Source organism: Adiantum capillus-veneris, chromosome 22 (assembly GCF_014529385.1).
Source record: "Adiantum capillus-veneris isolate H3 chromosome 22, ASM1452938v2, whole genome shotgun sequence".
Lineage (NCBI taxonomy): Eukaryota > Viridiplantae > Streptophyta > Polypodiopsida > Polypodiales > Pteridaceae > Adiantum > Adiantum capillus-veneris.
The window spans coordinates 6,848,680-6,992,858 of record NC_140952.1 but is presented as its reverse complement, the minus strand read 5'-3'; the positions used below and the strand labels follow the sequence as shown (position 1 = coordinate 6,992,858).

Here is a 144,179-nt window from a genome sequence, read left to right as displayed (position 1 = left end):
CCAACAAAAATACATTTGAAAGCCTTATCATCCAATTTTTTGCGCTGTCTTTTTGGTACCAAAGCATATACCAAACAGCCAAAAACATGCATGTGCTGCTTCATATGGAGTAATAGACTACAAAGCTTTTGTAGGACACCTGTTAAGTACAGAAGTGGCACACATGATGGCCTCAAGCCAAAAAGAATTCGGCAAAGCTTGACTTTTGACCATACATCATGCCATTTCCATAAGTAACCTGTTTTTCTCTTAGCAACACCATTTTGTTGAGGTGTATAAGGCACTGTACATTGGTTTTAAATCCCACAACTAGCCAGGAATGCATTAAATTCATGAGACATATACGCCTCCCCTCGATCGGAACGGAGGGTGCCCATAGTACATTTTGATACATTTTCAGCCATAGCCAAAAATTGTTTGAAGCACATAAAAACTTCAAACTTTTCTTTAAGTGAAAATACCCATGCATGCCTGGAGTAATCATATATGAAATTCATGAAGTAAAGGTAATTGCCCAAGGACGTAGTTTTCATGGGCCCACAAAGATCACTATGCACAAGCTGCAACCTGCATGTGGCTCTAACTGAACCATCCTTTGGAAACTTCGAACGCTGCATCTTACCCAAAATACAACTTTCAAAAACATGTTTGACAGTTGCTCCAAGAGGCGGCAAAGAAGTACCCATATCATATTTTTGCAAACGCAGTAAACTAGAAAAATTCAGATGCCCAAAACGTGCATGCCATAGTTTTGCATCTGAAACAACCCTTGAATCTACAACTGCATTTGCAAAATTTTGTCCACACTTGTCATACAAAGTGAGCTTATACAGACCACGATACAAAAGGCCAGATGCAACAATTTCATCACCAAAATTGAGATCGTGAACTTACGTCTGTCATCCACAAATTTGACTACAAGTTCAAGTCTAGCAAGTGCAGATACATAGAAAAGATTCTTCTTGATCCCAGGTACATCAAGTGCATCAACAAGTGTGAAAGAACTACCATTTGCAGCAGTAAGCACAATCTTTCCAACCCCCTGAATCGGATAAGAGGCATTGTCGGCACAAGTGATTGAATTCCCAGGAGGGATAGATTCAATAGAGGTGAACAATTCACGATGTGAGGTAGTGTGCTTTGTAGCACCACTGTAGAAATACCACACATGTAAATTTGCAGCAACTGACATGCATGCATCATGCAAAACAGGATTGTAAGTGCACTCTACAGTAAAAGCCCATTCTGCATCAACATTATCATCACAGTCTCCTTTCATAGAAGACTCAACAATGGATGCATTTGTTGTGGAACCAACATTTGCAGTGGAACCACCCTCTTTCTTCTTAGCCTCTTTTGCCTTCAACTTAGGACACTGCTTGATCAAGTGATCACAATAATGGCAACGCATCTTCTTTTTGCCCTTATCACTAGAATTTCCAGACGAATTACTGCCATCAAAAGCATTAGGAATAGAAGTTTTGCCACTCTCAGCAGAACCATAAGAAGTGGCTGCATTGTTGTTACCACCCTTTCTTTGAGAAGCAATAAAAGCCCGTTCAACTGCACAACACTGCCTAGTCTTGTTTTTTTTGGAAAGTAACTCTTGCAACAAGAATGTGCATAATGCATCAAACTTGACAACTTTAGGATTTCCTTGGGTTATAAGTCTCCAAGTACTAGCAAAATTTTGGTAAGAATCTGGTAAGGCATCAAGAACAGTCTACACAAGGGAACCGTATGAAATGACGTCACCTACTGAAATAAGTTGCTCATCGATATCCTTGACACCATCAAGGAAATTGTCCATATCATCTTCCTCATGCATAATCTTTGATTTGAGCTCTTTAGCAGCAAAGCAATTTTAGCCTCATTGCGGCTTGCATAAAGACCTGCTAGAATATCCCAAGCCCATTTTACAGATTTTGCTGAATGCATGTGAGGAGTAATGGTGGGCTTCACAGACAACGCAATCAACGCATGAGCCTGCGCATCCTTTACATCCCAATGAGCTTGTTCTGTCGTAGGCAAAACAACTCTAATAGCAGCAATCCTTGCAGCAAGACCTGCAACATTCTCAACATTGCCTACATCCTCACAACCAAGATGTACATCAATGCCTTGCACACTATTCCAGATGCCCTTTGACACAAGAACATTTTGCATCATGTAAGCCCACATAGGGTAATTGTCCCCATCCAATATGTTCTCAGCAATAAACATCTTGAACACATATGTGTTGTTGTTCGTCAGCCATGGAAAATGCTTGCAATTGATGTGAAAACCTCCCGAAATGAGGAGAAATTGAGTGAGACCAGCACGTACTATATAGCACAACCCGTAGCATATTGTATGGGACCTGTTATGCAGTAATTGGCGCTGACAAAAATTCTACACAAAATGACAAAATTGCCTGTGCAGACCTACGGTCTCTGTAGTGAAACGGAGGTTGAAATGAGCCCCCGAATCGGAGAAAGTGAGCAGGCGTGTGCTGGAGATGCTAGCGACTTAGCCCGGGAGGACGCAACCTGCTCTGATATCAATTGTTGGAATTAGGGTTGCAGAGAAACGCACACAGCTTGGAGAAGACGAAGGAAGCTCAAGGCACACAATTGAGAGTATATTACTTAGTGTGCAATGGAAAGATAGATAGCCCTAGAGTGATGGGTGTATATATACTGCACGAGGGAAAAAACCTCCTAAAGAGGGGAAAAATTCCCCTGCGGTCCTAGTGTGTTCACACACATCACTACCACATGTATATGGTAACACTTAAATCCCCACCCTTGCAAAGTTTCATGGGCAACGCAATTTTTTTCGACTGTCTACTATGGAAAAATCGCCAGTTATTGACCATTGGGCCCTTAGCGACGCCAAAACAAAAAAAATGGCGATTGTGCTACCCTAGACCGACGAGACGGGAGCGGATGGTCATGAAACATTGCAGGGGCAGAAAAAGCACCTAAATCCCCGCCCCTACAAATTTTCATGGGCATCGCAATCCTCTCAACGGACTACGGTGGCACAATTGCCAGTTTTTTACCATTGGGCCCTTAGCGAAGCCAAAACAAAAAATTGGCGATTGTGCCACCCTAGACTGATGAAACAGGAGCGGATGGCCATGAAACATTGCAGGGGTAGGGAAAGCACCTAAATTCCTACCCCTGCAAAGTTTTATGGCCATCGCAATCCGTCTCGACGGTTTATGGTGGCACAATCGCCAGTTTTTTACCATTGGACCCTAAGTGAAGCCAAAACGAAAGAATTGTTGATTGTGCCCCCCTAGAGCGACGAGAGGGGAGCTGATGCCCATAAAAATTTGCAGGGGCAGGGAAAGAATCTAAATACCTACCCCTACAAAGTTTCATGGGCATCGCAATCCATCTCGACAATCTACGGTGGCACATTCGCCAGTTTTCAACCATTGGGCGCTTAGCGAATCCAAAACAAAAAAATTGGCGATTGTGCCATCCTATATCGACGATACGGAAGTGGATCGTCCTGAAACATTGCAAGGGCAGGGAAAGCACCTAAATATGTGCTCTTGCAAACGTTCATGGGCATCGCAATGAGTTTCAACAATCTACAGTGGCACATTTGTCAATTTTTAACCATTGGGCCCTTAGCGAAGCCAAAACAAAAGAATTGGCGATTGTGCCACCCTATACCAAAGAGAACGCAGCGGATGGCCATGAAACTTTGCAGAGGCAGGGAAAGCACCTAAATCTCCGCCCCTACAAAGGTTCATGGACATCGCAATCTGTCTCAACAATCTACGGTGGCACATTCTCCAGTTTTTGACCATTCGGCCTTAGAGAAGCCAAAACAAAAAAATTGACGATTGTTCCATTTTAGACCGACGAGACGGGAGTGAATGGCCTTGAAACTTTGCAGTGACAAGGAAAGACCTAAATCTCTGGATCTACAAAGTTTCATAGGCATCACAATCCGTCTCGACGGTCTACGGTGGCACAATCGTCAGTTTTTGACCATTGGCACCTTAGCGAAGCCAAAACGAAAAAAATAGAGATTGTGCCACCCTAGAATGACGAGACGGGAGCGGATGGCCATGAAACATTGTAGGGACAGGGAAAGGACCTAAATCCCTACCCCTACAAAGTTTCATGGACATAGCGATGGCACAATCGCGCGAGTTTTGACCATTGGGCCCTTAGAGAAGCCAAAACGAAAAAATTGGCGATTGTGCCACCTTAGATCGACGAGATGGGAGTGGATGACCTTGAAACTTTGTAGGGGCAAGGAAAACACATAAACCCCCACCCTACAAAGTTTCATGGGCATCACAATCCGTCTCGACGGTCTATGGTGGCACAATCGCTAGTTTTTGACCATTGGGCCCTTAGCGAAACCAAAACGAAAGATTAGCGATTGTGCCACCCTAAACCGACCCGACGGGAGCGGATGGCCATGAAACATTGCACGGCCAGGGAAAGCACCTAGATATCCACCCCTGCAAAGTTTCATGGGCATCTCAATCCGTCTCGACTGTCTACGATGGCACAATCACGAGTTTTTGACCATTGGGCCCTTAGCGAAGCCAAAGCGAAAAAATTGGCGATTGTGCCACCCTAGACCGGCGAGACGGGAGCGGATGGCCATGAAACTTTATAAGGGTAGGGAAAGCACCTAAATCGTGCTCTTACAAAGTTTCTTGGGAATCGCAATCCATCTTGACGGTCTATGGTGGCAGTGGCACAATCGGCGAGTTTTTGACCATTGGGTCCTTATTGAAGCCAAAACGAAAAAATTGGCGATTGTGGCACCCTAGACCGATGAGACGGGAGCGGCTGGCCATGAAACATTGTAGGGGCAGGGAAAGCACATAAATTTCCACCGCTGCAAAGTTTCATGGGCATCGCAATCAGTTTCGACGTTTTACGGTGGCACAATCACCAATTTTTGATAATTTGGCTCTTAGCGAAGCGAGAACGAAAAAATTGGTGATTGTGCAACCCTAGAGCAATGACATGGGAGCGGATGGCCATGGAAAATTGCAGGGGAAAGCACCTAAATCCCCACCCCTGAAAAATCTCATGGCCATCGCAATCCGTCTCGACGGTCTACTCTAGCACAATCACCAGTTTTTGACCATTGGGCCCTTAGCGAAGCCAAAACGAAAAAATTGGCGATTGTGGCACCCTAAACGGACGAGACGGGAGTGGATGGCCATGAAAATTTAAAGAGGCAGGGAAAGAATATAAATCCCTACCCCTACAAAGTTTCATGGGCATCTCAATTCTCTCGACGGGCTACGGTGGCACAATTGCCAGTTTTTGACCATTGGGCCCTTACCGAATCTAAAACGGAAAAATTGATGATTGTGCCACCCTAGACTGACGAGATGGGAGCGGATGGCCATGAAACATTGCAGGGGTAGGTAAAGAACCTAAATTCTTGCCCCTGCAAAGTTTCATGGCTATCGCAATCCGTCTCGACGGTTTACGGTGGCACAATCGCCAGTTTTTTACCATTGGACCCTAAGCGAAGCCAAAACGAAAGAATTGTTGATTGTGCCACCCTAGACCGACGAGAGGGGAGCGGATGCCCATGAAACTTTACAGGGGTAGGGAAAGTTTCATGGGGATCGCAATCCGTCTCGACAATCTACGGTGGCACATTCACCAGTTTTTTACCATTGGGTGCTTAGAGAAGCCAAAACAAAGAAATTGGCAATTGTGCCACCCTAAACCAAGGAGACGAGAGCGGATGGCCATGAAACATTGCAAGGGCAGGGAAAGTAGCAAAATCCCTGCCCCTACAAAGTTTCATAGGCATCACAATCCCTCTCGATGGTCTACGATGACACAGCCTCGCCAATTTTTGACCATTGGACCCTCATCGAAGCCAAAACGGAAAATTTGGCGATTGTGCCACCCTATACGAACGAGATGGGAGTGAATGGCCTTGAAACTTTGCAGTGACAAGGAAAGACCTAAATCTCTGGATCTACAAAGTTTCATAGGCATCACAATCCGTCTCGACGGTCTACGGTGGCACAATCGTCAGTTTTTGACCATTGGCCCCTTAGCGAAGCCAAAACGAAAAAAATAGAGATTGTGCCACCCTAGAATGACGAGACGGGAGCGGATGGCCATGAAACATTGTAGGGACAGGGAAAGGACCTAAATCCCTACCCCTACAAAGTTTCATGGACATAGCGATGGCACAATCGCGCGAGTTTTGACCATTGGGCCCTTAGAGAAGCCAAAACGAAAAAATTGGCGATTGTGCCACCTTAGATCGACGAGATGGGAGTGGATGACCTTGAAACTTTGTAGGGGCAAGGAAAACACATAAACCCCCACCCTACAAAGTTTCATGGGCATCACAATCCGTCTCGACGGTCTATGGTGGCACAATCGCTAGTTTTTGACCATTGGGCCCTTAGCGAAACCAAAACGAAAGATTAGCGATTGTGCCACCCTAAACCGACCCGACGGGAGCGGATGGCCATGAAACATTGCACGGCCAGGGAAAGCACCTAGATATCCACCCCTGCAAAGTTTCATGGGCATCTCAATCCGTCTCGACTGTCTACGATGGCACAATCACGAGTTTTTGACCATTGGGCCCTTAGCGAAGCCAAAACGAAAAAATTGGCGATTGTGCCACCCTTGACCGGCGAGACGGGAGCGGATGGCCATGAAACTTTATAAGGGTAGGGAAAGCACCTAAATCGTGCTCTTACAAAGTTTCTTGGGAATCGCAATCCATCTTGACGGTCTATGGTGGCAGTGGCACAATCGGCGAGTTTTTGACCATTAGGTCCTTATTGAAGCCAAAACGAAAAAATTGGCGATTGTGGCACCCTAGACCGATGAGATGGGAGCGGCTGGCCATGAAACATTGTAGGGGCAAGGAAAGCACATAAATTTCCACCGCTGCAAAGTTTCATGGGCATCGCAATCAGTTTCGACGTCTTACGGTGGCACAATCACCAATTTTTGATAATTTGGCTCTTAGCGAAGCGAGAACGAAAAAATTGGTGATTGTGCAACCCTAGAGCAATGACATGGGAGCGGATGGCCATGGAAAATTGCAGGGGAAAGCAGCTAAATCCCCACCCCTGAAAAATCTCATGGCCATCGCAATCCGTCTCGACGGTCTACTCTAGCACAATCACCGCGATTGTGCCACCGTAAACCGTCGAGACGGATTGCGATAGCCATGAAACTTTGCAGGGGCAAGAATTTAGGTTCTTTACCTACCCCTGCAATGTTTCATGGCCATCCGCTCCCATCTCGTCAGTCTAGGGTGGCACAATCATCAATTTTTCCGTTTTAGATTCGGTAAGGGCCCAATGGTCAAAAACTGGCAATTGTGCCACCGTAGCCCGTCGAGAGAATTGAGATGCCCATGAAACTTTGTAGGGGTAGGGATTTATATTCTTTCCCTGCCTCTTTAAATTTTCATGGCCATCCACTCCCGTCTCGTCCGTTTAGGGTGCCACAATCGCCAATTTTTTCGTTTTTGCTTCGCTAAGGGCCCAATGGTCAGTTTTTTACCATTGGACCCTAAGCGAAGCCAAAACGAAAGAATTGTTGATTGTGCCACCCTAGACCGACGAGAGGGGAGCGGATGCCCATGAAACTTTACAGGGGTAGGGAAAGTTTCATGGGGATCGCAATCCGTCTCGACAATCTACGGTGGCACATTAACCAGTTTTTTACCATTGGGTGCTTAGCGAAGCCAAAACAAAGAAATTGGCAATTGTGCCACCCTAAACCAAGGAGACGAGAGCGGATGGCCATGAAACATTGCAAGGGCAGGGAAAGTAGCAAAATCCCTGCCCCTACAAAGTTTCATAGGCATCACAATCCCTCTCGATGGTCTACGATGACACAGCCTCGCCAATTTTTGACCATTGGACCCTCATCGAAGCCAAAACGGAAAATTTGGCGATTGTGCCACCCTATACGAACGAGATGGGAGTGAATGGCCTTGAAACTTTGCAGTGACAAGGAAAGACCTAAATCTCTGGATCTACAAAGTTTCATAGGCATCACAATCCGTCTCGACGGTCTACGGTGGCACAATCGTCAGTTTTTGACCATTGGCCCCTTAGCGAAGCCAAAACGAAAAAAATAGAGATTGTGCCACCCTAGAATGACGAGACGGGAGCGGATGGCCATGAAACATTGTAGGGACAGGGAAAGGACCTAAATCCCTACCCCTACAAAGTTTCATGGACATAGCGATGGCACAATCGCGCGAGTTTTGACCATTGGGCCCTTAGAGAAGCCAAAACGAAAAAATTGGCGATTGTGCCACCTTAGATCGACGAGATGGGAGTGGATGACCTTGAAACTTTGTAGGGGCAAGGAAAACACATAAACCCCCACCCTACAAAGTTTCATGGGCATCACAATCCGTCTCGACGGTCTATGGTGGCACAATCGCTAGTTTTTGACCATTGGGCCCTTAGCGAAACCAAAACGAAAGATTAACGATTGTGCCACCCTAAACCGACCCGACGGGAGCGGATGGCCATGAAACATTGCACGGCCAGGGAAAGCACCTAGATATCCACCCCTGCAAAGTTTCATGGGCATCTCAATCCGTCTCGACTGTCTACGATGGCACAATCACGAGTTTTTGACCATTGGGCCCTTAGCGAAGCCAAAGCGAAAAAATTGGCGATTGTGCCACCCTAGACCGGCGAGACGGGAGCGGATGGCCATGAAACTTTATAAGGGTAGGGAAAGCACCTAAATCGTGCTCTTACAAAGTTTCTTGGGAATCGCAATCCATCTTGACGGTCTATGGTGGCAGTGGCACAATCGGCGAGTTTTTGACCATTAGGTCCTTATTGAAGCCAAAACGAAAAAATTGGCGATTGTGGCACCCTAGACCGATGAGACGGGAGCGGCTGGCCATGAAACATTGTAGGGGCAAGGAAAGCACATAAATTTCCACCGCTGCAAAGTTTCATGGGCATCGCAATCAGTTTCGACGTTTTACGGTGGCACAATCACCAATTTTTGATAATTTGGCTCTTAGCGAAGCGAGAACGAAAAAATTGGTGATTGTGCAACCCTAGAGCAATGACATGGGAGCGGATGGCCATGGAAAATTGCAGGGGAAAGCAGCTAAATCCCCACCCTTGAAAAATCTCATGGCCATCGCAATCCGTCTCGACGGTCTACTCTAGCACAATCACCAGTTTTTGACCATTGGGCCCTTAGCGAAGCCAAAACGAAAAAATTGGCGATTGTGGCACCCTAAACGGACGAGACGGGAGTGTATGGCCATGAAAATTTAAAGAGGCAGGGAAAGAATATAAATCCCTACCCCTACAAAGTTTCATGGGCATCTCAATTCTCTCGACGGGCTACGGTGGCACAATTGCCAGTTTTTGACCATTGGGCCCTTACCGAATCTAAAACGGAAAAATTGATGATTGTGCCACCCTAGACTGACGAGATGGGAGCGGATGGCCATGAAACATTGCAGGGGTAGGTAAAGAACCTAAATTCTTGCCCCTGCAAAGTTTCATGGCTATCGCAATCCGTCTCGACGGTTTACGGTGGCACAATCGCCAGTTTTTTACCATTGGACCCTAAGCGAAGCCAAAACAAAAGAATTGTTGATTGTGCCACCCTAGACCGACGAGAGGGGAGCGGATGCCCATGAAACTTTACAGGGGTAGGGAAAGTTTCATGGGGATCGCAATCCGTCTCGACAATCTACGGTGGCACATTCACCAGTTTTTTACCATTGGGTGCTTAGCGAAGCCAAAACAAAGAAATTGGCAATTGTGCCACCCTAAACCAAGGAGACCAGAGCGGATGGCCATGAAACATTGCAAGGGCAGGGAAAGTAGCAAAATCCCTGCCCCTACAAAGTTTCATAGGCATCACAATCCCTCTCGATGGTCTACGATGACACAGCCTCGCCAATTTTTGACCATTGGACCCTCATCGAAGCCAAAACGGAAAATTTGGCGATTGTGCCACCCTATACGAACGAGATGGGAGTGAATGGACTTGAAACTTTGCAGTGACAAGGAAAGACCTAAATCTCTGGATCTACAAAGTTTCATAGGCATCACAATCCGTCTCGACGGTCTACGGTGGCACAATCGTCAGTTTTTGACCATTGGCCCCTTAGCGAAGCCAAAACGAAAAAAATAGAGATTGTGCCACCCTAGAATGACGAGACGGGAGCGGATGGCCATGAAACATTGTAGGGACAGGGAAAGGACCTAAATCCCTACCCCTACAAAGTTTCATGGACATAGCGATGGCACAATCGCGCGAGTTTTGACCATTGGGCCCTTAGAGAAGCCAAAACGAAAAAATTGGCGATTGTGCCACCTTAGATCGACGAGATGGGAGTGGATGACCTTGAAACTTTGTAGGGGCAAGGAAAACACATAAACCCCCACCCTACAAAGTTTCATGGGCATCACAATCCGTCTCGACGGTCTATGGTGGCACAATCGCTAGTTTTTGACCATTGGGCCCTTAGCGAAACCAAAACGAAAGATTAGCGATTGTGCCACCCTAAACCGACCCGACGGGAGCGGATGGCCATGAAACATTGCACGGCCAGGGAAAGCACCTAGATATCCACCCCTGCAAAGTTTCATGGGCATCTCAATCCGTCTCGACTGTCTACGATGGCACAATCACGAGTTTTTGACCATTGGGCCCTTAGCGAAGCCAAAACGAAAAAATTGGCGATTGTGCCACCCTTGACCGGCGAGACGGGAGCGGATGGCCATGAAACTTTATAAGGGTAGGGAAAGCACCTAAATCGTGCTCTTACAAAGTTTCTTGGGAATCGCAATCCATCTTGACGGTCTATGGTGGCAGTGGCACAATCGGCGAGTTTTTGACCATTAGGTCCTTATTGAAGCCAAAACGAAAAAATTGGCGATTGTGGCACCCTAGACCGATGAGACGGGAGCGGCTGGCCATGAAACATTGTAGGGGCAGGGAAAGCACATAAATTCCCACCCCTGCAAAGTTTCATGGGCATCGCAATCAGTTTCGACGTTTTACGGTGGCACAATCACCAATTTTTGATAATTTGGCTCTTAGCGAAGCGAGAACGAAAAAATTGGTGATTGTGCAACCCTAGAGCAATGAGATGGGAGCGGATGGCCATGGAAAATTGCAGGGGAAAGCACCTAAATCTCCACCCCTGAAAAATTTCATGGCCATCGCAATCCGTCTCGACGGTCTACTCTAGCACAATCACCAGTTTTTGACCATTGGGCCCTCAGCGAAGCCAAAACGAAAAAATTGGCGATTGTGGCACCCTAAACGGACGAAACGGGAGTGGATGGCCATGAAAATTTAAAGAGGCAGGGAAAGTATATAAATACCTACCCCTACAAAGTTTCATGGGCATCTCAATTCTCTCGATGGGCTACCGTGGCACAATTGCCAGTTTTTGACCATTGGGCCCTTACCGAATCTAAAACGGAAAAATTGATGATTGTGCCACCCTAGACTGACGAGATGGGAGCGGATGGCCATGAAACATTGCAGGGGTAGGTAAAGAACCTAAATTCTTGCCCCTGCAAAGTTTCATGGCTATCGCAATCCGTCTCGACGGTTTACGGTGGCACAATCGCCAGTTTTTTACCATTGGACCCTAAGCAAAGCCAAAACGAAAGAATTGTTGATTGTGCCACCCTAGACCGACGAGAGGGGAGCGGATGCCCATGAAACTTTACAGGGGTAGGGAAAGTTTCATGGGGATCGCAATCCGTCTCGACAATCTACGGTGGCACATTCACCAGTTTTTTACCATTGGGTGCTTAGCGAAGCCAAAACAAAGAAATTGGCAATTGTGCCACCCTAAACCAACGAGACGAGAGCGGATGGCCATGAAACATTGCAAGGGCAGGGAAAGTAGAAAAATCCCTGCCCCTACAAAGTTTCATAGGCATCACAATCCCTCTCGATGGTCTTCGATGACACAGCCTCGCCAATTTTTGACCATTGGACCCTCATCGAAGCCAAAACGGAAAATTTGGCGATTGTGCCACCCTATACGAACGAGATGGGAGTGAATGGCCTTAAAACTTTGCAGTGACAAGGAAAGACTTAATTACCTACCATTGTAAATTTTCATGGGCATCGCAATCTGTTTCGACGGTCTACAATGGCACAATTGCCAGTTTTTAACCATTGGGCTCTTAGAGAAGCCAAAACAAAAATTTTGGCGATTGTGCCACCCTAGACCGACGAGACGAGAGAGGATGGTCATGAAACATTACAAGGGCAGGGAAACCACCTAAATCCTTGTCCCTGCAAAGTTTCATGGGCCATCTCAATTCGTCTCGACGGTCTACGGTGGCACAATCATGAGTTTTTGACCATTGAGCCCTTAGCGAAGCCAAAACAAAAAAATTGGCGATTGTGCCATCCTAGACCGACGAGACGGGAGTGGATGTCCATGAAACACTCCAGGGAATCCTTGCCCCTACAAATTTTCACGGGCATCGCAATCCGTCTCGAAGGTCTACAGTGGCACAATCACCAGTTTTTGACCATTGGACCTTAGCGAAGCCAAAACGAAAAAATTGGCGATTGTGACACCCTAGACCGACGAGACGGTAGCGGATGGCCTTGAAACTTTGCAAGGGAAAGAAAAGCACTTAAATCCCCACCCTTGCATAGTTTCATGGGCATCGCAATCCATCTCAAGGGTCTACGGTGGAATAATCGCTAGTTTTTTACCATTGGGTCCTTAGCAAAACCAAAACGAAAGATTTGCGATTGTGCTACCCTAGACCAATGAGACGGGAGGGGATGGCCTTGAAACATTGCATGGATAGGGAAAGCACCTAAATCCCCACCCTTGCAAAGTTTCATGGGCATCGCAATCCGTCTCGACTGTTTACAGTGGCACAATCATGAGTTTTTGACCATTGGGCCCTTAGCGAAGCCAAAACGAAAAAATTGGCGATTGTGCCACCCTAGACCGGTGAGACGGGAGCAAATAGCCATGAAACTTTGCAAGGGTAGGGAAAGCACCTAAATCCCTGCTCATGCAAACTTTCATGGGAATCACATTCCATCCTCATGGTCTATGGTGGCGCAATCGCTAGTTTTTGACCATTGAACCTTAGCGATACTAAAACGACAAAAGTGGTGATTGTACCACACTAGACCGACGAGACGGGAGCGGATGGCCATGAAACATTTCTAGGACATGGAAAGCACCTAAATCCCCACCCCTACAAAGTTTCATGGGCGTCGCAATCCGTCTCGACTGTCTACGGTGGCACAATTGCTAGTTTTTGATTCTTGCATGCCCAAATGCCTAAAATTATGGTTCACAATGAGAAGTGCATCCCCCTTTACCAGCTTTCCCTGTGGCTCGTCAAAAATCTCCATCAAAGAACAAGGTAAAATATTTAGGATAACTTTTAGGTGGTGGAAATGGTAGGGTCTTTACTTTAAGCACCTTAATCTCCTTCTCATGCACTCTATAAGTGTGAATCTCTGCCAGTTGTGCACGCACACTATCTTCTACCTTGAAAGAGTATTAGAACTCTTGCAATTCCATAATCTACTTTGAAATCCTAGTACTAAAGTTCATTTGAGATGACACCCAAGGAAACTAATTTTTTGCAGTGAGAATTACAAAACGTTTTGGTAACATGTAGGATCTAAATTTTCTCACTGCCTCCGCAAACATGAGAGAAATCATCATGAGTTCTGCTTTTGTGTAGCCTTTCTCCAAATAAATCATGACCCTACTAGCAAAGTAGATGGGTCGCATCCTAGTACTGTGGGGATGTTGTTATAACAAAACAACACCAATTGTTTCTTTCCCATTACTAGAGCTAACAAAGAATGTGTACTCTCAACAAGGAGGCATGAGTATTGGGAGCTCTGACAACATAACTTTAGTGTTACAAAAATATTTTTCAAGCTCGTCAGACCAAATAAACTCAACTTGTTGTGTCAATTTTTGCAAGGGGTGAAGTAACTCTGAGGCTAAGTAAATGATGTGTGACATATACTTCACCTTTTGAATGAATGAGATGACGTCTTTAAGACTCTTGGGTGATGGTAACTCAATAAGAGACTTTTCCTTTGAAGGAGCCACCTCGATGCCTTCGTAAGAAACTTTGTGACCAAGAAAAATCACTTCATCCTCACCTATGTGGCACTTGTCGCGGGTTGAGTTGACCTCCCATGTCATAGAGCTTCTTCAATCCTTATTCTACCCTCTGTAAATGCAATGATTTTGAGCTATAAATGGAAAAATCATTGATGGGAGAGACCCACTCTGAATTCTCCACTAGATAAATGAAACCTACTACTAGAAGTTTTCTTACCTTCTTGAGTAGAGCCTGCTCCTTGATAACTCCTAGCCTTCGTAGCTTCTGAGCTTTAGGTGTGGCCTCCAGCTTTAACTCAAAGTTGTGTTGAACATCATCTCCACGTACATCTGTGTAGCCTTTAGCAAAAAGCCTAGGAAAATTCCTTAGCACACCTTTAAAATCCTCTCTTTCTTCCTTAGTAAGTGTTTTTGACAACATACCTTCTAACATCCCTTCATCTTGCACACCTTGGTTCTCTTGAGGAACTACCTCTTCCAAGCATGGGCAAGAGGTCTCTTGGTTGATTTTCTTAAACCTTACCCCCATGACTTTGATGGAAGATTTCTCTTCAGTAATGCTGCCACTACTTTCTTTGTCTGAACTGCTATCGGTCCAGTCTTCCTCCATCTTGCTTTGAGATTATTCTTCATGGATCTCCTCTTGACATTGCTCCTTCATTTCAAGGACAACCTTCTTATGATTTTCATTCCTGCAAATCGTCTTTCCACTTTCCCAATCCTGCAGAGCTGACATTTTCATTAGCCATGGTCTTTCTAGGATAAATGGGTAACCATTTCCTTTGGTAGACATAACATAGACATCAATAGCCTTCTTAATACCAAAGTCCTCCACAAAAATATTTTTACAGATGCCCAAGCACCTAGCTTTGCTATTTTTTGCCATCTTCACTTTGATTTCAGGTGTCTCATGGATGTCCCATGCCTAATCTTTGCATGAGGCCTTCCGTCATGATGAAAATTTGGGCACCCCCATCTACTAGACCTTTCCTTTAACCAATTTTCCTTCAATAAAACAATCTAGGATAGAAGTAATATCCTCATTCATTTTACCTTGTGCAATCTTCACAACATGCACATTCTCTTTTACCTTTTTCCTAGTGCTAACCGCCTTTATCAACTCCATCCTAGCTTGTGGACACAATGCAAGAAATTGAGGCCATGAGATATCAGGACCCTTACCTCTCATGTTTTCCAATAGGTTGTATACCTCTCATGTCTTCCAATAGGTTGTATGGAGCCAAGAGGGAGGTTTTGGAGGTTGATACGACATTGAGTCCTCTTACCTTCCTTGGTCTCCTTCACCTTCTTGCCTCGTCCATGGTCACTTTGTGATGTGACTCCTTTCTCCTTAACTTTTCATGGCCACGCTTAATGCCATTTTCTTCCATGTTAAATTCATTTGAATTTTTCACCTCTACCATATGCACATTTGGATCTGGCAAAGGTGGAACTGCTTCGTGGAGGTGGTCTTTCTCCATTTGGTCTTTGTAGAAGAATTGGTTTTTGACTTGTTCGTTCACCTTCTGCATTCATCAATGGAGAATTCATGTTAGGTCTCCCTAGCTCCCCATGGGTCCAAGGACAATTATACATCCCATGCCCAGATTCCTCACAATTCCAACACTGTAATACTTGCCTGGGTCATGCCTCTTGTTCCTCAGCTTTCTTTGTTTGTCCCTTGGGACCTACAACTTGTGCAAAGTGAATTGATAGGTTTCTTAAAGATTCATTCAACTTTTCAATTACGTTGGCTACTACCTTGGGCATTTGTTTAGATTTTGATGCTTGTGTCGTCTCCTTAGGTCTAGGACCTTCTACTAGAAGCTCTCCCTAAATGCACTTCAATTTCCTGTACTTCAAGGCAGCCTTAGTTTTAGCGGCATCAAAGGTAGCAGGTGGACTTGCCTCAACTTTTACCTTGAGTGTGGAAAATAAGGCTGCTATAAACCTCTCCTTCTTTAAAAATTTTGCACCATCCCCAGGGTTAGCAATGTTCCTTACTCATATAGCCCAAAGATGTAGAAACTCCTGCTTGTAGGTGTAGTAGTTGTCTAGGTCTTTTAACTTGTTAGAAACAATGTCTTGCCAGAGTTTTTGAATGGGGTTTGAAAAAATATTGGTTGAAGTGATCTAGAACCTCCCTATGGCTCTCTCTAACTTCCTCAGACAGAGAGGAAAACCAAGTGCTAACATCCTTCCTTAGAACTACCTCAAACATTTCTAAGCATTCCTCATCTCCTATCACTCTTTTATGCAACAAGCCATTTTGAATTTTGCTAGAAATAACTCGGCATCCTCACCAGGCTCTCCAAAAAAGAGAGGATAACTTGACATTTGGCATAATTTGGGCCTCCTTTGAAACAATTTCAAAGTGACAACACGTTTCTTTCTTTTTCTTTCTTAAAAATATTTAGACAACAATGTTTACTAAATTGCAATCTATAACAAAATAAAAATATGCACATCAAATGATCTATGATAGTCCACAAGAGGCAGGATGACAGATTTTACGGACGCAAGAATTTCTCCTACCTTTTGGGCACCAAACATGAACACCATATGTTGTTGAAAGAGGATCTTTCTACTAATTGCAATGTTTATACTAATGTGTGTAGCAAGACCTATTGAGAAATGTGGTCTTGAAATCTATAACTATAGTACTCATGCGGAGGCATAATGTGCCAAGATCATGGTTGAAATCACAAATCAAGACCAAGCATGCGCCATTATGACAAAGGCCATGATGGACAATGTCAAAATATGCTTGCAAGGGGGCCAATGGAAAGGGCTTGAGATGTATGATAAGCTTCTTTCCCCTAGGTGGTCGACAAACCTAAAACTTGGAGGTCTAAAGAACGAGTTAGTTTGGAAATGTAAAAAAGCAACACAAGACTTGGAATGGGAATAGGTAACAAGGTACTGTCACAACTATTTAACACACCAATCTCCTTGGCTATCTAAGGCTGGCATTAGGAAGAGAATGGGGTAAAGGAGGGCCTCTTTATTTAGCAATTCAAGGAAATACTTAAAACTAAATCAAGCTTTGACCAAAGGCTAGAATGGTGGGGTAGATAGCATAGACATGCCTATATAAAAAAACTTTTTTTTTCATAAAAGTATATGCAGATTTTACAAGATCTGTTTGGAGTTACTCTCCCCCAAAAAGTACTTTTTTAGTTTTCAAAAATTAAAAGTTTTCCTCTCTTATTCCCTCTTTGTCTTCTCTCTCTTCTTCTTTATCATCCTCCAAAAGTGTCCCAAGCTCTCTCTCTCTCTCTCTCTCTCTCTCTCTCTCTCTCTCTCCCCCCCCCCCCCCCCCCCCCTCAACTTCCAAAAAGTGAGGATCTATAATCTTTATCCCTAGTCTCTCTCTAAAATGTCATGCAATCTCTCTCTCCTCCTATTCTTTATGCTAGGGCACCTTTTTGTAAACTAGCCTACCACACATCATTTTAGCTATGTAACGTTTTCTTTTAGATTTGTAGCCTCTTCTCCATAGCTACATCATCTCCTTCTAGACCTGCAACCTCTTTCTTCGTAGCTACAACATCTCCTCCTAGATTTGCAACCTCTTTCTCCATAGCTTCAAAATATTCTTCAAGGTCTACAACCTCTTTCTCCATAGCTCCAACATCTTCTTCCATTTCTTCAACCTCTTTCTCCATAGCTCCCACATCCCCTTCTAGATCTGCAACTTCTTTCCCCATAGCTCCAACATATCCTTCCAAATATGCAACATCTTTCTCCTTACATCCAACATCTCCTTCCTTAATCAAGGTTCCCTAGCTCACTTTCACTCTCTTCCCAAGCTTGCATCTCGCTTTGGAGTTTCATAACCTCTTTCTTGATGTGCAATATCAACTTTCCTATTGCAGCATCTTTTTTCACAGTTGCTGGAAACCTCTCTCTCTCTCTCTCTCTCTCTCTCTCTCTCTCTCTCTCTCTCTCTCTCTCTCTCTCTCTCTCTCTCTCTGTGAACTATGCACTATGCAAGCTATGCAAGTAATTTCTAGTGGAAGTATGCTTGGTCATAGCTACCAAAGGATAACAATGCAGTAAAGATCTGTTGTACATGGTGCCAATGCAAGAGTGTGCTAGCTCATACCAAAGGATTACAATGGAGTAAACATCTGTTGTAAATGTCTCCAATGCAATGGAATGCAAGGGGTGTAAGGTTTATCAAGGGTCACACACTTTTAGTGTTGGAAAAGGATCCTTAGATAAGTGCTACTTTCTACAAAGCATGTGTGGTTAGTGTATTTTTTCCATGAATGACTTATTGGATATTTTTCTTTTGAATATGGGAGGATTATTTGCTAATCATCTCTTCTTTTAGCTCACATTGTATTTATATTTTGATATTGTACATCTTTGTGTTCATGTTTGATTTTGCAGAAGGTGTATGCAAAAGTTAACGACATAGAATTTCATGCTTGCAATATTTGAATAGTCAAGCCCTCATGGAGATACAATCAATCACTTAGTGGATCGTGCAGATCAAGAATTAACCAAGCCAAGATGGACATTCAAGTGTGGAACCAAACCTCAACAACCAAGAATTAGTTAAAGGTGTCTACTAGAGTTACAACACAAGAAGGTGCTTCAAATGAATGGCAAGACAAAAGGGACCAAAAAAGTGGAGTAATATAATGAAAAGGGAGGGTCCCTTCATTATGGTGGTGGGAGCAAGACTTGAGAGACTAGCTCTTTTTTCCATGTACGGAACACTTATGTAGACAAATCATATGATAAGCTAGTGGGCTCATGTACTTGATTAATGCAATACAATCTTTACCATCTTACAGTTTCATCTCTTTACTTACACTACTCTTTGTCATTGTCTTGAAGTACTCTATGTTTTCATTCAATTAGTGGTTCGTTGTGTGTACTTGTCTTGAAATTCTAAAGCTTCCGCAATTTTCTAAACCCCACAAAAAATTCTGTCAAGAGTTTAGGACAACCAATAACTCTTGTAGCTAACACATTCATGTAGATAACTAAATACCAATAGTGTCTAGTGAAAGGATGGTCACAAGTCACCATAAAACAAACAAAATCTCATTATTCATATTTCTAGATAAAGGACATCTAAGTCTAAAACGTGGACAAAAAACATATAGCTGCTAATAGAACAGTACTTAAAATTGAATTTCAAAGTAAAATCAATAGAGAAAATGAATAGAAAACTAAACTTGGGCACTTTTACAGTCTTGCATACCACTTTCTAAGACTTGATTACTTTTAAAGTTGACACATTCACCCGAAAAAATTAAAGAACTACCATTGAATCACCGAAATTAAAGTAAAACTAAAAGAACTCAACTTAAAATTTACAACCAATACTTATGCACAGAGATGGGATGTAAAACAAAATTTTCATTAAGATAAATCTCAGTGGATAAACTTGTACAATGATACATCGTGGGAATGAGATGTCCTTATAAGAAAAACCCGTCTCTTTTCTAAACCGTACAACTTTTCTATTCACACAAAAGGGATATTAGTCAAGAAATTTATATCTAAAACTGAGGTACTCACAAAGATGGCTACGATGGGAGTCATCATTGACATAGATATTGAGCATAATATCATGTGGGGCCATATTTGAAGGTCCACATTATCTCCAAAAGCAATATCAAAATCAAGCACCTCCCATAGTCCCATTGTTTGTTTCCATCTTTTGTACGGAAATCTCATTGACAAGCCTTGCTTCCCAATATGGTATGTGCATACCAACTTTTCACCCAACAATAGAGCACTCAGTGTGAGATAAGCATGGTTGTAGAAAAATATATCCTATAAGGAAAGCTCTCAAGGTAAACACTCTGCATATATAAACTTGCCATGGTCTGCATGGATAGCTTCAAAGCTACATGCGTGCTCCCACTCTACAAACATGGAAAAATATATGACAAGAAAATACACAAAATCATGCACACATTTGAAGCAACCTAAGAGGTTAAAGCATAAACAAGACAATCAAAAAGATTTAAATAGAAGTAGAACATGTACAATTTGCAAAAAAACCCAGGTTGAGACAAGGATGTGTCAAGCTTTAACCGAGAATCTATATACACATGGTGTATATGTGCTAGATGCTTGCCATCTTGAGTTTTATTGATATCCATGATTTTTCCCTTCTAGTGATGTGTCTGAGAAGCCATATGTCTCCTTGACACTTTGTGTCACCCACATAAATCATTTGAGAAGCCATATGTCTCCTTGACACTTTGTGTCACCCACATAAATCATTTGTAGTCACATCAACAAGCCAAGAATTTCCATCACCTTGCACAATGCTACAACTTTTGAAAATAGATATAAAGCTCAACGTTCTTACCACAACACATATGCTGAAAAAACCCTAATGATCTTACCAAACAATTCTCTTGTGCCAAATCTCCAATATAATGTGTACGAGTGAGGGGAGACCATTTTGGATCTAGATGAGGATGAAGGACCAAGAAAGGTGCTGATAAAGATACTCTAGGAGCAGTCAATGCTCTAGATCTATAGCTTTATGTAGAGGTGTGAAGGTGAGTACTAAATTATTTAAACCGATACAAACAAATTCTTACTCTTTATCCACAATCAAGAACACCACATTATCACACTCAGAGTCTCCCCCCACCTTTTAGCCTTTGCACCCTCTATAACATTCTTTAAACAAACCCATACATAACAAGTCCACCCTTTACTCACCATCCTACATATTACACACATACACATACTTTGTCATTTTTCTTGAACGACAGTGTTTCATCTACCTACAATCTTCTAGGTGCCATAGCAAGAAAGAAATACATCTCCTGTCATTTTACTTATGCTAGTAGCTATTTCAACCTACTAATTGTTAGCTATGCTTGGCTCTAATTATCTCTTTGTCCTTGTACCTTGACTTGTGATTACTCCTTCTTATGAGGAAATTTATGCACCTCTTCTAAGTGGCATTGTCAAGGTGAAATGCTTCCTCATTTTTTTATTAAAAAAATTAAACATATGTTTTATTGCTCATTAAGGCTTGTCTTCTAGTTATGAACCATTAAACCTATCTAAAATCTTATAAAGAGGGTTGACTTCTGAAAATAACATCTTAATAATCTAAAACCCATTAAGGCCTACCTCTCCAACTATGAACCATCAAAGTTATCTAAAACCTCATAAAGGTGGATGACTTGTTGTTGGAATAACCTCTTTCCTTTCTTGATGAGTTAAGTGCTTTGCAGTGTGTTGATTCTCTATGCTAGGCTATTTTGTCTCACTCCCTTCACTTTCCCCATGCTTCATCTCACCCCCATTACTTTCTAACTCAAGAGTGCATTTTCGTCGATTTCAACCCCCCCCCCCGATTCGCCGATGGACTTGACCCTCTATGTAAATCTTGGTGGATTTCTTTATTGCTTGCATTATTATTTGTGTCCATCATTCACTATGGTCTATCCTTGAGAGCTGGGGTGCTTTCTATATCATATCTCATACTCTTGAATACTTGCTATGTAGACCAATAAACACTTAGGTCTGTGCACTCGTCTCACCATGGATTATCATGCACTACAAGTGTAACCTCTTTTTTTTCATCAACTTTACTATCACTACCTTGGTGAATTGCTCTGCTCCCACCATATGACTTGACTTGGTGTGAGGATGCATGCATCCCCCTCTCATAGGATAAAGGTATGTCACTGATAAGTTCTACTTGTTCTTTGACCTTATGCATTCTGGCTTAAGACATTTTCTTGGTGGATTTCTTTATTGCTTGCATTATTATTTGTGTCCATCATTCACTATGGTCTATCCTTGGAGCTGGGGTGCTTTCTATATCATATCTCATACTCTTGAATACTTGCTATGTAGACCAATAAACACTTAGGTCTGTGCACTCGTCTCACCATGGATTATCATGCACTACAAGTGTAGCCTAAACTTGTCTCATCGTGGATTATCATGCACTACAAGTGTAACCTCTTTTTTTTCATCAACTTTACTGTCACTACCTTGGCGAATTGCTCCGTTCCCAACATATGACTTGAATTGGTGTGAGGATACATGCATCCCCCTCTCATAGGATAAAGGTATGTCACTGATAAGTTCTACTTGCTCTTTGACCTTATGCATTCTGGCTTAAGACATTTTCTTGTTGCATCCACTAGACATATGGATGATCAAGTTATTGCTCTTCATCATTACTTCTAATAGAGCCTCCTTCACATACTTGAAACAAGAACATTTGAGGGCCGAGCTCAGGCCATATTTTGTGAATAAGGATGCCCTCTTGTATTAATTCCTATCTCTAGTCAAGGTGAGGGTTTCCTAACCCTCACTTAGCCTTGGTCTACTTGCTTCTTTTAGATTTCAAGAGAGTGAAGGAAAGTGTGCTAATATAGTGATGTTATGGTACATATGTGAGCTATGTTGGGAAGCCTTTGTGATTATGTTTCTCTTAACATGAGTTGATATACCGTACTGATCATTTTTTGAAAATGTTTTTGATTACCTTAGACTTAGGGATTGTGTGATTTTGTTGCCTAACTGAATTTGGTATACAAAAAAGTGTTGTTGGTCTCTTATATTGCATAATTATTATTATTTTAATCTTCAACCTTAAAACTTATTTACTAGTTGTTTTATCACTATATTTTAGTATTTTAGTTGTTTTTCTCACCTGTGATATTCTTTGTCAAAAAGTGCCCCCCCTATTAGGTGTTCCTGTGTCATTATGGTTGGCATCTTACTATAAGAGGGTACGGGTTTTCAATTGTGCATCTAGTAGTTGTGCCATATGGTTAAGGAAAGTTTTCTTTTGTTGGGCATGTAGTCATGGGCACTAAAGAAGATGGGGATGTCTTCATCCATGCTACCTCATATTAATTTCCTTATGTTGTTTGAATGGTTGTCACCCTGGTTTTGATTGTATTATATGACAGAGATTAGGTAATCTAGCTTTGTAGTAAAAATCATGAATGCTTCAACACAATATAAATTACTAAAAATTTGAGTTTTTTTTATTGCACTGGATTATGGCTTTCACTAAACTCTATCAATGTTACTTACCTGTAAGATTTGGTATTCATTCAAATATTTTTCTATATTATTGTAAATTTGTTGATTGACTGGGATAATTTGAATCACTTAATTAGAGAAAATTTGAAGATCCTAATAAGCTTTGAGAAGAGAAGCATGGCCTTCCCATCCTCTTGTCTTACCGAGAATTAGAACTTTTGAGGCGATACTGGATCGTATAATGAGTTGACTCTACTTTGATGGTAGCAAATTCCATTTGGAATATAGTCCTTTATGTTGCCTGTTCTTATTTGATTTATATAATGAGAATCATACTCTAGATTCTCTTAATTGACTCTATTGTCAAGCTTTTAATTTTGTGTTTGAAGCTGCCTTTGGTTTTTCTAAAGAGGTGCTTTACTTAAAGTGTTGTGATTTTTTGCTCCTAACCTAGAGCACTATTAACTCTACTAAGGTTCTTGGCCTTTTTACTGATTGGTTGGGTACTAACCTGACTGGCTGTGAATTTTTGCCCTACTAGACTAAACATGATGATCTCTCTGTGGAAAACATTTTTTGATGGAAATAATTCTTATCTAATTACTCTAATGTACAAATTGGTTATTACTCTACAAACTAGTTCATTTTGGGGTGTACTCTGGTTGCATTGAGGTTACCAGGTTCTAGTGCTTGAATAGTCATTCTTCTTGCTAGGATGCCCTTTTTCAATAGACCTTCCTAGTTACTAAAAATCAAAATCAAATGCTCACTTTTGATAACTTGGGTTTCTCTAACTTGTGTTTCACTATCTAACATGGCACTTCCCTCCCTGGAGTAAGTTACATCTAAAAGGATTAAATTATAATTACTAAATAGGATTGGATTATTTCGTATAACTGGCTTGGTTACTTAGATTCTATGATGAATAGAACTTACGTGAAGGGGTTTATTGCTTCTTTGAAGAACACTAGTAGTACTATTTTTAGGTTGAGTAGGAAGCTTTAAAGGACAGGATGATGTTTCGAAGCTAAAGAATGGGTTCACTTTTTTTTCTTTTAAAATTTTGGATGTACATCATTAGGGATAATCTAATTATTTTTAGGTATGTTATGGATAACAATTGATAGGTTCTTTGACACCTGTTTATATGTAGCCAAGTCTAATAGTATTTGTTGTCTTGTCTATATGGATGCAAGTGAAAATTCTATCTTTGCTTAACAAATTTTAGCTTTGATGTAGTCTAACATCACAGACAAAGGCATATAGTCGAATGCAAAATAGTTTTTGCACAAACCACGTCCTTATGTCTTAAGCCATTTGTCTTTTGAACAAAATGTTCTTTTGTGTATACGTAGTATCTTAATATAGCAGCACACACACACACACACACATGAATGCACGCATGTTCTCTCTCTCTCTCTCTCTCTCTCTCTCTCTCTCTCTCTCTCTCTCTCTCTCTATCTATCTATCTATCTACACTACATCACATTTCACAAATTACAAATAGAGGAGGGTGTGATAGTTTGAAGGGTGGCTCATTGCAAGCCCCACTAATAAATACACAAAATTTATCATATGAGAACGTTTTTGGAACTAAAAAACAAAAAGTCCTATCATAAAAGATAGGTACAATCCTCGCCACAAACACAAATGTTCAATGTCGGTAGGCATTAAAATGATCAAGAATCAATATCCCCTTCCTCCAAAGCATGGGAATCTAATTTAGAGTGCATTGAGTGCTTCTTCTTGGTGATTGGTCTTGTAAATGGCATAGCTGTTTCTTGTGTCGTCATTGAAGACCGATTGTGTATATGATGCATGATGAATGACTCAGCTCATTGTTTATAATTACCAAAGCTATCATGTATTAGTTGGAAATCTTTGGCAGGATATAAGACTCCATGCACTCCTCTTGCAATTGGAGCAACACTCTTTGCATCAAGGCATCTTGTAAGAGTGGATTTGTTTGCACTATCTCAAGGGCATGTGCATAGCGCTCGATCGCATTAAGATTCTTTATAGTTTGTTTCCCACCAAGTTAACCCTACTTTTGCAAGTATTTCCACTTCTTCTCAAAAGGAGAGAGGGAAAGACAAGTACGAATGGACAATTTTAAAAAATGGAGTGATGCCTCTTCAACAATCTATTTTATAAAGAAACGAGGTAGCTTCTAATCATGCTAGTCCTTCAAGTTTTCCTTTCATTTCCACCTCCATTGCAAAGTTATGGTTAGACATTAATAGAGATGGTCCTTAATGAATGGATTTGGGCTCTCAATCATAGGATACTAAAATGCATTTCGGGGTCTAGTCACATGGAGGACATGGTCGAGACTTGATCACATGTTTTTTTTCTCAGTGCATAGTTTGTATATACATCATGTTTAATGTTTTAATACAATGCCTTTCTCATAATATAAGTGGCCTTCGTGATCATAATAAATGGAGGATTTTTTTGCAATATATAAATAATATACATCCACATATGGTATGTTTGCAAGAACATAATTAGCATACCTTGACGGGTTAAGATGGATATTTTATGAGATATGAAAAATTTTTATGTTGGTATTTTAAAAAAATGGAACTCTTATGCTAGCTCAGCATGAGTTGTAGCATGTAGTGTGTCACTCGGGGGGTGCACTATGTGATCATGTTAATATACAACGTGAGTTCGAAAGGAGGGGTCTTAAAATGCAAAAATTTTAGACAATTTAACAGAGATACATCAAAATAAGGGGCTTCTATATTCAATTTTGAAAAAAAAATTCTAAAATAAGAAGTCATTTTATTCATTCAGACATGTTAAAAGAGGGGTTTTTTCATGCCCCGCAAACGCACGTTATACAGGGGGGACTGAATGGTGAACCCCTCGAGGTGTGTCATAACAATGTTTCAAGTCGCACGATGGATGCTCAATGTTTCCTCTATGGTCAAATATTTAAGTTTTCCTCAATTTATGCTCGCTAACGATTGGTGCATCAAGCTCAACTACTATGAAGGGAGCTTCTTTCTTATCCTTGGCCACATGATGCTTTCCTATGTGGTGATTTCAATAATGTCCCATCTCTATAGTACAACTCTATTGCCACATTCATATGCTTGGGACTGAATGATTAGCTTAGAATGATTTTGTATCTGATTTGGGTATGTTGGATTTATGGCGCCATGTTTGCGTGCATATTTGGACTTGACTAGACAAATGGTAGTTGGTTCATGTTGGTAACCTTGATAATTATGTTTCCAAATTGTGGACAGATCAAGCACTCTCGCTTTTGTATCATGCCCTAGTATGGACGGGCTTGTACTTTTGTTAACATATACATGTGGTAGTGATGTGTGTGAACACACTAGGACCGCCGAGGCATTTTTTCCCTTTTTAGGAGGTTTTTTCCCCATGCATTGTATATATGCCCATCACTCTAGGGCTATCTATCTTTCCATTGCACACTAAGTAATACACTCTCTGCTGCTGCTGAGGACAGGTTGGATGGGGACAATTACCCTATGTGGGCTTATATGATGCAACATGTTCTTGTGTCAAAGGGTGTATGGAATATTGTGCAGGGCATTGATATACGTCCTAGTTATGAGGATGTAGGCGATGTTGAGGATGCTACAAGTCTTGCTGCAACGATTGCTGCTATTAGAGTTGTTTTGCCTACGGCAGAACAAGCTCGTTGGGATGTAAAGGATGTGCAGACTCATGCATTGATTGCCTTGTCTGTGAAGCACACCATTGTTCCTCACATTCCTTCAGCAAAATCTGTAAAACAGGCATGGGATATTCTAGCAGGTCTTTATGCAAGCCGCAATGAGGCTAAAATTTCTTTGCTACGTAAAGATCTGGAATCGAAGATTATGAATGAGGAAGATGATATGGAAACTTTCCTTGCAGGTGTCAAGGATATCAATGAGCAACTTATTTCTGCAAGTGAAGTCATTTCAGACAGCTCCCTTGTGTAGACTTTTCTTGATGCCTTACCAGATTCTTACCAGACTTTTGCTAGTACTTGGAGACTTATGACCCAAGGAAATCTTGAAGTTGTCAAGTTTGATGCATTATGCACATTGTTGTTGAAAGAGTCACTTTTCAAAAAAAACAGGACTAGGCAGCATGCAGATGAACATGCTTTTATTGCTTCTCAAAGAAAGGGTGGTAACAGCAATGCAGCCACTTCTTATGGTTCTGTTGCGAGTGGCAAAACTTGTATTCCTAATACTTTTGTTGGCAGCAATTTGTTTGTAAATTCTAGTGATAAGGGTAAAAAGAAGATGTGTTGCCATTATTGTAAAGCTAATGATCACTTGATCAAGCAGTGTCCTAAGTTGAAGGCCAAAGAGGCTAAGAAGAAAGAGGGTGGTGCTAATGCAAATGCTGGTTCCACTACGAATGCAGCCATTGTTGAGTCTTTTGTGAAAGGAGACTATGTTGTTGATGTTGATGCAGAATGGGCTTTTAGTGCAGAGTGCACTTACAATCCTGTTGTTCATGATGCATGCTTGTCAGTTGCTGCAGATTCACATGTGTGGTATTTCGACAGTGGTGCTACAAAGAACATTACCTCACATCATGAATTTTTCACCTCTCTCGAGTCTGTCCCTCATGGGAATTCAGTCACTTGTGCCAACAATGCCTCTTATCCGATTTAGGGAGTTGGAAAGATTGTCCTTGCTACAAATGGCAGTTCTTTCACACTTGTTGATGCACTTTATGTACCTGGGATCAAGAAGAATCTTTTTTCTGTATCTGCACTTGCTAGACCTGGACTTGTAGTCAAATTTGTGGATGACAGATGTACAGTTCATGATCTCAGTTTTGGTGATGAAATTGTTGCATCTGGCATTTTGGGCCGTGGGATGTATAAGCTCACTTTGTATGACAAGTGTGGATGTTTGCAAATGCAGCTGCAGATTCAAGGGCTATTTCAGATGCAAAACTTTGGCATGCACGTTTCGGGCATCTGAATTTTGCCAGTTTGCTGCGTTTGCAAAAATCTGATATGGTTGCTTCTTTGCCACCTCTTGAAGCACCTGTCAAACATGTTTGTGAAGGATGTATTTTGGGTAAAATGCAATGTTCTAAGTTTCCAAAGGATGGTTCAGTTAGGGCCACATGCAGGTTGCAGCTTGTGCATAGTGATGTTTGTGGGCCCATGCAAACTCCGTCCTTGGGCAATTATCTGTGCTTCGTGACTTTCATTGATGATTACTTGAGGTATGCATGGGTATTTCCGCTTAAGCAAAGTCCGAAGTTTTTATGTGCTTCAAACAATTTCTGGCTATGGCTGAAAATGTATCGAAATGTACTATGGGTTCCGATCGAGGGGGGGAGTATATGTCTCATGAATTTAATGTATTTCTTGCTAGTCATGGGATAAAACACCAATGTACAGTGCCTTATACACCTTAGCAAAATGGTGTTGCTGAGAGGAAAAATAGGTCACTTACGGAAATGGCACAATTTATGGTCAAAAGTCAAGCCTTGCCGCATTCCTTTTGGCTTGAGGCCATCATGCGTGCCGCTTATGTACTAAACAGGTGTCCTACAAAAGATTTGCAGTCTATTACTCCATATGAAGCATGGCATAATAGAAAGCCTTCTATTGAGCACATACATGTTTTTGGTTGTTTGGCATATGCTTTGGTGCCACAAACACAACGCAGAAAATTGGTTGATAAGGCTGTCAAATGTTTTTTTTTTGTTATAGTGCTGAAAGCAAAGATTAGAGGTTGTATCATCCGCAAACAAAGTGTATTCTTGTTTCACGGGATGTAGTGTTTGTGGAAGATTCTGTTTAGCCCTTGTTGTCATGTACTAGAGACAATAATGTAAGCTCACAGGACATTTATGACAGTTTGTTCCCTCTTTTCACGGGTGGAATTTCGAATGTAAATTCCAATGAGGCAAATGTACAACCTATGGGGGTTTTCGAAAATGTTACAGATCAGCCTATTACTGATGCAGACGTACATGATGTCCTTGATGGAGGAAAGGGCTAAAAATGAGGACGCTAGAGGTATGCCAAAATGGCTGGTGCACACTTTGTGTGACAGTAAATTGGATGCACCTTTGTCTAGTCGTACTCGTTCACGCTCTTGCCATGCATCTTATGCATCAGATTGTTATGCTTTGGCTGTGCCTAGCTTACATGATGTTGAGGAGCCTCTATCTTTTGATGAAGCACAAAATTCACAAAATTGGATGGTTTCCATGCAATCAGAATATGATGCACTTATAGAAAATGACACGTGGACTTTATGTGATTTGCCTCCTGGCAAAAAGGCCAATGGTACGAAGTGGTTTTACAAGTTGAAACGTAATCGGATGGTGAGATCGATCTCCATAAGGCTCGACTTGTTGCAAAGGGTTATTCATAGCAAAAAGGCATAGATTATGAAGAAACTTTTGTTCCCACTTGTCGTATGACTACTGTGCGTTTTCTATGTGCATTGGCAGTTCATTTTGGTTGGGATGTACATCAATCACACATTGTTACTGCTTTCTTGAATGGTGACATATTCAAGGAAGTTTTGTCAAGAAAGACAAGAGGACAAAGTGTGAAAATGTAATAAGGCTTTGTATGGGTTGAAGCAATCTGCTCGTGCTTGGTATTAGAAAGATGACATTCATTTGGTCAAACAAGGCTTTCGTAACAGTCCAACAGAAAGCACATTGTATGTAAAGTGTGAGGGTGATGTACTTCTTATTGTGGTTCTTTATGTAGATGATTTGCTGATCACTGGACCAAATGAGAGACATATTGTTGAATTTAAGGCTGATTTGAATGCTGGTTCAAGATGAAACATTTGGGTCTGTTTCATCATTATTTGGGCATACAGTTTAAGCAGTGTGATGTTGGTATTGCCTTATGTCAAAAAAGTTACATAGAGACATTGCTATGTAAACTTGGACTTGAGGATTGCAAACCTATTACCACTCCCATGGAAACAGGTTTGAAATTGAGTCTTCATGATGCTGGTGATCCTACAGATGTCACTCTTTACCAAATTGTTGTTGGATGCCTCATTTATGTATGCAACACGAAGCCGGATATTCGGTTTGCAGTCTCACAGGTCAGCAGATTTATGCCTAGCCCAGGGTCTAAGCATCGGCAGGCTGTCAAGAGGATTTTCCGCTACCTTAGTGGCACTTTACATCTTGGCTTGTTTTATCCCAAGGGGGAATCATTGCCGCCAGAATTACATGCTTTTTCGGACTCAACAGATTGGGCTGGTTGTTTTGACATGCAGTGTCCACAAGTGGTTTTTGTTTCATGCTTGGCAATTCATGTATATCATGGTTGAGCAAGAAGCAACCTACCGTGTCCACTTCGAGTTGTGAGGCTGAGTACAAGGCAGTCTTTACAGCTACGGTTGAGTGTGTATGGCTCAGATGCCTTATGGTTTATTTGGGTGTTGGACAGGACACTGCTAACACTATCTACACTGACAGTTACAGCGCATTGGCAGTTGCGAGGAACCCAATTTTTCATGCTCGCACAAAGCACATTGAGGTGAATTACCACTATGTTAGGGAGAGGCTCTCAGCAGGAGAGATCAGCTTGGCTTATGTGCCAACACAGGACAACCTTGCTAATCTTTTCACAAAGGCATTGTCTCGCAAGAAGCGAGAAGCTTTCTGCAAAGCTTTGGGCTTACTTCCCTTTGTAGACTGATCATGTCCTCATGGCATGGCACTTCCCTTTACTCATGTGCCAGCTCTCATTCACCGCATCGCTCCAGGGGGGATTTGTTACCATATACATGTGGTAGTGATGTGTGTGAACACACTAGGACCGTCGGGGCATTTTTTCCCTCTTTAGGAGGTTTTTTCCCCTGTGCATTGTATATACGTCCATCACTCTAGGGATATCTATCTTTCCATTGCACACTAAGTAATACACTCTCCATTGTGTGCCTTGAGCTTCCTTCGTCTTCTCCAAGATGTGTGCGTTTCTCTGCAACCCTTATTCCAACAACTTCGATATGCTTGGTGATGATGATATATTGACATCTAGGTCTTGATTGCCAATATTGAATAACTGTTATTCAAAACATGATCTTTTTTTAAAATAGTTTATCATGAATTAATACCTCTTTATCATCAAGTCTAGTTTGTTCAACGTATGAAAGCTATCATTATTGACTATGGGAGGTCGTATATGCATGAGATTTGAGAAGCAGTTCGGAAAACAAAACAAGCATGTGAAACTCTCATTGTTTATGCTCAACAAATGTGCCTCTTTTTTAGACTTAGAAATGTTATTATGTTCAATGATCAACGTAAGGTGCAAAAATGACGACCCACTCTCGTCAAATGGTTTTATCAGATAAAGGGTACTCCTTTAAATAGTTTTCCAAGTGTTTCCAAGAGTCTAGGTAAAATGAAAATATTCACAGGGTCAAAAAGTTGGATGGCCAATGGTCTAGGTCTATGCAAGAGTTGGTTGATTTTGGTCGAGTCTACATTTCGTCTCTCCTTGCCACTATTTCCAATGTCTCTTTAGATGTTTTAAAGGATCTTTGTAAACCATTTCAATCTGTGCAACCTATTATCTCTCCTAGTGAAGCCTTGGCAATAGAAGAATCTTTTACAGAAGCCGAGTTAAAGGAAGCCTTGTGTTCGATGGAAAATGGAAACCACATGGCTAGGATAGTTTGACATTGGAATTTTTAATTGCTTTCTTGCCCTTTTTGAAAAAAACATGTATGTATGCCTACTTCTTGGAAGCATGGATTAGTCAAGGTTTTTCCCAAGAAGCATCTATGTGAATCATTTTTAGATTGACACTCTATCGCCCTCATGCCATCTATATATAAGTTGGTTACTAAGATGTTGGCTTATAGAATTAAGGGTTTCTTGCATGATGGATTGCATCCTTCTCAATATGGTTTCATGCCTTGCAGACACATTAATTGTAATACGATTGATGCATATATTGGCTTGGAATAGGCCAAATATACTAAACAAGATGTTCTAGTACTTGAAATTGATATTGAGAAAGCCTTTGATACTGTTACTTGGGATTACATTGCTATGACTTTGGCAAAGTTAGGTTTTGGATTGAGGTTGTAGCATATAGTATATTGGATTTAATGTGATAGTTATGTTTTCTTGATACTTGGCTCTTGGATTACTAATAGCTGGAGTTTACAAAGATTTGTTAGATAAGGATGCTCTTTGAGTGCCTTATTTGATGCTATGGATCATTTGGTCCAGTGATAAGCAAATCATCAACATAAATAACCACGATGAGAAATACATCACCCTCACGCTTTACATACAATGTGCTTTCTGTTGGACTGTTACGAAAGCCTTGTTTGACCAAATGAGTGTCAGCTTTCTCATACCAAGCACGAGGAGATTGCTTCAACCCATACAAATCCTTGTTACATTTGCACACTTTGTCCTCTTGTCCTTTTATGACAAAACCACGAGGCTGCGTTACATAAACTTCCTCAAATATGTCACCATCAAGAAAGCAGTAACAATGTCTGATTGATGTACATCCCAACCAAAATGAGCTGCCAATGCACATAGAAAACACACAGTAGTCATACGACAAGTGGGAGCAAAAGTCTCTTCATAATCTATGCCTTTTTGCTGTGCATAACCTTTTGCAACAAGTCAAGCCTTATGGCGATCGATCTCACCATCCGGCTTGCGTTTCAACTTGTAAACCCACTTCGTACCAATGGCCTTTTTTTCCAGGAGGCAAATCACATAAAGTCCATGTGTCATTTTCTATAAGTGCATCATATTCTGATTGCATGGCAACCATCCAATTTTCTGAATTCTGTGCTTCATCAAAAGTCAGAGGCTCCTCAACATCATGTAAACTAGACACAGCCAAAGCATAACAATCTGATGCATAAGATGCATGGCGAGAGCCTGAACAAGTACGACTAGAAAAAGGTGCATCCAATTTACTGTCACGCAAAGTGTGCACCAGCCATTTTGGCATACCTCTAGCCTGCTCATTTTCAGCCCTTTCCTCATCAAGTACATCTGCATTAGTAATAGGCTGATCTAAAACATTTTCAAAAACCCCCATAGGCTGTACATTTGCCTCATTGGAACTTACATTCGTATTTCCACCACTGAAAAGAGGCAACAAAGTGTCATAAATGTCATGTGAGCTTACATTACTGTCTCTAGTACATGACAACAAGGGCTGAATATAATCTTCCACAAACACTACATCCTGAGAAACCAGGATACGTTTTGTTTGCGAATGATACAACCTGTAACCTTTGCTTTCAGCACTATAACCAACAAAAATACATTTGATAGCCTTATCATCCAATTTTCTGCGCTGCACTTGTGGCACGAAAGCATATGCCAAACAGCCAAAAACACGCATGTGCTCAATAGAAGGCTTTCTATCATGCCATGCTTCATATGGAGTAATAGACTGCAAAGCTTTCGTAGGACACCTGTTAAGTACATAAGTGGCACACATGATGGCCTCAAGCCAAAAAGAATGCGGCAAAGCTTGACTTTTGACCATACATCGTGACATTTCCGTAAGTGACCTGTTTTTGCTCTTAGCAACACCATTTTGCTGAGGTGTATAAGGCACTGTACATTGGTGTTTTATCCCACGACTAGCCAGAAATGCATTAAATTCATGAGACATATACTCCCCCCCTCGATCGGAACGGAGGGTGCCCATAGTACATTTCGAGACATTTTCAGCCATAGCCAAAAATTGTTTGAAGCACATAAAAACTTCGGACTTCGCTTTAAGCGGAAATACCCATGCATGCCTGGAGTAATCATCAATGAAAGTCACGAAGTACAGGTAATTTCTCAAGGACGGAGTTTGCATGGGCCCACAAACATCACTATGCACAAGTTGCAACCTGCATGTGGCCCGAACTGAACCATCCTTTGGAAACTTAGAACATTGCATCTTACCCAAAATACAGCCTTCACAAACATGTTTGACAGGTGCTTCAAGAGGTGGCAAAGAAGCAACCATATCAGATTTCTGCAAACGCAGCAAACTGGCAAAATTCAGATGACCAAAACGTGCATGCCAAAGTTTTGCATCTGAAATAGCCCTTGAATCTGCAACAGCATTTGCAAAATTTTGTCCACACTTGTCATACAAAGTGAGCTTATACAGCCCATGGCACAAAAGGCCAGATGCAACAATTTCATCACCAAAAGTGAGATCATGAATTGTACATCTGTCATCCACAAATTTGACTACAAGTCCAAGTCTAGCAAGTGCGGATACAGACAAGAGATTCTTCTTGATCCCAGGTACATAAAGTGCATCAACAAGTGTGAAGGAACTGCCATTAGCAGCAGTGAGCACAATCTTTCCAACTCCCTGAACTAGATAAGAGGCGTTGTTGGCACAAGTGATTGAATTCCCATGAGGGACATACTCGAGAGAGGTAAACAATTCACGATGTGAGGTAATGTGCTTTGTAGCACCACTGTCGAAATACCACACATGTGAATCTGCAGCAACTGACAAGCATGCATCATGGACAGCAGGATTGTAAGTGCACTCTGAGCTAAAAGCCCATTCTGCATCAACATCAGCATTACAGTCTCCTTTCACAGAAGACTCAACAATGGCTGCATTTGTAGTGGAACCAGCATTTGCAGTGGAACCACCCTCTTTCTTCTTAGTCTCTTTGGCCTTCAACTTAGGACACGACTTGATCAAGTGATCATTGGCTTTACAATAATGGCAACGCATCTTCTTTTTGCCCTTATCACCAGAATTACCAGACGAAGTACTGCCAGCAGAAGCATTAGGAACATAATTTTTGCCACTCGCAGCAGAACCATAAGAAGTGGCTGTATTATTGTTACCACCCTTTCTTTGAGAAGCAATAAAAGCCTGTTCAACTGCACGCTACCTAGTCCTTTTTTTTGTAGAAAGTGAGTCTTGCAACAGCAATGTGCATAATGCATCATACTTGACAACTTCAGGATTTCCTTGGGTCATCAGTCTCCAAGTACTAGCAAAAGTCTGGTAGGAATCTAGTAAGGCATCAAGAACAGTCAGCACAAGGGAACTGTCTGAAATGACTTCACCTGCAGAAATAAGCTGCTCATTGATATCCTTGACACTAGCAAGGAAAGTGTCCATATCATCTTCCTCATGCATAATCTTCGACTCCAGCTCTTTACGCAGCAAAGAAATTTTAGCCTCATTGCGGCTTGCATAAAGACCTGCTAGAATATACCAAGCCTGTCAGATTTTGCTGAACGGATGTGAGGAACAATGGTGCGCTTCACAGACAACGCAATCAATGCATGAGCCTGCGCATCCTTAACATCCCAACGAGCTTGTTCTGCCGTAGGAAAAACAACTCTAACAACTGCAATCCTTGCAGCAAGACTTGCAACATCCTCAACATCGCCTACATCCTCAGAACCAGGACGTACATCAGTGCCCTACACAATGTTCCAGACACCCTTTGACACAAGAACATGTTGCATCATATAAGCCCACATAGGGTAGTTGTCCCCATCCAACCTGTCCTCAGCAGCAAACATCTTGAACACATCTGTGTTGTTGTTGTCAGCCATGGTAAATGCTGCACCTGATGTGAAAACTGCCCAAAAATAGGAGAAACGGAGCGGGAACAACCTGTGCTATATAGCACAAACCGTAGAAGACTGTAAGGCACCTATTATGCAGAAAACGGCACTGACAGAAATTCTGCACAAAATGACAAAATAGCCTGTGCAGTACTGTCGGTAGTGGAAATGGAGGCCGAAATGAGCCCAAATCAAAATTCTGAGCAGACCGAGCTCTTCAAGCTCACCCAAAATTTTTGTCGACCCGCGAACGCTCGCCAAAGCTCACTGAAATCGGAGTAAGTGAGCAGGAGTGCGCTGGAGCAGCTGGCGACTAAGCTCGGGAGGACGTGACCTGCTCTGATACCAATTGTTGGAATTAGGGTTGCAGAGAAACACACATAGCTTGGAGAAGACGAAGGAAGCTCAAGGCACACAATAGAGAGTGTGTTACTTAGTGTGCAATGGAAAGATAGATAGCCCTAGAGTGATGGGCGTATATACAATGCACGGGGGAAAAAACCTCCTAAAGAGGGAAAAAATGCCCCGGTGGTCCTAGTGTGTTCACACACATCACTACCACATGTATATGGTAACACAATTCTTCTTGCCATTGATAATGTGGAGGAAAGTAGTTATAGATCATTTTACGTCTTTGGCCATAGATATTATTTAGAATACTAAACATTCTAAAAAGGGCCTTCACCTTAAGTTGGTTAAGACACTTTGCTCTTTGAAACAGCATGGCCCTAGTTTGAATATTCTTAACATGATGGACTGAATATTCTTTACATACACTTTAACGCATTAACACGAAAGACCTTTTTGTTGCTTGAGTTTGTATCTTGAAGGCAGCATTGGGCTATTATGTTGGCAGGCATGTGTGTTAATAAGTCTTCTTCTACATCTTTTGGCAATTGAACAGTCAAGCATTGCGATGCAACTTTTGATCAAGTTCATGGCAAGTTAAAGGTAGCCTTGGGCTATTATGTTGGCAGGCATGTGTGTTAATAAATCTTCTTCTACATCTTTTGGCAATCGGATGGTCAAGCATTGCGATGCAACTTTTGGTCAAGTTGATGGAAAGATTCTTTGTTGTCCACTCACTACAAAGTTGATTTTAGCTTGGAAAAAGCTTACAGAGTTTCTTCATTGGACCCCTCGATTGCATACTGGTTCTAATTCTCTGTGTTTAAAAAGTACTCATTGGAGTAGAGTTTTTCATGAACCATTGGTGGTCCAAGAGCCAAAGAAGGCTTATTTTCTTCCAAAAAAATGTGTCTAGAGGTCAAGCGCCATCTTTCATAGATGCTTGTGCTAACTTTGGCAAGGGCTATCATTATCATCCTTTATGGCGAAAAATTCAAAATCTGCTGGCAGATTGGAGCCTATATCGAGCTACTCCTACTCGTGGTCATTCGTCTCTACCTCAATCAGCTTTTGTCATTCGGTTTACACAAATAGTCCTCCTTGGACTATGGGTTCATGATTATGAAAATGGCATTTGGAAAATGCATACTGGAACACCTTCAAATTAAACATCAAATATCTTAAAGAATCTTGATAATCATGATGCAAATAGCATTGGGAACGTGGACTGCATTAAATGAGCTATCTTTTCATGGCACTTTTGTTCAAAACAATTTATCCTATCCCAAGATTGAATCATTTCAATTTAAAATGACCCACTATTGAATCCTACGTTTTAAAGGTTCTAATACTGGCCCTTTTACCCTAAGGATATGAAGCAACAAGATGCCTTTAAAGTGTCAGCTATTCGTATGGTGTTGCTTGCTCGCAGTTCTTCCCATTGGGTCTTTTTTAGCGCCATGTGACATTCTCTCTTTGATACATTTGTCGTGCGTCTCATGAAACAGTTCCTCATCTATTATGGAATTGTACTACCTCTCACAATTTGTTGGATTATATAGGTCTTTTTCAAGCTCGTTTCCCTTCTCAATATTTTGGAAAACATTTTAGACCCTTTTGCATTCTTGCTCCTGCTCTTAGATATTATAGAGCGTTTTTTAATTGGATAGGGTGTTGGGAAATTTGGCAATCAAGAAATCCATATATTTTTGGTGAGTCACTGATTCAAGCCTTTTCCAATTTCAAACAATCTTGCGTTAGTCCCTTTATTATTGCTTGCCTCTACAAGAGAGTGACCCCTCATTGTATGCTCTTTTCTTTAGATGTGTTTTGGACATTTCTTGTATGATATCTTTTGTGGGTTTCCTCATTTTGAGATTCCCCCCAATTATTCAAAAGTGACTTACCGAGAGAGAGAGAGAGAGAGAGAGAGAGAGAGAGAGAGAGAGAGAGAGAGAGTTTTAACATCGTAGGAAACTATCCCAAGAGACCTTAAAGATCTATCCGACGAAAGAGAGAGAGAGAGAGAGAGAGAGAGAGAGAGAGAGAGAGAGAGAGAGAGAGAGAGAATTTAGATGGGCACGATTGAAGGGATGCTTGGTGCATTCTACTAACCATCACTATATTTTTCTAAGCCATATTCTTTGGGTGCTTTGAAGACATTAACTTTGAGATAAAATTTATAATATTTTGAAAATAAGTATAGATACACATACATCCTAACACAATGACATTTGGAATAAGCTATGCAGGGAGAAAGTAGAAGGTTTATACATAGATATAAGCACTCAAATCACATACATAATCCACTATAAATTCCTCTCAGATACTATATACATATTAACAGTATTTGAATTCCTTTCAGATACATATACATATTAATCACCTTGTCCTTTGGTATAACTCTTCTATCAATGGGCTTTTTCTTTAAATCTGCTTAGTCCTCTAAGTTGCTCATGGAAATTACAGAGTTATTGCTGAATAAACCTTACCTTGCACTGACATATGTATAGGACAGAGTGCTATAGTTGCTATTACCTGTGAATTCCACTGAAGGTTGGTTGATAGCCTGCCTTTCTTCACTTTCAACTTCCATTCTATCAGCTTCTCTTAGTTCATTATAAACCTCACTCATCTTGGGCCTCTTGGAGCTCGGAATCTCGACACATGCCAATGCAACCTCTGCTACTTTCCAAACTGACTGGACATCAAATTGACCACGTAGGGACATGTCCACAATATCGTCAATCACCCCACGGTCGATGGAGGCTCTTGCCTGTTCATGAAAAATCATGCAAGAATTCATTCGGACAATGAGAAATTAAAACCACATTTCGGGTTAAGAGAGCAAGAGTGACTCAATATCGACATCACATGCTTGTTGAAGACAATCCTGGGCATTTGTGTTGATTGTGAATGCATTGAGGAAAATCCTATCATTCCATCGTAATAATCTAACAAAGTTGTGACTAATTCTGCACCTACGGAAGTAAATGCACGATAATGCACAACCTTATCGGTAGATGAAGGCTAACTGCAGATAATTAGTGAAGGGTGTTTTATTCTTAAATGGAAGGGATGAGTATGAGGCCTTGTTTCTAAATAAAAAGGAAAATTTGTGTTTCTTCCTTTTGCAATGTTTCTCTGCGATAAGCGTCAGATGCTTTGTCTTTCAACACATGAATTTCTAGAAACAAAGCTTAGAATACATATATATCAGATGATAAAGGAGAAAGTCTGACAACATTACCCACTCCACAATATTGGTTGGCTGGTGAGAATTGTCTTTGAAAATAGCTGTTTGGCCACTTACAACCTCAAAAAGCAGCACTCCAAAGCTATATACGTCGACTTTCTCTGTCAACTTCATATTGGACATGTACCTGTAATATTGATGATATTCATGTTATTTTCTACTGAGCTGCTACAGAGGAGGCCATTTGCTACCCAACAACAACAATATGAATGCTCAAAAAGAATTAATTATCACCATAACCATAGGGTGAGGTGAAAATGGGAAGACAAAAAGATGAGAATGAAACAGGGCAGTGTCAGCGAAGTTGTACTTACTCAGGATCCATGTACCCCATGCTACCCATCAAAGTCGTCGGCAGGGCTCCAGTTTCACTCCTAATGTAGTCCCTTGAGATGCCAAAATCTGATATCTTGGCTTCCATCTTATCATTGAGTAGAATGTTACTGCTCTTGATATCTCTATGAATGATTCGAGGGTTGCATCCATTATGTAAGTAATCAAAGCCTGCAATTTGATATCTCATGTCTAAAAGGAGAAAACTTGGCAGTGTGCACAACACTAGCATGCAATGCGGACACAAACAAAGACACATGTGCAAGCAGACTACCATGGTATGCAAAAACGTGTCCGCCCATGCAAGCACAAAACCAGTGTATTCAAATGAATTACCTTGTGCAGCATCGACCATAATCCTCAAACGTGTGCGCCATGGTAAGGGGGAAGCCGTTGCATATGGGCCTTCATAGAAAGGTCACAAGTTAGAGCATTTCAACTCTACTATGCTGCAATCACAAACTCTCATTGTTGCAAGTAGACATTTTGTGAACTCACCATGAAGACAATCAAACAAGGACCCATTCGACATGAACTCATATACAAGTACCAGCTTTTGTTCATTGCAAAACCCAAGGAGCCCCACAAGATTTTTATGGTGTATCCGTGATAGAAGATCGACCTTCAAAGAAATGTCGGATTAGAAGAGCAATGGTTTTTGAATGGTTCGGTGGATTAGAAGGACCATATTCCTTTGGAAAAGAGGAAAAAACAGTGAAATTGCGTATGCAGAAGCACTCACAAAACAATCAAATTCCCATTTGACGCAAAGGACAAATACAGCTTGTTCTAGTTACCTCATTTACAAATTCCTTTGTTCCTTGGCTTGCAGCGTTTGAGGCAACTTTGATAGCAACAAAGCGACCATTTTGAAGGCAACCTTTGTACACTGGACCAAATCCCCCTTGACCAAGCTTGGTACGGAAATTATTCGTGGCAATTTTGATTTCTTCAAAGGAGAACTCTTGGACAGTGAGCTTTGGCATAGCCTTGTTGGGAACTGGCATACATGAAAAGAAGAAGAAGAAAAAAGCCAATTTAGTGGTCACCCTCAGCAAGCTCCTGAATTGAAAAAGAAAAAGAAGAACCTCAATATAAAGCCAATGGCAGAACAAAGTGTCAGAAATAAGATCATATTTCACCCACCAGCTTTGCACCATCACTCAAAATCATCCACATTGTTCATCATACATATCCTTAAACTAATCTAAACTCAGAGAGTTTGGTTGGCATTTTCGTCTGGTTGCAATCATCTCTGCTTAACTGAACAAGACTAGTCTTTCTCATGGAGCTCTCTGTTGAAGTGGCTCTTGTCCTTTATGCCCTCGTGAGGTACACAGGAAAGAAGGGTTGTGGAATCTACGTGCAGAAACTCTAGCCACCTTAAACTTAATGCTGACAATGTAGTGTTGATTGCTTGATACAGAGCAGGGACTTCAAAGACCTGACAGTCTTTGAGATGTCATAACAAGAAAGCTAGGGTTGACAGTTAAGCTTGGGAAAACCAAGGCAGTGAATATTTGTTTTGGCAAGGCTTTCCTTCTATGGTTGGTTGTTTCTATTAACATGACCCAAATGATTCTTAAGGATTTGCAATATCCCTTTGTTATTCAGAGAGTACCTTTAGTGAACTGTGCATGGCATCTGCTCTTTTGAGAAACAACACAAAGAAATTACTAGCAGCATCCTTTTGTTATTCTAGGAAAAAGCTGAATTATGTACCTGGGTTTCCATATATTTGAATTATTTCAACTCCTTCTGGGGAGGCTCCAGGAACAACAACTTTGGGATCCTTCTGTACAGGGGGTTTCTTCTTGAAAAAACAGCAGTAGACAACAATACAAATAGCAATGGCCACCACCAGAATTCCAGCTACTGCCCCTCCTACAATTGCTCCGGTGCTGCTCTTTTTTGATGGGGGGGAAGGGGGACTACCATTGGGTCCTGGCGGGGATGGTGAAGGGACACAGTTGCTCTCACACAAAAGGTTTCCTGAATATCTAAATATACCAAAAAACGAATGTCACAGGATGTACATGATATGCAACAAACATGAAACACAGAAAATTTATTGAAAACCCCTTCAGAACAAGCCTTCTCAATTACAAGCAAGCCTAAAAAGCACTCCCTTTCCCAACTAGTTCACATCAAAACTCGCACTCAAACGTTAATAGGGATGCTTGTTGGCGTTGTAGTAGAGCAGCAGGTATCTCTCCTGACAAATTATTGTTCTGCAAGTACCTGAAAGCAAATTTCAAGACAAACAATGTTAGCCCTGGTTGCATAGATACGTGTGAAACATTCAACATAGACAATGCAGATCATGGCCGCATGATTAAACATGCACGAAACACGACTTGCATGTGCTCTTGACAGAGGACTTGCGCTGGTACAATCGGAGGGCTTCACATTTTGAGAGCAGAACCTTCCTCTACTACAGAAACCGCCAAGAGTATGGAGCAGCTCGGACCGACTCTTAGCGAGCATAGGGGTCTTTGGAGCAGTACCATGTCACTGCCCACCTGTCCTGAGGGACATCTCAGGTCCTACAAACTACACCTAACAAAGTTGCCAAAGCATCTATTATCTCCACATTTTGTGAAAAGAATGTTCATCCTGATCAGGGCTAGAAAAACAGGATGATCCATTGATCAGAATGAACATTCTTTCCACTAAACTTTGGGTAAGCCTCCTCCCCACGCGGAAAAAAACTCTTTCTTGCACTTTATCAGCGTGATTTGCAGGCAACTCCAGATTGCATGGCGGGGATGAAGTGTCAAACGGCGGGTGCTTTCGATGCACTCGTCTGAACCCACCCTTATATTGGTCGTGCTTCTCCCTCTCTTTGTGAGAACTCTCAAGATGATTTTACCTTGTACTCCACTCCTCTCTATCTTCACACCAGACACTGGACAGATAGAGGAGCAACCACCATTGCAAAGTTGGGCTCATACTCACACCCATGGTACTCTCTTTGACCCAGCATTGCAGCTAGGGAGAACGAGACACCCACAATTGAGGAGAGAAGCTTTGGAGCATTGATGGAGACTACACCATAGGATCCTTACTATCCTGATATGCAAAATACAGATGAGGATGGATTCATCACAGTTCCAACTAGTAACACTTCTATATTCATTTTAGTATCTTATGATTGTACCTAGACATGGTATCTGATTCACTAGTCTCATAGATCATTCTGGCCTTTTGAAGACGTTGATATAGCATTTCATTTCATTTCATTTCTACAAGAGCTTGGAACACTGGCCAAGAATGAGTAGATAGATGATAGAGCTTGTTTTACAATAATGGTACCGCTAATTGAATCCGGAATACCTTTAAGGGATCATACTCACCCCATTACTGTCTTAATCATAAACCCAATCAAGAGAGACTAGCCACACAAGATCGGTCACAGAAACAAGGAAGTCTTCACTTTCTAGATCTAGAAATATACCTAGAAGATGACCCTCCAAAATTTTTATACCCTCTCTTAGGTCTTGGCCCCTAGGTGCATCACAAGTCCATGAACCAAGAGGCCATAGTAGAGAATGCAAGTATTCGAGAAGTCCACAAGTAGCACTACTCAAAGTAAACCTAGCAATGCTCTAAATAGACAATCATGTCCACCAATGGAAAATCATAAGAAAGTCACATGTAGTGGGTGCATCCCATGTCCATGCTCATAATGTCAAAACCCAACATAATAGATGTGTCTTGTGAAAATCACAAAGATGAACAATCCTCGCTACATCCACTCTATAACTCCAAAGAACTAGATAGGTTCTATTTGCTCTAATAAGGAAGCTCGAGCAATTGCCCGATCCTATTGCAAACAAGATCCTACAAAGGTGATGAGAATGGAATCGTCCTAGCTAAGGTGGATAATAGACAAACATAATGCACACAAGTGAGTGTGAGTAGGCTAGATTGTTACTCAAGCGAATTAGGTTCCAAGATAGATTAACTTGGACTCATAAACGGGTCATAAACACGATCTTGAGTAGTTTGCTAACCCATCACAAGCTCACAATAGACAAGAGACATATAATGCAAACTTGGAATGGATTTGTTTATTCATGAAAGGAGCTTTAAGTATCTCTACAACTTTGCACCATTACATGTGGGATAATTCCACCTCTTCTCTCATTCACTCATACTCTAGTGACTCTAGGACAAAGCTCATAGCTTACAACCCTCCCTTTGAGGTTTGAACTAGGACAATACATTGAAGATTCTTTATCCACTAAGGATGACACGTGGTATCTACACAGGTGGACAATACATATCCACAAAGGATGACAAAAAAATCCTCCCCTTGAATTAGAGAGGCTACAATCTTCAGAGTATGTAGTCGTAGTAGAGAAGTTTGTTCTCACCTTCTTCTTCTTCTTCTTCTTCTTCTTCTTCTTCTTCTTCTTCTTCTTCTTCTTTGTCCTCCACCAGATGAGCTAATCCTCTTAATTACAGGTTTCTTGCCTTTATAGCTTATGATGTTGCTGCTGCCACTACTGCTTTCTCCATTGTTGTTGCCTCTACTGGAGTAGCATCGAGAAGGAGGATGCATCTTCTTACCACATTTTCTAGTTCTTCCACTTGCTTCTGATCAGCAAAGGTTGCCACAGCGGTTTCCTTGGTGAAGGTACTGCTATCTTTCTGTCTCTAGCCCTCATGGTCATCCCTTCTGTCAGCAACTTGAGGGCTTCAACCACTATTTTTTTTAGTAATTACCACTTCTACCTTATGCCCTTGCTGAACATGCTTTTCACTTAAAACACCTCGTTGAACTCAATTCCAAAGCCCTAAACACATTGCGAGTGATAGGATATGCAAGAAATAATCAAGAATCCAACTGGAAATAAGATATGTAAGCATTCAAAAGTAGTAATTTGTGTAGTTGAATATGCATAAGCTTGAACAACCATAGCTATGAAGACTTGTGTGGAAGAGAGAGAGAAGATGATGAGCTTTGAGAAGAGCATGGAGATCTTTATTTTTCACAGAGTATTTCATGGAGCTTCAAGATCTAGGAAGATAGAAGTATCCTTGCTCTCTATAGTGCAATCTTACTGAAAAGTAAAGAAATCTCTCTTTTGCAATCCTCAAATCAAAAACTTAGAACATGAAAGTTGTTCATCTTGCCATTTCTAGTAAAACACAAGTCCCATTAAAAAAAAAAAACCCTTCTTTTTTAATCATTTTTCCATTTTTAGAACTACTCCTTTTACCCTCTCCATCACATGGGAGGCTTGTGAACCACATTCCTTATCCCACATAGCTTTAAAGTTAGCATGTGTGAAAACCAAAACCTTGGCTCCCATTTCCACCCTTTGATTAGTCATAATGTCCACTTTCGGGGGCTTTTAGTATCCGTTTTGTACTCTTTTGGACTTGTGAATATCCCATTTTTGACCCATGAAATCCCGATTGAATCCTTATTTAGTTTTGATGGTACTTTTGAAAAGTGCATTCAAATTCTAGAACTCTTTAGTTCACAAACACATACTATTGGTACTCCTTGTAATGGAATTGGCCTATTAACTTGAGAGTAGCGGAAATTAATGAGAGTACTTTTGAGAAATTACTTTGTGAGCATAGCGGGTGAACATAATTGAAGATAACAACATAGGCATATCAATTAGTTAACTTGGCATGAACAATACTTTTGCAAGAGAGAGAGTTTAGAGAACATGACAACAGTTGAGGACCGGATTTATATGGAGCCGGTCCCCCCTCCAATAGGCATTTGTATTATGATTTCTCCCATTAAGAGAGACTTGTTACAATACAATCTTTGTGTTCCTTGTGACCTAGGTGATGTGTTAGGCAAGGGGAACTAGAACCTAGGAGTCCACCACCCAACCACCCACTATATAGCATGGCCCTTGGCCCTTTGCCCTAGTTGAACTCCCTTTCCACACTGCCTAGCCCGGCCTTGCCCTTGTCTAGTCCGGCCTTGCCGGTGTCCTGACATTACTGTTGAGACGTCGAGCTCTACATCTTGAGCTGCCATCCACTACAGGTCTTGGCCGCTTACGACATTTACTCACTGGCGTTATCATAAAAACTAATATCTAACCAACCCAAATGATTTTCTCATATTAAAGTGATCACTTAATGTGGGAGAATAAACGGGAACAAGGGTTAAGATATAGACATGTGCTTTTAGATCTATCTCAACACGGGGCCATTGGTAAAGGGGCCCAAATGAGAGATGGTCTATCAAAGAGCAAGGCTAACCAATGGAGCATAAGACCTTAGGGTTAGCTTCATTGAAGACCTCCAATAATATGTCTAAAAGTCCTTTGACCTTAGGTAAGCTAGGGCTGAGCTTGTCCTGCTTGTCATGCTTGATGACTAAGGTGCTTGAGGTGCTTGATGATTGAGGTGCTTAATGATTGAGATGCTTGAGGTGCTTGACATGCTTGAGATGTTAGGGTTGCACTTGAGGTGAGAACCCAACCCAAGCTTAAAGTGCTTAAGGGCCAAGCTTGTGGTGGGAACTGGGCCTATGCATGAGGGGTTGAGGTGTCAAAAAGTCAAAGATTCAATCCCTACAAGGAGGGGGCGAGCCCTACATGAGGGGGGATGAGAGAGAACACCCACACACTCACACAAGGCATGCATGGTACAAAGAAAGCAAAAGGGACACTTGTCAAGTTCCTCCTCATGTTGCCCTCATTGTGTGCCTGAAGCCTATTGGTTGGCCACCCAAGGGGTCCAATGATAATTTAGGAGATTTAAGTAATTGATTTTGCATTTATCTAGCCCTCTCTCTCAAAGGGGAAAAGGGGGACACTTGTCTCTAGGCTACCCTTGCTGCTTGTAATGCCTCCTGCTTATGATTCGCTAGGCCTGGATGGGTCCAATGAGCTTCAAGCATGAGCTACAAGGGGGGGTCGACCCAAGCAAGCTAGGGGGTTGCTTAGGGGGTATACTCACCCACACACACTCACAAACACTCTCATTGTGTGCTATGCAAAGTGCAAGAGCTCCCTCTCCTTCTCCAAGCAAGTAGAGGTTGAGAGCCTACACCAACACTCTTGGATATGGAGTGCAAATCCAACCAAGATCCATGCTTCAATGCTTAAGCTTTCCATCTTCTCCATCTTCATTACTACGCTATTATGTATGCTAAGCAAGAAGAGTGATGATAAGTGAGGAATTATTTCTTTCTCATATGGAATACTTCTTCTTCCTCTTCCCTACCCTCATTCCCTGCTAGCTCTCTCCACCTTCGAAGGTGTTTGAGGTCTTGGGACTGAGGCTTGGGATAGTTAATGCTTTCTACAAAGTGCATGTTATGCTTATTGCAAGAAGGCTAATGGTTTATTGCAAGTAGATTAGTTACTTAATGCGAGTAGATTGATTGTATTGCAAGGTAGATTAATTGTTGCTTTAGGCACAAGTTGATGCATAATAGTATACATCTTCATGCACTCAAATGATTTAGGGAACACAAAGACTAATGATGTTCACGAGTTCTTGATTGTGTTCAAGCTAAGATTGATTTTTGATATTATGCAAAAGCTTGGTGTATGAAGCTTCCATCTCCATACTGCTAAAGAGGTCTCAAGGAACACAAAAATTGTATTGTACCAAGTCTCTCTTAATGAGAGAATCCATAATGGAGGGGGGACCGGCTCCACATAAATCCGGTCCTCAACAGTTGTCATATTCTCTAAAATCTCTCTCTCTCTCTCTCTCTCTCTCTCTCTCTCTCTCGCAAAGGTATTGCTCATGCCTAGTTAATTAAGTGTTATGATTAAGTTGCTACTACCAATTAAGTTCACCATCTATGCTCTCAAAGTTGCTCACTCTAATTCTCTTAATTCCGCTATTCTCTAAGTTCATAGGCCATTTCCATTACATTGGTATCAGAGAATTTGGTTTTTCTTTTCTTGCTTAAGAAGAGAGGTCCTTGAGTAGCCTATAAATGGTTGATGTTGTTAATTATATTAGGGTAAGTGGAACTGGGATCTATTATTGGTTTTGTTGAGCCCGCTATGTGGGGGATGGTGCACACCTCGGGAGCTTTGGACTTAATAATGAAGTCTTTTTAGACTAGCCTACGGCTTTACCATTATTGATCCATAAGAAGTCCGAAAGGAGCTAGCCCTCAGCAACTCTGCTATGTTAGACCTACTCCTCTACTCTCTATAATTAATCACTTTGAGCCGTGGGTGTAGATACTTAAGAGCGGATTTTCAAAGGCTAAGAGGAGTGGCAACTAAGGTTTTGAATTGCCAAAGCATATATTAACTACATACATAAATTTTGTTAACATGATTGACAATAATCAAGAGAGTAGAACGAACATTGATAACTTTGATTTTGCACATGAAGGTGCTAATGATGATGCTCCCATGTTTATCAATTGTCTTATTTCTAAGCTGCAACAAGCTATGGGAAACCCATCCCTACAAGGTGAAGTTTTCCAACAACTTCATAGTTATGGGATTCTCCAAAATCCCCCAAAAGAGAGAGCACCTGAGAAGTCTCTTCGAGAGATTTCCAAGAGAGGGCTCTCTACGCGGTGAGAGTAGAGGAGAACCCATACGAAGCGCTTAAATGGTTACTAGCGGGCTTACCTCCATCCAAGAAGAGAGGTGAAGTCTCTACTATAGAGCCTTCACCAAGGGAAGGAGAAAGAAGTGAGTCTCCCAATACTTCTGAAGATGTCGCTCCAAGAAGACGGCAGCCTCAACGATGTCCAACTCCCCCCAAGAGAGACAGATTGCCGGAAAGACCTCCTCCTCGTTATCACAAAAAGGAAGAGAGGTACCAAAATAAGGAAAAGGAGAGAAAGAGGTCACCCTCTTCTCCATCTTCATCACCTTCCTCATATTCCAATGAAGGTAGTGGCTCTTCTCTCAAAGAGTACAAAAGGAAAGGCCGTCGCAAGTCCTATCCGGTATGGAGAAGGTCCAAGAAGCTGAAGAGGTTCAAGAAGTGAGGAAAGGACACCACTTTTCTTACCTATGATGGCACCTTTGGTGCTACGGACAAGATCTTGGCCTTCATCCAACAGTTTGATGTGGCCTTTGGTGATGAGGACTTCAAGGAGTCCTCTAAACTGCGTCAGGTATCTATGCATTTTCAGAGCTCCGCTCGTCAATGGTGGGCTAGCCTACGAGCCCAAAGGAAAGCTCCAAGGACATGGAAGGCTTTAAGAGCCCCCATCATGAAACAATTTCTGGCAAGCAACACTAAAGACAATGTCCTCACAGAATGGCAAAGCTTGAAACTCTCTCCCTACGAGTCTATCCAGAAGTATGTAGATAAGTTTTGGGATTTACTTCTCAAAGCCAGTGTCTACAAAAAGATAGGCTTTGAGGAGCAAAAGCAACAATTTTGTGCGGGTCTTTTTGACGAGATGGCCGAGTATATTAACTCACAAAGGCCTAATACCATATCGGCGGTCATACACCATACTATGGTCGCCTCTTAAATGAATTTCCAACAAGGGGTTAAGAGAAACTCTAAGCCCATGGAAGTGAAGGATCAAAATGAGCCTAGAGGAAGGAATAATGCTCAAACTTCCTCCAAAGGCAACTCTAGCAACACCGATAACAAAGCTAAGGAGAAAGGAGTCTACAAAGGTAAGAATAGACTCTCTCCAACAGAGATAGAGAGTTATCGTAAGGATAACAAATGCTACAAGTGTGGACAGCAAGGGCATGTCTATCGTGCTTGTCCCCAAATAAATGCACGCAACAATCCGCCTTGAGTTTCTATGCTGGAAACTACAAAAGAAGATGCTCATAGCAAAAGGCTTTTGTTTTTCCTAAGCTAGGAGATATGTACATACATGTTTATGAGTCGGGTAGCATCCTATCCCATGTAAATATGCATGCTTTTCACAAGTTAATGATAATCTATATATTCATATACATGATTTTTGTTAGAAAGTCTGTAAATGAATTCAATGTTTCAACCAATAACAATAAAAAAAAAAGACGGGAATCAAGACGAATTATAATTTTCTACATTTCTAAATGGATTCCAAAATGTTTTTATTGATGATACCCCCGTGAGCTATCTCCACAATGAGGGGACAATGACCATGCAATGAAGCTTTTACCATGAAGCTCACTGCCTAATAAGCCTCCTTATTGAGCTTTATAAGCTCCACAAGAGGAGTTCAAAAGGCAATAGCATGAACTGGTAAGTTTTGAGAGAGATTCGGCTTTCCTCTAACCAAAAGAAAAGTGGATTTTTTTTTAATAAAAGAGATTCAATAATTAGGTCACATTATCTCTAAAGGTGGTATTTGTATGGATCCACAAAAGGTAGAGGTAATAAAAAGATGGCCTAATCCAAGGAGTCTACATGAGTTGCGAAGCTCTAAAGGTATGAGTGCATACTAGAGATGCTTCATAGGAAAAATTCATGCTTATAGCAGGTCCAATACATGACTTAACAAAAAGGAACGTTAAGTGTACATGGACTACAAAGAGAGAAAAATACTTTTGAAAAGTTCAAAGAGAAACTTATCTCTCAACTTATGCTTACACTACGGGATCTCTCAAAGCTATTTGAGGTCCAATGTAATGCTTGGATGCATGCCTTCGAGCAAAAATTTTCTTCAAGAAGGGAATACCATAGAATACAAGATTCAAAGACTCAAATCCAATGAGCGAATGTTGGACATATACAAAAGGAACTACAAGCTGTTTTAATGCCGTTGACACATGGAAGTACTTCTTGTGGACTCCATCCATGATACAAACCAAGCTCTCCGACAATCAAATGAGGTGGGAAAATTTCTTTTTTTTTGCAATTTAAATTTTATATTTCTCACATTGTTGGCAAGCACAATCATGTAGCCGATGCACTTTCCCGATGGCCAAGGGTAGATAGGGTATCAATAGCAACTTACAATGAACTATGTTTTATGATAGTTAAATATGTTTCTAACCCAGGCTTTAGGGATATAATAATAGCCTTTACAAATGGAAGAAAAAGAACCACTCACGTTAGAGGATGGTTATCTTCCATACCTCAATAGGCTATATCTTCCTCACTTCCCATGCTCCTCCCATATGCGGGGCAAAGAGGAATTCGAATTTATTCTTTTAGGAATAAAAGCATACTTGTATTGGCTTACCAAGAAACAAGAACATACAAGAGTATGTTTCAAAATGTATGGTATACCAAAAGATGAAGTATGATAGAAGGACCATGGATTGCCAACATCTAATTGTGTCGGATAGAAATCCTACCATGACCACTAATTTTTGATAGAGTCTCTATCAGAACTAGAGTAATCCTGTTATGTTGGCCTACTATTCCAACGGATGGCCAAAAGGAAAATCACAAAACTAATGATCCTTGATCTACTAAAAGCTTGTGATTCGAGGTAGATCAATGCTCAAAATGGGAGAAGTACTTACCCTAACAACAGTATGTCTCTAACAACATGAACATACTTCTAAGGGGAAAGTACCTTTCGAGGCTAAAGACGGAAGATCCAAATGTCCCTTGTAGCTTAAGGTACCTGGGAAGATCTTCATTGCAAAGGAGTATAGCCGAGATCAAAACGAATCTTTTTAGAAGATTAAACAGGCTATATCCATCTATTAGCTAGGCAAAAGTGGCTCCTGCCATTAGGCACAAAAGAGCCTTATCCTTTAAAGAAAAAGAAAAAAAATTTGGGTCTTACTAAACTTCCCCAAGGCTCATCTAAGGCAAATTATACACAAGAATCCTACGGGCCATTAAAGGTATTATGCTAGGTCAGCACAAAGATACTATGGCCCCTTCTAAAATTTCAAGCCCATTCATTAGATGGCTTATCAATTAAAGTTGCCCAACTACTGGCTCATATATATCATTTTTCATGAGAGCCTATTCGAACCTTATTAAGGAAGAGCCACCAATAGAGGCTATAAATGAAGACCCACCAGAGATCGAGGATGAAGCAAACGAGCTCCAACCCAAGTTCATCCTTTGACACGAGCACAAGGTATTGAGAAATGGTAAGACTACTGACAATATCTTATTTAAGTTAAGAATTATCCTTTCAAAGATGCTAAATGCATGCAAAGAACATAGCTTAAGGATAATATGAACCTTGTTAATGATTCTTACAATGACACAAAAGAGTAAGCAAATGTAAAAGAAATGCATTTTAAATGATCCATGTTTTTGTCTTATAAGACTCTCTTTTTATGTTTCGTGCACAAATTTTAAGAAGTATGCATACTTAGGATCATGTTTGTGGTGACTACGTCTCCCAAACACAAAGTAGAACTTGTCACTCTACTTTGAAAGTATGATATGGACTAAAAAGAGCAGACATGCTTGCGGCAGACAATGTCTCTCAAGCACCAAGTGGATTAGTCATCCACTCTGGAATGATGTCGTAGGGTAAAAATGGATCCTCTACCCGCTAAGACCAATGGACTAATGGGTGAGACTTTACCATATCTACCTCATAGTCGAGGACGACTATGATTTCAAGAGAGAGGTAATGTCATAAAAACTAATATCTAACCAACCCAAATTATTTTCTCATATTAAAGTGATCACTTAATGTGGGAAAATAAACGGGAACAAGGGTTAAGATATAGACATGTGCTTTTAGATCTATCTCAACATGGGGCCATTGGTAACGGGACCCAAATGAGAGATGGTCTATCAAAGAGCAAGGCTAACCCATGGAGCATAAGACCTTAGGGTTAGCTTCATTGAAGACCTCCAATAATATGTGTAAAAGTCCTTTGACCTTAGGTAAGCTAGGGCTGAGCTTGAGGCGCGGGAACCCGACCCAGCTCGAGGTGCTTGTCCTGCTTGTCATGCTTGATGACTAAGGTGCTTGATGATTGAGGTGCTTGAGATGATTGAGGTGCTTAATGATTGAGATGCTTGAGGTGCTTGACATACTTGAGATGTTAGGGTTGCACTTGAGGTGAGAACCCAACCCAAGCTTAAAGTGCTTAAGGGCCAAGCTTGTGGTGGGAACTGGGCCTATGCATGAGGGGTTGAGGTGTCAAAAAGTCAAAGATTCAATCCCTACAAGGAGGAGGCGAGCCCTACATGAGGGGGGATGAGAGAGAACACCCACACACTCACACAAGGCATGCATGGTACAAAGAAAGCAAAAGGGACACTTGTCAAGTTCCTCCTCATGTTGCCCTCATTGTGTGCCTGAAGCCTATTGGTTGGCCACCCAAGGGGTCCAATGATAATTTAGGAGATTTAAGTAATTGATTTTGCATTTATCTAGCCCTCTCTCTCAAAGGGGAAAAGGGGGACACTTGTCTCAAGGCTACCCTTGCTGCTTGTAATGCCTCCTGCTTATGATTGGCCAGGCCTGGAGGGGTCAATTGAGCTTCAAGCATGAGCTACAAGGGGGGGTCGACCCAAGCAAGCTAGGGGGTTGCCTAGGGGTTATACTCACCCACACACACTCACAAACACTCTCATTGTGTGCTATGCAAAGTGCAAGAGCTCCCTCTCCTTCTCCAAGCAAGTAGAGGTTGAGAGCCTACACCAACACTCTTGGATATGGAGTGCAAATCCAACCAAGAGCCATGCTTCAATGCTTAAGCTTTCCATCTTCTCCATCTTCATTACTATGCTATTATGTATGCTAAGCAAGAAGAGTGATGATAAGTGAGGAATTATTTCTTTCTCCTATGGAATACTTCTTCTTCCTCTTCCCTACCCTCATTCCCTGCTAGCTCTCTCCACCTTCGAAGGTGTTTGAGGTCTTGGGACTGAGGCTTGGGATAGTTAATTCTTTCTCCAAAGTGCATGTTATGCTTATTGCAAGAAGGCTAATGGTTTATTGCAAGTAGATTCGTTACTTAATGCAAGTAGATTGATTGTATTGCAAGGTAGATTAATTGTTGCTTTAGGCACAAGTTGATGCATAATAGTATACATCTTCATGCACTCAAATGATTTAGGGAACACAAAGACTAATGATGTTCACGAGTTCTTGATTGTTTTCAAGCTAAGATTGATTGTTGATATTATGCAAAAGCTTGGTGTATGAAGCTTCCATCTCCATACTGCTAAAGAGGTCTCAAGGAACACAAAAATTGTATTGTACCAAGTCTCTCTTAATGAGAGAATCTATAATGGAGGGGGGACCGGCTCCACATAAATCCGGTCCTCAACTGTTGTCATATTCTCTAAAATCTCTCTCTCTCTCTCTCTCTCTCTCTCTCTCTCTCTCGCAAAGGTATTGCTCATGCCTAGTTAATTAAGTGTTATGATTAAGTTGCTACTACCAATTAAGTTCACCATCTATGCTCTCAAAGTTGCTCACTCTAATTCTCTTAAATCCGCTATTCTCTAAGTTCATAGGCCATTTCCTTTACAGGCGCGTTAGGTGACCGACACGGAGGATCTCTGCCAGTGATTCTACAGCTGGACTACACTTAAAGTGCCAGCCTAGTACGCTTCTAGCGAGTTCACACTTAGTGACCGCATGTACATATGTGCTACTTTTCAGCTTTAGCACTTAGTCATTTTGTACTCTGTTTTCTGAGCGAAGAAGAAGAAGAATCTTTCCATCTCTGTGTGCTTTGTGCTTGTCTTTGTGTGCTCTCTTGCATCCTCATTCTTTACATGGTATCAGAGCCTAGTGCAGGCAAGAGAGGGTAAGAGAGCAAGAGCATCACAATCTCTTCATTCGCAATCTCTTCGTTCACAATCTCTTCATACAAGTTTCTGAACAGGTCTCCAAAGTGGAGTATATAGAGATTTACTGTACAAGTACAATGGTTGTATGTACGCTTGATTGTGGACACTTGTTGAGTGTAGAAAGTGTTACAGGTACCACGATAGCAGGTTCAGTAGATTTGTAGGCTTTTGCAGATTGCAGCTATTTTTTCTTAGTGCTTCAAGATGTCTGACGGTTTCAGTTAGATTTTCATTGAGAAGCTTGAGAAAAATAACTACCCTGCATGGAAGTTCAGAATAACTAATTTCCTAAAAGTAAAAGGTTATCGGGACTATGTAGAAGGAGACAATGAAAAGGAATCAGAGAATCCCAAGGCAAATGCTACAGCAGAGCAAAGAAAATCTTTGAGGGACTGGCAACAAGGCCATAGCAAAGTGATGTATTGGATTTCTATGAGCATCACAGATGGCATGATGGGCTATCTATAGGATGCTGAAACCCCTGCCATTGCATGGAAAGACTTAGGCAGAGTGTTCGAGGTGAACACCAGGCCAGGAAGCTTCAACTAAAGTCGGAGCTAAATCAGGTTAAGAGGAACAACCTCTCCATCAATGATTATGCCTTGAAGATCAAGAGTATCATTGAGGCTCTTGGATCTATTAAAGTCTTAGTGGAAGACGATGACATTGTCTGTGCATGCTTGGATGGTCTAGGAGATGAGTATGTACATTTCAGGTCTTCCATGAATACAAGAGACGACATCCCCGTGTTCCAAGATTTGATTTCTATGCTTATTCTTGAGGAGAAGAACCTTGGTCTTGACACATCTTCTTCTCATGGCAGAAATAAGTCTGAACATGCCTTCTATTATAACTCCAACAGAGGTAGAGGTCGTGGCCGAGGCCCAAGTGGTTGCAGGGCCCAATCTTGAGAAGGTCAATCAAATCAAAACAATACAGGTGGCATGGGAAACCAATCTCAAGGCAGGGGGAGTCAAAGAGGTCGTGGTGCAGGATCAAGCAAGTAGCAACATACTGCAGATAGCAGAGAATGTTGGAATTGTGGTGAAAAAGGTCACATGTCACGTGATTGTCCAAAGGGAAAAGCAAGTGGAAAGAGAGAACAAGGCAACTACGCATCTACTAGCAGAGATGTAGATGACAATAGAGGCGAGTGCATGTTTGTTATGCAGCATGTAATGAATACAATGACTGCAGAGAATTCCACCCAAGATGATGTTTGGTATGTGGATTCACGTGCCTCTAATCACATGACGTCTCGTGGAGAGTGGTTTAGAGATATGCGCAAACCAGATGTGTCAGGCTATGTGCAGACAGGAGATGACACAGCTCACCCCATTGCTCATGTAGGAGACATACCTCTAAATACAAAGAGTGGGGAATCAAAGTACTTAGCAGATGTACTTCATGTCCCAAACATTACAAAGAATCTTTTTTCTGTTGGAAAAATGGTTGAGCAAGGTTTGCAGGTTCGCTTGAATCCGAATGGCTGTTATGTAGAAGATTTACAGAATGGCTATAAGCTAATCACAGAGGGCAAATGTGTGGGAGAATGTTTACGCTGAATATAGACATGCCTGAGGTAAAAGCTGCATTATTTTCATAGGACACAGGTGTTGTGGCTGATGTTGACATTTGGCACAAACGCATTGGCCATGTTAATGAGCAGAGATTGCGCAGCATGCAATCAACAGATTGTAAAAGGTTTGCCCAAATTCAAGGTGGATGGTATGCATAAAGTGTGTGTGGCATGCCAGTTTGGAAAACAGTCAAAGGGCTCATTTCCACATGAACGCAATGTATGTAAAAATCCACTTGAGGTGGTGCACACAGATGTTTGGGGTCCAACCGATACTGCAAGTATACATGGTTGTATTATGTCTCTTTCATTGATGACCATACAAGGAAAGTATGGGTCTACTTCATGCGTAACAAAAGTGAAGTGTTTGGTCACTTTAGGACTTCAAAGTCATGATTGAGAAGGAGACAAATATGCAAATCAAGACATTGAGGTCAGATGGAGGGGGAGAGTACTTCTCCAATGATTTTTCAGATTTTCTGCGAATGCATGGTATACGCAGGTAGTTTACATGCAGATATACTCCACAGCAGAATGGGTCGCAGAAAGGAAAAACAGGCACATTGCAGAGGTTGCACGTGCATTGATGAATGAGAAGAACATGCCTCATCATTTATGGGCTGAAGCTGTAAATACAACTGTGTACATTATGAACAGGACACCTACTGCTGCGGTGCATGATGTAACACCTGAGGAAAAGTTTACAGGTACAAAGCCTGATTTGGCACACTTGAAAGTGTTTGGCTGCATAGCTTACGTGCATGTACCAGATGAGTTGCGTAGGAAATTGGATCCTAAAGCAAAGAAATGTATTCTTGTGGGATATTCCCTTGAACAAAAGGGGTACAGGTGCTACAATCCTACTACACGAGAATTACAAGTGAGCAGAGATGTAGTCTTTGATGAGATGAGCAGCTGGTACAATAATGCACATGGCACTATTGGGGCTGATGTAAAAGATGATGTGGTTGTACAAAATGTGAGGCCACAGTCACAGGTTTTGAGTGGACCACAAGAGTCCTCTTCTCGTGGCTCTGTTGAGAAGCCATGGAATGGTAGACTACGTACGCAGGTTACTCCACCAGCAGGTACAGGGAATGTATCACGAAAAGGAAAGGAAAAGGTTGATGAACCTCCCTTTATGGCTGATGCATCATCAGGTTTTTCACATATAGACATGGATTCAGATGGTTCTGAACAAAGTCTTGATGCGAAATTTGGAATTCCGGCTGTGAGGACACCTGGTGTAAGGAAAGTACAAGAAGATGCTAGAGGGCAAAGGAGTGACCCAGGACTGCGCAGATCTAACAGAGTCAGAAATCTAGTTCAGAAATTAACTTATGATGGGTATCTAGCGCATCACCAAGCCTACATGGCTAAGGTGATACAGGAGGTGGAGCCCACATGTTTTGAGGATGCAGTTGAAAATGTGCATTGGGATGATGCAATGAATGAAGAGATGGTTGCATTGGAAGCAAACGACACATGGGAGTTGGTGCCATTGCCAAGTGGCAAGAAAGCTATTGGCTGTAAATGGGTATATAAAACCAAGCATAAGGCTGATGGTAACATTGAGCGTCACAAGGCAAGGTTGGTCGCAAAGGGTTATGCACAGACGTATGGCATAGACTATGAGGAGACCTTTGCTCCAGTGGCAAAGATGACAATTGTGAGAGCTGTCATAGCAGTGGCTGCATCTAGAGGATGGATTATGCATCAAATGGATGTAAAGAATGCCTTCTTGAATGGTGAGTTGCAAGAGGAAGTGTATATGTATCAGCCACCTGGTTATGTCGATCCAGGTTACCCAGATTATGTATGCAGGCTTCTCAAAGCTTTGTACGGTTTGAAGCAGGGCTCTAGAGCATGGTATGACAGGATTGCCACGTATCTTGTCAGTATTGGTTTTAGGAGAGCTCATGCTGATCATTCACTCTATGTATGTGAGAGTGATATGGGGATTGTGGTCATTACCATATATGTAGATGACCTTATTATTGTGGGTGACAATGCTATGGAGATTGACCATGTGAAGGGTCTTCTCAAACAGGAGTTTGAAATGAAAGATTTGGGTGAGTTGCGCTACTTTCTTGGCATTGAGGTGATCAGGACTCCAGAGGGTGTATGGCTGTCACAGAGACAGTATGCTTTGGACATGTTGTCAAAGTATGGTATGGCTGATTGTAAGCCAATTTCTATTCCCTTGGATGTGAATGCAAAGCTGAGTGCAGAGAAGGGTGATGTTGTTGAGGATGTCAATATGTACAGGAAGATTGTGGGTAGTCTAATCTACTTAACTATCACGAGGCTAGACTTGAGCTACACAGTACGCTTGGAGAGTCAGTTCATGCAGCTTTCGAGGAAGCCACATTTGGATGGAGTACGATGTACACTTCGGTACGTGCAAGGGACTCTTGACTACGCATTGTTCTATGCAGCAGATGCACCATTAGCATTGTATGGGTATACAGATGCAGATTGGGCAGGTAGCATTGTTGATAGGAGATCTATGAGTGGCTTCATGTTCTCTTTTGGGAGTGCTGCTGTTACTTGGAGCAGCAAAAGCAGCCTACAGTTGCTTTATCGAGCACAGAGGCCGAGTACAGAGGTGCAGCAGTTGCAGCGTGCGAGGTAGCTTGGCTACGCACATTACTTAAGGACTTGGGAGTGCAGGTGGACCAACAGATTGTCATCCATTGTGACAACCTCAACAGCATGCAGTTGGCTAGGAACCCAGTGTTCCATGCCACGACCAAGCACATAGAGGTCCATTACCACTACGTTCGAGAGCGAGTGTTGGCGGGCAACATCGACTTGGTCTACATCAGCACAGAGGAGCAGATAGCGAGTATCTTTACCAAGGCCCTTGGAGCTGAGAAGCTTTGACGTTTTCAGACTATGCTTGGACTCTGCGACATGCAGAGCTCAAGGGGGAGTGTTGAGATGTCGAGCTCTACATCTTGAGCTGGCATCCACTACGGGTCTTGGTCGCTTACGACATTTACTCAGTGGCGCGTAAGGTGACCGACACGAAGGATCTCTGCCAGTGATTCTACAGCTAGACTACACTTATAGTGCCAGCCTAGTACACTTCTAGCGAGTTCACACTTAGTGAACGTATGTACATATGTGCTACTTTTCAGCTTTAGCACTTAGTCATTTTGTACTCTCTTTTTTGAGCGAAGAAGAAGAAGAGGCTTTCCATCTCTGTGTGCTTTGTGCTTGTCTTGTGTAGCTCTCTTGCATCCTCATTCTTTACAATTCTTCCCCCTTAAGAAGAATTTTTGTCCTCGAAAACCAAAGTGGGAAACTTCTTCTTAAGAACACTAATGTTTTCCCAAGTGGCACCTTCCTCAGGTTGGTCTTTCCACTTGATTAAGGCTTGTTGATGTACATGATGACGTGTATGCAACTCATGATAATCGAGAACATGTTCAGGTTCATGCGGTAAAGTAGGAGGTTCAATGAAATCAACCAAAATCTGTTGGTCAATGACATTGTCGTCCCCATGTAACCGCTTACATAAACGGCTTACATGAAACACCGGATGAATACGAGAATGTGCAGGTAGCAAAAATTTGTAGGTACGATCACCTACTGGCTTGAGTATTTTGAAAGGCCCACAATATCAAGGAGATAATTTAGGTGTTGGCCCAGTTTTCAGACTTTCTGAATGTTCTAGTACACGTAAAAATACTTCCTCCCCTTCCTTGAAGGTAACTTGCCACGTTTCTCATCAGCATACTTCTTATACCGATCCCCTGCTTGTCCGACATTCTGACGAGCGAGTTTTAGCATATCCATGTGGTCTTGGAGAAAATCCTTAACCTGTTGGAGCTTTTCGGTTGCCAACCCCACCGTAACAAGTGACCTAGGTTGAAATCCATACATGAGCATGAAAGTACTAAATCCAGTTGGGACATGCTTAGCACTGTTGTAGGCAAACTTGAGAATAGGTAAGTATTCTTCCCAGTCTGACTGTTATGTGCTGACGTATGCTCTTAGCATATCCTCTAGCACCTGGTTAACTCGTTCAGTCTGACCATCTGTTTCTGGATGATCGGCTGTAATGAGGTTCAGTTGTGTACCCAATCGTTTAAACACAACCCTCCAAAAGTGACTGTTAAACTTGGGATCACGGTCACTAACAATGTTACTTGGCAACCCATACAATTTGTATAGGTTGCCCACAAATAACTTGGCTAGTTCTGGTGTGTTAACCATTGATTTGGTTGGAATAAACTTATATAGTTTAGTCAACCGGTCTACGACCACTTATACCGAGTCATGACCTCGTACAGTGGTTGGTAAACCCACAATAAAGTCCATAGAGATGCTTTCCCATTTTCCATTGGGAATCTCCAAAGGATGTAAGAGTCTTGCTTTCAGGTGCTCTGCTTTGTTAACTTGACAATTTTGGCAATGCAAGACATAAGCTTGAACAAAGCCATGTATACCAGGCCAGTAAAACTGTCGTCGTACGAGAGCGTAAGTTTTTCTAATACTCGGGTGCCCTGCACTTGGACTATCATGACATTCATAAAGAATTTGGCGCTGAATGTCTGTGTCCGTCGGTACACAAACTCTCCCCTTATGGAGTAGGTACCCATTGTCGATGGTGAAATGCTTCCATCGCTGTAGTTCATCACTCGATAGAGGAGAACTAGGTGTGGAGGTTAACCTTACACTACCATCATTGGAGTGAGAAGGATCCCTCATTTGAACATGGCTCCACACTTTGGAATATGCATCATTATGCTCATATTTGCCTTTGAGAGAATCCAAAAATTCACTACGAAGTTCCATGAAAAAGAGAGAATTGATCTCCGGCATACGACTTAGAGCGTCAACCACCACATTGTATCGACCTTTACGATACCTGAGCTTGGCGTCATATTCCTGAAGAATCTCGGCCCACCTGGATTTTCGACCCTTCAAATCCGTTTGTTGTGTAAACCATTTGATGCTTTCATGGTCAAACACAATTTCAAACTTATCACCATACAGATAATGCCGCCATGTTTTTAAGGCAGACACTATTGCATAGAGTTCGCGCTCATAAGTAGAGTAGTTCTGTTGAGCTTCATCAAGCTTCTTGCTTTCAAATGCAGTTGGCCGTCCATCTTGTAACAGGACTGCTCTAATAGCACGATCAGTGGCATCCGTTTCCAAAACAAATGGTTTCAGAGGATGTGCAATAGCTATTATGGGAGTTGTAGCTAATGCATCCTTGAGCGTATCGAAATTGTGTTGTTGAGCGGATCCCCACTGAAAAGCTTTGCCTTTGCCTTTTAGTTGATCCGTCATGGGAACAACAATATTAGCATAGTTTTTAACGAACCTTCGGTAAAAACTTGCAAATCCCAAAAAAATCTGTAACTCTTCCAGATTTTTAGGAGAAGGCCATTTCCGAATGGTATCCACTTTGGATCGATCCATATATAACCCATTAGCTGAAATCATGTCCTAGATAGTGAATTTCTTCTTTCAGAAAATCACACTTGGATTCCTTGGCATATAATTTGTTTGCGTAGCAACTGTAACACCTGCCTAGGATGTTGTAAGTGTTCTTTTTCAGGACACCGGCAAGGCCAGACTAGACAAGGGCAAGGCCGGGCTAGGCAGTGTGGAAAGGGAGTCCAACTAGGACAAAGGGCCAGGGGCTATGCTATATAGTGGTTGGTTGGGTGGTGGACTCCTAGGTTCTAGTTCCCCTTGTCTAACATTGGTATCAAGAGCCGTGGAGGAGGGGAGCCACACAAAGTTGAATGAGAAAGTTGCATGTTGGGATCAAGGAACCGTGGAGCACCTCTCCTGTGAGGAGGACGACAAGCAGGAAATCGTGGGCAACCCCCCTTGCAAGGAGGAGCCGCCAAGGCGAGACCTGCACCAAACCCAACCCCACCGTAACAGGTGACCTAGGTTGAAACCCATAATGAACATGAAAGGACTAAATCCAATTATGACATGCTTAGCACTGTTGTAGGAAAACTCGAGAATAGGTAAGTATTCTTCCCAGTCTGAATGTTTTTTGCTGATGTATGCTCTTAGCATATCCTCTAGCACACCTGGTTAACTCGTTCAGTCTGACCATCTGTTTCTGGATGATCAGCTGTACTGAGGTTTAGTTGTGTTAGACAAGGGGAACTAGAACCTAGGAGTCCACCACCCAACCACCCACTATATAGCTCTGATACCAATGTTAGAAAAGGCGAACTAGAACCTAGGAGTCCACCACCCAACCACCCACTATATAGCACGGCCCCTGGCCCTTTGCCCTAGTTGGACTCCCTTTCCACATTGCCTAGCCCGGCCTTGCCCTTGTCTAGTCCAGCCTTGCCGGTGTCTTGACATGATGCAATGACGATGGAAAGCTTCATGCATCACAAGCCTAACATAAACTTTGAAGAAAGCTTTAACTATCCCAAGCCTCACTCCCAAGACCTCAAACACCTTCGAAGGTGGAGAGAGCTAGCAAGGAATGAGGGTAGGGAAGAGGAAGAAGAAACATTTCATAGGAGAAAGAATTAGTTCCTCACTTATCATAACTCTTCTTGCTAGCATACATAATAGCATATTAATGAATATGGAGAAGATGGCAAGCTCAAGCATTGAAGCATGGATCTTGGTTGGATTTGCACTCCATAGCCAAGAGTGTTGGTGTAGGCTCTCAACCTCTACTTGCTTGGAGAAGGAGAGGGAGCTCTTGCACTTTGCATAGCATACAATGAGAGTGTTTGTGAGTGGGTGTGGGTGAGTATACCCCCTAAGCAACCCCCTAGATTGCTTGGGTAGACCCCCCCTTGTAGCTCATGCTTGAAGCTCATTGGACCCCTGTAGGCCTAGCCAATCACAAGCAGGAGGCATTACAAGCAACAAGGGTAGCCTTGGGACAAGTGTCCCCCTTTCCCCTTTGAGAGAGAGGACTTGATAAATGAAAAATCAATTAATTAAATCTCCTAAATCATCATCGGACCCCTTGGGTGGCCAACCAATAGGTTTCAGGAACACCATGAGGGCAACATGAGGAGGAACTTAACAAGTGTCCCTTTTGCTTTTTTTGTACCATGCATGCCTTGTGTGAGTGTGTGGGTGTTCTCTCTCATCCCCCCTCTTGTAAGGCTCGCCCCCTCCTTGTAGGGATTGAATCTTGACCTTTTGACACCTCAAACCCCTCATGCATAGGCCCAGTTCCCACCACAAGCTTGGCCCTTAAGCACTTTAAGCTTGGATTGGCTTCTCACCTCAAGTGCAACCCTAGCATCTCAAGAATGACAAGCACCTCAAGCATCTCAATAATCAAGAACCTCAAGTATCTCAAGCACCTCAATCATCAAGCACCTGAAGCACCTTAAGCTTGGGCCGAATTCCCACCTCAAGCACCTCAAGCTTGGGATAGGTTCCCACCTGAAGCTCAGCTCTAGCTTAGTTAAGGTCAAAGGACTTTTACACTAACTATTGGAGGTCTTCAATGAAGCTAACCCTAAGGTCTTATGCTCCATTGGTTAGCCTTGCTCTTTGATAGACCATCTCTCATTTGGGCCCCTTTACCATTGGCCCCGTGTTGAGATAGATCTATACGCACATCTCAATATCTTAACCCTTGTTCCCGTTTATTCTCCCACATTAAGTGATCAGTTTAATACGAGAAAACTATTTGGATTGGTTAGATATTAGTTTTTATGACATTACCTCTCTCTTGAAATCATAGTCGTCCTCGACTATGAGGTAGAAGAGATAAAGCCTTAGTCATTAGTCAATCTTATTTAGCAGGTAGAGGATTCCTTTTTACCCTACGACATCTTTCCAAGATGGATGACTAATCCATTTGGTGCTTGGGAGACATAGTTTCCGCAAGCATGTCTGGTCTTTAGTCCATTTCATTCTCCCAAAGTAGAGTGACAAATTCTACTTGGTGTTTGAGAGACGTCATCATCACAAACATGATTCTAAGCATGCATACTATTTAAATTTGTGCACAATAAAAAGAGAACTAGTCTTATAAGACAAAAAAATTGGTCATTTAAAAGAAATTTGTACATTTTCTTACTCTTATGTAGAATTGCAAGCATTGACAAGGTTCATACTATCCTTAAGTTGTATTCCTGGCATCCATCTAGCATCTTCAAAAGGATAATTTTTGAACTTAATAAGATACCGTCGGATAATCTTACCATGTCGTAGTACCTTGTCTTCATGCCAAGGGATAGCTTTGGGTTGTAGTACCTCTTCTTGATCTTCACCTTCGGGAGGGTCTTCAATAATTGGTTCACTTGGTGACTCTCCTTTGTAGGCTTACATGAAAGTCATTGTGTATGAGCCAATGGTTGGGGAACTTGAGTTGATAAGCCGTCTCATTGATGGGCTTCAAGATTCGGAAAGGACCATAGTATCTTTTTGCTAGTTTAGCATAATACTTTTGCTGGCCGATTTTTACCTATCGTTTGCCTTGATCGAGCCTTAGGAAACTTGAGTAAGACCCAATAATTTTCTTTGAGCGTTAAGGCCCTTTTGTGTTTATCAGCATCAACTTTTTGCCTTTGTTGAGAGATGGATATAGCCTCCTTTGTCTTTTGAAAAGATTCTTGTAGGTCACGGCTATACTCATCGGCGGCGAAGATCTTCCCATGTACTTTGAGTAGCAAGGGACTTTTAGGTCTTCCCTCAATGATCTCAAAAGGTGCTTTTCCCGTAGAAGTATGTACAATATTATTGTAGGCATACTCTACAAGAGGTAAATACTTTTCTCATTGTGAGCGTTGATCTACTTTGATAACATAAGTCTTGAGTAGATCAAGTATCGTAAGATTGGATATCTCACTTTGGACATCCGTTTGTGGGTGATAGGCCGAAGAGAAATTCAATCTTGTTCCTAGATTTTCAAAGATAACTTTCCAGAAATTATTGGTCATTCTAGGATCTCTATCTGACATGATGGATGTGGGTAATCCATGGTGCTTGAAAATGTGAGATATGAAGAGAGTTGCCATTTGGTGTGCCTTAATAGTCTTTTTGACATGAATAAAGTGTGCTTGCTTGCTAAACCTATCGACTATTGTCCATATTCCTATATTCCCATGGATCAACTTGGGTAATCCAAAGATGAAATCCATGGATATACTCTCCCATGGTTTTGGAATAGGCAATGGGGCTGGAGTAATCCAAGCTGCTTCCCTCTATCATACTTGGTTTTTTGGCATACTACACATTTTGAAACATACTCTTGTATGTCCACTTTCATGGTAGGCCAATAGAAGTATGTCTCTACTCCTCGGAGAGTAGGTTGAATACCTCTATGCCCCGCATGTGGAGGAGCATGGGATTCATACATAACTTTCTCACGAAGGGAATGGATAACACACAGCCTATAGCCATGGAGAAGATAACCATCTTGCAAGGTGAATGGTTCCTCTTTCTTCCCCAAAGCAAGGGCTGACATTATGTCTCTAAAGTCAGGGTCAGTAGCATACTCATCTATCATAGAGGATAGATCATTGTGAGTAGCTATAGACACCGCATTAACTTTTGGTCATATGAAAGTGCATCGGCCAATCGATTGTGCTTACCAGCAATGCGAGCAATATGGAAATTAGATTGCAAAAGAAAATTTCCCCACCTCATTTGTTTGTCGGAAATCTTGGTTTGCGTCATGAAATACTTGAGACTTTGGTGGTCGGTTCGTAGGATAAATGGCCCCAATAAGTAGTGCTGCCATGTGTCTAGGGCATGTAGAACATCTAAAAGCTCTTTCTCATAAATGCCCAAAACTCATTCATCAGTATTGAGCCTTTGGCTCTCATATGCTATGGCATGCCCTTCTTGAAGCAAAACTGCTCCAAGGCAATCACCACAAGCATCACATTGGACCTCAAATGGCTTTGAGAGATTCGAAAGCACGAGGACTGGTCGGGAAGTAAGCTTATCTTTGAGATTATCAAAATCATTTTTCTCCTTAGCAGTCCATACATACTTAACGTTCTTCTTAGTTAAGTCATGTAGTGGTCCTGCTACTTGAGAGAATTTTGCTATGAAGCACCTAGAGTATGCGCACATACAAATAAACCTTCTTAGCTCATGTAGATTCCTTGGGTTAGGCCATGCTTTTATTACCTATAACTTTGATGGATCCATACGGATACCATCTTGCGAGATAATATGACCTAGGTATTGAATCGCTTGAAGGAAGAATTCACTTTTCTTTTGATTGAGAAAAAGCTTGTTCTCCCTCAATGCTTGAAAAATCAGTTGGAGATGTTGCTTAGGTTCCATCAAAGACTTGGAGTAGATGATGATATCATCAAAGAACACTCCAGTGAATTTGCGATAAGGTCTAAAAATTTTCTCCATTAGACGATTAAATGTAGTTGGTGCATTAGTCAAGCCAAAAGGCATGACTAGATATTCATAAAGACCAAACGTTGTGCGAAACACGGTCTTTAGGATATCTTCATCCACTATCCTTATTTGATGATAGCCACTTTTAAGGTCAATCCTACTAAAGTAGGTAGAGCCTTATCAAACAGATCCTCTACCCGAGGCACAGGAATTCTGTTTTTAATAGTGATATGAATTAGTGCTCGATAGTCTAGACACATATGGTATGTACCATCTTTCTTTGCACTAATAGGACTATGACAAAAGGGAGAGGAACTAAGACTCACCATCCCTTCGTCTACCAATTCCTCTACTTGCCTCATGATCTCCTCTTGTTGAGCTTGTGAGACTTGATAAGGAGGCTTGTTAGGAGGTGAGCTTCCTGGAAGGAGCTCAATGCGATGGTCATCATCCCCTCGTTTTGGAGGTAAGTCCTGTTACCATATACATGTGGTAGTGATGTGTGTGAACACACTAGGACCGCCGGGGCATTGTTTTCCCTCTTTAGGAGGTTTTTTCCCCCGTGCATTGTATATACACCCATCACTCTAAGGCTATCTATATTTCCATTGCACACTAAGTAACACACTCTCTATTGTGTGCCTTGAGCTTCCTTCGTCTTTTCCAAGCTGTGTGTGTTTCTCTGCAACCCTAATTCCAACAATTGGTATCAGAGCAGGTCACGTTCTCCCGGGCTTAGTCGCCAGCTGCTCCAGCACACGCCTGCTCACTTTCTCCGATTTCAGTGAGCTTTGGCGAGCGTTCGTAGGTTGAAAAATATTCTGGGAGGACTCGAAGAGCTTGGTCTGCTCAGAATTTTGATTTGGGCTCATTTCGGCCTCCGTTTCCACTACAGGCAGTACTGCACAGGCTATTTCGTCATTTTGTGCAGAATTTCTGTCAGTGCCGTTTTCTGCATAACAGGTGCCTTATAGTCTTCTACGGTTTGTGCTATGTAGCACAGGTTGTTCCCGCTCCGTTACTCCTCTTTTCGGGCAGTTTTCACATCAGGTGCAGCATTTACCATGGCTGACAACAACAACACAGATGTGTTCAAGATGTTTGCTGCTGAGGACAGGTTGGATGGGGACAACTACCCTATGTGGGCTTATATGATGCAACATGTTCTTGTGTCAAAGGGTGTCTGGAACATTGTGCAAGGCATTGATGTACGTCCTGGTTCTGAGGATGTAGGCGATGTTGAGGATGTTGCAGGTCTTGCTACAAGGATTGCAATTGTTAGAGATGTTTTGCCTACGGCAGGACAAGCTCGTTGGGATGTTAAGGATGCGCAGGCTCATGCATTGATTGTGTTGTCTGTGAAGCGCACCATTGTTCCTCACATCCGTTCAACAAAATCTGCAAAACAGGCTTGGGATATTTTAGCAAGTCTTTATGCAAGCCGCAATGAGGCTAAAATTGCTTTGCTGCGTAAAGAGCTGGAGTCGAAGATTATGCATGAGGAAGATGATATGGACACTTTCCTTGCTAGTGTCAAGGATATCAATGAGCAACTTATTTCTGCAGGTGAAGTCATTTCAGACAGTTCCCTTGTGCAGACTGTTCTTGATGCCTTACAAGATTCCTACCAGAATTTTGCTAGTACTTGGAGACTGATGACCCAAGGAAATCCAGAAGTTGTCAAGTTTGATGCATTATGCACATTGCTATTGCAAGAGTCATTGTCTAGAAAAAACAGGACTAGACAGCGTGCAGTTGAACAGGCTTTTATTGCTTCTCAAAGAAAGGGTGGTAACAGCAATGCAGCCACTTCTTATGGTTTTGCTACGAGTGGCAAAAATTATGTTCCTAATGCTTCTGCTGACAGCAGTTCGTCTGGAAATTTTGGTGATAAGGGCAAAAAGAAGATGCGTTGCCATTATTGTAAAGCCAATGATCACTTGATCAAGTCGTGTCCTAAGTTGAAGGCCAAAGAGACTAAGAAGAAAGAGGGTGGTTCCACTGAAAATGCTGGTTCCACTAAAAATGCAGCCATTGTTGAGTCTTATGTGAAAGGAGACTGTGTTGCTGATGTTGATGCAGAATGGGCTTTTAGCGCAGAGTGCACTTACAATCCTGCTGTCCATGATGCATGCTTGTCAGTTGCTGCAGATTTACATGTGTGGTATTTCGACGGTGGTGCTACAAAGCACATTACCTCACATCGTGAATTGTTTACCTCTCTCGAGTCTGTCCCTCATGGGAATTCAGTCACTTGTGCCAACAACGCCTCTTATCCAGTTCAGGCAGTTGGAAAGATTGTGCTCACTGCTGCTAATGGCAGTTCCTTCACACTTGTTGATGCACTTTATGTACCTGGGATCAAGAAGAATCTCTTGTCTGTATCCGCACTTGCTAGACTTGGACTTGTAGTTAAATTTGTGGATGACAGATGTACAATTCATGATCTCAGTTTTGGTGATGAAATTGTTGCATCTGGGCTTTTGTGCCGTGGGCTGTATAAGCTCACTTTGTATGACAAGTGTGGACAAAACTTTGCAAATGCTGTTGCAGATTCAAGGGCTATTTCAGATGCAAAACTTTGGCATGCACGTTTTGGTCATCTAAATTTTGCCAATTTGCTGCGTTTGCAGAAATCTGATATGGTTGTTTCTTTGCCACCTCTTGAAGCACCTGTGAAACATGTTTGTGAAGGCTTTATTTTGGGTAAGATGCAGCGTTCTAAATTTCCAAAGGATGGTTCAGTTCGGGCCACATGCAGGTTGCAGCTTGTGCATAGTGATGTTTGTGGGCCCATGCAAAGTCCGTCCTTGGGCAATTACCTGTACTTCGTGACTTTCATTGATGACTACTCCAGGCATGCATGGGTATTTCCGCTTAAAGCGAAGTCCGAAGTTTTTATGTGCTTCAAACAATTTCTGGCTATGGCTGAAAATGTCTTGAAATGTACTATGGGCACCCTCCGTTCCGATCGAGGGGGGGAGTATATGTCTCATGAATTTAATGCATTTCTGGCTAGTCGTGGGATAAAACACCAATGTACAGTGCCTTATACACCTCAGCTAAATGGTGTTGCTGAGAGGAAAAATAGGTCACTTACGGAAATGGCACGATGTATGGTCAAAAGTCAAGCTTTGCCGCATTCTTATTGGCTTGAGGACATCATGTGTGCCACTTATGTACTTAACAGGTGTCCTATGAAAGCTTTGCAGTCTATTACTCCATATGAAGCATGGCATGATAGAAAGCCTTCTATTGAGCACATGCGTGTTTTTGGCTGTTTGGCATATGCTTTGGTGCCACAAGTGCAGCGCAGAAAATTGGATGATAAGGCTGTCAAATGTATTTTTGTTGGTTATAGTGCTGAAACCGAAGGTTATAGGTTGTATCATCCGCAAACAAAACGTATTCTAGTTTCTCGGGATGTAGTGTTTGTGGAAGATTCTGTTTAGCCCTTGCTGTCATGTACTAGAGACAGTAATGTAAGCTCAAAGGACATTTATGACACTTTGTTGCCTCTTTTCAGTGGTGGAAATACGAATGTAAGTTCCAATGAGGCAAATGTACAGCCTATGGGGGTTTCTGAAAATGTTTTAGATCAGCCTATTACTGATGCAGATGTACATGATGTACTTGATGAGGAAAGGGCTGAAAATGAGCAGGCTAGAGGTGTGCCAAAATGGCTGGTGCACACTTTGCGTGACAGTAAACTGGATGCACCTTTGTCTAGTCGTACTCATTCAGGCTCTCGCCATGCATCTTATGCATCAGATTGTTATGCTTTGGCTGTGTCTAGCTTACATGATGTTGAGGAGCCTCTGACTTTTGATGAAGCACAAAATTCAGAAAATTGGATGGCTGCGATGCAATCAGAATATGATGCACTTATAGAAAATGACACATGGACTTTATGTGATTTTCCTCCTAGCAAAAAGGCCATTGGCATGAAGTGGGTTTACAAGTTGAAACGCAAGCCGGATGGTGATATCGATCGCCATAAGGCTCGACTTGTTGCAAAGGGTTATGCACAGCAAAAAGGCATAGATTATGAAGAGACTTTTGCTCCCACTTGTCGTATGACTACTGTGCGTTTTCTATGTGCATTGGTAGCTCATTTTGGTTGGGATGTACATCAATCAGACATTGTTACTGCTTTCTTGAATGGTGACATATTTGAGGAAGTTTATGTAATGGTCATAAAAGGACAAGAGGACAAAGTGTGCAGATGTAAGAAGGCTTTGTATGGGTTGAAGCAATCTCCTCGTGCTTGGTATGAGAAAGCTGACACTCATTTGGTTAAACGAGGCTTTCGTAACAGTACAACACAAAGCACATTGTATGTAAAGCGTGAGGATGATGTACTTCTCATTGTGGTTCTTTATGTTGATGATTTGCTGATCACTGGACCAAATGAGAGACATATTGTTGAATTTAAGGCTGATTTGAATGCTACTTTCAAGATGAAAGATTTGGGGCTGTTGCATCATTATTTGGGTATACAGTTTAAGCAGTGTGATGGTGGTATTGCCTTGTGTCAGAAAAGTTACATAGAGACATTGCTATGTAAGTTTGGACTTGAGGATTGCAAACCTATTGCCACTCCCATGGAAACAGGTTTGAAGTTAAGTCTACATGATGTTGGTGATCCTGTTGATGTCACTCTTTACCAAACTGCTGTTGGCTGCCTCATTTATGTATGCAACACGAGGCCGGATATTCAGTTTGCAGTCTCACAGGTCAGCAGATTTATGCATAGCCCAGGGTCTAAGCATTGGCAGGCTGTCAAGAGGATTTTCCGCTACCTTAGTGGCACTTTACATCTTGGCTTGTTTTATCCCAAGGGGGGATCATTGCCGCCAGACTTACATGCGTTTTTGGACTCAGATTGGGCTGGTTGTTTTGACACGCGAGTGTCCAGAAGCGGTTTTTGTTTCATGCTTGGCAGTTCATGTATATCATGGTTGAGCAAGAAGCAACCTACTGTGGCCACTTCGAGTTGTGAGGCTGAGTACAGGGCAGTCTTCACAGCTATGGTTGAGTGTGTATGGCTTAGACGCCTTATGGCTGATTTGGGTGTTGGACAGGACACTGCCAACACTATCTACACTGACAATCAGAGCGCATTGGCACTTGCGAGGAACCCAGTTTTTCATGCTCGCATAAAGCACATTGAGGTGCATTACCACTATGTCAGGGAGAGGCTCTCAGCAGGAGAGATCAGCTTGGCTTATGTACCAACACAGGACAACCTTGTAGATCTTTTCACAAAGGCATTGTCTCGTGAGAAGCTTGAAGCTTTCCGCAAAGCTTTGGGCTTACTCCCCTTTGTGGAATGATCATGTCCTCAGGGCATGGCACTTCCCTTTACTCATGTGCCAGCTCTTGTTCACCGCATCACTCCAGGGGGGATTTGTTACCATATACATGTGGTAGTGATGTGTGTGAACACACTAGGACTGCCGGGGCATTTTTTTCCCTCTTTAGGAGGTTTTTTCCCCCGTGCATTGTATATACGCCCATCACTCTAGGGCTATCTATCTTTCCATTGCACACTAAGTAACACACTCTCTATTGTGTGCCTTGAGCTTCCTTCGTCTTCTCCAAGCTGTGTGTGTTTCTCTGCAACCCTAATTCCAACAAGTCCATAGGGATATCAGCGATGAACACATCTTGGAATCCTTTTAGAAAATTAGACAAGTCTAACTCTTCTTGGTTCCTACCATTTACATTTGATGAAACATTAGGATCTTTTAGAGACTCTTTGACAAAAATCATGTACGCAGAAACTGAGCTCTTCATTGACTTATCAAAAGCAAGAGGATTTACAAGTGGAATAGTGCAACCACACTCACTAGCATCTATATACGTGTTCTTTCCCCTGTAGGTGAAGTAGATTTTCCTTTCAGGGAACTTCATATTGGCAGCCGTGCGATCAAACCATGGGGCCCCTAGGATAGAATCCTCATATTGGAGAGGAGAGATGAAGAAGTCTTCTTTGTCGACATATCTTTGGACATGAAGCCTCAACTTTCCAATCAAGGGAGTAACGGAGGCTTGCTGTCCCTTGAAAGCTGCGTCATCAATTACCATATCTCCCATCTGGAAAGCTTGAATGCCCAACTTGGTGGCCAACTCCGTTGATATGAAGTTGTGAGTAGAGCTAGGGTCAAACAAGATGAAGGCATAATGCTCTCTTACCTTTCCCCAAGTATAGGAAAGTGATAATCCTTTGCAATGAGCATCCTCTTTTGGAGCTTCGATGGTGGAAGCCCTAGGAGTCTCATTGTGAGCATTCTTCTTGGGGCAAGAACGATAGCCATGTCCTTGCTCCCCATACTTGAAACACTTATGGTCCTTGCCAAAAGCTTCAAGCTCTTTGAGAGAGAGTTTGTTTTTACCTTTGTAAACTCCCTTTCCTTGGACCGATTGTGGTTGTTGTTGTTGGAAGTGCCTTGGGAAGAATTTTGAACATTGGTTTTTACCTTTGCATCATTTTTGTCTTTGTTTTCCATGGGCTTGACATTACGTCTAGCCCCTTAATGGAAATTGATGCGTGAAGTAACCATGGTGGGATTACTTTGCTAATAGTACCAGGCCATTGAGAGTTTATGTATTCGGCCATCTCTTCAGGTAATCCCGCACAGAATTGCTACCTTTGCTCGGCAAAGTCTATCTTTTGAAAGACAATAGCCTTGAGATGTAAATCCTAAAACTTGTCTACATAATTGTGGATAGACTCATGAGAGAGAAGCTTCAACCTGCGCCATTTGGTAAGCACTTTGTCCTTTGCATCGCTTGCAAGGAATTTCTTCATGATGGAAACTCGTAGAGTTTTCCATGTCTTTGGGGCTTCACCATTGCCATGAAGGCTAGCCCACCATTGACGAGCTGATTTTTGGAAGTGCATAGCTACATGGCGTAGCTTGGAGGACTCTGTGAAGCCCTCGTCTCCAAGGCCGCATCAAATTGCTAGATGAAGGCCAACACTTTGTCGGTAGCTCCAAAGGTGCCATCATAGGTGATAAAAGAGATACTCTTTCCTCCGTCCTTGAACTTCTTTAGCTTTTGTGACCTTCACCATGCAGGGAATGATTTGCGATGTCCTCCCCTCTTGTATTCTCTAGGAGAATAGCCATCACTTTCGTTAGAAGAGGAGGAAGGTGAAGAAGAAGGAGAAGAGGGTGACCTCTTCCTAGCCCTTTTCTTCCTTTGTTTCTTCTCTTCTCTTTCGTAGTGACGAGGAGAAGGACTATGTGTTGATCTTTTCCTCTTGGGAGGAGTGGGCGATCGTCTAGACCGTCGTCTTCATGGAGCCACATCTTCAGAGAAACTTAATGTTTCATTGCTTTCTTGCTCTTTGGATTCCTCCTCTCGAATGGGAGAGAGTCTTCTTTTGGGGGCCTCGTCAAGAGGCCCCCTAAGCTCTCTCTCCTCTTGGAGAGGAAGGGAGATTCCATAAGCACGAAGTTGTTGAGTAACTTCGGCTTGCAAAGCAGGATTGCCCATAGCTTGTTGCAACCTATTAACGAGATAATTGACAAACATGGAGACATCATCAGTAGCACCTTCATGTGCAAAATCAAAGCTATCAATGTTGATTCTACTCTCTTGATTATTGTCAGCCATGTTAACAGAATTTATGCATGTACTTAGTGTATTCTTTGGCAATTTAAAACCTTAGTTTCCACTCCTCTTAGCCTTTGAAAATTGGCTCTTAAGTATCTACACCCACGGCTCGAAGTAGTTAATTATAGAGAGTAGTGGAGTAGGTCTAACATAGCAGAGTTGCCGAGGGCTAGCTCCTTTCAGACTTCTTATGGCTCAATAATGGTAAAGCCATAGGCAAGTCTAAAAATACTCCATTATTAAGTCTAAAGCTCCCGAGGTGTGCACCATATCTCACATAGTGGGCTCAACAAAACCGATAATAGATCCCAGTTCCACTTACCCTAATATAATTAACAACATCAATCATTTATAGGCTACTTAAGGACCTCTCTTCTTAAGCAAGAAAAGAGAAACCAAATGCTCTGATACCAATGTAATGGAATTGGCCTATTAACTTGAGAGTAGCGGAAATTAATGAGAGTACTTTTGAGAAATTACTTTGTGAGCATCGTGGGTGAACATAATTGAAGATAACAACATAGGTATAGCAATTAGTTAACTTGGCATGAACAATAAATTTGCAAGAGAGAGAGTTTAGAGAACATAACAACACTTGAGGACCGGATTTATGTGGAGCCGGTCCCCCCTCCAATAGGCATTTGTATTATGATTTCTCCCATTAAGAGAGACTTGTTACAATACAATCTTTATGTTCCTTGTGACCTAGGTGATGCAATGAAGATAGAAAGCTTCATGCATCACAAGCATAACATGAACTTTGAAGAAAGATTTAACTATCCCAAGACCTCAAACACCTTCAAAGGCGGAGAGAGCTAGCAGGGAATGAGGGTAGGTAAGAGGAAGAAGAAACATTTCATAGGATAAAGAATTAGTTCCTCACTTAATAACTCTTCTTGCTAGCATACATAATAGCATAGTAATGAAGATGGAGAAGATGGCAAGCTCAAGCATTGAAGCATGGATCTTGGTTGGATTTGCACTCCATAGCCAAGAGTGTTGGTGTAGGCTCTCAACCTCTACTTGCTTGGAGAAGGAGAGGGAGCTCTTGCACTTTGCATAGCATACAATGAGAGTGTTTGTGAGTGGGTGTGGGTGAGTATACCCCCTAAGCAACCCCCTAGATTGCTTGGGTAGACCCCCCCTTGTAGCTCATGCTTGAAGCTCATTGGACCCCTGTAGGCCTAGCCAATCACAAGCAGGAGGCATTACAAGCAACAAGGGTAGCCTTGGGACAAGTGTCCCCCTTTCACCTTTGAGATAGAGGACTTGATAAATGCAAAATCAATTAATTAAATCTCCTAAATTATCATTGGACCCCTTGGGCGGCCAACCAATAGGCTTCAGGCACACAATGAGGGCAACATGAGGAGGAACTTGACAAGTGTCCCTTTTGCTTTCTTTGTACCATGCATGCCTTGTGTGAGTGTGTGGGTGTTCTCTCTCATCCCCCCTCTTGTAGGGCTCGCCCCCTCCTTGTAGGCATTGAATCTTGACCTTTTGACACCTCAAACCCCTCATGCATAGGCCCAGTTTCCACCACAAGCTTGGCCCTTAAGCACTTTAAGCTTGGAGTGGCTTCTCACCTCAAGTGCAACCCTAGCATCTCAAGCATGACAAGCACCTCAAGCATCTCAATCATCAAGCACCTCAAGTATTTCAAGCACCTCAATCATCAAGCACCTCAAGCACCTTAAGCTTGGGCCGGGTTCCCACCTCAAGCACCTCAAGCTTGGGACGGGTTCCCACCTCAAGCTCAACCCTAGCTTACCTAAGGTCAAAGGACTTTTACACTAAATTTCAATGTAGCTAACCCTAAGGTCTTATGATCCATTGGTTAGACTTGCTCTTTGATAGAACATCTCACATTTGGGCCCCTTTACCATTGGCCCTGTGTTGAGATAGATCTATAAGCACATCTCAATATCTTAACCCTTGTTCCCATTTATTCTCCCACATTAAGTGATGAGTTTAATATGAGAAAATCATTTGATTTGGTTAGATATTAGTTTTTATGACACTCCTACTGGATCTCGTTTTAGAAAATTCAATAGTCGGAATCAAAGATTCCCACCCCCCCCTCAACTTTGCAAATTCCACCTATGCTAATTATCGAAGCCTTGTCCTGATCGCCTCTGCCCTCAACCCGATATCTGCCTCCCTAGTTACTTGCTCCACTGCCCCTCATCTACAGTGCTTCCTTTGCTGACCCTGTTGCCACATCGCCAGAACACCTCCTTTGGCCCACCTTCCTATACGGGCAATGAACCACAACCATTTCGTGCAACAACTATCTCCTCCCCATCTCCCCTTCCGCACCTCCTTTCAGGAACATCCAAGAGCCATCCGTATGGTAGCCCTCACCGTAAATCCACAAGGCTGAAGGCCCTCTCACGTCAACCCACAAGCGCAAGCCCCTCACAGAGTAAAATGATGTGAATGCTATCCCAAGGGCAGGTGCCCTGCACACACACACACACACACACACACAATAGATTACAGGTCTACTTGTACTCGAGAGAAACTCTATTGTGAGTGTGCAACATTCGGTATGCATACACATTACATTTAAACATTAATGAAGAACTTGACACAACTGAGTTCAAAAGAGAGAAACATGTTCTTCTTCATTGCCTTTTCATTGACTATAGAGATGTAAAAACATCAGGGCTTTGCATGTAATCCTTTGATTGTGGTCATTGCATCCATTTAGCATCTTCAAAAGGGGTAGTTTTTTGAATTTAATGAGAATACTTACATAGTGCCTTACCATTGCGTAGCACCTTTTATTCATGAAAAATAATATGCTCCGGTTGCAATATCTCTTTAGTCCCTTCAAATTCTAGAGGATCTTTTGCTACTAGCTCTTGTGGTGGATCACCCTTGCAACCCTTTATTAGACTTACATGGAATGCATTATGGATTGGTGCACCAATGAGAGGGTAGCTTAAGTTGATAAGCCATTTCATTGATTGGCCGTATAATCAGGAATGGTCCATGATACCTGCGTGCTAATTTTTCATAGTGCTCTTGATGCTCCGTGACTTCTCCATGCCAACTTTTTCATGTAGTCTGGCTTAAGTGAGGTTTGGGAAATTTCAAGAGGACTCCATCATTCTCTTTGAAATGAAGATTTCTTCTATGCTTGTAATCAACAGCCTTGTGATTTTTGTTATGCGATAGAGATAGCTTCTTTGATCTTAGCAAAAAGCATTTTGTAAGTCATGACTATACTCATCAATAGCGAAGATCTTTCTATGCATTTTCAAAATGGGGAAACTTTTGACCTTCCTTGGATCACCTAAAAGATGCTCTACCTATAGAAGAATACATGGTATTGTTGAATGCATGTTCTACTAGAGGTAGATACTTCTCCCATTGCTTGTGCTGGTCTACTTCTGCTACATAGGCTTTTAGTAAATCAAGCACAATGCAATTTACAGTTTTATTTTGCCCTCCATTTGAGGATGATAGGCTGAAGAGAAATTGAGTTTTGTTCCAAGATTCTCAAAGAGTTCCCTCCAAAAATTGTTGGTCATTCTGAGATCTCTATCAAAGCCAATCCTAGTTGGCAAACCATGGTACTATAATATCTAAAAGATAAATAATTGTGCCATATGTGGAGCCTTAATAGTCTTTTTGACAAGTATAAAATAAGCTTGCTTACTAAACCTATCTACTATGGTCTATATTCATGTATTCCCATGGATTAACTTTGGTAAGCTAGAGATAAAGTCCACAACGACACTTTTTTATGGAGAATCAAGAATCGAGAGTGGTTGGAACAAATCGAGTTGGAGAATCAAGAATTGAGAGTGGTTGGAACAAATCGAGTTGGAGCAAGACAAGCTACTTCCCACAATCATATTTGATCTTTTGGCAAGTAATGCATTGAACCACATATTCTTGTATGTCCTTTTTCATTGTAGGCCAAGAGAAATATTTCTCAATTACATTCATTGTTGCATGAATCCATGTTGACGGGCAACTGCAATCGAATGGAGTAGGCTAGCGAGAACTCAATCCACCATAAATATGTCAATCCGAGGACGTAGCTGACCCGACTAATGCATGAAAATATCGAATGCAATGTCCTAACAAAAATGCACTGAGGAGAGAGGTGTCACTAGCGTGTAAGAGCCAAAATACCTAAGTCTCTCGTGCAGTCTAGCTAATGCTCAAATGGTCGTAATGATGTCAACCGACATGAAACTTAAGATATGAGGCCTCTAGACTATAGGCAACATGGTGGTACCATCTAGTCCCATTGTTCCTATGGTCGTGTGGGTGAGTTACCACGATCATTGCCACACCCAACCTCAACCAAGAATGACAAATGAGGGGTCGTTTGTCTTCCCCTAAGGCTTGTGTCCATGGTTAGCTTCATAAAAAACATCAATAACAAATCTTAATGAACAATTAAACACACAAAGAAACCTAGAGCCAAGAATGCTCATTGCGTTGCAAACACACACACACACACACACACTCAAACAAACCATGACGACCATCAACACCTTGCTAAGAGTGTAGAGAAGCAACGTAAGAAGTTTCATTAGCTACCTTTACCAATATAATGTGTACGAGCGCACAAGTGTAGGCCGTTCTTCACCACGAGCTCTCAAGTGGGTTACAATGATTATCTCCAAAAAAATGAGGCCTTTTCTCATATATCTAGGGCTAGAGATGGGGTGAGGGTAAAAACTATGAGAGTTTTCAAAAAGTGAGAGCTGGAAATGAATCCAATGACATCAGTCATTCATGTCTTTGGATTCACTACAAAGTAGAATGTACAAAAGATGGCTCGAACAATTTACATCGCACATTGGGCACCAAAAAGTGATGTAGGAAAAAATATTATACAGGGTGAGGATGCGATGACTTTAGTGCTTCTTGCCAGAATGATCATCTGAAAAAACTTGCAGCTATTGTTGGGACTCAACACTCCCCCGCCCTCTTCTTGTCGTCCCTGAGATGACTTTTATTCGTGAGTGAGTGACATGGTCTTCTTCTTTGCTGACATGTGCTCGTTGAATGCCAGTGTCATCTGCTTCCACTGGTATTCTTTTGACTGATGATAGAGGGGTGAATATAGTGTATCGTGCTCATGAATCAAGTAAGCAATAAATTTGGCATGCAAGTCCTTGCAGAATGGCATGAAGATTGTGATGTCCATCTCAAAGTAGATAGTGTAGAAGGCTTCTTTGAATGTATGCATGTAGCAACTTTGTAGAAACACGAGTCAAGCAAATAATCTAAATATGAATTTCATTTTTGGAGTGTCTTTAAGGTGAAAGATTAGACTTTTATGACCTTCCAAAAATGAACTCCACTTGATTTGTGTGGATTCTGTGTTTTTGAATGTGTTGATGCAGGCGGTCAGCATATAACAAATCTTTAGCATCATATTGCATGCTATGTCTGGCCTACTACTCACTAATCTAATCATCTGTTTGAGTGCTTGGTGCATAGATCCAATGGAAGGAGCAGTGTTGGGCTCTGTGAACACTGGATAGTTGAGCTAGCATGGATGAGCATGCTACAATCGTTCAAAGTCCAGCCAAGTCCTATGTCTAATAATGGGACAGTATGTGGGGTCGACTTGCAGGTACACTGGTGTGATGCTCAACCATGAAGGTTGTCTTCCATTCTGGGTGTGTTGCTATAAGATCCTCTGCTGTCCACTCCGACAGGTTGCTTTCTTGATAACTTCCCTCTCCCTGTGGCAATGGTGAGGGAAGTAGCCTTTTATTTTCTTCGATGGTCATCCACTTGATTAGGGCATAAGGTAGTTTGGGCTTAGGAGCCTCATCTCTAAGCTTTTCTAGGGTAATGAACTTTAGCAAGTCATATTTCAACAATTCTTCCTCATAGAGGAGGTTCCTGGCCACCAAGCATTGAGTCCTATTCCAGTGTTCCTCTGGTAGATGGGCATACTGTAGTGGCATGATATCTTGAGAACAGGATGCAATACCCACATCTAGCGGTGGGCCCTCCTCTTGCTCTTCCCGCATCTACCAAGCCCTCTTCTACTCTTCTAGAGTCTTTTTATCTTTTTCTTCCTCAACAAAGTTGGGGAGTGTCTGTAGGACCTAACTCCCATGGAGGAAACTCTTGAATGGATGACAACTTGCTCATTGAATCTTTGAGCTCCTTTACTTCTATGAGTAATGCAAGGATTGTTGTTTCGTGCATGAAATTTTCCTCCTTGTAGCTAGTAGCCTCGCTAGTGATGCAGGCATGCTTCACTTTCTCCAACTGCTGTCGCTAGAGGTCTTGTATGCATCAACCTGCTCTAAGCTACTGGTGTTGAGGATTGGAATTGGGTTCATCATAGAGGAATCTAATGGCCTTGCCTGGTCCGTCACTCTTGTTTGTAGTAATTGAAGGGTGATGTTCTACTTGTGAGTGAGAGCAGCTGCTTCTTTTACACTTTGGTGTGATTGCGCATACAACTTCTCCTTTTGTTCTAGGGCTAGCTAATTATTGCGTGTAATGCCCTAGATCTCCTTTCCGTCTTCTCTTTTTCATAGAGCTTTGTAAAACTCTTGCCTATGACTGGATGTGAGCAAGCTGGGCATCCCTTCTTCTCAAATCCTCGAGCACGCCAGTGTTTGTAGTGCTGAGCTCAACATTTTCTTTCTCAAACTGCTCTAGGCGCTTCTAGGATATCACCATTGTTATGCCTAACAACTCATTGTTCTGTTTTTCCTGCTTGAGTAGCATGGTTTACTTGATCATTTCCTTGTCCAACTCCTTAACAAGATTCCTGATGAGAGTAGCACGGTTGAGATTTGACATGGCTGTACTTGTTGCCACTGCAAGCATGACTGGCTCCATTGGTAGTGCTGGCTTGTACAACTGAGATTTGACATGGGTGTGCTTGTTGTCGCTGCAGGTATGGTTGGCTCCATTGGTAGTGTTGGGTCATCTTCTTTGCTAGTCTCCAGAGGTGTAGTTGAGGAGCTTGCTTTGATGGTGAGTTGGATCGCCTCGAGTCCTCAACGGCTACAGGTTTCCTCTCACTTTTGGTCTTGTGCACCTGGCAAGGGATGTGGCTGTGAGTATCGATAGACGCACTGTCCACTTTGCTACAATATTTAAAATCTCTATAACCTTCTTTTTCTCTTTGTCTTCCACCTGTGCAGGAGGTAAGTACTCTGTCATCAAATTTTCTTGCTCTTTTCGCAAGCCCTCAGGCGACTTGTCCCCCTAAATTACCTGTTCAGTTTTAGCTTTTTTTGCACCGGATCATTCCATCATTGGGTTTTCTTGCGTTTTAAGAAAGCCCTCAGGTTGGATATTTGCTTTGGTTTACTGCTTATAGGTCTATCTTTGCCTTGAAAACCTCTTGTGCTTCCTTGACAGTGTAGCTATCCTTGAGAAAATTGTGCTCTATTGCTTCTAGGTCAAGGAGGCAGATCTGTGAGGGGAGGCTCCTCCTCTTGCCCTTGCTCCTGGACCATGGCCTCCTTCTACACTTCAGGTGGTGGTAGCCCTTGGTCTTGGTCCTTTCTTCATATTGGCCTCACTTTTGGCTCTTCTGGTTGTGCTTCCCTTCCTTCTTCCCGTGCTATAGTAAACTCCATTGGCTGTTCAGGGAGCGTCTCCTTGATGACTTCTGGGTTCGTAGGGACCTAAGCAACTGCTTAGTGATGATCAAGCCGTCTTTTGGTGTGTCATTCTCTTGCTGGCTCATCATCGACCTTAGCTTCCTTTGCTTCTTCTTTCTCAGATGTAGTATCCGTTGCTTGCTTGGTTGTCTGGCTGGTTTGGCCTTTGATCTTCTTTCTTATTAGGGATGCCAATCTATGAGCTTGCTTCTCTTTCTTGTTTCTTGGATTCCCATTGAGCTTGGATGGCTTCTCTTTGTCTTTGATTTTGCTCTTCCTCGGCCTTTGCCTTGAGCTCCTCTTGCTCCTTGGCTCTTCGTTCCCTGTGAGTGCTCCTTTGCTCAAGTTGAATCCTTGGCTGTCTCTCTTGTTCCGGCTCTTGGAGCTCAACATCATCCTCATCAGTTTATGAGTCAACGCTTGCTTCTTGGACAAAGATGGCAATGAACCTACAATGTCAAGATCGATCCATCATAGGAAGCAGTTCAACTCCACCATATGAATGATCTTCAAGACATTCCATTCTCTCACCCAACAAAAACATCCAAGGGGTTTTCAACCAAGGAGCATCTATTAAATACAACAATGCAATGGAAACCAAAGCCACCAGTCAAAGAGCCCAGAAAGATAGAGTCCACAATAAAACCCTAAAAAACAAGGCCACGGAAAGCCTACCAATGGATCAGAAAGGCAGAATCCAACAAGGAACCCTAAAAAACAAGGCCCAAACCCTCAAAAGCAAGGCCACAAACATGCACACCACTTTGGGATCACAAAACCAATTAGCAACAAAGCTTGCCACAAATTATTTGGGTTCCCAAAAGTGTGGTTCAAGCACAAAAGGGTCAACAGTTTATGTGGATTCCCAAACAGATGGTGTCTCACGGCTTAGGAAGAACCACAAGCCATGCCCACCCACAACGGAGAAAGGAAACCCCCAACGACTGAAGAAGGGTGCAAACAAGTAAAATGTTAAGAATAGAAAAAAACACCCTTCCAGCTCAGGAAATAAGCCAAACAACCAAGCTGCCCAAGCATGGCCCAAGTCCACAAGACCCACCCATGAAAGTTGGATTTCAAAGCACCCTTCCAACTCAGGAAATAGACTAAACAAACAAGCTAGCCAAGCACGGTCCAAGTCCACAAGACCCACCCATGAAAGCTGGATTTCAAAGCTCCCGCTTCAAGCACAACAACACCAAGTGAAGATTTGGGTCCCAAAGCCCAAAACCTCATAAGAAGACCATTTATGTCACTTATGTCAAAACCCAAATAGATGTGGCAACTCAAGAGTCAAGTATCCACGATCAGAACAAAATTCTAAAACTTACCTATGAAGAACCATATACTTCAACTACAACTCAAACTCCATGGCACACAATCGTTCAAACATGGAGCACCACCTCGTGGTTCGTCTGAGAATCTTTGACCACATAAATTTTGTGTGGGAAAACCATGGAGCTGATTTGCACAGTTATAAGGGCCATGGCTTCTGCTCGTGTTTGATGGCATTTATACCCTTGGATTTTATGATAGGTTGTGTGTAGCTCCGTGTCAGCAAGCTTGCTATATAAGCTCAAGGAAATTAGATTCCCTGGGATCCTAAATCTACTAGTGTGTTTGCCAACACTTGGTTGCTCCCCACTTTTACTTGAATAAGGAACCACTCAATCTTCTTACATCTCTGTCAGAGTCACTGTATTTATCCACAGCGGTCCTTCTTTTAGCTATTGCTGTAGTAGAAGTTTGCATCTTGCAATGCGTTCCTTAGCTTCTTCTTGAGCTTTTTCTACCACTCTGGCCTTTTCTTTTGCGTGTTGTTTTTCTACATGGATCTTTTGTAGCACATCCTGGGTTAGTGGCATATGATATTTCTTAATCTTTTACCCACTAATCCATTTAGGAATTTCTTCTCCTTCTAATGTCGCAAGTTTGATTGCTCCACTTGGTGATAGATCTTTAATCACAAATGGATTAAATCTTAGCTTCTTCTGAAAGGGGTTCCTTAGGTCTTTAATCCTTGCTTTTTTAATTGCTTAGCATGTTGTCTCAGGGTATACACCAAGATGTAGTCCCCTATTTTGTAATGCTTTGTTTTCACATGCTTATCGAAGAACTCTCTCTGTTGGATTTTTTTCTCTAGAGTGGCCTTGATCATGTAGTATGGTACAGCATCATAACCGTCTTGATCACAAAATATTTATAGTGGGACCGTCTTCAATAGCACACACATCCAAGGTTGCCAAAATGTGTTCCCATTCTAAAGGCTCTAGTGCTTCTTCTGAAAGGGGTTCTAGGATATAGTATTTGTCTTCAAAATCCCTTTCTAGGATAAATTCCTCTCGTTTTAAGCTACCACTATTTGAAGCTCCACACATCCATAACTGTTTGAACTGACTTAACCATGCTGGAAGTTCAGATCTGGCTAATGTAGCTGAATCAAACTCTTCAACAAGAGTTCTTGTCAAATCCTTGTAACTATAGTTTTTTAAAGTTATCTTCGTTGTGGTCTTCATATGCCTTAGGTAAATATGGTCATACCCCCAATCCTAGACCACTTTTAACTGTCTCATGAATGGTCTTCCAAGTATGATGTCATAGTTGTTCTTCTTGCCAAAATCAACAATATCAAATGTATGATCATATTCAATTCCACAAGAGGTGACAACTACTTTCTCTAGAATTCCTAGGGGTTTCTCCATATATCCATTTTCAAGCTATAGCTTCAATCTGATGCTATTAAAGCAAGCTTTCTCCATTTTTTCCATGTTTCTTTTGTAGCAATGGGTACCCCAGGTCCCACTGTCAAGAATTTCCATGGTGATGACACCTTGAACTTTCATAGGGTCGTGTTGCCATCTTCACCTTCACAATATTCTTCTACTTTGTTTAATGGTACCGGCCTGAGATTTAGGTGTCTCTAGAATTCCTAGGGGTTTCTCCATATATCCATTTTCAAGCTATAGCTTCAATCCGATGCAATTAAAGCGAGCTTTCTCCATTTTTTCAATGTTTCTTTTGTAGCAATGGCTACCCTAGGTCCCACTGTCAAGAATTTCGATGGTGATGATACCTTGAACTTTCATAGGGTCGTGTTTCCATCTTCACCTTCACAATATTCTTCTACTTTGTTTAATGGTACCGGCCTAGGATTTAGGTGAGGCATGGTATTTAGATTGTGATAACATCTAATTTGGCCTCGTGCTCTCTCATATAAGATGATAGTGTTCTTAGCGAATGGGGTCGTCTTTCTATAGATAAGCAGATCCTTGGTCTCCCCAATACGATTTCATTTCTAGATTTATTTGAGATCTTGCCTCAAAATCCTCTAGCGGTGGAAGAAACACTCCTCTCCCATTACTTGTCTAGTTTACACGTTTTGCTTAGCTCATTAGCTTCGTTGGCCTCTCTGACTTATTTCCATAGTTCATCAAGACCATCTATTTCTATACATTCCTCTGGTATGCTTGGGCAAACTCCATCGGAAGACTAATCTGTGGTATTTAACACTGCTCTTAGCCCTTGTGTTGGTTCTTCGGGTTCTGGTTTGTGATTCTCCCTAGAATCTGGCTTTATTCGCTCCTGGTTTGGTAGAATTATTGGTGATGGTGGGACAATTATCACATCTTCTGGTCTCCTAGCTGGAGATTCTAGTGAAGCTTGGGCTGTTTAACTCATTTTTTGGCACATTTCAAGCCTTTGCTTCTCTAGTTCCTCATATGGATATGTCATCCATCTTTATTCTTGAGTTGATTATTTTTGAGCCGTGCATCATAGGCTTTAAGAAGGGAATCTAATGGTTCCGTTAACATTCTCTAACAAAACTGATCCCCTTGAACTGGCTCTCTTGGGTTTCTCAACTATAGCTGGCTCTGGTACTACCTTGGGGGTTTCCTCTTCTTTGTTTGTTTCTTCTTCAAGTTTCCTCAGTTTTTCTCAACTATGCTTGGCTTTGGTACTACCTCGGGGGTTTCCTCTTCTTTGTTTATTTATGTTTTAGTTCTTTAGATAAGGAAGTCTGTTCACATTCCTTCCTAGCTTTCCAGATGTTTCACTGACCCTTACATTCAATGGCATGCGTATTTGTCTTTGGTTCTTCTATGATAGGTTCATTTGCCATTTTTTGATCCTGTGCTCTTGTGATTACCTGGATTGGTATCACATTTTTGTTTTCTGATCCACTACTAGATGGTATTGCCTCTAGTGTATTCAATGTTACTTTTGCTCCTTGGTTAGGGTTCTTCGGGCAACCAGAAATAAGATGAGTGATTTCATAATTAGGACAATATGAATTCACTCTTATGATCTCCGTGTGAGGACATTCTTTCATTAGGTGGTCAACACTGTTACAATATACATGTGGTAGTGATGTGTGCGAACACACTTAGGACTTCCGGACCATTTTTTCCCTCACTAGGAGGTTTTTTCCCCACGTGCATTGTATATACACCCATCACTCTAGGGCTATCTAAATTTTTCCCCATTGCACACTAAGTAATATACTCTTTGTTGTGTGCCTTGAGATTTCTTCGTCTTCTCCAAGCTGTGTAAGTTTTCTTGTAACCCTAATTCCAACAATGGGTATCAGAGTAGGTTGCGTCCTCCCAAGCTTAGTCGCCAATAGCTCTAGCACATGACTGTTCACTTTCTTTAGTTTCTCTGAGCTTTGGAAAGCATTTGTAGGTCGACAGAATCAGATTTTTTATTTGGGCTCATTTCGGCCTCTGTTTCCACTATAGACAGTATTGCACAGGCTATTTCGTCATTTTGTACAGAATTTTTGTAAAGTGCCATTTTCTGTATAATAGGTCCCTTACAGTCTTCTATGGTTTGTACTATATTGCACGTGTTGTTCCCACTCTATTTCTCCTCTTTTTGGGTAGTTTTCACATCAAGTGCAACATTCGCCATGGCTCACAACAACACATATGTGTTCAGAATGTTTATTGTAGAGGATACGTTGGACGGGGATAATTACCCTATGTGGGCTTACATGATGCAACATGTCCTTGTGTCAAAGGGAATTTGTAACATTGTGCAGCATTGATGTATGTCGTGGTTCTGAGGATGTAGGCGATGTTTAGGATGTTGCAAGTTTTGGTGACAGGGTTGCTACTACCAAAGCTATTTTGCCTACAATTGAGCAAGCTCGTTGGGATGTAAAAGCAAAATTTGTAAAATAGACTTGGGATATTCTAGCTAGTCTTTATGTAAGTCGCAATGAGGCAAAAATTGCATTGCTGCATAAAGAGATGGAGTCAATCATGGAAAACATAATCAAACGCATCAAAACTGATGCTCACATATGCATAAAAGAACTCCACAATCTGCAAACTACAAGCATATAATCTGGGACAAACTACTCAACCGAGTGTAAAGCGCATAACCATATACACAAGTAGAGAGAAAGCTAGCTCAAAATGCATCCCACAAGAGAAATTGCATGCAAAAGTCTGCAAAAAACTTGTGAAACCTGTGACTGCTGGCAAAGTCTGTAGCCACACTAGCATATGCAATTCTCACTCTTACGAGAGTAGGTACAAGAAAACCAAACTGACAAAACCTGTCAAAGTGGGAGTCCAACTCGACCACTAAAGTCTCCAAAAGAAAGTTCTAAACCATAAACCATAACACTATTTCAATGCCAATGAGTAGAAATGTCAAAATGGCTCCACAATCTTACATACAATGACAATCCACACTCAACGTACATCCACAGAGTGACTGTGCATAAACAAGTGCTAGAAGAGTTGCAATTGAAAACCTCATCAATGCAAAGACAATGCTCTCAAGAGAGCTCACCGGCACTCAAAAGTGCTCGCAAAAATGCATGTATAATGGAAATTAACCATGCTCCATAGCCATATGCAAGTCCATTCTCAAAAGACTATGAATCCAAGCACAAAATCACTGTCAAAGTACCATGTGAAAACCTGTGAAAGAAGCTCCACTCGTGTGTCTCAAGAGACCGCTTCAATGGTGTGTAAATGCCTCTGTACTTTGTTTCCCAAACCTACCGAAAATCCTCAAACCACAAGCTCTTTACAAGCTAAAACTGCATCTTTAGCTCAAAATTTGTGCACCTAACTTTGAGCACCTGTCGTGCTTCCAAAAGTGCATCAAACTCGCACACTATGCGAAAACAAAATACTTACAATTTTTGTATACAGACTACAGTCAGTCTGAGCTGAATATCAGCAAAACCGTGAATAATTTGCAAAAAGTTTCTTCTGCAAAGTTATAGACCATGTTGAAATGGATGAGCATCAATGATAGAATATTCAGATCCGTTTTTTACAAGGAGAAAAACGAATCTAAAAAACAGTGCTGCTCCGCACACAGTTTTTAGAGCAGTACCTTTACTTACACACAATCTTTCTGTTGGACGGGAGAGACTCACACACCCATGAAGTGCATGCAAACACTACCTAGATCAACATAATGTCAATCGAGGACACAGATGACACGATAGGCACACGGAGGAAATCTCTTAAGCTTGTCAGGCTGAGACCATCCTACACATACAACACTCTGGAAGGCCAACTTAACCACAATCAAGAACCTCACTGCTCTCAACTACACCACCTAGCCACATACACACATACGAAAGGTAACTCACCTAATCATGCCAGATTCGTACGAAACTTAATGAACACCATCCCCTCACTAGGATACACCTGTCCCTAAGCTTCTACACTCAAAATCCTCACTCAAAACCCATCTGCGGAAAACGCGTAGGATGACAGAGCCAAATTTTGAAAGTTCCCGAAACTGAAATTTATGAATACCTATGCGTAGCTTATGTCGCCACAATTCTATAGACTACTAGCACGCAGAGAATAGACATCGTTTGATACACTTACGACCACAATTAGCTCGTAGATGCGTCGGCGTGTGCGCTTCGTCTCGCGGGGAATGCTTGGCGTTGTTGCGTAGCTCTCCTCGAGCCTACCGCAATGGTGCAGTCGGATCTCCAATGTGTTGAGTGAGCCGTGCGTAGCGAGAGGATGAAGCTCACGCTCACTCTCTTTCTCTCTCACACACAGTAGACGGCAGCGCTAAAACTTGATTATGATAAAAGTCTTCTTTACAAAATGACCTAGGTACCTTATATACTAAGGCTACCTTAGGTTTAACCAAAAATGGGGTTGAAAGGGTCAAATGGCTTCTGAAACTAGAATAACTACTCATTACAAATGACGTTTATAGCCATAATCCGCAGCATTTCATAACTTGCAAAAGATAAGACTTTGGTATGAAACTTGAGTTATGTTGTGTTGTTGACCCAGCGGTCAACATTCCCCCCTTCCGCGTTCATGTCGTCCCCGACATGACCTGATTGTCGATGGCGATGTGGTCTTTGCTGTCGTTTTGTTGTTGGAAAGAAAGTATAGACTATAGCCTTTGCAATAGCTTGTCTTGTTTGTCCAATCCGATGTACATAGTCTTCACATGATTCAGGAAATCATAATTGATGAAAAAACGAACTTTATGTCTTTCACATCCATGCTCCGAGCTGCAGCATCTGTTTCTGTCATTATAGGTCTACTGCCTGATCTAAATTCAAAAGAACCCAATGTCGTTTAACTTGACTCTTATCATCATGGATAGAGAAAGCTCCATCCATCACTTGCTCCAGCAAATCTGTGAATTCGGAGTATTTGTGATTCTCAGAAACAACTTCTACAATCTGTAGAATTGAGTGATTGGCTTTCTGATCTTGTGAGGCAATGACAACTTTGTATGATTTATGTTGTGATATTGACCCAACGGTCAACACTTTGCTATTGTTTTGGCTTCATCTGTTGCACTGCTTGTATCTTTGTCGAACCACAACAAGAACTATGATCCATTAGAGCGGACGTCTATCATCGTAACCATTCATCTTTTGAGATCCTCCGATTTCTTTTATGTCTGCTCTTCTTCATTGGGGACTTCTTTGTTCCTGTGCAATCATGTTGTTAGTTTTGTCTGCAGCTTTGTCATTGTAGGCCATTCTTCGACTCGCCATTGAGGAGAAGTATGCTATGATCTGAAATTGGTGCTCCAATTCATTTGTCAATTGATTTGAGTAGCATTTCCTTATTGTTGATGTAGAAGGAATATGTACAAGAGGATGGTGATAGGTGTCTTTAGATTAGGGTCCAAAACCTAGATGACCAAAGGGAAAAACCCGGTGGGAAAAAAATGCCTTTGGTATACGCTCTTATTGGAGTTGAGCAGTTGAACGTGAAGTACATGTTCATGAAAGGTGAGTGCTTGGGTGAAACACAGAAAGAGTGCCTGATGCAAGCGCCAATTATGGGACACTCTATATGCATATGAGAAATTTGTCAACAAAAGCATGCAATGTGAAAGAAGGAGATGATGGGCGTTCGAGGAATAAATGTAGCACATGTGACATCAAAAGATGTCTCAATAGCTTCCACCATTCCAAGAAGGGTTTTTGATGTAGAAGTTTCTCCACTCGTATCTGAGTGTGCTCAGTATGTGAGTGTCTTTTGGACCTTCTCCTTCACTTCACCAGACTTAATTACTTAGACTTCGACTCTTTTGCTCACCTAGACCAGCATGAGCGACACAACTTAAATATGCTCAACTCTTCCATCTTGAGCAGTACCTAGAATAGCTAAGATGCTTAGACCACAGAGAATATTACTTGAAGCTTTGGGACTAACACCTCACTCATTTTGTGGCGTAGCTACTCGACTCTGACTTGTATGACTTGTCGGTTGCATGTTGACACTGCTTTGTGACAAGTTCTTCGGCTGTTGTAGTGGCTGCTGAGACATACTTCGTGAAGTTTCATCGTTTCCCTGTACCTTCTTCTCTTTGTAGTGCTCAGGCCTCTCATCAATCTTTTCTTCATGTGGATTATGGATTATTTTTATTTATTTATTTTTAATCTTAATAATAAACAAAGAAAATCTTAAAACAACTCAACAAAAGAAAAATCATTCAAATAGAAATCTAAATGCTATGTACACTATACACATGTCCCTAGGGGCTCATATATGGATTTTGTCCCCATACTCCTCTGTAACACTACTATGAGGACATATACTCTAAATTTCGTCAAAAAATTATCACAATAAAACGCAAAAATTCAATGCATCTCACAAATCATTGCCCTCTAATAGTCATAATGTTAGGTCCGCGTTCAGAATGCCTCCCCCCTTCCTATTTGGAGTCATCCTATACGACAGGGTATCGCAAAGGGTATGTGTTGTGCTTGGGCAAAAAGTTGTGCCTATGCAGGCCTTGTAATGTAGCCCTATTATGCATACACAGTTAATGCATGGAAAAGATTTATGTTGTGCAAGATGTGGGTATAAGCAATTTGCTTATTGGCATTTGTTGGCGAGGCTTCCTATTCTAAGCAATGTAATGGTCTTTGAAGCTTCTATATCGTTGCTTGATTGAAGCGACTTGCTCTCTTCTAATTGTACTGTAATCGTAGGAAGAATTGTAAGAATTCAAGCGGCGATGCACTGACAGCAGTTTTGTTGTTCTTCTTTGGGACCCATTTCTTTGCGATTATTGGCAGTTTTGTTGCTGGCTCTCGTTTGGGAACCCATACTTGCCCATGCTTTGTTTGTGTTTGAAGAGACTTCTTTGGGATCCACCTTTTTGTTGTGTGAGTCGACAGTGGTCTTTGCTTTAGCCCTTGTACGCTTGGTTGGTGACGGGATTCAGGCTTTGAAAGTTGATACTGTGGTTGTTTGGGAATCCAAATGAATTCCTGACTTTTTTGTGCTTGAATCAACTTCTTTGGAGCCCAAACCTGAGTTGTGAAAGCTTGCGATTTTGTGATATTCTTACCCATTCGTGCATGCTTTCCTTGTTTTTGTTTTGGTGTTGGATCTTGTGATTTGTCATTAGAGATCTTTGACTTCTTGATCCATATTTGTTTTTGGCCAATCTGGCTTTTTAGTATCCAGATTTGTCGAGCTTTTTGGCTTTGACTTGTTGTCTTGTTCTTTTGACCTGTCATGGTTGTTGCTGAAGGGGTTGGTGATAGTGATGGTCTAAGTTGATGATAGGGGATGTCGTAAGATTCATCACTATCGCTACTATCCTCAGCAAGGTTGACTTCTTGTACTTTTCCTTGATTTTTTGGCTGGTAGTGGAAAGTTACTGTCTGTTTGCTCGTGGGTGGTAGTTTCTTGGAGAACTTTTCTAGCCCATTGATTAGAGCATTGTTAGCTCGTTGCTCTGGTCGTATTCCTCCTGGCTGAGTCTTTGCATCCTTATTAGGAGCCATGTATGAGGATGCTTGTGGTGGCTGTGTCTTCACCGAGGACTTTGGAATCCACTTTTGATGCACTTGATTCATGTAACGATGACATTGATTCCCGGGTCGTTGATCTTCTTGAAGCTCGAAGTGTTCTACAGAGTCATAGAACTCGTCGTCTTCTTCATCTTTTGATTCTCCACATTTCTTTGTTTGATCCTTATTTCGAGAGCTTGTTGATGTCTGGTTCTCTTCGTTTTCCTGGATTACACTCACTGCAAAATAAGGAACGACATCATAGCTATTTTCATCACAAAACTTTGTTGTGGGAGCATCCTCCACGGCGCACACGTCCAGAGTAGCCAAGATGTGTTCCCATCCAAAAGGCTCTAACTCTTCTTCAGGAAATGGTTCTGGGATATAGTCCATATCCTCTATAACCCATTCTAGGATACATTCCTCACGTTTCAAGCTACCACATTGTGAAGCTCCACACATCCACAGTTCTTTAGGCTTACCTAACCAAGCTGGCAGTTCTGATCCTGCTACTGTGGCGGAATCAAACTCCTCAACAGTGTTCTTATCACATCCCTATAACTATGGTCCCTCAAGTTTACCTTTGTTATGGTTTCCATATGTCTTAGGTATATATGGTCATAACCCCAATCTTGGACCATTTTCAATTGTCGCATGAATGGTCTTCCCAGAATGATTTCATAGTTGTTCTTCTTGCCAAAGTCAACAACAGCAAAAGTGTGTTCATATTCAATGCCATAAGAAGTAACAAGTACTTTTTCTAGCAGTCCTAGGGGATTTTCCTTGTGTCCGTCTGCAAGCTGCAGGGTCATTCGTGTGGATATCAAGGCAGGTTTTCCCCATTTTTTCCAAACCTCTTTGGTTGCAATGGCCACACCAGCTCCACTGTCAAGGATTGCCATGGTTTTTTCAACATTGAATTCCATAGGAAGGGTGGTGTTTCCATCTTCTCCCTCGTAATACTCGCCTACCTTGTTTAATGGCACTGGCCTAGTATTTAGTTGAGGCATTTCAAGCTCTTTGATGCCTTCCTCCATTCGAGTCATTGGGATTTTTACACCAAATTTCTCTAGACATTTACCCACATTAGCCCACATGTTTGGTCTTATTCTGAGAAACTCGGCTAACATTATTGTACAGGTGACTGGGGTAGATAGAATATCTACTAGCCCCTTTGAATCGATGGCCTTGTTGGGAGACAGTCTCTGTGATGGGACTGCAGCCACATCTGACTTGGTCTCGTACTCTCCCATGTAGGACGGTAGTGTTCTTAGCGAATGGGGTTGACTATCCATAGATTGTAAAGATCCTTTGTCCCCCCAACACGATTGCACATCTAGATTCATTTGAGATCCAGTCTCAAATTGCTCTATTGGTGGTAGAAACACTCCTCGTTCATCACTAGTCTTGTCTACTCGTCTTCTTAGGTCATCGGCTTCATTGGCCTCTCTGATTTGTTTCCACAATTCATCAAGACCATCTATCTCTTTACAATCCTCAGGTATAGCTTGGTGAAATCCCTCGGAAGAGTTAGCCGTGGTATTCAGTACTATCCTTGGTTCTAATGCTGGTTCTTTGAGGTTTGGTCTGTGCTCATGACTAGATTCTGGCTCTTTTAGTTCCTGGTTTGGTGGGATTACTTGTGTTGGCATGACGCGGATCACATCCTCAGGTTTTGCAACCGGTGGTTCTAGTAAAGATTGGGCTGTTTGAATCATTTTCCTGCACATTTCCAATCTTTGCTTTTCTAATTCCGCATAGGGATATGTCATCCACCTCTGTTCTTGGGTTTGGTTTTTTTTGAGCCTCGCATCATAGGCTTTCAAGAGGGCATCTAATGTCTCATTAACCTTTTCTGCCAACACAGATCCTCCTGAACTAGCACTTCTCGGTTTCTCATCCGTGGATGGTTCTTCTAGAGGTTTAACCATCTGTGTAAGAGAAGTTTCCTCCTTTTCCTCATGTTGTTTTATCTTCTCCTCAGCTTCGGTAAGCTTCTCAGCTAGGGATTTTTGCTCTCGTTCCCTGCGAGCTTTCATCCTAGTCTTTCTAGATTTTCAACTATTTCGTTTGCTCTTGGTTTTCTGACTAGGTGCGTTTGTCTTTGGTCCCTCATCTGTCTTTGGACTCGTGTCACTTTCCGTGTTCTTTGTCTCTGGATTCTCATCAGCTTTCTTTTGAGCTTGTGCTCTCGTAACCACTTGAATTGGTACGACATTTTCATTTTCTGAGCTACTAGGGAGCTGAACAATCCCTGATACATTTGTCGTGATTTTCCTAATTTGGTTTGGTTTTTTCGGGCAATCGGGGATCAAGTGAGTGATGCCACACTCAAGACAATAGGCATTTACTTCAATGATCTCCGTATGAGGACATTGTTTGACCAAGTGGTTGTCACTACTTTTGTGACAATCTATCTCTGGTTGAGGAGATTCTTTTAGCATTTCCTCTTGGCTATAAGCAAGCTTTGACCTAGATAAGCCGTTATTTGCAATGAATCGCAATGTGCTTTCGTCCATTTCATACCTTCTTTCTTTCAACTGAAACCCAGGAGGTGGAGGTTGTACCGGCCTCACCACTCCATGTGTTTCTCTCACATATTGTTGCTCCAAAGGGTAGTACTTACTTTGGTTGCTATACCACATTGTAGCTGGTACTGGCGTTGGTTTATTTGTTGCTTCCATCATTGGCATGTATCTCATGTCTACCGGCATTCTAGCACCTGGCAGCAGAGGTTGTTGTCCTAAGACAAGCTGTGGCCTTAAAACTCCTACTGGTCCTGGAGCATTCCCCGTAATGTATCTAGGTGGAATAGGTGCTTTTGGAACAGGTTGTACATACCTCTCCCTAGCATTCACCATGCTATAATAGCACTCTTCCCCCGTATGGTTCGTCCATTTTCTCTCAATTTCACACCACTTCGGCTCTCCCGAATCAGACCTTACAAGAGGAATCAACCTCTTGACCAAGTCGTCGATAAGCTTTTCTTGATCAATAGGTGCCGTTGGCTTGGCAATGGACTAACTTATCTGTGAAACACTGTGCTGAGAGGATGTGTCATCTCCTTGACTCTTTAAGTCCTTTTCTTTGTATGCCTCACAATTATCCACTAGATAAAGAGCTTCTTTGATCAACTCGTTTAGCGTCATCCTCCTTATCATATGCAGATCCTTCTGAAGGCTCTCATCTCTCATTCCCTGGATAAAGATCAACATTAGTCGTGCTTGTGTAGGTAATTCAGCTCTCGGACAAAGCTTAACATATCTCTTGAATCGTAATGATGCTTTGCGTACTGATTCATTCTCTTTCTGTTTGAATCTATGGATTTGCGAGACCGTGTTGTGAGCAATGCCTTTTGGCAAGAATTCTTCAATAAACTCCTCAAACAGCTCATCTAGGGTCTCAAAATGCCATTTTTCCATCGAGTCGAACCATGTAGCTGCATCATCTTCTAGAGTCAATCCAAATCCCGCAAACTGTGTCGCAAAATCTAAAACTTCCTCTGCTCTAATCACTCTTCTAAAAGCCACTACGTGATCTCTCGGATCTTTATCTTCGGAGTATTTTCTGTTTACCTATTTTTGGACTTGGGATGGTTTAACTCGTCGATTGTCTACAAGTCTAACCAGAGACTCTCCCAATCCTTCTCTCGTTATCGCTCTTGAAGGGAATCCTGGTGGCTCTCTTCTTGGAATTCCTATAGGAATTCTCGTGTTTGGTGGAGGCATTTGTGGTCCTTCATTGACCAAATATCCACCTCTTTCTAGAACAGTCTGTGGATTTGTGCTTTCTATAACTCTGTATTCGCATCCATACTTGTCGACAACTATAAATCTCCATTGATAGTCAACTCCGTATGTGTAGACATATAAGAGCTTGTAATCCGTTATCTCTTCTAGGTATGGATCTGAGCACATATAAAGATTGACCTCATTGTCGTCAATGTATCTATATAGTCCTTCACTCTCATGACCAATCATCCAAACTCTCTCAACAAGATGGGTCTTTATCAATTGCAAGTTTGGAAGATCCATTGTGGGAGGATATTCCTCTATCGTAGGGATCTCCAAGCTTGTGTAAGCTGCGTTTGAATCTAGGGTAGACATGATTTCTAGGCTTAAGAGCTTTTTCTTGGTTCAAGTAGACTTAGTCCACTGTGTTCAAGTGCTTTGGTTAGGAAAAAGTCAAAACTATGTCCAAAACCGTAACCGTTTCGTCACAATTCTTGCAAATTGTCGCTTTTAGACACCCCTGACTTCCGGATGAATTTTGAGGCCTTAAACGATGCCATTGGCATGCATTTAGTTCAAGTTTTGCTCTAAGATCTGTAGAGCCGCTCTCAAGCTACGTTTTGATATAAAAACTTTTCCGATCCGATACTGTTTGTGAAAGTTATGGCCAAAACAGTGAAATGCAGTTTTAGAATGGAAGAAGATTTGGGATCTCTATGACACTGTGAACACTTCTGTGTGGTTAAAAGTACAATTGGACCCTAAAACTGGCCTAGAGACATCCTACGCGTAGTATGTCTTTATGCTCAGAATTTAACAAAATTTGGTCCAGAGACTCCCCTTAAGTCCAGCAACACAATGGTATGCTCAGATTTTAATTTGGACCTAAAAATGGCCTTGAGACATCCTACGCGTAGGATGTCTTTTTGCTCAGAATGACTTGAAATTTTCACCCCAGCTTCTTCTTGGTGTGCTCATAAGTTGGTTTGGAGTCCTAAATCAAGCTGGAGACATCCTACGTGTAGGATGTCTTTTTGCTCTGTTTCAGCTCAAACTTGCACTGCAGCTTCCCCTTGATGTGCTAAGCTCACAGCTCTTTTTACTTTTTGATTCTGACACCTATGGGTTGGTCAAATGATCCAGAATCTGCTCCAGAAGCCTGATGTCTGTTCTGATGAATTCCCAAGTCAAATCAACTCCAAATTGGACTAAATTTGACTAGGAGGCTTGCCTAAGGCTATACAACAGCATAGTATGGTCACAGTAGAACTTTGGTTTCAGAATTATGCCTTAGACATCCTACGCGTAGTATGTCTATATGCTCAGAATTGCCCCAAATTTGAACCACAGACTCTCCTTAAGGTGCTGATCACAGTGGTATGCTCAAAATTAAGTGTGGAGTGCAAGATCATACATATGACATCCTACGCGTAGTATGTCTTTTTGGTATGTTTGACCCCAAACTTGTCCCACAGCTTCCCCTTGATGTCAGTAACCCAGTGGTATGCTTAGATTTGAGTTTGGATCTCAAAAGACCCCAAAACTAGCTGTTCTTGCCTTTTTCAGTCAAAATGCTAAAGTCCGCTCAATCTTCCCTTTCACTGACCCAAATGAGATGAAAACTCTCACATGCACTCAAAACATCATGTATAACATGCACATGAAGTCATCCTATGGTTTGGTCTCAAAAATTATGCCTTGGGCACAATTTGGGTAGGATGTCTGGCAATTCTCGTCTTTTGGCTTTGATCTGTCAAAATTTGGTCAAATTTCCACTTTCCAGGTGAAAATAGGGTAAAATCTACCTTCTAAACACACTAGCAACCTCATAATTTTCAAATATGGTCTCCAGAACCCCCTTGAGACATCCTATGCGTAGGATGTCTGTGTTTACGGAATTGCAGGTTTTCTTCACAGAACCCTTGCAAATGCTCTTTTATATGCACAACATTAGTCAGTCATACAAAAATATCCACAAAAGCTTGTTTAATGCATTTTTACCCTCAAAAGAACACTTTTCCGTGATTTCAAATGCAATCAAGCACTTTAGCAAATAATTCAGTGTTGAATAGCTCTAGATCAGAATCGGATCACTTACCTAAAGCTACTCCTACAAATCATATGGGGTTTTGCATCTATGAGTAGAAAAACGCTTCACTGCCACACACGGACTAGTAAACGCTTTTATCACCTCACAAATCACTCGACCACCAATAACTACTCTAATCCACAGATCCTAACTAAACCTATCTAGTCGCAGACCCTCGGCAAGACACACGCTTCCTGGCTATCCACTTGATCATGGAATATCCTCTTCCGGATCCACTTAAGAAAAATGCTTTTTTTAGCCCAAACTAAATCAAGCAACCATTACACGAGTGTTAGTAGGAAACCTACTTAAGTCCTTGTGTCCCCGGCAGCGGCGCCAATGTTGGACGGGAGAGACTCACACACCCATGAAGTGCATGCAAACACTACCTAGATCAACATAATGTCAATCGAGGACACAGATGACACGATAGGCACACGGAGTAAATCTCTTAAGCTTGTCAGGTTGAGACCATCCTACACATACAACACTCTGGAAGGCCAACTAAACCACAATCAAGAACCTCACTGCTCTCAACTACACCACCTAGCCACATACACACATACGAAAGGTAAATCACCTAATCATGCCAGATTCATACGAAACTTAAGGAACACCATCCCCTCACTAGGATACACCTGTCCCTAAGCTTCTACACTCAAAATCCCCACTCAAAACCCATCTGCGGAAAACGCGTAGGATGACAGAGCCGAATTTCGAAAGTGCCCGAAACTGAAATTTATGAATACCTATGCGTAGCTTATGTCGCCACGATTCTATAGACTACTAGCACGCAGAGAACAGACATCGTTTGATACACTTACGACCACAATTAGCTCGTAGATGCGTCGGCGTGTGCGCTTCGTCTTGCGGGGAATGCTTGGCGTTGTCGCGTAGCTCTCCTCGAGCCTACCGCAATGGTGCAGTCGGATCTCCAATGTGTTGAGCGAGCCGGGCATAGCGAGAGGATGAAGCTCACGCTCACTCTCTTTCTCTCTCACACACAGTAGACGACAGCGCTAAAACTTGATTATGATAAAAGTCTTCTTTACAAAATGACCTAGGTACCTTATATACTAAGGCTACCTTAGGTTTAACCAAAAATGGGGTTGAAAGGGTCAAATGGCTTCTGAAACTAGAATAACTACTCATTACAAATGACGTTTATAGCCATAATCCGCAGCATTTCATAACTCGCAAAAGATAAGACTTTGGTATGAAACTTGAGTTATGTTGTGTTGTTGACCCAGCGGTCAACACTTTCACAATGTCTTCTAAGCTTTCACAAGAGCATACATCACTCTCAGCCGAGCTCATAAGCTCCCATTACATTCTCACAAAGCTTTCGAGATTTTTTGATCTCTCCAACGCCAAGAGAGAGCGAGCTATCGCTTCGAAGCTGTCAAAGCCGTTGTGCTCTCTGCGATCACCATGCGCTCTGATAGCTGTTGAAAAATGCGTGTGCACGAATGTGTGCGTGCACGGTGCATGTGGGAAGGAGAGAGTACACAGCGTGTGGGTGGAACAAAACTCTACTATAAGGTCCCCCTTATTCTTTGTAAATGTACACAAGAATAAGGTGTCAGTGGACGGGCGCCCATAACCTGGACGGTTGGGCAAGGCACATGCACTTGTACCCCAACAATGGTTGGCTTTGATTCTGTGATAGTGGGTGAACTTGAGGGCTTAATTCCCATCCACATGCCCATCCTTGAGCATGGGAGGGACATACAGTGCGGGTCTAGGGTTTTACACACACACACACACACACACACACACACACAGAGAGAGAGAGAGAGAGAGAGAGAGAGAGAGAGAGAGAGAGAGAGAGAGAGAGAGAGATGCCTACTTTTTAAAGCATTGAAAATCCTTAAGGTTCAAAAATAAGAGAGTCAAAAACTTGCTTAGTTTTGAAACTTACAAAACTTTTAAATTCTTCAGTGATGCTAAGGAATCGGGAATAACACCAGTGAGTCTGTTGTTGCTGAGATCCCTGCAAGCTTGGAAAAGAAGATAGTAAGAGTCACAAACCGTCAAAAAAGACTACAAACTAACATTCAACGCAACTTTCCAAGAGTCCAGAGCAATCCTAAACTCTATTTCAAGTACCCAATTCTCCACTAGAAAGCAGAAAACTTACAGAGTTTCAAGGATAAGTAGAGAACTAAGATCAGGAATTTCTCCTTGTAAATTATTCCCATCAAGATATCTGTAAGATAGAGATATACAATAGAGACTATTAATGTTTTTATCGTGAAGAACTATTAAAATTATTTGGGTTGCTCTTATTTAGTAGTATAATAATTCACATTCCAAGCCCTCTTAATTACTCTTCAAAAACAAGAAGAAAGAAGTATGTGTTAGAATACTCACATTTCAGTGAGTGTAGGAAGTGACTTGATAGCTGTAGGAATTTCACCACCTGTACCATACTTTGATAACATTCTTGAAGAAACAAACCAGAAGATATACATGGTGTAAAAGTAAGTTACAGCCTCACCATTGCCAACTTCAAACCAAAAAGGGTCTCAGGTTACCCTTACAATGCCGTGATTCCAGAGTCTCCCGAACAATTCAACCAAGGGTATCCGTAGCCAATAGGAAGGCATGGATCGCCAGTGGAGCTAGTTAGGTTGAGATTGGCCTTTATGTCCTCAATTGCACTCACTGCTGAGAAAACAAATTGCAATAAATTATAAAATCCTTACTTTGACATACCATCTAAAAATAATAACAAAACACGTTGTCAGGAGTTTTTTGGAGCAAGAGATTACGCATATGTACATACACATGCATGGTGCATCAAATAAAGGATTGCCCATTTTCTAGAGCCAGGTGGTTATGTAGGGCCACATGTGTACAGGTAGGACAGGGTGTACATAGTGCATCGATTTTTACTATTACCAGTACCAGTGTGTTTTCTCTATAATAATGAGGAGTTGGTAGTGCGTAAAACTTCTCGAGGAAGCTACCCACGGGCCGACGACATGAGGTAAGCAGGTGCGTCAGATGGCATCTAGTGGCATCAGGAGGTCGAATGGGGTCAATACTTGCATGTGGATGAGTACGGACACAATGTGGATATTTTCTTGTGATAATTATGCAGAAAGGTCATCATGAAGACCATATTTAAGGGCCACTTCACGTGGTTGTGGGATGCATTATTGAAAAAAGCTGAGTGCCAGGTGTGGGGATGGATGCAAAAAGGTGACAACTATGCATTGCGAGGTCAGTTTTTTGCCTGTTCGGGGTCCGTTTGAGGTCAACTAAAGGGTCAAGGGTGCCCAAGTAATAAAGCTAAGTGTGGGAACTGAAGAAACAACGAGAAGAGCAGAAAAAACGTGGAGAAGAGTGGAGGAACAGCTGTATTGGGGTTTTTGGAGCCTGTTTTGGCCGTAAACTGCTCATCCGAGGTCGGATTTGAGCCTTTGACATTGTAGACTGGGTTTTAGGCCGTTCCGGACGTGATGACACTGTCCATTTTGCCAAATTCCTCACTGTTTTTTTAGGTGATTTGGCTGTGTAAGTTTCTCCTATGAGCGAAGCTTCTGCTCCAATTTGTGATTGTATCTGGTATCTTTTACCCATATTGTGTGAGCTATTTGCCCCATTGGTGTTGGCCCAAGCTCAATTGTATCTAAACATAAAAAATTCTCCTCTTTTGAGTTGATTTTTTTGGGTGTGTGTGTGTCTCTGTGTGGAGTGGGCAAGTGTATAGTCTCTCTCCTCTCACTCCATCGGTGTGTTTCCTGTCTCGGCCAGGCGGGTTGTGTAAGCCGAGTGGTGCCCCATAGTGTGTGTGTATATCATCCCAAGAGTGTGTGTCGGGTCAGTATAGAGGCGTTCTGTGTGTTTCCATCCCGCTCACATTCTTTTGGCGCCCCCACAGAGGATCTTCTTCGAGTACCTTCTGCTTCGCGTTTGAAGCTTCGAGATTCGGGATTGCAGACTACAGATTACAGGTTACAGGTTACAGGTTACAGGGACAGGTACAGGTACAGGTGATTCACACAGGTACAGGTAGATGGATTACACTGATATACTAGCAGTGGTGTCACTTGTAGTTGTTGTGGGTATGCATCATTTGGCGCCTGTTTGAGCGCATTGTCTGCTGGATTGTACGTTACTTGTGGAAACTGCCATTGTATGCCTTTGTGGAGCCATATTTGGTTTTATTTGGCAGTTCCAGCCATTTCTGAGACTTGGTCTGGAAGATAGTCATTTCTGAGACTTGACTATACGAGATTTGCATAAGCCTTCGTGTGAGGGTCGATAGCGTGAGGTTTTATTGAGCCGGGGGATTCTCAAATGTGGAGATCCTTTCGGTGATACAGGTAGCTGGAGCACCCTTTTTGTGACCTCATCATAGGCTATGTACTAGTGATTCCTACTTGATGCTCAGGTTCTATTGTTGGCAATTTATGCATACATATACAATCTATATTTTGGGTTCTCACTGCTCTACTTTTGGGGAAACTCTGTCAAAATTTTTCCAAGTTATGATGGCTGATCTTTTGGTCTTTTAAACCATTTATGATGTTATGCTGCTGAAAGTTTGGCAAAATCAGAGGATAAGTCAAGTATGCCTTCTTGGAAGCTTCATGGTTGGCTTTAATGGATGATCAAAATGGCCCTCAATTCACTCCTTTTCATTTAACTCAGAGAATCCAGATAAATGTTCATGTGTCCAGGAAGATTTTTTTCCAGCAGCGCATAGTCTTTATGTTCGGGCCAAGAAGATTGAGAGAGATCCTGGAATGCCCTTTGCCTGTTGTAATTCCCATGATTAACTATGAAAACTCATTTGATGTACATGTGTTTTTCCTTATCTAAAGACAAGCTCCATTGAAGTTTCTAGGGATTGAGTTAGTGAAAAGTTTTGGGTTCTTGCACGTGTGTTAGAAGGGGTTCTCAAAGCATTGTAACTTGGGTAGCCATGGCTTTCTCGAATTTCATGGAAGAAGTGATGAAGATGTGGAAGAATTTTTAGAAAAGATGGAGGTTGCCTGCATTAGCAACCAGATCCATGACCCGACGCAAATGTTACGTCTTCTCTAAATTTGTTTGAAGAGTGATGTACGAGTTTGGTCCAAAGCATTTGAAGAGGAGTTGCGTGTGGCTGATGCACCTGTAAGATTGAGTTGGGACAATCTAAGGCATGGATTGGAAGTGGAGTTTGTGAAGATAGAATTTCCTGACAAATTGTGGCAAGAAGTACATGCTTTAGTGCAAAAGGAAGGTGAGCCGGTAGATGCGTACATACAAAAGTTTTCATTGGCATGGGAGCGGATGTGCAAGGCCTTAGCACCACAAGTACCCCCGCCTGACATGATGAAGAAGGACAGGTTTTTGGCTGGTCTTTGAGAGAATATATGTTGGAGAGTGGAGCTAAAGAAGCCTATAACATATGAAGATGCACTAGAGGTAGCAAAGAACAAAGAGTGGAAGCTCAGAAAAATGAGTCAGTTAGGGGTGGAGTCTTTGCCCATGAGGTCTGAGTTTCAGCCTATGGACTCTTTACAAAGTCGCATGCCACGGGTTCATCATGAACCAGTGGTTTCTGTTACTCCTCAAGTTATGCCAACAGTGGTCACTACAACAGTGCAAGATGATGGGCTAAGGCAAGACATGAGACAAGTGGTAGATTTAATGAAGAATCTCAACCTAAACATGCTAGGTCAAGTGGGAAATAATCAAGGTTGAGGGAGGTTTGCAAATCAGCCAGGAGGTGAAGAAAGACATAGGAATGGTGTTGGACAAAGCAATGGTAGGTTCTGGAGACAGACGCCCACGTGCTATAATTGTGGAGAGTTGGGCCACATCAGCCCGCAATGTGATAAGCCACCAAGGATGGGGGGAGACATGTATCCATTGCCAAGACAGGTGCTAACTAGGTCCAATGATTATGGCATTGAAATTAAGGGAGATGAAGGAACCAATGGATTAACCCAAGAGGAAAAGGGAAAGACAAAAGTGCTAAGTGTAGTCACCTTGGAGAAGGCATCAAAGCTAGAGGATACATTAGTGATGCCTATTGGGAAGAGGACCACAGAGGATAAGGAAGGAAGAAGTACCCCAGGTCCTAGTAAGAAGAAGGGAAAGAGCCATGAAGGTGAGGATGTCAAGGCCAAGAGGAAAAGAAGGGCTCGTTGCAAGTTTCATGTTTTAGATTTTCCACTAGGGGATGGGCAATTAAGCTATGACTTGAAGGAGGATCTGACGAGCAGGAAAGCCGATGTTACTTTTGGGCAGCTTATAGAGATGGTTCCTAAGCTAAAGCGACAGTGGAAGAGGATGGTTAACCCAATGGAGAAAGAGCCAGAGAGAGGTTCAGTGAAGGTGTTGGCGATGTATGAGCTACCAGACATTTGCCCAATAGTAGATATGTGGCACAAAAGAAAAAATCTGGGACAAGGTTATGTTGATGGCGGAGCCCAAATATGTGTCTTAACACACTCATGCGTTGAGAAAATGGGTCTTACAGTGAGTAGGGTGTCAGGCTTTCGGATTAGATTGGCAAACCATCAAAAAGTAAAATGTTTGGGTGTTGTAAAGAGCTTAGAAGTGGAAGCATATGATGCAAAGGCGGTGGTTGATTTTCATGTGATGCCAGTAGGGCTAGGAACATATCCTATTATACTGGGCAGACCATGGTTATGTGCAGTGGGAGCTGTTCAAGATTGGCGACGTGGTACTATTAGCCTTTATGGAAAGACAGTTGCCAAGAAGCTATACAATATGGACACAAGGAAACGATTGGAAGAGCTTTATGAAGATGAGGATGAGTCTAGTGATGAAGACTATTCCACAGTGACTTATGAGGACAGTGATAGCACTACCAACAGTGATGAGGATGCTGATGTTGCATTTCTATTGATCAACAAAGAAATCCAGGAGTCTGGTTTAGTTGTATTTGTGAATGAGGTTGAAGATGAAAGTGAAGGTCCTTATGAAGTGATTGAAGGGCTGATGCAAAACAAGGTTGAAGTGTCAAAGAAGCAAGAATTGATGACACAAATGATCAGTGGAGACCTCTCAACTATGGAGAAGGAGATATATTTGCACATGCAGGTCTATGCCAAAGTAACTGATGGTTTTCTTGATGCAAAGTTGATATATGGCATCTCTAAACGTTTTCCTTGGGAACCAGGTGGAAGCTTGATTATGTTTTTGAGGCAAGGAATGCAAAGTGTTTTTGTGCATGTGGGATCCAGTTGGAATAAATATCTCTTTTTGCTGCTGCTGAGCATGAATGCTCTAGCAGGCTAGGGGATGGGCAAATTATGTCAGGAGTTTTTTGTAGCAAGAGATTGCGCATATGTACATACACATGCATGGTGCATCAAATAAAGGATTGCCCATTTTCCAGAGCCAGGTGGTTACATGGGGCCCACATGTGTACATGTAGGACAGGGTGTACATAGTGCATCGATTTTCACTATTACCAGTACCAGTGTGTTTTCTCTATAGTAATGAAGAGTTGGTAGTGCGTAAAACTTCTCGAGGAAGCTACCCGCGGGCCGACGACATGAGATAAGCAGGTGCGTCAGATGGCATCTAGTGGCATCAGGAGGTCGAATGGGGTCAATACTTGCACGTGGATGAGTATGGACACAACGTGGGTGTTTTCTTGTGATAATTATGCAAAAAGGTCATCATGAGGACCATCTTTTGGGGCCACTTCACGTGGTTTCGGGATGCATTATTGAAAAAAGCTGAGTGCCAAGTGTGCGGATGGATGCAAAAAGGTGACAACTATGCACTGCGAGGTCAGTTTTTTGCCTGTTCGAGATCCGTTTGAGGTCAGCTAAAGGGCCAAGGGTGCCCAAGTAATAAAGCTAAGTGTGGGAACTGAAAAAATAGAGAGAAGAGCAGAAAAAATGTGGAGAAGAGAGGAGGAACAGCCGCAACTGTGTTTTTGGAGCCTGTTTTGATCGTAAACTGCTCATCTGAGGTCGGATTTGAGCACTTTGACATTGTAGATTAGGGTTTTGGGCCGTTCCGAACGCAATGGCATTGTCCATTTTGCCAAATTCCTCACTGTTTTTTTGCTGTTTTGGCTGTGTAAGTTTCTCCTATGAGAGAAGCTTTTGCTCCAATTTGTGATTGTATCTGGTATCTTTTACCCATATTGTGTGAGCTATTTGCCCCATGGGTGTTGGCCCAAGCTCAATTGTATCTAAACATAAAAAATTCTTCTTTTTTGAGCTGAGTTTTTTGGGTGTGTGTGTGTGTGTGTCTGTGTGGAGTGGGCAAGTGGATAGTCTCTCTCCTCTCACTCCATCAGTGTGTTTCCTGTTTCAGCCAGGCGGGTTGTGTAAGCCGAGTGGTGCCCCATAGTGTGTGTGTATATCATTCCAAGAGTGTGTGTCCGGTCAGTATAGAGGCGTTCTGTGTGTTTCCATCCCGCTCACAACGTTAACGTCACTCTGAATTCGTATATGATTTTCAAACGCACATATTCATGTCTGTATCATTGAGAAAATGGACCATTCCACACAACAGGAAACTATCAACAATAGCAAATACAAAGTAGAAAATAAGGTGATATTAGATCAAGAATGACTGACTGACCCGTAATGGCAGTAGAGGTGAAATTTGTCATTTTTTTAAATTCAAAGAGCTCGACAGCCGCGAGGAAAGGCGGGTAAAGAGATGTGGCACTGGGAGTGAAATTGAAGGTCATATGACCTGTTGTGTTTGGATAAAAAAGCGCGAAATAGTCATAAGCGGTATTTGCTCCAACGCTTGCAAACACATCTATCTCTCCGTCAGTGTTCTTTAGTTCCCCATTTGCATATATGTTGAACGTACGCTCACCGGAGGTAGTAATTGCTGGGTCAATCTCTGCAAAGTAGAATACCACCAAGTGCATGGAGTTGGGTTCCAAGTTCGAGGACAACAACTCAATATTCGGACGACCCATGAATGTGGTTTGCAAAATCCTGCTGGGCAGCTCATCGAGCCTTCGGTCCACAATTTCCAAGGTCGTGGTATTCACCTCATCTATGAGCGACGCCTTAATCGAGATCCATATGCGATCCAATGCATCCAAGTTGTACCTAGTTAGGAGAATTTTCCCTGTTTTGTTGCTTCCTGACGTATAAAGTACAAGCTTAATTAGAGCACAAAACTAGACGTACCTGGTAAAGGAGACATCTGAGTCCGCCGGTACCCCATAATCATAATGCCCGAGACAGTTGGCCATTGAGTTGGACGTGGCATCCATGCCTATCGTTGCGGTAAGAGTTGATGGCAGAGGCCGAAGCTCGAGTGTAGAGAGAAAAGGGGCATCCCCATCGGAGGTGATGCGGGCCAAGCAAAAATCAATGCTGTTGCGTTGAGCACGTGTATACATATCAAAAGTCCACCAATCTGTCGATCCATAGGTGACATTCACATCCCGCCACACTGTTGCATCAACGATCATCTTGAATCGAAAGATTCCATCTGAGTCTTTGGGTGTATAAGGTGGGGTTACCCCGCCCCAAATTCCAACTCGAACGAGGAAGAAGGCTCCTGCTTCCACAAGACTGTTGGTCAAGCTGTAGCAGTATTTGCTTTGATTGCCATCAAACAAGCGCATGTTAGCCAACAAAGGGTCGGACCCCCCCGTTACTTGTCTCGGTGTCCCCTCATTCATCAGATTTGAATCAGAAACCCACTCTATCCCATTGCCATCGGTGTAAATGGATGCCGAATCCGAACCACAGTCGATACTCAGAAAGCCTGCATATAGCATCAACCAAAAATCAATGCCATAGAAAAAAAGGCAAGCGCGAGCTCAAATCCAATGTCCGATTTTTGTAAGCTGTGCAGGTATAAGAAATCTGCAGTGTAGTAGGTGATCTAGACACAAGTGGGGGCATCAAAAATGCATGAAAAAATGAACCAAGCAGAAGGAATGGTGGCTCTGTTGGGCTGTACTCGCAGCAGAGATTACCAGGTTGTTGCGATCGTGCAAGGGACCAGAGAAGCATGGCCTGCAGAGCAATGAAGGTAAAGAGAGGACGGCAGGGTGATGAATCCATGCAGGCTGCGCCTTGCTATAATGTGACGTTCTGCAGAGCCTGGGGTTCTTCTTGTTTGAGAAGAAGGAAGGAGGGGCAGCTTGAGAATGGCACGCCCCTCCTATGAAGAACTCAAAACTATTGTATTAGAAAGCCGGGTTGACTTTTAAGCCTCGAAGCGTAGTAGTAGGGGGGGGGGCCCGGGCGGGCAATCAAATAAAATCGAAAATTTGAAAGAATCAATTAGATGCGAGGGGAAATTGTGTCCAGTGATGTGCCAGTCAAACCAGGAGGGGTAGATGAGCAGGCTGAGGATGATGGGGAGGAGGCACGCAAAGGAGGTAGGTGCCGGTGACGGGGAGACGAGCAGAGATAGGGCGGCCGGCAAAGCACGCAGAGAAAGGATGATAGGCAGGGATGCTTAGACGGAGTCATATATATACTTTCTTTTATATCATAACTGCCAGGACAAGCACTTGTCATGCGTGTTGGAATGGTTAGGGGACCATCTTAAAGTTTCATCTTTGAATGGTAAACGTTCGAATCCACTGCTCCCTTTTGAAAAAGTAGTTAATCCTTGAGAAGAATGTAAGGGAATCTTGTAGAATCTTGGGAGGTATTGAATAAACTAAAGAAGTAAGAGTAGTAGGAGATTCAATTTATTTAAAGCAAATGAAAGGGAGAATCAAGGGCGATGCTCCAGCATTGGTAAAATTTGAAATCGCCAGATGAACCTGAGTTTATTGCGGCCCGTCCCCTAAGTTTACTAGCAGGGAGTATGAGTAGGTTGGGCAACACAGCAAGAGAGTATGATGCAGGTCGGGCAACACAGCAAGGAGTACGAGCACTGGCAGGCGAGCTAGCGAGGCAGGCCGGAGAGTTATACTCTTTTTACATGGGTAGGCGTTGCCATCAGGTCGAGTACTTGGTGGAGTGGTTACAGGGATGTCTAATAGGTAAGAGTTTAAAACTCAGGTTTCGTTTTGAAAGAGCAATAAATAAATCTTCCTTTGAAAGGAAAGAGAGATTCTCGCAGAATCTCACAAGGAATTGAATAAAATTGAAGTAGAGCGAGTAGGAGTAGGAGTAGGAGGAGTTACCAGCTGGAGAAAATTCAAAAAATCATTCATTAGTTTGAAATGGAAAAGGTTTGAAACGGAAAAGGGTAAGGTAAATGAGTGGAAGAAGGAGAGAGATAAGCCACGTGCAAGCCATGCTTTTTTCTCTCTCTTGCATGCAATAGACTCTCTCTCTCTCTCTCTCTCTCTCTCTCTCTCTCTCTCTCTACCCGAAGCATGCCACTGAGGCAAACATAATGCACAACCGGGGGAGCAATGTGTGTGTGTGTGTGTGTGTGTGTGTGTGTTGCCATGGAGGTGAAAGGGAAAGGGAAAGGAGGTTGGGTTTGTAAGCGATGCTGCGGGTAGCGGGTACGTGAGCAATCGCAAACGTGCAGAGCGTACACAGAGGGCAGGACTGAGAGTCCCTTTGTCATCAGTGTTGCAATTGTTTAGCTTTAGGCCGAGGGAATATCCTCACATAAAAGTTGGTTTTATTTAAAGTGAAGCGAGTAGGAGTAGTACGGGTCCCCAACCTCAGAAAAATAAAAATCTTTTCAAAAGATATCGAATGCATAAGTAAAGGATGAGTTTAAGAAATGAAAAGTCAAATGGAAATGGAAAGCCAAAAAGCTTTTATCTCCCTATCAAAGACATGGTTGACTATCTCTTCTTTTCTTCCCTTGACTTTCCTTTTGCGTTTAGTTTCATTACACTACTAAATGTAATGTAGTGAATTTATTGTTTTTAGCGCCATTAGGAATACCATCAAAGCATAGTAGTAGGTCTTACACATTTGAAAAAAGAAATAGGTCAAGAATGGTGTCATATCCTTATAAGGAGATATGGACAAGGGATGATCAAAAAGGTCCTCGTGATAATTATGGATATATGCATACGTGAAGGAGGTCTGCATGCAAAGTGTATGATTATCGGGGGGAGAGAGAGAGAGAGAGAGAGAGAGTTGACACAGCCATGCATGTAGGGTTGCCTTGCGAGCAAGATGTGACGCAATGGCAGTGATGCTTCACAGGGTAGAGGCGAATGAAATCAATCAATCTCTCTCTCTCTCTCTCTCTCTCTCTCTCTCTCTCGCGTTTATAGGCTGAAGTTGCCCGCAAGAGAGAAGGCGCACATGAGTTGAGGAGGGGATGCTTGGAAGAAGGCGCACAAGTCACATGTCTAACTGAGCACAAGGCTGCATGCGAAGGTTGTTGGAAAATGCGTGATGTCCTCTTGTAGACAGTAGTAGAGGGCATGCCAGGTGGGGGGAAGGGAATCAAAGGAGGGTGTCTCTAGACTGTTAGTTTTTTTTCTTTTACCATTCTTGTCTTCTAAGGTTTAATATCACAAAAGATTCTTGTTTTCTAAGGTTTAATATCTATACTATTATAAAAGGAGAAGGGATTCCGACATCCCCCTACCATGTGGCGCTCCTTATATGCATTTGGCAAACCAGCAAATGTGTGTGTGTGTGTGTGTGTGTGTGTGTGTGAGAGAGAGAGAGAGAGAGAGAGAGAGAGAGAGAGAGAGAGAGAGAGAGAGAGAGAGAGAGATTGAGATTATAAAGCTGATCGAGAATGTAAGGTCTCTACTTTCGAATTCCACACAAGTTCTATTACACATTTGAATTTTTCAACCATCGCTTATTATTTAAAATATTTGAGTTCAAATTATAAACCATAGGGTGAGAAAACTTAGAATTTAAAATTTATGCTACAAAATTCTGACATGTTTAGCTATACAAAAGACTCTCTAGCTTATTACAATACTCATTTACTAATTGTAGAATTTTCTCTTACTACTGTAAAGTGAGTTTAAGACTGTAAAGTTTAACTTGAAAATGTCAAGTAAATTATCATTAAGAAAATAAATAAAATATTTATAAAGTCCAAAGATACACATGGACGACACATAAAGGCACATGGACTCACATAGGAGGGGACAAAGTGGGACACACAGTCACATGAAAAGGAGAGGCTAGTCTTGACTAATCTTAATGAGGGGGGGCTGTGTGGCCTTATCTCTTGATGATGAGGACAAATTGGTCAAGATGATGGGTACCATAAGTGAAAGAGTACGAGCGGAAGTGCGACGCGAGAGAGAGTGCGAGAAGAAGAGCACGACGATATGGTGAACTCGCTCTACTGTAATGTGTAGAGCATAGTGAGTTCTTATTAGGTTTTTACAAAAGAATATGTGTACATACCTGGCGGCCCGCCCACTTACCTGGGCGACCACATTGGGCTTTATACCCCAACAACCTCCCACTTAAAGTCCAATGTGGTACTTTAAGTGTGAGAGAAGCTACTATACAAGCTAATATACAAGAGATGTAGAGAAGTGATGTACTACCCTACACCTAACTGCTTGCGAAAATGCGCAAAGCTCTCTGAGGGAAGTCCTTTTGTAACTAGATCAACAGGATTTTCTGTGGTGTGAACTTTGACAAGCTGAAATTGCTTATCCTCGAGCATTTCCCTGATGAAATGATACTTCACATCCACATGCTTTGTCTTTGAGTGATAAACTGGATTGCGAGCCAATTGTATAGCACTTTGACTATCACAATATAACACATGCATCTCTTCTTTGATTCCCAAATCTGTTACTAGTCGATTAAGCCAAATTGATTCTTTGCATGCCTCTAATGCTGCAACATATTCAGCCTCTGTAGTAGACCGAGTAACACAATCTTGTAATCTAGAACGCCATGATACTACTCCACCAGCCAATGTAAAGACATACCCTGACATAGACCTTCGGTTGTCTAAGTCACCTGCATAATCTGAGTCTGTAAAACCCTTTACACTTAGCTCCTGACTCCCATAGCATATACGCATACTCTTTGTAGCTTTCAGGTATCTCAATATTCCTTTCACTGCCTCCCAATGTTTCTTGCCTGGGTTTGACATGTATCGACTTACTACTCCCACTGTAAATGCAATGTCTGGGCGAGTAGCAATCATTGCATACATTAAACTACCCACTGCAGACGCATATGGAATCTTATCCATTTCAGCCTGTTCTTCCTCAGACACAGGACAATCTTGTTTGCTGAGTTTCACATATGGTGGCAATGGAACACTCAGATCCATATTGAAACGTCGCAAAACCTTGTCAATATACTCTGTTTGAGATAACCAAATCAACTTCTTTGATCCGTCTCTCTCAATGCGCATACCAAATATATGACTTGCCTCACCCATGTCTTTCATGTCAAACGATTTTGTCATCTTTGACTTCAAAGCTGAAATTTCTTCCAAGTGCTTGCCAGCAATCAACATGTCATCCACATACAAAATAAGGATCAGCCAACTACCATCCTTAGCCTTCTTTGTATATAGACAGTGATCGAACTCACTACGTTTGTAGCCTTGAGAAAGCATAAACTTGTGGAATTTATGGTACCATGCCCTCGGTGATTGTTTTAAGCCATAAAGACTCTTTAACAACTGGCATACCCAATCTTCCTTGCCTTTCTCAACAAACCCTTCTGGCTGCTGCATGTAAATTTCCACATCTAAATCACCATGCAAGAACGCTGTCTTGACATCCATTTGGTGCAACACCAAATCTAATATGGCAACCAATGCAAGAAAGCATCTCAATGTAGTCATCTTGACCACCGGAGAGAAGACTTCATCAAAGTCAATGCCTTGTTCTTGCTTAAAGCCCTTGGCAACAAGCCTTGCTTTGTACTTTGGCTGACTATCATGAGCGGTGATCTTATACCTGTAAACCCATTTACAAGGTAGAGCCTTTTTGCCCCGTGGTAATTTAACTAGCTTCCATGTCTGGTTTTTATGCAGAGTTGTCATCTCTGACTGCATGGCCAATTGCCAATTCCCGGAGTCCTTCATTTGCACTGCTTCCTTGTAACATGAAGGCTCGTTGCAATCAGTCAACATGACATAGTTCATAGATGGAACAAACCTATCACGAGGTCGCGTGACACGTCCAGATCTACGCACAATGGGTGGCTCAGGCTCAGCCACAACCTATGGTTCCACTCTATCTTGTCCTTGCTCCTCTTGAGCCCTGACATTTTGTCTTGCACGTGCAGGTCCATCTTCTTGGAAGACAACTCTTCTAATCTCCTCAACCCTCTCTGGTTTAGAATGATATTTGGATTCATTAAAGTGAACATCATTGCTGCGGAAAACCTTTCTGGATTCGGGATCCCAAAGTCTGTACCCCATCTCACCAGAATTACCATAGCCTAGAAAGATGCACTTTCTACTCTTTGGCTCAAGTTTGTTCCTAAATTCCTTTGGAACGTGAGTATATGCCTCACAGCCAAAGACTTTGAGATGCTTGTATGAGGGCATTTTGTCTGACCATACCATCTCTGGCACTGAATCCTTCTACAAAACCTTGCTAGGAGATCTATTTACAAGATGAACAGCTGTTGATACAGCTTCAGCCCAAAACCCATTTGGCAGCTGTGCATTAGACAACATACTTATGACCTTCTCTTGTATGGTCCTATTCATCCTCTCAGCAACACCATTTTGAGGAGGATTGTAAGGAGCAGTAAGTTCACGTTTTATACCTTTTGACTCACAAAAGTCCTGAAAGGCCTTTGAAACATACTCTCCACCATTGTCAATGCGTAAGCATTTAAGCTTCTTGCCACTCTGATTCTCCACAAGTGTCACAAACGTTTTGAAAACACTAAACGCTTCATCCTTGTGCTTGAGAAAGTAAACCCATACTTTCCTCGAGTAATCATCTATAAATGTCATAAAGTAAGAAGCTCCCCCTAGAGATAGGTTAGGCATAGGTCCACACAAATCACTATGAACAAGTGCCAACTGTGTATCTCTTCTACTGCTTCTATGCTTATGTGGCTGCTGTGTTTGCTTACCATACAGACAATGTTCACAGAATTCAAAATCATTAAATGAAAAGCCAGGAAAATAACCAGAACGAGACAAGATTTCCATTCCCTTCTTGGACATATGTCCTAACCGGCTATGCCACAAAGAAACGTTCGGCTGCTCGGTTACATTGATTACATTTTTAGAGACATTTGATACATAAATCATGTAAAGTCCTCCAGACTTTACTCCATGTGCTACTGTCATAGAACCCTTGGATATCTTCCACATGTTCTGTCCAAAAGTGGTGACGTAGCCAACATCATCAAGTAAACATGTGCTGATCAAGCTCTTTGTAATTGCGGGAACATGTCTCACATTCTTCAGCGTGAAAGAAGAGCCATTCTGAAACTTCAATTGAACATCTCCAACACCTAAGATCTCACATGTCTGCCCATTGCCTAGCCGAACATGATCTTTAGTGGTCACATAAGAGGTAAACCACTCCTTGTTTGGAGACACATGAAGTGATGCCCCTGAGTCTATAATCCAGTCACTCAGTGCATTTCCATCAGATGCTGTAAGAAGAGCTGAGTCCATTGTATTCTTCAAGAAGTAGATGTCTCCTGACGCTAGACTGTCATCCTCTGCAACAGTGTTTGTCACATTTATTTCTTGAATCTTCACTGAGGACTTGTTCTTCTCACCATGGTCTTCAGCTTTCTCTTTGCCTTTTTCTGCTTTCCATTCTCTGCAGTCTCTTTTCATGTGACCCTTCTTGCCACAATGGTAGCATTCTATGTCACTCTTGCCTTTAGCACTGCGGGACTTGCTACGAGACTGATTCCTCTTTCCACCTTTGTACTTTTCTTTGGTCCTTCCCCTGACAACTAAGGCTGTTCCTTTGCCTTTGTCCATTGTCTTTCTATTGGTTTCTTCAGTAAGCAGAATTCCTTCTACACCTGCTATGTTCAAACCATCTGGAGGTGCAGAATTACTCAAAGCTGTGCGAAAAGTGTCCCAACTTTTCGGCAATGTGATCAACAGGAACATAGCTCTAATAGGTTCATCAAACTTGACACCTTCAGCTGACAACTGACTATAGATTGTGTTGAATTCATTCAGATGATTGGACATAGGTGTCCCTTCTTTCATCTTCAAGTCAACAAGCTTCTTAAGCCAGTATACCTATGAAGCTGCACTCTGCTTCTCATAAAGATCACTTAGCTTTAACCATGCTTCAATGTAGCCGACATCTCGTCTGCTACATTGAAGTAAACACTTTCTGCCAAAGTCAGCATAATGGTAGAAAGTGCTAATTCATCCATTTCGCTCCATTCATCTTCGTCCATATCTTTTGGTTTTATCCCCTTGAGCTTTATAGGTTTTATCTGCTTCTTTTGTACCAACACGTGCCAAATTTGCTTCTTCCACAATGGGAAATTGGTTCCATCCAGCTTCTTGATATTGTAAAGAGCAGTGTCCTGTGATCCAGCCATAGCTACGCTTCACAGTAGTTTACTTTTCTGGGAAAAATTCGGTAGAGTTTCCCCTGTAAACTGACCTCTGAACCAATATCAACCTGTCAAATGAACCAAGAAAGCTTCAGATTCTGCAGAAATTTTGGCAGAGTCTCCTTTGTATAATGGCTCTGGTGTACTAAAAACAGACCAAAAAACAGCTCAAAAAACACTGTCTCTCTAACACTGTAAGCTGCGGGTAAACCCGTCCTGCACCTGTACTGTCTCTCACTGTCCTGTCACTGTCCTATAAGCATAGACTACGACAATGCCTCAACGGCAGTAAAGCAAAGATGCAATCCCAACTGTCTAACTCACAGTCAATACATCCTAGCTGCCTATCTAAGGGTGCTCGAGGGATCGCTCCAAGACATGTATCACCGAAAGGATCTCAACATTTGAGAATACCCCAGCTCAATAAAACCTCACTCGACCCTCAACAAAGGCTGCAGTAAATCTGACAGTACATAGACTTCCCACAAAGTCATACATCCACAAATTTCCCACTGTATGCTGTAACCGCTGCGGCGGTTGTTTGCTGCGTGACTCACAGCCAGCAAACCCTCAACAGACATACATCATCTCTGACAATACATCCCATGTGGAAGTACCTGCAATGTCAAGATGAAATCTGGAATATCAAGCAGCAAACACAAGCTACCTGATGAACTAGTGGATGTCGCCTACAGTCTGTGTGTAGATGCGTCCGTGTCGTATGTGACATGCCTCCAAGAACTGTGAGCCGTCCTTCGATGTGTAGACAACCACAAATCAACACTCTGGGAGTGTCGATATCCTCAGCACCTACAGTCGTAGGCCAAAAACCCCAAATTTGCAGAGTCGGATCTGCACCCGTCGAGACCACGTAGTCGAAAATGGCCTGTGCAGACCTTTGTCGAAGCCGAATGGTGGCCGAGATGACCTCAGAATGAAATTCTGAGAACATCGAGCCCTTTGGGCGTGCCCACAGGATTTGGGGCCGTGTCTTCGCCTGTCGAATTTCACTCCAATCTGAGCTGGTGACTCTAGCCTCCTGCAGTGCTGCCCCAGGCCTCGATCTGAGCTCTGATACCAGTTGAAGGAGTACGAGCGGAAGTGCGACGCGAGAGAGAGTGCGAGAAGAAGAGCACGACGATATGGTGAACTCGCTCTACTATAATGTGTAGAGCATAGTGAGTTCTTATTAGGTTTTTACAAAAGAATATGTGTACATACCTGGCGGTCCGCCCACTTACCTGGGCGACCACATTGGGCTTTATACCCCAACAACAAGGAGACCAAAAACGCGGGTATGAATTTTATAAGAAGAAAAAAAAATGGACGTTGTCGTGCAGCTCCGCTGCCATGAAGAGAAAAAGAGCAGAGAAATGCAAGATAAGCTTCTTTAAAGCCTACACCTTTAGTGAGCAGTGATCAGGTTTGGTAACAGGCCAAGCTTAATGATTAATGTATGCCAGATGAGGCTTAAAAGGGCCAACAACAGATGCCAAAAATGAGTATTCTTGAAGTGAGCACAGATGGAATATTATGATCTATAATTGCAGTGCTTGAAGTGCTCTACCGGCATGTCTTTACGGCTCGTCGATTGGAGCTACGGTGAAGAAGTTATGGCAGCGAAGTTTGAGTCGAATGTAGATCCGTACCGGATTGGGCAACTGCAGCTGAGGGGACAAAGATGAAATGAATACACGGGCTTTAAGTGTTCACTTTGTGGAGCACGTCGGTCTTTTCAAATTAGTGATCGGAGTCCCGGTCGCCAAGATATTAGCCGCTAAAGATTCACCGGGGGCCGGCTCCGTACCAGTCCCGTCCGCTCGGTCGGAGTGCCATCTGGGAATTTTTGACTTCGACCAAGTTTCGGAACGTCATGCATCAATGCTTTGGCTCATATGTTGTTTCTATTGGAGATTGTTGATAACACGAAATGCCCAATACGGCTATGGCTTAAGTGCAATCATCTGTAGTGTGTCGTGGAAAATGGCAACAAAATTCATGATGATAATATTAGTCAAAGAACACTCCAGTGAAGGTTCGATAAGGCCTGAACATCTTCTCCATCAAGCGGTTGAATGTGGCTGGTGCATTGGTCAAGCCAAAAGGCATGACAATGTATTCGTAAAGACCAAATGTGGTGCGAAATGCGGTCTTTACAATGTCTTGATCAACTATCCTTATTTGATGATAGCCACTTTTTAGGTCAATCCTACTGAAGTAGGTCGATCCTTGTAGCTTATCAAATAGGTCTTCTACCCGTGGAACGGGAAACCTATTCTTGATAGTGATCCTATTTAGTGCTCTATAGTCGACACACATACGATATGTGCCGTCTTTCTTTTGCACTAATAGCACATGTGAGCAAAATGGAGATGAGCTAGGCCTAACCATGCCCTTCTCAACTAACTCATGCACTTGCCACATAATCTCCTCTTGTTGAGCTTGAGAAACTCTATAAGGAGGTTTGTTAGGCGGTGAACTTCCTGGAAGAAGTTCAATTGCATGGTCATCATTACCTCGTTTAGGAGGTAGCTCACAAGGGATGTCGTCAATAAAAACATCTTGAAACCCCTTGAGAAAATTGGATAACTCTAATTCCTTTTGGTTGCTTTTATTTTCTTTTGCTAAAGCATTAGGTTCATTTTGAGAATCTTTAACAAAAATCATGTACACGGAAATAGAGCTCTTTATTGACTTGTTGAAAGCTGGTGTATGTACAATGGGGATAGTGTTACCCATTTCCTTAGCATCTATATACATGTATTTTTCCCTGAACTTAAAGGAGATTCTCCTTTTAGGAAATTTAACATCGGCAGCCAGGCGGTCAAACCATGGTGCCCCTAGGATTACATACTCATGCTTGAGAGGAGAGATAAAGAAGTCCTCTTTGTCCACATAGCCTTGGACATGAAGCCTCAATTTCCCGATTAGGGGAGTGACTGAAGCTTCTTGCCCCTTGAAGGCACTGTCTGCGGGTAGGACATCTCCCATCTCGTAGGATTGTATGCCTAGCTTGGTGACCAACTCTATAGATATAAAATTGTGAGTAGAACCAGGGTCAAAGAGAATAAAAGCATCATGTTCTCTTACCTTTCCCCAAGCATGGCATAGAGGAGATCCTTTGTGATGAGTTTGGTGAGTCTCCTCCTCTTGGATTTCAACCAAGGAAGCTCTAGCAGGATCTTGACAGTTGTTCTTTTGGGGACAAGCGTGGTACGCATGCCCTTGTTCGCCGCACTTGAAACACCAGTTATCCTTGCGATAACGCTCAAGCTCTTCAGGAGAGAGTTTGTTCTTACCTTTGTAAACTCCCTTCTCTTTAGCTTTGTTGGAGTTGCCCTTATGAGACTTTTGGAAATTGTCCTTCCCCTTAGGCTCATTGGAACCCTTGTTTTTTGAGGGCTTATTATTTCTTTTAGCCCCCGTTTGGAAATTGATTTGTGAGGCCACCATAGTATGGTGTATTACCGCCGATATGGTACGTGGCCTTTGGGAGTTGACATACTCCGCCATTTCTTCGGTTAAGCCCGCACAACATTGTTGCTTTTGCTCTCCAAAATCCAACTTTTTAAAGACAGTGGCTTTGAGTTGTAGGTCCCAAAACTTCTCTATATATTTGTGGATGGATTCATTGGGAGAGAGCTTTAAGCTTTGCCATTCGGTGAGTACTTTGTCTTTGGCATCGGTGGCCAAAAATTGCTTCATAATGGAATCTCTTAAAGCTTTCCATGTTCGTGGAGCTTCACCATTGGCTCGTAGGCTAGACCACCATTTCCTGGTGGACTTTTGAAAGTGCATAGCTACATGGCGTAGCTTAGAGGACTCCGTGAAGCCCTCATCTCCAAACGCCGCATCAAATTGCTGGATAAAGGCCAAGACTTTGTCCGTAGCACCAAAGGTACCATCATAGGTAAGGAAAGAGATGCTCTTCCCTCCCTCTTTGAATTTCTTCAACATGGATGACCTCTTGCATGCGGCATAGGATTTCCTATGGCCTCTTCTTTTTGATGGTTCAAAGGTTGCATCACCACTTTCTTCAGAAGGTGAATAATTTGAAGAAGGTGGAGAAGAGGGTGACCTCTTTCTCGCCTTTTTCTTGTCTTGATCTTCGTTGTCTTCACCATCACTTTCATAAGAGGAAGAGGATGAAGAAGATGCAGAAGAGGGTGTCCTCTTTCTCGCCTTTTTCTTCTCTTGCTTTTTATCATCCCTCTTTGAATTATGGCGTGGAGAAGAGTGTGATGATCTTCTCCGCTTTGGTGGTGATGGAGAGCGTTTAGCCCGCCGTCTTCGTGGAGCCATCTCCGCCGAGGTGGCGGGAGACTCACATCTTTCTCGTTCCTTCAGTGGAGGCTCTTGAGTTCTCCTTTGGGAAGGAGATGCATCATCAAGAAGTAAATTCTTGAGCCCTTCGTAGGGATTCTCTTCTTCTTCCCGAATTGGAGAGAGACCTCTTTTGGGAGTCTCACAAGGAGGCTTCCTAGGTGTTCTCTCATCATGGTGATGAGCTTGGAGAATCCCATGAGCACGGAGCTGCCGTTGCACTTCACTTTGGAGAGATGGATTGCCCATGGCTTGTTGAAGCCTAGAAACAAGATAGTTAACAAGCATTGAAGCATCATTAGTAGCTTGCTCATAAGCAAAATCAAAGTTATCAACATTAATTTCACTCTCTTTACTATTGTCAGCCATTCTAACAACTTTTAGGTGTAAGCTTTTTAGGTGTACTTTGGCACTTCAAGCCCTAGTTGCTACTCCTCTTTACCCCTTTAGAAAAAGCACTCAAGATACTGTACCCGCAGCTCGAATACCATTAATTGCAAGAAATAGAAGAGAGGGTCTTTCGACACCAAAACAGCACCGGCTCCTGTCAAGCTTCTAATAGCTCAATAGTGGTTAAGCCGTAGGCAAGCCCCGTAGGACTCCACTATTAAGACCATAGCTCTCGACGGTGATGCCCCATTAAAAGCACAAAGGTAGGCGCACTACAAGGCTGAAAATCCCCTATTCTACTTACTCACAGGCAATTAATAATACCAACCATTTATAGCTAGCTTGAGGACCTCCCTTCTTGAGCAAGAAAAGAGAAACCTTGTGCTCTGATACCAATGTAACATTTAATGGCCTAAAAACTTGTGTGTAGCAAAAATTAGCATGAACATAGTGGGCATTTCATTAGAATAGATTCCTAATGAGAATTACAAGAGTGCTTGGGTGGAGAGAGCAACAAAAAGCATAACACCTAGTTAGATAGCATCAACAATACTTTCAAAAGAGAGAGAAATTAAGCTATTGACAACAATTGAGGACCAAATTTGCATGGAGCCGGTCCCCCCTCCAAAAGGCTTTGTATTATGGTTTCTCCCATCAAGAGAGACATTGTACAATACAATTCTTTGTGTTCCTTCAAGACTAGCTAGTGCAATGAAGATGAAAGCTTCATGCACTAAGAAAAACACTTAGTAAACACAACTTTAATTATCCCCGTTCTCAGACCCAAGACCTCACACACCTTCGAAGATGGTGAGAGCTAGCAGGATATGAGAGTAGATTGAGAGGAAGAAGGAGTATCTTACGAGAAAGATGTACATCTCCTCACATAATCACTCGTATTAGCATAGCTTTAGCTTAGTAATTAGCTTGGTAGAGGAGATGAGCATGCATTGAAGCTTGGCTCTTGGTTGGATTTGCATCCACAAGCCAAGAGTGTGTCGATGTAGGCTTCTATCTCACAAGCTTGGAGTAGGTGATGAGCTCTCCATTAAAGCTTGGGAAGAGATAGTCTTCTCTTTCTTCACACATGAGATTGTGTGAGTGTGTGTGTGATAATGCCTTGCAAAAATCAGCCCCCTCTCTCTCTTGGGCGAGCCCTATTGCTATTTGCTATTGCAGGCTCCCCATTGGACCTCCCCAAGTCAAGCCAATGGCTATTAAGCAGCATAAGTGACAGCCTTCTGACATGTGTACCCCTTTCCCCTTTTGTGAGAGTTTTAGGTAATTTAGTAATTAAACTAAACACTCATTGGACCCCTTTGCCTCCTGGCCAATAGGAATCAGGCAAGCCATTGGGCTCCTGAATGCTCATTGGACCCCTTGGGAGACTGTCCAATAGTCTTCTAGGAGACTTAATTCTCATTGGTTCTTTTATTAAGTGTTTTTAAATTAATTAAACTAGATTTACTCTAGCCTAATTCTCATTGGTCCACCTCCAAGGCCACCTTGTGGGCATCTGGGCTAGGGAGCTGACATGTGTCCCTAATTCCCTTTGTGTAAAGGGAGCCTGTGTGTGTGTGTGTGTGTGTGTGTGTGTGTGTGTGTGTGTGTGTGTGTGTGTGTGTGTGTGACTTTCTCTCTCATCCCCTAGAAGAAGGGCTCGCCCCCTCCCATGTAGGGATATGCAAAGACTTTTTAGTTACACACAAAGCATCCAATTTCCCCTAGGGTTGACCTTTGGACACAACCTTTGAATTTTGGAACCTTAGCATTTTGGAAGTTCTAATGGGCTGAACCTTAGGGTCTTTTTAGCCCATTGTTGCACATTTTTGAGGAAGTGTTTTAGTGTGTTTTTCATTGTGTGTCCATTGTAAGAGGGTATTGTGGTAAGAGGTCTCCCACACCCTAAGATAACGTGTGTGTGTTGGAAATGTTTAACATTCACTAAGCATTGCGTTAGCTTTGTACAAGCTCTACAATAGCATCATAACAAACCATCTCCATTTTCAAGTCACAAATAAGGTATTACACAAGTTCCATTCCTCTTTTTCTTCCCGTTGCTCTCATTGTCTCTTGCGTCATTTGGTGTATGTCTTTGTGTAAGATTTCTAGTGTGCATTTTGTTGCACTTCTTCTTGGTTGTCATAGAATCTCTCTTGCATCCTAGTTCGCATCCCATAACTAGGTGGTGCCCCTATCTTGTTTGGGTTTGGCTGTGGGTTTGTTGTTGTGTTATTATTGTGGCTGCCCTAGCCCAAATTGAGCAGCACAGGAGCCTTGGGGGGTGTTTAGAGGTTGCCTCTCTTATTGCCTGCCCCGAACCGCCTCAATTTTGGTGCCTCTACGAAGGACGGATTGTGTGTTTTTTTTGTGTAGGTTCCACCTTTAGAATAGTCAATTAGTTTGCATGAATCATGAGAATTTGTATGATACTTTCATTCCCATTGCAAGGCAAAAGGTACACATCATTGTTAGTACTAAGTTGCAATTTCAACATGTAATTTGTAGAATTTTAGGTCCCCTTAAGGCTGGCTGAGATAAACGCTTCAATAAATCCTTTTATTTTGCCTCTCATTAGGTATAACCTTAGTTTAAACGTCTATATTTTTGTTTTGTTTTAAGCATTAGGTCATGCATAGACCATGGATAATGGCCCAAGAATATAGTTTTTTCCCTTACATTTCACTCCACACATTAGAATAAATGTTGAACTTAGTAGAAAGATCCACTTTCAACAATGCATGGTTTTAATGTTTAGTGCTCAAAGAGTAGGAAAAATTCTTGTGTCACCAAATCCTGTCATCCTGCCTCTTATTGACTATCATGCATCCTTTGACGTGCATGTTTTCATCTTGTTTTAGCGCAACTTAGCAAAATAGTTTTGAGTGCATAGTTTGATTTCAAGACCACAAAAATTGGACTAGAATATGGTATGGATTGGCATAACATAATAAAGAAAAAATATTTTCATACAAGAATTTAGAATTTATGTCGGAATTCCTTTCAAGACTCTATGTGGTTAATTGCATGTCATAAGAAATAATTATAGTTTGGAACTAACCTTTGTGTGGTTCTAGCATTTAGAGACTATGACACGCTATACCTTTGAGGATATCTCAATATTCTTTGGAAATTTAGAAGTATATTTTGATGATTTTCTTACTGATTTTAGAATGGTTTTCCATATCTTTGGCGAAAGGGATGACATTGAAAAAGGGGATTTTTTATTTCTATGCCTTAGAGGCAACGCTGAGCAATGGTTTTGGAGTTTGTCTTCTCAAATTAAAGATGGATATACCAAAATTTCCAAAGCTTTGAAGACCAGATTCTCTAAAGTTCCAACAATGAAAAAAGCATGGGCTTCATTGAGGAGACTTCAACAACATGGTGAAGACTACTATGCTTATGAGAAGATTTTTTCTTGTCAATGGACAGGATGTGGATTTAATTCTACATTTCTAGATTATGTAAAAATGGATTAGTTTATTTTGGAATTGTCTCCTTTTCTAAATACTAAGGTTACTTGTAGTGGACCCTCTACCTTCGAAGAAGCGGTCACTATTGCCCGAAGGAAGTTTCACAAGTACTTCTACATCAAAAATGGTTGCCATCATGTTGGAAGAACCAACATGATGGTTGCCATCATGTTGGAAGAACCAACCATCAAGAAAGTGTTTCAATCAAGGAATTGGCTCCTTTACCGTATTTCTTACCTTCTACTCTGAAAAATATTGAAGATGATGTTTACATGGCAACCGATGATTCAAGTGCTAAAGTGTGTGACAAAGATTCAAATGTGGCATCTCTTTCTCCTACCTTTATCACAAGAATGAAAAAATACACACAAGATATCTCAAATGGAATTGATGATGATTCAAGAATGGATACATCCAACTTTTTGGCGGAGGATCAAGTTCAAGTCCAAGTAGACGAAGCTTTTGTGCAACATGACTCTATGGAGAATGAAGACATTGACGGTAACCTTGATCCTATGGAATGTTCTGAGAGTGTGTCTTGCTAAAAGAAGAGAGTGAAGAAGAAGATGAAATCATAAGTGGGGAGATCATAGACCACATCGATCATAAAGAGATGATTGTGTACATGGAATGTCAACTCCAAAACAAAGTAGAAGAGTGTGAGTTGAATCCATGTGAAGATAATCTTCAAGAAGTGTTTGAGGAGGTTTAAAAGCATTGGTATGACCCATGTATGTTAAGCATGGAGGAACCTATCATGAAAGAAGCCAAACTTTTCAAAAAATCAAAAGGTAATCTATCAACCTTTGAGGTGGTACAATGTGAGGAGCTCCAATCTTTCCAAGGGAGGGGGGGATACAAAGGGGATGAACAACATGGGAGAGTAGTAGAAAATAAAATTATAAAAGGAAATTGTCAAAAGGGTATTATTCTCTCCAATGGTGTATTAATGGGTGGATTTTCATTCATGGGATAGTCTCTTAGCAAGAAAATCCAAGTTTTAGAAGCCCCAATCAACTTCAAGAACCAATGAAAATAAGGTTTCCTAGAAGACTATTGGACAGTCTACAACAAGGGGTCCAATGAGAATTAAGCAGCCCAATGGCTTGCTTAATTTCTATTGGCCAGAAGACTAAAAGGTCCAATGGGAATTTTAATGAATTAAATAAATTACTTAATCTCTCACTAAAGTGTAAAGAGGGACACTTGTCACAAGGCTCTCCATTTGACCTCTTATTTCCTATTGGATAAGCTTGGCATGAGCCAATGAGGGGCTTGCAAGAGGAAATAGCAAGAGGGGTGGACCAAGAGAGAGAGGGGCTTGATTTTGCAAAGGCATTATCACACACACACTCACACAAACTCATGTGTGAAGTAAAGAAGACTATCTCCTTCTCAAGCTTTAATGGAAAGCTCATCATCTACTCCAAGCTTGTGAGAAGGGAGGTCTACACCAACAACTCTTGGCTTTGTGATGCAAATCCAACCGAGATCAAAGCTCCAATGCATCCTCATCTCCTCTACCATGCTGATTACTAAGCTATGCTAAGCTATTAAGAGTGATTATGTGAGGAGAAATACTTCTTTCTTGTAAGAATACTTCTTCTTCCTATAGATCTACTCTCATACCCCGGTAGCTCTCACCATCTTCAAAGGTGTGTGAAGTCTTGGGTCTGAGACCGTGAGGGAATTGGTGTTGTTTTTTTCAAGTTTAAGCTTGCTTCTTGAAGCTTCCATATCCATTGCACCAGCAAGTTATTGAAGAAAACAAAGTATTGTATTGTAAAATGTCTCCCTTAATGGGGGAAACCTATAATACAAAGCCTTTTGGAGGGGGGACCGTGGCTCCATGTACATTAGGTCCTCATTTGTTGTCAATAGCTTAATTTCTCTCTCTTTTTGAAGTATTGTTTCTGCCTAATTCTAACGAGGTGTTATGCTTTTGTTGCTCTCTCTCCAACCAAGCACTCTTGCTATGCTCATTAGGAATCTATTCTTAATGAAATGCTCACTATGTCTATGTTAATTTCCACTACACATAAGTTACTACCCCATTAAATGTTATAGTTCAAGCAAACACAAGATGAAAGAAGGCTTGCAAAGGTGCAACATGTGTATGTTGCTTCACAACTGAATCTAGAGACATCAGTGGCTTCATCGAGGTTTCCTTCAAATTGTAATCTTACTCCTCTTTCAAGTTTTCGGTCGTCTATTTAGTATTTTTTCCTTGTGTATTGCTTTTGAAGGCTATAATATTTCCATTGCTTGTTCATGTTTGCATATGTTTTTCCATCCGATTTTGTAGAGTAGGAGCCAATAGATTCCTTCATAGGAACTTTTGAGGCCATCCACATTGAGCTTGCTCTATGCTGGACGTTCATCCTTTGAGCTTTCCTCACGTGATAGTTCACACCTAGGTGAAATGGATATGGTAATCTTTCTCTGGTTCACTTGCCATCCTTGGAGAGTTTCAAATAGCCTACGCCATGCACTGCCTTGATCGTAGCAACAACCAAAAGTAAAATCAAGGTGGATGTGCAAGCAGCAATGAAGTGCACATATGGTTTCCACAAAGCCACAGTAACATGGATTATATCTCTTCATGTGTTTGTGTTTATATTTTGACTTCAGAGTGTTCAGAGTGTTCAGAGGACACCAACAATGTGGAATTGGAAAGGGGGAAGTGTGATCAATGGATTTCTTGTAGCTGGATGGGAAACTAAGGTGGTCAACCACCATGGAGATAGAATCAAGTGATCTATAGTTACTGACAATGTGGTGTTTAGATAGCATATTGCAAAGCAAAGCTTGTCAATGGTCTTTCCCTATAGAAGATGGAAGTTGACGATGGGAGAATGGGAGGCACTAGACTCTGAGATGTTAAGTATGGAGCCTGATTTACCCTTGTAATTTTCTGTGGTAAAAGCGCACATTTGTAAGTCCCCCATTATGAGGAGAATCCATCGTGCATGAAGGAAAATCACTCGTCGGAAACCAAAATTTTCACGGCGAAAAAATCAGGGGCAACTTTAGGGGCCTCAGGGGCGGAAGCCCCCGATACTTTTTTTTTCCTCGTCGGAATATTATGGCCGGACGGCGGCCGGAAAGCGGTCGGAAAACAACCGTCGGTTGGCCTATGGCTGGTAGTCAATGGCCGGTGGTCGGAAATCAATGGCCGGTGGGTCGGTGGCCGAATTCAATGGCCGGTGGCTGAATTCAAAAGTGGACTTGTCTTCTCAAGGATGGCCACACATGGGCGGATTGGAGGGTCCGATTTGGACTTATTTACACAAGGGCGGCTAAACATGGCTGCCTCTCATGAGAGAGAGCAACCCTTTTGGCCTATAAAAGGAGGCCATTTCTACACACATATAGTGTGAAGTTGATGCAACAAGGTGAGTGTGAGGTGGTGAGAGTGAAGCAAGGCGGGAGCTCCATTAAGGGTATAATCCCTTTGTAAACTACTTCTTGTTTTGAAGTACTAAAGCCATTGAGTGGCTCCTTTCCCGTGGACGTAGCCCACATTAGGTGAACCACGTATATTGTGTGTACTCTCTTTCTCTCTCTACTCTATAATCTTTTGTGTGTGAAATCTATCTCTCTCCATTAAGTAATCTACTCAAATATATATTTAGCTACGTCTTATTTCCTAACAATTGGTATCAGAGCAAGGTTTGCTCGTAGCTAAATTATCTCAAGGAAAGGATTCCTTGAATTGAGTGGGAGTTATGGCGGAGGAAGGGAAGCTCAAGATTGAGAAGTTCAACGGCCAAAACTACCAACATTGGAAGATGCAGATTGAAGACTATCTCTACCAGAAGGACCTCTATTTGCCACTAAGCGGTCTTGCAAAGAAGCCCGCAACGATGGCAGATGAAGCATGGATTGTCCTTGATCGAAAGGCACTGGGAACAGTCTGGTTAAGCTTAGCGTCAACGGTGGCCTTCAATGTTTTGGAGATGAAGACCACGGAGGACTTGATGGAGTCACTTGACGACTTCTACGAGAAACCATCGGCATCCAATAAGGTATTTCTTATGAAGCGCTTGTTCAATCTAAAGATGGCAGAGAATGGTTCAGTTGCAGAACACCTAAATGATTTTAACACAAACATAAGTCAACTTCCATTTGGTGAAAATCAATTTCGATGACGAAGTGCGAGCTCTCCTTATACTATCATCTCTACTGGATAGTTGGGACAGCCTTGTGATGGCTGTAAGTAATTCTATTTCTGGCACAAATACTCTTAAGTTTGATGATGTTGTGGGTGTTCTCCTAAGCGAGGAAATACAAAGGAGAAGCACAGGAGGATCATCAACTGCTGGATTGTCAGTGGAAACAAGAGAAAGGCCTAAGGAGAGGTTCAAAAACCAAAAGGGTCGTGATCGCTCAAGGCGGAGCAAGTCACGCACAAAGTCAGTTCTTGAATGTTGGAATTGCGGCAAAAGGGGCCACGTCAAGAAGGATTGCTGGTCCAAGAAGAAGAAGGAGACAGAGTCTGAAGACAACAAGCCAACATCGGAGGCCAATGTGGTAGGTAAAGTAGAGAAAGATGCTCTAATTAGACAATGTGTCTAATTCTTGGATAGTAGATTCCGGGGCTTCATTCCATGCGACACCACACAAGCAACATTTCCAAGACTACACCAAGGGTATTTTGGGTATGTATACTTGGGAGATGATGAAGCTTGTGAGATTGTCGGCAAAGGTACAATTTTTGTCAAAACTGCTATCGAAAATGAATGGAAGCTTAAAGATGTTAGGCATGTTCCTTCTCTTCGCAAAAATTTGATCTCTACAGGACAATTGGACGATGAAGGTCACAACATTGCATTCGGAAACAAACGGTGGAAGATCTCAAAAGGATCTTTGGTGGTTGCCAAGGGAGAAAAAGTCGGTACACTTTACTTGTGTACTATTAGCATGCAACCTTAAGCTTGTGCAGCAACTACAGAAGTTGACAGTGCGGTGTGGCACTACCAGCTTGGGCATATGAGTGCCAAAGGAATGCAACAAACAAAGAATCTTCTACCAGGTTTGAAAGAAGTGGACTTAGAGTTCTGTGAAGATTGTGTTTATGGTAAACAAAAGAGGGTAAAATTTCAAAAATCAGGAAATGAAAGAAAAAATAAAAAACTTGAGTTGGTTTATTCTGTTGTTTGGGGTCCTGCAAGTACACCATCACTTGGTGGCTCATTGTACTATGTAACATTCATAGACGATGCGACTAGAAAAACATGGGTTTATGTCATGAAGAATAAATCCGATGTATTTTCTTTATTTCAAAGGTGGAAAGCCTTTGTGGAGAATGAAACAGGTACCAAGGTTAAATGCCTCAGATCCGACAATGGAGGTGAATATTGCAGCCAAGCTTTTGAAAGCTTTTGTGGTAGCAATGGCATTCGGAGGCAAAGGACAACCCCAAGGACACCTCAACAAAATGGTATTTTGGAAAGGATGAATAGGACAATCATGGAGCGAGCACGAAGCATGCGGCTACATGCAGGCCTACCGCTTGAGCTTTGGGCGGAAGCTGTAAGTACGTCTGTACTTAATCAATCGGTCACCCTCAACGGCATTGGATGGGGGAGTTCCAAAAGAGGCATGGACAGGTAAACCAGTGAATTATGCATTTCTCAAAGTGTTTGGGTGTGAGGCTTTCATGCACATAGATAGAAGCTTAAGATCAAAGCCAGATGCAAAGTCCAAAAAGTGTTTCCTCATTGGCTATGGAGAAGGTGACTTTGGGTATCGCCTGTGGAATCCTGAAGATGGTAAAATCTTAAGGAGTAGGGATGTAATTTTTAACGAACAAAATATGTACAAAGATTACTTGGAAAGAAAACAAACAAAAGAAACAGGTGATGAGTACATGGAGCTTGAGGACGGTGAAGACTCAAGGACTGCAAACAGTGACAATGTGCAACAACGTCAACCAAATGAGGAGCCTCAACCTATTCCCCGAAGATCTACAAGAGCAAGTAGACCTCCAGAAAGGTTTGTTCCTTCCTTCAACCATCTCTTGATCTCACATTCTGAAGAGCCGGAATCATACGAAGAAGCTATGCAACATGAATCCAAAGAAGAATGGACGAAGAGCATGAAAGTGGAGATGGACTCACTACATCGCAACCAAACATGGGAGTTGGTTGAGTTGCCTAAAGGTAAGCGGGCACTTCAAAACAAATGGGTGTACAAGGTAAAGGAAGAAGAAGGTGGGAAGAAAAGGTACAAGTCTAGGCTTGTGGTGAAAGGGTTTTCTCAAAAGAAAGGTATTGACTTCAATGAAATATTTTCTCGTGTTGTAAAAATGAACTCAATTAAGCTTGTCTTAAGCCTTGTGGCTGCTCATGATCTAAATCTCGAGCAAATGGATGTAAATACGGCATTCCCTCACTGTGACTTAGAGGAGGAAATCTACATGCTTCAACCAAAGGGGTATGAAGTAAAAGGTAAGGATAAAATGGTTTGAAGATTAAAGAAGAGCTTGTATGGTTTAAAGCAAGCATCAAGAAAATGGTACTTGAAGTTTGATCGATGGATGTTGGATCATGGATTCACAAGATGCAACTCGGATCACTGCGTCTACACGAAGAATTTGGGAGATGGGAAATTCATCATCCTAATGTTGTATGTTGATGACATGTTGATTGCAAGTGCTAACATGCAGGACATCAAAGACCTAAAAGAGGAGCTATCTAAATCTTTTTCAATGAAAGATTTAGGTGCTGCAAAGAGGATACTTGGTATGAAAATATCAAGGGACAGGACGAAGAAGACAATAAAGCTATCTCAAGAAGATTACATCAAGAAGGTACTAGAAAGGTTTGCAATGCAAAATGCAAAACCAGTTTCTACACCTTTGGCTGGTCATTTTAAACTAACGAAGGATATGTGTCCCAAGACACAAGAGGAGATAGCCTATATGTCTAAAATTCCATATGTTGCAGTGGTAGGTTCTCTAATGTATGCTATGGTCTGGACAAGGCCAGACATTGCACATGCAGTGGGAGTTGTGAGTAGGTTCATGGACAACCCAGGTAAAGAGCATTGGCAAGCTCTGAAGTGGATACTTAGGTATCTAAAAGGGACAACAAAAAATGCTTTGTGTTTTGGAGGAACTGATATTTTTCTAGAAGGGTATGCTGATGCAGATATGGCAGGTGACAAAGATACTCGAAGGAGCACTACTAGCTATGTGTGCACGGTTGGAGGCACAGCAGTAAGCTGGGCTTCAAAGCTGCAGAAAGTGGTTTCACTTTCTACCACGGAAGAAGAGTATGTAGCAATGACGGAGGCAAGCAAAGAAATTCTGTGGCTTCACAGATTCTTAGAAGAGCTTGGATTCAAACAAGATAATTGTGTCTTGTACAGTGATAGCCAAAGCGCTATCCATCTTGCAAAGAACTCAGCTTTCATTCAAGGACAAAGCACATTCAGGTGAGATATCACTTCATACGCACTCTTTTGGAAGAGGGACAGCTAAAGCTAGGAAAGGTGCATACAAGTGAAAATCCTGCAGACATGTTTACAAAGGTGGTCAATAAGGAGATGTTGAGCTTTTGCTCATCTTCAATCGGCATTCAAGGATAAGAAGCCAGGATGGAAAGCAGTCACAGTTTTGGTTTGGAGATCAGTCTCCAAGTGGGAGATTTTTAAGTATGGAGCTTGATTTATCCTTGTAATTTTTTGTGGTAAAAGTGCACATTTGTAAGGCCCCCATTATGAGGAGAAGCCATCGTGCGTGAAGGAAAATCACTCGCCGGAAACCAAAATTTTCACGGCCAAAAATCAGGGGCAACTTTTGGGGCCTCGGGGGCGGAAGCCCCCGAGACTTTTTTTTTCCTCGCCAGAATATTCCTTTTCGCCGGAATATTATGGCCGGACGGCGGCCGGAAAGCGGTCGGAAAACAACGTCGATTGGCCAATGGGGCCGGTAGTCAATGGCCGGTAGCCGGTGGTCGGAAATCAATGGCCGGTGGTCGGTGGCCGAATTCAATGGCCAGTGGCCGAATTCAAAAGCGGACTTGTCTTCTCAAGGATACCCACACATGGGCAGATTGGAGGGTCCGATTTGGACTTATCTACACAAGGGCAGCTACACATGGCTACCTCTCATGAGAGAGGGCAACCCTTTTGGCCTATAAAAGGAGGCCATTCTACACACATATAGTGTGAAGGTGAGTGTGAGGTGGTGAGAGTGAAGCAAGGCGGGAGCTCCATTAAGGGTATAATCCCTTTGTAAACTACTTCTTGTTTTGAAGTACTAAAGCCATTGAGTGGCTGCTTTTCCATGGATGTAGCCCACATTGGGTGAACCACGTATATCGTGTGTACTCTCTTTCTCTCTCTACTCTATAGTCTTTTGTGTGTGAAATCTATCTCTCTCCATTAAGTAATCTACTCAAATATATATTTAGCTACGTCTTATTTCCTAACAGAGGTTGCTACTAGAGAATCCGTTGACCTGCAAATATGCCTCCATGATGATGAAGTGGACCAAATTACAATGAACAATGACTAGCACCTCAGTCACCTTCGTGAGCATCTTAATCTCAAATATACCTTTCCCAAGCAATAAAAGGTTGTTCACTCCAGAAAGAGAAGAGCTTTCTGTGTGAGGACATTCCGTTTCCGCGATGTATTTTTATAAAAGCTTGTAACTGACAGGGATTTTTCTCAAATCGATACATACGGTGTTTTGAATCTCGTTACGATGCATACTTGTTTATTCTCAACTTGTTCAAGTTTTCGATTGAAACGTGTAATTTCTTTGATGTGGAGCACAAATGTTTCAATGTTGGTGTCTTTCAATGCTTTGTCGCATGATTTTTTTTAAAAATTATAGTTTTAAGTTATTTTGACGTTAATTTTAAGTGCTTTTTCAAAAGTGACTTTGGGTATAAAAGTGACTTCTAGGTTTTAAACTTCATTTCTCACATTCACAAAACTCTAGCTCTAAGCTCTCTTCCCGTCTTCTTTGTGAACGAACCCATGGCAATGTCTACTGATGCACTTCTCACACAATTAGAAAAGGTAGGACTTGCAGATCGAGCACAAGAACTACTCAATGTGTTCAAGGGGACAATTGACATGGAGGCCACTGCCAACCTTCATGCAGAGACATTCGAAAGGTTTCTTGACTACATGGCACAACACATGGAAGAATATGCCATAATCTTTGAGGGATCTGACACGGCATGGTTGCAAGTGGATTTTCAAAAGCATCACTATGCGGCCAAAAAAAACTTTTGGTTTGGCTTGTTGAGGTTTATTAAAGGCCTCACAGAATGGGACTACATGACAGAGGATGAAGATGATCTTATAGATTTGGGCATGGGGTGAATAAGATGTCTTACTTGTGCTTGAGTGAATGGATAAGGGAAAATCAAAGGAAAAGGTCAACCAAAGACCACCTATGACCATTTTGGATGAGTCAAATGAAGTATCAAAGAGATTGATGAGCAGACTGAAGTATCTATGGCACTCGTCTTCTTGCAAGATCCCAGCTCCACTGAGGAGGAGGATCGAATGATAGAGGGAGATGAGGTGTTGGAAGAGGTCCCTGACCTCCAAATTCTCATTTTGCATGTGGTGGTGGTGGATGATCGTCACTTTTTGTTCCTTGATTACATTGCCAAAACATTAGGGCTGAGAGAAGATGAGTCACTCGTAGTGCTAGCTATCTATGCCGGCATGAAGGATCCCAGTGGAAAGGAAGAGAACGTCAATTTTCAAATTGACTTTGAAGACTAAGATCTCCCAATAAGCCTCTCTTTCCTCCCCAATGAAAACAAATAGAATTTGGGTGCAAATAATAGCAAGTATACTTGTGGAAATAAAATCATGGGCCTCTTTCTACGAAAGAGTACCGAAAAGCGCATCTCATCCACACAAACCACTGATTGCAATTGGTAGAGATGATCGATCGAGCATCAATCTTACAAAAAACAATCTTGAAGAGAAGGATGAAGAAACTGAGGTAAACAAATCTCAATGTGGTAGATTGTCTATTATTCCTTACTACAAGTGTTAAAGTCAATTAAAATGCTTTGCAGATGGCATACCATGTTGATAAGTTTGCAATGCATACTGGAGGTTCGTGCAACGTGTCCATGGGTAGGGATAGCTCGCTTTGGCACTACCTAAGCTACCTGGGGCCATCAATTCTTAGAGTGTCTCACACAGAGCTCTCCAAGAATGGTTGTGCATAGCTGATAAAGTGCAAAGCATTAAGTGCCATACTCGCTGAAGATTCTCTCACCCTAAATGCTCACAAATGTAAATTGGTGGACCATGAGACAACATTGCATGCCTTTACAAGCAAGCACCCATGCTCGGTCCTCTTCCACTGCACCTTGAGCCTAGGTCAAGGGTTGAAAAACCCAGAGGAAATTGTAAAACCCCTTGGTGTCAAGTCAGCCATTAGCCCCATACCCAAATATGTAATTCATAGAAAAACTAGTCAACCATGATGTAATATCCAAATCAATACATAATAATATTTTTGTCAATGATTTCTGTCAACATTTAGTACTTGTTTTTTCTCTGATTCATATTGTCCAATAAATTTCATTTCTGCAACACATACACAGAAGCTTGAACATGCAGCCATCGGGTGACCGGAGGGCACGTCTCGGTGATTATTTTGCAAAATGAGGCAACGGAGGGGGGGGGGGGGGGCGGGGGGGGGGGGGGGGCGTAAGGGGTCAACCGGACCGCAAATGACCACGGCAGTGCTCGGCAGGGTCGTACGGGGCAAAAGAATCCCCTATGTGTGCCATGGCATGTAGGGAGCATTAGATCTCGCAATGACCCTATATGGCCCCCCCCCCCCGATCGCCCCGTTTTACAAAAGAATCAGTGAGACGTGTCCCCCAGCCACCCGGTGGATGCATGTTTGAAGTTCTGTGCATGTTGACATCATCGTACGAGCCTTGTGCCATGGTGGTCAACATAAATTTAACATACCCAACAATTCAAATACTTATAAAAAACAATATACAAAATAAAGATGAACAATTTCACGGAATAGTAGAAATTTGACATTTGATATTATAGTCCAAAAGATCACAAGTCTCATTAAGAGAGAGTACATGGGATAAACTATTTCTAATGAAGGAATCCTTCATTTCATAAATTGGTTGCTAAAGCTAAATCATGTTGTTTCAATGTTACATGCTTAGCATGCACCATATAGGAGACACATCCTAAAAAAGATGCACAAAAATGTCTTCGGTGGCATCTTGTAGGGCCTGTAAAGCTGCACGTTGTATACGTGTAATAGAATTTCTATATTCTTCCATCATCTCTCTCACCATCCGAGAGAAGGCCGCTTTGGGTATGATTAGGTCACTGCTCTTTTGATAATTTTTGATCTCATGCAGAGCAATTGTGCATGGCTTCCATCTTCGCTTTTTTTTGTTCTTTTGGTGGTGGCGGAGAAGCCACCTAGCTGGACCATTGAGGAGGATCATCTTTAAAACTTTTTCCTCTTCTCCTCTTCGGCTTGTTGCTCTTCAAGTGTCACCTTGTCCTTTTTTCTCTTTGCACATTGCTTGGCTCTTTGAGGTATTTTTGAAGTCCTTGAGCTCCCAGCCTTTTCTTGTTTGGTGGCTTGAGCTCTATCCTCTGCCGCCTTTCTCTCTGCCTCTACTTGTGCTTGTAAGTTTTCTAAATGAGCTCTGTTGAAGATGATGAAACAGGAAACAGAAGGAAGACAGCAACTCAGAGTAGGAAGAAGATGGAGAAGGAGAAGACACAGAGCTTGTGTACGAGATCTCTGTAGTCTGTCTCTCTGTATTGGAATAATAATTGTTTACAAACTCAGAGCTACAAAGCTTATATGAAACCCTAAGAGATAAGGTGTCCTTTCACACCAGATGTCCAGGGGGAAAAACCCAGTGGGAGAAAAGTGCCCCTGGTGAAGCGCGTATACACACTAACACTACTACATGTCTACAAATCCCCCCTGTAGTGATAGTGTGAATCCGTACAAGGTAGCAGATCATCATGTGTATGAGAGTAAGCCCAAAGATTTTCGGAAAGCTTCAAACTTTTCTCGTGATAATGCCTTCGTAAATAGATCTGCAATGTTATCCTGTGTAGGACAGTAAGTTAGTGTGATCTCCCCTGCATGTAGCCTTTCCCTGACATAGTGGTAGTGAACCTCTATGTGCTTTGTTCTTGCATGAAATACTGGATTCCTTGCAACTGCCATAGCACTCTGACTGTCAGTGAAAATGGTAGTGGGTGCCTGCTGACACTCACAAAGATCTGCCAATAACCTGCGTATCCATACACAATCAACTGTTGCCGTGAAAGCTGCCCTGTACTCAGCTTCACAAGTTGATGTAGCCACTGTGGGTTGCTTCTTGCTTAGCCAAGATATACATGCATTTCCCAAGAAAAAACAATTGCCACTTGTGGAATGTCGTGTGTCAAAATCACCAGCCCAATCTGAATCGCTGTAACCAAGAAGCTGCATAGAACTGTGCTTTCCATACATATCCCCCCTTGGAAAGAACATGGCAAGATTAGGGGTACCTGAAAGGTAACGAAGTATGCGCTTCACAGCCTGCCAATGATGCATACCTGGGCTGTGCATAAATCTGCTTGCTTGTGAAACCCCAAATTGAATGTCTGGACGAGTGTTGCCTGCCAAATATATCAAGCAACCAACCGCTGCTGCATAAGTATGTACATCAAAAGGTTCTCCAGCATCGTGCATGCTCAACTTTGATCCAGTTTCTACGGGTGTAGAGATTGACTTACAATTTTGCATACCAAACTTGTCCAAAATTTTATGCAAATATTTTGCCTGCAACATGTATATGCCATCTTCTGATTGCACAAACTGAATACCCAAGTAATAATGTAGCAAACCAAGATCAGACATCTCAAAGGTTTGTCTCAAAGCATCTTTAAACGCTTCAATTTCATTTGCATTATTGCCTGTAAGAAGCATATCATCCACATAAAGTGTTAGCATAATGAGAACTCCATCTCTCTTTTTGACATACAAAGTACTTTCTGTTGGACTATTTTGAAATCCCTGGCCAATCAAATAAGTATGTATCTTCGCATACCATGCTCTTGGAGCCTGTTTGAGACCATACAAAGCTTTACGCAATCTACATACCTTTTGCTCTTGACCTTTTACAACAAAACCACTTGGTTGACTTACATAAACTTCTTCCTGCAAATCACCATTCAAAAAAGCAGTTTTGATATCCAACTGATGCACTTTCCAACCATGATGAGCAGCAATTGCAACTAGTGATCTAACTGTGGACGCACGAGAAGTAGGAGCAAAGGTTTCATCATAATCTATGCCTTTCTGTTGCGCATAGCCTTTTGCCACAAGCCTTGCTTTGTACCTGTCAACAGTACCATCTTGTTTCCTTTTTACCTTAAAAACCCACTTTGTACCAATAGGCTTTTTACCTGTAGGCAAGTCCACTAGATCCCATGTATGATTCTTATAAATAGAATCAATTTCTTGCTGCATAGCATCTTTCCACTGAACACACTCTAAAGCTTGTTCAAATGAATCAGGCTCATCTGCATCACAAAGAGTGCTAAAGCAAGCCAAATCTACTTGCTCTCTGCCAAAAGTAGTACCAACACGTGTTTTCCGTGGCAACGGTGCATCCAACTTGCTATCCTGCAAAGTTTTCTGAACCCATTTAGGCAAGGTTCTTTCTTCCCTGAGAACTTCTTGCTCTTCACGCACAATTTCCTCTACATCATGAGGTGTCACATGCTGATCAAAAGATTGATCAAGATTATCAACCTGTTGTGAATCTTGATTTTCCACAAAAGAAGGAAGCAAACCTTCAAATACATCATGTGTCTGCATATGAGGTACATCAAAAGCAACCATAGGTTGAGCAGTAGTTTCTGCAAAAATTACATCACGACTTTCAAAAATCTTGTTTGTAGCAGGATTGTAAAGTCTATAACCTTTACTTCCACTACTGTACCCCACAAATATACATTTGATTGCCTTATCATCAAGCTTTCCACGTAACTGCTGAGGGATGTGAGCATAAGCAAGACAACCAAAAACACGAAGATAACTGACTGAAGGTTTTTTGTCATACCAAGCTTCATATGCAGTAATGGTCTTCAAGGCACGAGTAGGACACCTGTTCAAAACATGTGCTGCACAAGCAACTGCCTCCATCCATAGCTTATGAGGCAAACTCTTAGCCTTGAGCATACATCTAGCTGTCTCCATTAAAGACCTGTTCTTCCTTTCTGCAACACCATTCTGTTGTGGTGTGTATGGCATAGTGCATTGGTGTTTAATGCCTTTCTTTCCCAAAAAATCCTTAAATGCACCTGACATGTATTCACCTCCTCGATCGGTACGAAGAGTCTGTACTTTGCAACCTGTTTCATTTTCAACCATGGCGACATAATGTTGAAAAACTGCAAACACGTCTGACTTTGCTTTGAGTGGATACACCCAACAAAACCTGGAAAAGTCATCAATGAAGGTCACAAAATAAAGGCTGTTTCCCAAAGATGGCGTCCTCATAGGACCACATACATCACTGTGTACAAGCTGCAACTTTCGTGTCGCTCTAACTGAACCATCCTGCGAAAATGCAAATCTGTGCATCTTTCCAAGAACGCAACCTTCACATACATGTCTTGGTGGCATCTCCAATAAAGACAAATCATGCACCATATTATGACGTTGTAAAGTCATCAAACTGCCATAACTAACATGCCCAAATCTAGCATGCCACAACTCAGCATTCTGCATGGCCTGAGTCTTTGTTTCTGCAATACATACCTGAATCTGCTTTTCATAATGATCTAGCACAAATAGTCCATTTTCCAGCGTACCTGTAGTGATAAGAGAATAACCATTCTCTCGATCTCGTACAGCACATCTGTCATCCTCAAAAATGACCCGAAGACCATTTTTTGCAAGAGAGGATACAGACAACAAATTCTTCTTGATCCCTGGAACATATAAGACATCTGGCAAGCATAAATCTGAACCATCTAAAATGGTAATCAAAATCTTACCAACGCCTTTGATTGGATAAGAAGCATTATTTGCACATGTCACCTTCTTTCCTGCTGGAGCTGCATCCAATGAACAAAACAAATCCTTCCTTGAAGTAATATGCCTGGATGCACCACTATCAAAGTACCAAATCATTTGTGTCTTGTCAACACTGTAAGCAGAAAAATTTGAACATACTACAAAAGCATAAGAATCCTGCACAAAGTTTGCAGACTCTTCTTTAGCTGTAGAAGAATCACCAGAAGCTGAAACAACCAAACTTGACTCTATCTTCTTTTCTTTAGTAATTCGCTTTTTACACTCACTAATGTAGTGACCAGGTTTCTTGCAGTAGTGACATTTACCTTTCTTCTTGGACTTGTCGTAATCACCTTTAGACTTCTCAGAAGATTGTCCTGCACTAGACTTGGAGTAATGAGCACTCTCTTTACCCCTGTTTTTGTTCTGTACAACAAGAGCATGATCCATACCATCCACCTGTAAAGACTTGTTCTTACGTGATTGATCCTCCTGCAATAGCAAAGCCACTAACTCTTCAAAATGAAGAGGGTCAGGATTAGCTCGCAAAGACAGAGTCAAAGAAGTCTGAAAAGTCAAATAAGATGGTGGTAGTGAATTGAGTGTTTTGGAAACCAAGTCCTTCTCTGGAATCACTTCATCAATGCTAAGCAATTGCTCTTTAAGATCCCTGATTTTTGTAAGATGCTCGACAATATCGTCACCTTCGTCCATCTGTATTTTGTCAAGTTGTTTCTTCAAAAACTCTATTCTGGCAGCGTTTCTTCCTCCAAACATAGCTTGCAGAGTGTTCCAAGCATCCTCAGAAGTTCTGCAAGATCTGATATGTGGTGTGATTGTCCTCTTTATGGTTAAGGCAATCACAGCCATAGCCTGTGCATCTTTAGTATCCCATCTCTTTTGCTCTGGAGTGACTTGTGAGGGTCCTGCACCAACAGCTGCACCACGACCAGGCGTGGCAGGTGCAATGCTACCTGAACGAACTTCATCTCCAGATACATAATCCCACAATCCTTTACCAACCAAAACATTTTTGGCCATAAAAGACCAAAGAGAATAGTTGGTACCATCCAATTTGTCTTCGGATGTAAACGCACCAAAAATCTCTTTCTCCGTAGATTGAGCCATACTGTAGATGCACACAAGAGAGCAAAAGAACCTCCAAGAGATTCACAAATCTCCTCTCCAATCCAAGCAAAACTCTACACAAAATCTCAGCACAAAGCTAAGACAAGCTGCTTCCCAAAAGAACTGTTTACCTGAAGAAAATCTGTCAAAAAGTACACCCTCTTGATCTAAACGCCTCGGAAAAGTAACTTCTGCTACGCTGCTCAGAACGAAATTCTGAGGGCTCGAACGGCTTCGAAAGGGGGGTAAAACCGCAGGTCACCTGCTCAGAATACTCCCGGAACGTCGAGGATGCTCCCACGAACAAATTTTCCGAAAACTGCCTGAAAACTGCGATTGCGCGCGCGGACGCGAAAACGCAAGTAGAGGCTCTGGAAATCACCTTGCTCTGATACCAATTGTTGAAGATGATGAAACAGGAAACAGAAGGAAGACAGCAACTCAGAGTAGGAAGAAGATGGAGAAGGAGAAGACACAGAGCTTGTGTACGAGATCTCTGTAGTCTGTCTCTCTGTATTGGAATAATAATTGTTTACAAACTCAGAGCTACAAAGCTTATATGAAACCCTAAGAGATAAGGTGTCCTTTCACACCAGATGTCCAGGGGGAAAAACCCAGTGGGAGAAAAGTGCCCCTGGTGAAGCGCGTATACACACTAACACTACTACATGTCTACAAGCTCTCTTGGCCTCGGCTCTCTCCCATTCCTCTTTCTCTCTCTGTCTTCTTTGCTCTTCTTGTACTCTTTGTGCTTCCTTCTCAGTTGCCTCTTTCTTTTCCATGTCCCTCATTCTTTTCCTCCTCTAGGCCTCTCTTGCTTTATAAACTGGATCGCCTACTATTACCTTGATTACTCTTTGTTTGACTTGCGGTGGAAACTTTTGCAGCGTGGTTTCCGCAGTGGCCTGAGAACCAATTGTTGTCACTGCAGGCGAGGGCACCGAATTTTCAAGCGGACCTCGGTATTCTTCTTCGGTTGCTATGGTTTCTTGTGTGGCTCTGTGTAGAGTTGAAATTGGTGGGGGATCTGGCAGAGGTGTGCGATTGTCATGGTTTAATTCTTCGAGAACTCCAAAAATATGTCGCATGGTGGTTAAATCATCTCGATTTGATGGTTGGGGAGGCTCTTGTGTGTCTCTAGTGGGTTGAAGCGATGGGTTATCCACTTGTGGTTGTGGATGTGTATTTGAAGCTGTAGATTCTGCATGGGGTTATAGTTGTGGAGTTTTTGTGGTGTGAGTGGTTGTGGTGCTATTGTTGTGCGTAGTGTCAGTTTGCTTGTGTGAATCGTCCATGTGGTGCAAGATATGAGTGCATGTGCGTTTGTGCTCGAGAGGATCTTTTAGAATGTGCAAATAAGAAATGAACTTCAAGTTGTGAGTTTTGACTTATGTAGTACTTAATTTTTTTTTAAAAAAAAAACTAAATAATACTTTTTTAAAAAAAAAACTCCAAAACTGTCAAAATTTGACCCATGGAACCACTGATTGGGGCGTCAATAAATCACGTGGCATTACAATGTATGTTTACTATAGAAGTGGTTAGTGTCAAAAATTTATTGGTTTTCCACCCAACACCTGCCATTGCGTCGCCTTGTCTCCAACCATCATTGGAATTGATCTTTTGCCACCCTTAGCCTTACCGATGTCACGCGTTTTTTGGAGCAAGGGATTGTGCATATGTACATACCCATGCATGGTGCATCAAATAAAGGATTGCCTATTTGCCAGAGCCAGGTGGTTACGTGGGGCCCACATGCATGTACATAGTGCATCGATTTTCATCATTACCAGTACTAGTGTGTTTTTTCTACAATAATGAGGAGTTGGTAGCGCATAAAAATTCTCGAGGAAGCTATCCGCGGGACGACGACATGAGGTAAGCAGGTGCGTCGGATGGCATCTAGTGGCGTCAGGAGGCCGAATGGGGTCAATACTTGCACGTGGAGAAGTACGGGCACACCGTGGATGTTTTCTTGTGATAATTATGCAGAAAGTTCATCATGAGGACCATATTTTGGGGCCACTTCACGTGGTGGCGGGATGCATTATTGGGAAAAGCTGAGTGCCAGGTGTGCGGATGATGCAAAAAGGTGACAACTATGCACTGCGAGGTCAGTTTTTGGCCTGTTCGGGGTCCGTTTGAGGTCATCTAAAAGGCCAAGGGTGCCCAACTAAAAAACCTAAGTGTGGGAACTGAAAAAATAGAGAGAAGACAAGAAAAAACATGGAGAAGAGAGGAGGAACAGCCGCAGGTGTGTTTTTTGGGATTTTTGGAGCCTATTTTGGTCGTAAACTGCTCATTCGATGTCGGATTTGAGCACTTTGACATTGTAGTCTGGGGTTTTGGGCCGTTCCGGACGCGATGGCGCTGTCCATTTTTCCAAATTCCTCCCTCTTTTTTCTGTTTTGTCTGTGTAAGTTTCTCCTATGAGCGAAGCTTCTACTCCAGTTTGTGATTGTATCTGGCTTATTTTACTCATACTGTGTGAGCTATTTGCCCCATTGGTGTTGGTCCAAGATCATTTGTATCTAAATATCGGAATTTCTCCTCTTTTGAGCTGAGTTTTTTGGGTGTGTGTGTGTGTGTGTCTGTGTGGAGTGGGCAAGTGGATAGTCTCTCTCCTCTCACTCCATAGGTGTGTTCCCTGTCTCGGCCAGGGGTGTTGTGTAAGACGAGTGGTGCCCCATAGTGTGTGTGTGTATCTTCCCAAGAGTGTGTGTCGGGTTGTTATAGAGGCGTTCTGTGTGTTTTCATCCCGCCCACACCGCCCTTTGACTTTCTCGCCTTTGAACCCTTGCCCTCAGTTCCTAATGAGACTTTACATACACTTGAGAGTTTTCAAATCTCCTCCCAAATGCCACTCCACTTGGAACATACCTAGACTTGAAACCTGCAATCGTTGTCCTTCTTGTTGTTGTTGAATGACATCAACGATTGGGGTGTGATTAAAATACCATTTGAGAGACTCATGGGTCTTGTGTGGGAGATGAAAAGTTGCTAGCCACCAAATATTCTTCTTGGACTGAACACCTAAACAGGTGTTTCTCTTCTCATTGGCATTTAGCTCAACATCAATGCCCACCAAGGCTCTGTTCATAAGCGTAACGCTTGCCCTTTTGAGCCATTGACCTTTGACAATCTGGCACTCATCAAGCTTCATCATCACAGATGTAACTTTGCCATCACACTCTTCCTGTGTCAACCCATAAGATATGATCACTCACTCCTGGAGCTTCAACAAGTCAACATAGACATTATTGAACTCATTGTTGTAATGGAAGGATTTATTCTCTTCTAATGGCAGGGCATCCTCTACATATTGAAATCCACCAAACAAGATCGTAACATCATTACTGGCGCACCTTTTTGCAACACTGACACTATAAGGTGTTGACAACAACCTAAACAAACCTTTTGTTGTGTGACCTAGTGTGACAAGCCTATACAAAGCTTTGTAGGCCTTGAAACTTATTCATGTGTTGTCACACACCTCCATCATCCCCTAAGGCGACACAATGCTCTTTAGCTCACTAAAACACTTCTTGCGCAAAACATTAGCAATGCCAGCATTGAGTGGATCATCCAATAGCTCCACCAACTCCTTTGGTTTGATGATATGCTGCAGCAGAGTATGTCTTATTGTTTGAGCATCAAAATCAATTCCCATCATCATCCAAGCCAAGTTCCTGCATATTGAAATAATATTACAACAACTTGCAAAAAATGCAAGAAATTAGAATCTTACATTTGTATTCCTACCGAGTTTGACAGATATGTTTCCTTCAAGAAACATATGTTTATTACAACAACCTGCAAAAAATGTAAGAAATTAGAAGCTTACATTTGTATTCCTACCAATTTTGACAGATATGTTTCTTTCAAACTCCACCACCTGAAGATAGCATAGACATCACATGTCTCTTGCGCTTGCGAATGTGGTAGTCCAATGGAATGTGTGTGAGATGATCGATTCACGACACATATTACGTGCAATGTGTTCTAGTTGAACATAATTGTCTAGACAGCGCTCTTGCTCCATTTTTTTATGCTGTGCTTTTTTAATAAGATTTGACATCTCGTTGTTTAGCTGCTTCGTCTTCTCGTTGGCTTCCTCTCTGACTTGTTAGGTGTCTTTCACGTACTTCTCTTGCAATGTTGAATAGGCATCACAAAGATGTTTTCTTGCTTCCCTTTCATTGACAAAAGCTGAATGCAATCTCTAGCAGTAGCCAAACAATCCGTCTCTCCCATCTCCAATAAAATACAGTAGCTCAGTGACATTATGAAAAGACGGTGATGCATTGGTCATTGGATTTCCACGGTAAATATGGCCAATTACCCATTAGTTGATTGCCTTGCACCCAAGGTTCCGTAGCTGATCTCCAGCATCGGGATTAGATGTGCCAAGTCGTACAGTAGCGTACTCTTGCTCTAAATCAAGGTTTAATCGATAGCGTTTTGACTTGCTAGTAATGTCTTACAATGGTAGGTGCTTGATTGACATTTGTGATAGTTAATCAAGAAAATTATAGAGAATGTGTAATGGTGACTTCTACAAGCACGTGAAGGTGTCTATGGAGGAAAGAAGTGGAGAGTAATCAAAGATAGGAGAAAAGGATTATGTTGTGGAGGAAAGAAATAGGGGAAGTGCAGCTCAATGGTGCTGTTTCAAGCCATAGACCTGAAATTATGCATCTTCACATAAACAACTCACAATTGATTCTTCTGGAGTGAAAAATGTTCTCAGAACCCACCTTGGATTCTGCTTACCCTACTTCAAGATTCTACTACAATGGGGTTTGTGGAAAGTGTCCACAAACACTCGTTTTCTTAAATTTTTTGGTTTTTCGAGCCTTGATAATAAGAC

At 42.1% G+C, this 144,179-nt stretch overlaps 2 protein-coding genes across 2 annotated transcripts; both read right to left on the bottom strand.

Moving 5' to 3' along the window:
- Nucleotides 1–17,585: 17,585 nt before the first annotated feature.
- On the bottom strand, nt 17,586–17,819 carry LOC147428878 (uncharacterized). Its single transcript, XM_086494902.1, has one exon. The coding sequence runs from the start codon at nt 17,817–17,819 to the stop codon at nt 17,586–17,588; it is 234 nt and encodes a 77-aa protein (XP_086351028.1).
- Nucleotides 17,820–38,331: 20,512 nt separating this feature from the next.
- Nucleotides 38,332–107,656, bottom strand: LOC147428877 (putative LRR receptor-like serine/threonine-protein kinase At1g67720). Its single transcript, XM_086494927.1, has 15 exons — nt 107,467–107,656; nt 106,667–107,252; nt 106,098–106,585; nt 100,067–100,190; nt 99,897–99,968; nt 99,664–99,732; nt 99,445–99,516; nt 41,783–41,863; nt 41,345–41,622; nt 40,420–40,622; nt 40,121–40,244; nt 39,959–40,027; nt 39,604–39,793; nt 39,284–39,416; nt 38,332–38,809 (listed from the first exon to the last, which is right to left on the bottom strand). Exons 1-15 carry the CDS (start codon nt 107,552–107,554, stop codon nt 38,522–38,524), a joined length of 2,865 nt encoding a protein of 954 aa, XP_086351053.1. The 5' UTR covers nt 107,555–107,656; the 3' UTR covers nt 38,332–38,521.
- Nucleotides 107,657–144,179: the final 36,523 nt, after the last annotated feature.

Excerpts from the sequence above, each read along its gene's own strand:
- LOC147428878 (XM_086494902.1), bottom strand. The coding sequence starts at position 17,819 with ATGGGGAAAGAAGTTGCAGATCTAGAAGGGGATGTGGGAGCTATGGAG.
- LOC147428877 (XM_086494927.1), bottom strand. The coding sequence starts at position 107,554 with ATGGATTCATCACCCTGCCGTCCTCTCTTTACCTTCATTGCTCTGCAG. Across the intron at positions 40,028-40,120 it reads CTTGTTTGATTGTCTTCATG|GCCCATATGCAACGGCTTCC; the intron begins GTGAGTTCACAA and ends CTTTCTATGAAG. Across the intron at positions 39,794-39,958 it reads TATGGTCGATGCTGCACAAG|GCTTTGATTACTTACATAAT; the intron begins GTAATTCATTTG and ends ATCAAATTGCAG.